At 48.1% G+C, this 121,896-nt stretch overlaps 1 protein-coding gene and 1 long non-coding RNA gene across 6 annotated transcripts; one reads left to right on the plus strand and one right to left on the minus strand.

Moving 5' to 3' along the window:
* The first annotated feature begins 21,608 nt into the window (after nucleotides 1–21,608).
* NOL4L (nucleolar protein 4 like) lies at nucleotides 21,609–119,170 on the plus strand. Of its 5 annotated transcripts, XM_037915659.2 has the most exons (11): nucleotides 21,609–22,150; nucleotides 43,655–43,810; nucleotides 47,558–47,669; nucleotides 56,001–56,110; nucleotides 88,809–88,950; nucleotides 105,175–105,443; nucleotides 107,670–107,855; nucleotides 107,946–108,137; nucleotides 108,615–108,737; nucleotides 109,517–109,718; nucleotides 114,076–119,170. In XM_037915659.2, the coding sequence occupies exons 1-11, from the start codon at nucleotides 21,845–21,847 to the stop codon at nucleotides 114,273–114,275; spliced, it is 1,998 nt and encodes a 665-aa protein (XP_037771587.1). In that variant the 5' UTR covers nucleotides 21,609–21,844; the 3' UTR covers nucleotides 114,276–119,170. The 5 variants fall into 5 exon arrangements, with proteins under 5 accessions (XP_037771587.1, XP_037771589.1, XP_043382738.1 ...); XM_037915661.2 differs by lacking the exons at nucleotides 21,609–22,150; nucleotides 43,655–43,810; nucleotides 47,558–47,669; nucleotides 56,001–56,110 and adding an exon at nucleotides 79,238–79,391; XM_043526803.1 differs by lacking the exons at nucleotides 21,609–22,150; nucleotides 43,655–43,810; nucleotides 47,558–47,669; nucleotides 56,001–56,110 and adding an exon at nucleotides 79,498–79,515.
* LOC119567918 lies at nucleotides 114,402–121,166 on the minus strand. Its single transcript, XR_005227854.2, has 2 exons — nucleotides 119,853–121,166; nucleotides 114,402–115,471 (listed from the first exon to the last, which is right to left on the minus strand). It is a non-coding gene; the product is annotated as an uncharacterized LOC119567918 (long non-coding RNA).
* Nucleotides 121,167–121,896: the final 730 nt, after the last annotated feature.

Here is a 121,896-nt window from a genome sequence, read left to right on the forward strand (position 1 = left end):
CCCCTCATGAACTCAGTAAGTGTCATTACTCCTATCGCAGGATTTTGGCCTGCAAATTCGCTTCCACAAGCCGCAGAGAAAGAATGCTCCTACTTTGCACACGTGAAGCAAAGCTATCGGCAGAAAAGTTCCTAAATGGTCTTAAAGTTAAGAACATGTCATTGTATGGGAAGAAGGGCAAATCTCTGCATTTTCAAAAATCTTTTACTTTACCTGTCTGGGTTCATAAGTAAACACCAAGCACCAGATGCAATTATGGGATAGAACTACATGGTTAGCCATGTGTGTATGTCTCATCTAAAGTCTGTCCCCACTGAAATCATGCTTAAGCACAGGAGTAGAGATGGCTCTGAACTGTGCCCCAGATCCAAGTCTTTCCCACTGTCCCAAACTTTAGGTGAGGGGAAGTGTTAAGATCTAAACCCATCTGTGGATTCAGATTTTGCAAATGGTCCCTGCCTTTATAACAGGCCAAGCCAAAATGCCAGCTCCACAGACCGCTGAATTCTGGAGTGTTGCAAATCTGCATTTGATAATGCAGCATGAGCCTGTTTCTACACAGCATGGGTTATAACACTGCCTGGCTTCCTCAGAGTGAGTGTCACAGAGCTGCGTTAATACCATGCTGAAGTGCAGTTCTGCTCTGCAAAGCAACTCTGTAAAACAGGTAGGGGGAGGAAGGGTGCCCATGTTTATTGTGCCTCACTGACAGCATATCAGGTATGCTCAGTTTCAGAGTGAAGAGATGCCTTTTCTAATGGCCAGCCCCAGAAGCTCAACCTGGGATCTGAGAGTCAAGCTGGGCTCTTCCTTCTTGCACATCATCACCAATAAAACAAGTTCTGAAGACCAAATTATCCCACCAGTGCCCCTGTACGACCCCACAGCTGCCAATGCAGCCACAGGAGAAGGAAGAGAGAACGTTTGTAATAGGGTGGGGGCATGGGGGGGAATAGATGCTTCAGGACTGAGGAGAAAGAGCCTTGAGGCAGGTGGGGGGGGGGGGGCTGTGCAGGTGTAGCCTGGGGCAGTGAGAGGGGTTGGCTTACCTCTCCCATCAGGTGCAGTTTTCGCCTCAGTCTCCCTCTGGTGCCTGGATGGCTCAGCCCTCCAGTTATGCCAAGAGTCCTCTCCTCTTGGGAGAAATCGGAGTTCAAACAAATCAAAGCAAGTCCCTTTGTGCCTTGACTGCTGGGATTTCCACACGGATCTCCGGGTGGCAGCGCTGAGGTGCAGAGCTGCCTAGTTCCTCTGGACCATACTCCAGGCCCACACTCCACACGCCCACCTCAGAACCATACTTCCCTCTCCCTTCCTGAGGCTACTTCCTACCCTCGCTTGTCTGGGTCACTGCCAGGCTGCCTGGGGGCCTCCTTCCTGCAGCACTGCCACCAGCTCTCTCTCCACCGGGAGCCCTGTTCAGACACTGCCTCTTCTCCCTCGAGGGCTCCTTAGCTGCTGCTCTCTCTAGCTCTTCCCAGCCTCAGACAGGGAAAGTGGCTTGGCTTTTATTTCCTCGCCCCGCCCTGCCCCAGCAGGCCTTGCAGCAGCCCTATGACTTGGAAGTACAGGTCAGAGCCCCGAGGTGAAGGTTTGACTCACCCTGTGACAGACAGACTCATACAGATCTCTGTGTTATCTAGAGACTTGCAGAACCTCTTCTGCTGGTGACTCCAGATGCCCACTACACAGGGCTGCACAGGTGTAGCTGACTGACTTTGTAAATGTAGCTTGGGAAATGATTCTCTTGTTGCTTCATTCAGGGGAAGGGACAGAACCCAGCTACTCCCTCACTCTGGGCTGGAGTGTGAGGAGTAGAAAGCAGTAAAAGCTTATCTTTGTCCCTGCAATCAGCAGCAGTGACTCTGAATGCAAGTGAGAAAGTGTCACCCTTCCACAAGCCCACTGCACATTAGGGAATGACACCCACATGCTGCGGCATGGGACAGAAAGTCGGCTGGGCTGGGCTGTGTGCGCTTTTTCCACCGTTAGCACCTGGGTCTTTGACATGCTTAGGACATGGCTCTGTCCCGTCTGCACGGCCCAGACTTCTGGAGCAGGACTGCGTGGAAGCAGTGGGGTTAAATGCAGTAGATGCTGCAGTGCAGATAAGGCCTCGGTCCTAGCTACACTGGGCTCCAAATGGAGTTAAGGATCCATGGTTTAAAGATGCGTTGGCCATGCCCTCACAGGTCTCCCAACTGCTAGAAACCAGCTTAGCTGGAATTGTGTTTACACTGAGTTTGAACATGGCTCCTGGAGTTGATTCCCAGCCCAGTGTGGCTGGGGACTCAGAAAGGAGCCTGTTATTACAAATGCACATATTTCTCTTGCCCAAAGATGGGTCTTACTTTGGCAGTATCATTAAAGCACCTTTCCCCTGTAGGAGCATTTCCATCACAGGCACTGGTATGGGATGACAGGTAGTTTACACCCCCCCCCGCCCCCAGATTCCACCCCAGCAGATGATTCAGCAAAACAGCAGAAATGGCCTTGTTTTAGACTCGGTGGCTCATTAGGGGCAGGCTAGGAAACTCTCGCTGGGTCAAAAACTTCTTCAGGTTGCTAGTGAATTAAAGTCTTTGTCAGCAGGTGGCTGATAAGGGCCCTGTACGAAATGGATTTGCTCATCTCAGAAAAGCTGCTGCTAGACAGGTGTCCTCAGCACGACCGGCAGACTCAGCAGAGAGGCTGGGCAGGATATCCCAGGGTGTGAGTCATGTGAAAAACAGCCCCAGTTCCTGGCACCAGCCGCTGAGGCAGCGTGGGACAGCTGCCCAGTTACTCCGGTACAAATACAGTGGCAGGGCAGAAGGTGTGGACAAGCCAACGCAGTCGCCACGTGGCTGTGCCAGGAAAAATGCTGCTGTGTGAACGGCGTCTGCAGTAACCATGTCAGACGAGTATGTGAGAGCCTGCGCGCTGCCATGGCGCACTCCGCAGCGTGTTGCAGATGTGGGTTACAGACGGTCCCGCCAGCAGAGAGCAGAGCCATCCTGGTGGAGCGGCGTGGCTAGGAGCGCCTGGTGACTGTAGTGCCAAAACTTTCCCTTAAAAACATGACCGTTCACAAACATACGCGTGCCTGCACTAAGAGGCTGCCTCGCACTGAGTCTGGTTGTTCCCTGCCAGAGGGCTGGTGCTAATCAGCTTTCACCCCTGAGAAAAACACCACTCCAGGTTCAGCCCTTGCATATGCACACTGACCCCCGGCTGAATGTCGGTAGCCAAATTAAAAACGTTTGCAGACAGGCTTTGGCCTGGTGGTGCTGAGAGGCCCCTCACGGTGGAGCAGCTAGCAGGGACTGTGAAAGTAAAGCTCTCGTGTTCAGGGTGAATGGAAGGGAACCCAAGGGGTTGGCAAACACCCTTCCTGTGCTAAAAGCTGAGGGGACCTCCCATGCCCCCCCGTCTCAAGCTGCTTTCGCCCCAGTTCATGCAGGGATAGAGCAAAGCACAAAAGGGCCCTGATCCACCCTCAGGAAAACGCTTCCTCCCAAACGGCTCCTCCCAGTGTTCCAGGCCATGCAGCCCCTGAAGAAGGGGGAAAGTAGCTGGGGGCTGAGGGCAGGTGGGGAAGGCAGGAAGGGGCCTTGGGACTGAGATGTGGAGGAGAGGCTGAGGGGAATGGGGCATCGCCAGGAACTTGGTGTTTGGCATCTTCCTTACAGCCCCAGCTCCTGGAGGCACGAGAATCTCAGCTCTCATTTCTCCAGCCCTCATGGCCGTGGAGAAAAGCTGGAAGACGGGGACCCAATGGGCTCAAACCCAGCAGGCAAAGAAAACAACCCAGGAAGAACGTTTTTTTAAAAAATCTCTTTATTTTTAAGCCAGTCTTGTGATTTGGGGGGGCCTGACTCATGCCTTTGGAACACTCCGGGCAGGTGATACCAACCGTCTGACCTCTTCTCTATCTCAGCCCCTTCCCCTCATGGCCTCAGCCCCTCAACCCCATCTCCTGAGCCTGAGCCCCTCCATCCTCACCAGCACCACGACCCCATTTCCTCCCCCAGGGACCCTGCCACGGACTTCCACCATTTTCTGGACCAACAAACACCCTCTCCCTTCTCCACTGAGCCCCTTTTTCCCCTCAACACCCCCCCCCATTCTGCTCAACCCCAAGGCCTCCGTTCACCTCTCTCAGTCCATCCTCTCTTCCTTCCTCCTTCAGGCCCCATTCCTCACAGCCTCTCCTCCCCACCTCAGTCCCAAGGCCCCCCAACAACATGTCCTCAGCCCCCAACTACCTCCCCCCTTCTGTGGCTGCATGGCCTGGCTGGGGTCCTCCTAGAAGGGGCCTGGGGTGAGGAGAGGCAGCAGGCCCAGCACCACAGTCCCTGCCCTCCGTGTGATTGAGACACTAGGCCTGGTCTCGTGCCAGCCGGGTAATGCCGGCTGGAAGCCCTGTCGGCCCCCAGGGCCACGATGGGGGAACTGAGGAGGGAGTGGATGCTGTAAACCCTGGCTGTCACTGCAGGCCGGTGGAGTGTGGGGCCAGGCTATGGGGGAGCTGGTTTGGACAGTGGCTCCTTCTTTCAGCCAGCACCCAGCTGCGTGCACTGCAGCAGCTGGCAGGGAGGGGGTGGGCAGGCTGGAGGATCAGCTGCCTGTCAGGGCCTGGGATCAGCTGTGCTCAGTGCTTTCGGCTGGTCCCTCCTGCTCCCTGGTCCCAGTGGACAGCGGCAGGACCAATGTCCCCGTGCGGTGAAAGCTCCACAGGGCAGGCGGGGCAGGCATGGTCTAATCTTTACTCACGACTGTGCATTCCCTGCGCACACACATTTATGAGTCACCTCTCCCTGCCCGCCTTAGAGAATCACCAGCCACCCCGGTCCCAGGAGCCAAAGATCCGCCCTCTGGGAGCTCATAGGCACCCTCCCAGTTCAGACCAGCCGTTAATCTGCCCCTGCTTTCAGGCTCCTATTTTCCTAGAAAAGAAGGCCAGCCGGAGAGCAACATGCACAGACCTGTCTAACCTAATGTGTATAAAATCCATGCCATCGCTTTACCATGGAGGAGACGGAGTGATTCCCGAGTGCCGTTTAGCTGCAAGATCTGGACAGAGGGGACTGGAGGAGAACCACAAGGCAGGAAAGAGAGAGATGCTTGCATGTACTATCCGGCCAAACCCTTCCAGCATATTGCAGCCATAGCAACAGAGATGGGCTGTCCCAGCCGGAGTCTGCAGTGCAATAAAAGGAGAGAGGGACGCAGGGAAAAAAAGAGCCTTGCATCGCACTGGGCAATCTCCTAAGGGGTTGGCACAAATAAACAGCAACTGGAAGCAACTGGAGCCAATCCCCCAGCTCCCTTTGTAATGCTTTCTGACACAGATTCCTCTCCATGGCTGACTTTGCAAGTTTCCCCTTCCTCTCCCCTCCTTCCACAGCTTCTCTTCATGTGACTGAATTATACAGGAGAGGAGGAACAGGCTGGAGAGTCTAATAAAAACCCCCATCTGTAGGTTTCTGCTACAGGCCAAATCCTTCTCAACCCCAGGGCTACTCACGTGAGTAAAAAGGAGCAGGCACTGGCCCCTAGTCAGTACCACAGAAAGCCTGTCTAGATCAAGGCAACAGAGAAAAATCATTCTGTTAAATACAGGAGCGCACAAGGGGATTCCAACCCTACAAGCCACAGCAAAGGCTCTGAGTGCAGTAGGACCCCCAATGGAAATGCCAGGGTGACAATCCCTTTAACTAGCAATTTATGCTGTCCCAGCAGCCGAAGCATCACCCTGAAAAGGAAGCAGAAGCATTAACTTCCCCTAGATTGTCTGGGTTGAGGGCGGGCAGAAAATCTGCATCTCTAGCAGGGATGGGCCCTTGCTTTGCATCTTTCATGCAAATGAAGCCAAAACCCTTGGCTGAGTTAAATGGCAGAGAGCTAAACACTGAACGGCAGAGGGAAGAGATAGTCAGCGCTCGAGACAGGCAGCGGCTCTTCCAGATGGCAGGCGTTGCAGACTAGGCTCTCGCGCCCAAAGGGGCAAGACTGGGTGGAGTGTATTGTAAAGTTGCATGTTTTCCTACTGGGCAATGTTAACACCCTTGTAGCAGAATTGTAGCCTGTGTCCTGATGAGTCCGTTCAAAAGCTATTGCTTTTCCCTTGTGCCAGACTCTGTCCCATCACTGGAGTCTGCTTCGGGGTCTGTGTAACCCTCACACTCTGCTTAAGTACACACAAACCCTTTGTTACTTTAGCTCCAAAATGACGTGTGTGAACCTCAAGGGATGCTAAAGGGATGGCTGCTCTGGAGCAGTGAGAAAGGATTGCCACAGACTCATTATGTGATCTTGGGTAAGTCACTGATCTTCTGAGCCTCAGTTCCCCAACTGTACAATGGGATAATAGGGCTGCCCTGCCCACAGGAGTATTATCTGGATAAATACACTGAAGATTGTGAGGCCTCAGATCATACAGTGATGGGGGCTGCACAAATGCCCTAGACAAGCAGGCCTGATCCAGAAGCAGATGAGCAGGGCCTGCCCTGCTTTTTGCTGATCAGCAGAAATCTGAGAGAGCGAGAAAAGAACACCGAACAGTTCCCATTCCTACGCCCGTCCCTGCTGGAAGCTCCCGGGTTTGGCCGCCAGCATGAAATGCCTCCTGGTAAATATCTGACTTTGCTGGAGCTGCTCCTTACTCTAATGGTGTCACATCATCTGGATCTGACTCCTCACACCCGCTGTGCAGGTGCAGCCCCTGCATTTCACCCATGGCTTTGCAGTGACTTCATTTGGCCTTTTCTCTATTTCTGGTTAACAGCTCAGAGACCAAAATTGTCCTTCGAGAGCTTTTTATCCGACAAGGGCTTTGATAGGAACACAGGACTCGCCAGGCAGGACCTGAACAGGGTCCGGACAATCCAGGAGCCTGTCTCCAACAGTGGTCAGTAGCAGCTGCTTCTGAAGAATGTGAGATGGACCCTGCACGGGCAGCTGTGGGGTAACCTGCCCGCCCCGGAAAGTTTCAGAGGCTGGCGTTTATTTTCCCCCTAACAGAACAAATAACAGTGTCTGATTGTTTAGGCTCTTTTTTATTTGATTTTTTATTTGGGCTCTTTGAAGATCTCGAAGTGTCTGATTAATTGTTCGGCCTTGGCCTCATCCTGTGGGTTGGGTCCTGCTGTAGCTGTTGTAGAGGCTGCAAAAAAAATAGAAAAGGAGGACTTGTGGCACCTTAGAGACTAACCCATTTATTTGAGCATAAGCTTGGATGCATCCGATGAAGTGAGCTGTAGCTCACGAAAGCTTATGCTCAAATAAATGGGTTAGTCTCTAAGGTGCCACAAGTACTTCTTTTCTTTTTGCGAATACAGACTAACACGGCTGTTACTCTGAAACCTGGCAAAAAAAATAGTCTCCCAAAGTACCTGCAATACGAGAATGTAAAGGTGAAGTAACCCCATAGCTTCAGATCCAAGACCTGCCACCATTGGGGCTGCTCTTTCTTTCCCCCTGCCAAGGAGGTCCTCTCAACAGACACACCAGGATCTGCTCCCACAGCCCTCCAGCTTGCAGCCCCAGCAGAAGAGATTAAGGATCCTGAGTTTCCAGTGACTGATTCAGATCAAACCATAGTGGTGCCAGAGTACAAAGGGCAGTCTATTGTAAACCATTTAAAGGAACCTGTGCCCTTTTCAGATGCAATCACTTGCTTGAATGCAGCATGGGCTGACTCTGGTGGCTAAAGCACCAGGCAGAAGGCCTGCAATCTGGATTCTGTTCCTGGTTCCACTGCAGACTCACTCTGAGACCCTCAGGCTAGTCACTTATTTCCAAACTAAAGTCAGGCATCTCACACCGTATTTGGGCATCTACATATAAATGGCCTGGCTTTGAGAGATGCTGAGCACCTGCTGTTCCTGCTGCAACCAGCTCAGGGGGAGTAGGCACTGCATCGTTAGGAGGCATGGCTGAGCTCCTACTGTATTTTCAGGACGCACTGAGTCTGACTGAAGGACAATACCTCCCAGAGGGGCCTCTCCCGGGGCCCTGCAGGAGTGAACCAACCCTAGTGGGAGGTTGTGGCTGAACAGACGCACCAGAGACCAAAACAGACATTCTGCCAGCTTTACAAATGGAGACCTGCACTTCACATACCGGCTTGTCTGAAAGTCTACCACCTCCCTGTGTTACTGCCGGGCATGCGGTTCCACCCATGTTTACCCCGTTCTCCTTGTGCAATAGCCACTGGGAGGGAAGAACTTGGTTCTGCCCCCACCAATCCAGAAAGGGTTCTCCAGCCATGGGGCCCAGTCTGACAACCCCTAATCACATGCGTAGCCCTCACGCACCTGAGTCATTCTGTTGCAATCAGTAAGGTGTGCAAGGACTGCAGGACTCACTCTTAGCATATATGAAATGCTGTGGATGGACGATAATGTTCAAGGAGAACCCAATTGGCAACCCAGGGTTTTCTCTATACTCTCCACTTATTCTTATTTAAGGAGGCAGCATTACCTGTGGAGTAAGCCAAACATGTCTGTTCTAATTCCACACCTGCGACCAGTTTTGGGCGAGTGACTCAGTCTCTCTGCTTCAAAAAAACCTATAAAATGGGGTGTAGGGAAGAGCTACTGGTTAACGTCCGCAGAGGGCTTTGCAGATGCAAACCGCTCTGTTAAATGCTCTGTGTTATTATTGATTCCTACTGTTACAGGTAGCTTGGAGAGTGTGGAGCAGTCTCGTCCCCGGTAGCCTACCTAGACTTCTTGGGAGATAATGCGTGCCTTTGGCTGAGGCCCTTCACTGTGAAACTCTGTTTATTGGCTAGTGGCTGCACAAGGTCTGTGTTCATTGTGATTCCAGCTCAATTCTCTGACTCACCAACCTACCACTTGTGGATAAACAGAAAAATTGTACAATGGATGTATTGAAGTTATGTAGTGAAACAAATGGTACAACAGTAGCAAGTAAAAAGGGGAACTTCTGCACCATTCTTTGCACTAGCGTGCTGGAGATGACAGCAGAAATTGGCCAATAGGGAGCCGAGCTGCAAATTTGGGGTCCAGATCTGGATTTCAAACATCCCAAAGTTCCCAGGGAGTTGGATCAAGAGTCTTAGTTTAAGCCCCACAGAAAAATAGGCCAGCTGCAAATTCTAGATCGGGGTGGTTTTGGTGTTGTGACTCAGCCCTCTCCATACAAGCAGCTGGGCAGAATAATCCCCCAAAGCACAGGCAGGAGTGCCCAAGAGGCAACATGTGGTCCTTGCCACAAACCCAAGGAGGTATAGTCTGCTGAGAGAGGAGCATGTTTGCCCCACACTGGCTAGCACATTTGCTGTTGATCTATGGTATTTTACAGCACCTGCTACCCTGGTGTCTAAGCAAGCACGAGCTGGCAGAGGATTGGCATGGATTCGCTCCTGCCCAGAGGACCAGCAAACTGTCTCTCACTGCATCACAACAACCTGCCTTGTGCTGGAAGGATTCCTCATGCAGGAAATGCACCTGCCAGTGTATCTGCTCATCACCCCTGACAGGCTGCTGTAAGGACAGGATTTCTGGGGGAAGGAAAGGAGCAGCACCTATGGCCCAATCTAGTAAAGCATGTAAGCACGTGCTTAATTTTGAGCAAGTGAGTAATCCCACTGAAGACAATGTGACTGTCCCTGTGCTTCAGGGTAAGCACAGGCCTAAATGCATCCCAGGATCTCCTCAGCTGGCAGGGTTGAGTCCGCTGCTTGGTAGGAGGTGTTTGCAGGATTGGGCCCGAAGGCATCAGTTCAGATAGTTTATCTCACACAGTTACTTTGAATGGAAATTGGAGGCTGTTTCCCCATTTAGCTCCAAACTGGGGTGCACCACTGTGTGTTAGCACAATGCAGAGCGCAAACCAGCCAACTAGGAAGCTGGAGTCCTCACTGCCATCTTATTGTTGCTAGTCCATGTTACATTTCCCAGGAACCCTGCAGCCTCAGCTTCATTAATTATGCAAATGAAAGGTGTTGCAGACACACCATCCCTCGATAGGATCCCCGTAACAGAAGTTCCACTCTGACCCTTTTGTCCATCAGCCTTTAATTTTGGCGAGAGAGGGTCCAGGAACAGCATCGCAGGATGGATGTTTGCAATAATTATCCAGTCATCCCCTTCAAGTATACTGCAACCATAGCAACAGACAGATGTTCTGTCCCAGCCAGAGCCCGGCAGTGAGCTGGGGAGCGAAGCACAAAAATTAACCTCTTCAGGCCCAAGACTTCAAGGAATCCATTTTACTCCTGGACTGGAGAGGACTTTGACATCTCCTGGTGTATCCTGGGAAAACAGACACAACAACAAAAAAGCAATAAAATAAATAAAGAAATAAAATAAAAAGTCCCCACATTCATCCAGTCATGATACTTCATCAAAAGTTGGCAAGGAGGAAGCTAATATCCTATGGCAACCTCTGGTTACCAGGTGACTAGGGGCCTGAACCTGTGAGCCACTTGAGCACCCCCAGCTCCTGCGAAAGTCGGTGAGAATGACAGATGCTCAGTATCTCCCAGGGGGGCGGTTGGCCCCTTGCAGGATCAGGTGTTGAGTGTGTAATTCTAGAGGTTATGTAGGAAACGGGAGGTGTCCATTCGGGGATGTGTATTAATAACGTGAAGGTTTCTATTCTCTACATAGTGGTCACAAACAATATTTTGCTGTGCACCCACACGGCGGGTTGTGGGGGGGGGCAGAAATCACTTGGAGGAGACAATTTTGGTCTCTGCGCTGCTAACCAGAAATAGGGAAAAGGCCAAATGAGTCACTGCAAAACTATGGTTGAAATGCAGGGGCTGTGCCTGAAGTGAGGAGTCAGACCCAGGCCATGGGACACCTGTAGAGTAAGGAGCAGCCCCAGTGAGATAAAGCATTTGCCAGGAAGCAGTTTGAGGTCTGGTCTGAAGGCTGATGGCAACAAGTACCTGAAGGTGGATGAACTCAGAGGTGTCCATTTGGGGACATCTGTTAATAACATGTGAAGGTTTCCATGCTCGGCAGTGATGTGGTCACTAACTAAATAGTGGTCTCACAAGATATTCTATTGTGCATCCAAACAGGGCAGAGAAATCACTTGAAGGAGCAACCCGTGTGACATTAAAAGCCGTGCCAAAGCGTTTGAGATACTAGGGGGTGGGTTCACCCGAATGAAAATGACATTGCATGGCTAAGCAGGGTTTTCAAGGCTGCCCCAGCTTGATGTGAAGCCCACCCACAAATATTGAAACAGGGGCCTTTATGCCCTCCACAGCAACGAAAATGACACCCACTTTAAACTGAGCATCCACTGAAGGCCCCCAGGGACTGGGCAGCTCTCTGTGGCCACAAGGTCCACGGGGGCCTAGGGCAGCCCTGTTAGCCCTTTACGCCCACCCTAAAAATTAAATTAAGCAGCAGAGTTTAAACTTTTGAAACTAAGGGCCAGATCCCTCAGCTGGTCTAAATCAGCAAAGCTCCACTGAAGTGAACAGACCTCCACCAACTGAGGAACTGGCCCTTAAAAGGTCTGACCTCTCATTCCCATGCCAGCAATAGCTGGGGACCCTACAGAGTGGAGACAGGGGCTCATCACCTCACTCTGCAGCCATCCCTCTGGCCAAAGGAGGAGCAGCACTGAGGGGCTCCAAAGAGAGTCCTGCCCAGATGTCTGCAGCTACAAAGGCTGCAGTGCAGGGCCATGGCAGGGATTTCAAAAGAGGAAGATGGAAACGAGGGGATCTTTAGAAAGGAGAAAACCAAACGTCTGTAAAGCTAGGAATGAGTTACGTTTGGAGAGAGGGAGGCAAACCTTGTGCCTAGGCGGGGTCAGGGAGACAACCTGCCATCCTGCAAGTTAGTGCAAACGCAAGAGGTCTCGCTATCAAGGTTTCACTTCCCAAACTGTATAACTATTTTGATCCATATGACTTCCTTTTTTGCTCTCTGCCATTCAGACTATGAAAAAATCTATCAAGTGGGCATTCTGTCTGTTCAAGGTTTCCTGATGGCAGCTCTTACCCCATCGACAGCCTAGCCTTGGAAGCTCCCAGACTTTGATCATAAGGCTTTTCTGCTTTGAAAAGAAAGGGGGTGAATTTGCTGATCATGAAAATGAGGGATGGGTGGCATAAGCCGCAGTCAGGCATGATGTGGGCAGGTGCTGTCAGGCTCCCCCATGCAGCTCTGCAAATGTAACTCAATCCTGACCTACAACGTCTTGGCTGTTCCAATCCCAGGCTCCCACATCACAACACAGGCGTTGTAACGGAGTTGCAGTCCAGAGGACAAAGCATCTCAGCTATTCTAGTCCTGAGCCCCCTCAGCTTTTCCAATGCACCTCAAACCAGCACTTGAGCTGTTCAGGTCCTGGACCAAAGAGGATGATAAGCTAAGCTAGATCCAGGAAACGTATGAGCAGCTACTAAGCTAGTTCTGCCATTCGGGCTCCATTTTTTCCCTGCAATACCTCTGCCTGTTGTAGTCCCAGGCCACACCTGAGGCAAGCCAGACCAAATTGGGTTTTGGTGTTGTGATGTGGATAGAAATCCAGTAGAGTCAAGAATAAGACTACCCTCTTGGCCCCCCACCCAAAACTATCCTGACTCATTATTTGACCGAGATTTGCATTAGATTTGGGGAAAAACCTGGGAGTAGTTTTCCTTTTGTAAAGCCTCATTGCTTGGATTCACAGTCTGCCAAAACCAGGGGTGACCTGAAACTGAATTCCTATTTTATCCAAACCCAGCAAAGTTCAGGAACTTCAGATGAATGGTTCCAGTTTGGGTCCAACTCTGAACAGCAATCCAGATAGTGAGCAATAAAAACAAAACCACCCACTGCAGCCTCGGGCCCTAGTTTTTATGGTATAAGTCAGTTGTTCTCAAGCTAAGATCCGTGAAACACTTGCTGGTGGGCAGTGGAGACTGGACTTTTAGATGATGCTGGCTATCCCTATTTCCAGTTGCTAAACTGTGTTTAAAAACAGCTACAAATACACTAGGTACCATCCTCATATCACCTTTCCGTGTAAGCAATAGTTGTAGTTGTCCCAGGGATGTTATGGGATCCTGTGTGGGATGAGACGTGTCCAGAGGATGATCTCTCCATTAAGATGCAGTCCATGCTAGGGAAGTGTTTTAGAGCCCTGGTACTGTTTATCAGCATAGCGTTTTAAAAAACACATTCTCACTCAAATGAGAAATTGTAGCTTTTCTGTCTTCCTATTGACTCTGAGCAGCAGCTTTCCATTGACAATCAGCCAGGGGCTTGTAGAAGGTGGCAACTTGAAACAGGCTGTTCAATGAACTGATCTGATTCCCTTTTCCTGTACACTCTATAGCAAAGGAAAGTTAAACTAATCTCACTGCTTGGAACACTCCCATTCCTAAGGGCCTGATCCACTGGGGAGCTGAGCGCCCGCTACTTCCTCTGAAGTCAGTGCCTAGAAGTTGAGTCTTCTCAGTACTCACGAGATGGGCTAAGCCCTTAGACCAGCACTGATTCACTGCATCAACACTGACAAGGATTAGCAGTTAGTCTAACACGGTTTAGTTGTTGTCAGAGTTAGAGGTGGATATAAATTCGTAGGAAACGTTGGACTCGCTGTATTGCCATGCTCAGTCAGCCCATCCAGGCCAGAATGTGGTGTCTGCCACGAGCAAATACTAGGGATTTCAAAGAAAGGTCCAAAAAAACCCAACCCTTAGACAGAGACAAACACCTACAAGATCTCTATCAAGCATTCTTACAACTGCAGTACTCACCTGCTGAAGTGAAGAAACAAATTGACAGAGCCAGAAGAGTACCCAGAAGTCACCTACTCCAGGACAGGCCCAACAAAGAAAATAACAGAATGCCACTAGCCGTCACCTTCAGCCCCCAACTAAAACCTCTCCAACGCATCATCAAGGATCTACAACCTATCCTGAAGGACGACCCATCACTCTCACAGATCTTGGGAGACAGGCCAGTCCTTGCCTACAGACAGCCCCCCAACCTGAAGCAAATAGTCACCGGCAACCACACACCACACAACAGAACCACTAACCCAGGAACCTATCCTTGCAACAAAGCCCGTTGCCAACTGTGTCCACATATCTATTCAGGGGACACCATCGTAGGGCCTAATCACATCAGCCACACTATCAGAGGCTCATTCACCTGCACATCTACCAACGTGATATATGCCATCGTGTGCCAGCAATGCCCCTTTGCCATGTACATTGGTCAAACTGGACAGTCTCTACGTAAAACAATAAATGGACACAAATCAGATGTCAAGAATTATAACATTCATAAACCAGTCGGAGAACACTTCAATCTCTCTGGTCACTCGATTACAGACCTAAAGGTCGCAATATTACAACAAAAAGACTTCAAAAACAGACTCCAACGAGAGACTGCTGAATTGGAATTCATTTGCAAACTGGATACGATTAACTTAGGCTTGAATAGAGACTGGGAGTGGATGTGTCATTACACAAAGTAAAACTATTTCCCCATGTTTATTTCCCCCCCACACCCCCCACTGCTCCTCGGACATTCCTGTTAACTGCTGGAAATGGCCCACCTTGATTATCACTACAAAAGGTTTTCTCCCCCGAGCTCTCCTGCTGGTAATAGCTCATCTTAAGTGATCACTCTCCTTACAGTGTGTATGGTAACACCCATTTTTTTCATGTTCTGTGTGTATATAAATCTCCCCACTGTATTTTCCACTGAATGCATCCGATGAAGTGAGCTGTAGCTCACGAAAGCTCATGCTCAAATAAATTGGTTAGTCTCTAAGGTGCCACTAGTCCTCCTTTTCTTTTTGTGAATACAGACTAACACGGCTGCTACTCTGAAACCCTTAGTGGGTGATTGTGGAATGAAATATCCATAAGGAAAGTTTCTTCCAAACCCTAGGCAACAAGTTTTAGGCTTAGAGAGCATGTAAGGCCAGAAGGGACCACCTGATCAAGTCTGATTTTGTGTATATCACAGGCTGCCCCCACCCAGCCACCGGCACCCCAAGCCCAACCACCAGAACTAGAAGAAAGTATTACAGCTCTCAGGATGCTAAACTATTTTGTGCCACGGGCAGAGAACGGAGGGATCCAGCTCACCAATGTGTGAGGCCTCTGCAATGGCAGGGAATTGGTTCAGTGAGAGATTCCCAGGTGATCCTAGCAAGTGACTTGTGCCCCACACTGCAGAGGAAGGGGAACAAATCCCAATCTCACCTAGAGGAAAATTCCTTCCCTACCCATGACGCATTCCTTGAAGTGTGACGGTTTATATCCCTCTGATTTTTTTAAAATCCCCTGGAATGCTAAAACTTTTTCTTATCCAAATTTTGAACCCTACGAAGCTCTTGGCTTCGATATTATCTTGTGGCACTGAATTCTGCAGGTTAACTCCATAAATTGTGCAAAATTTTTTTGCTTTTATCAGGTTTGTTCCCTTTCAGTTTCATCGGTGGCCCCTAGTTCTTGCATTATGAAAAAAGGTAAATAAGTTGCTTGATTTACCTTTTCTCTACCATTCATTATTTTGTAAACTTCCGTCTTGTCCTCTCATACTCATCTCCTCTCTAAACTAAACTATTCCAGTCTTTCCACTCAAGTATTTTCATCTCCTGTCTCTGCTTTTCCTCTGGTTCTGCACTATCCTTTTTGATAGAGCTGACCAGAACTAAACGCAGTATCCCAGATGAGAATGTACCATGAATTTGTAGAATGCCATTATAAAAAAGAACTGATGTCCCATCTACATTTGTTAAACATTACTAAGCATGATAATTATTTATCGAATGTAAACAATAATGCATCTAGTTTGATAGAATGAAATGCACACAGCAATTTATAAGAAGTAAAATGTGCTAAACAACGATCAGTATCTCTACTCTCCAGAGCTCACAGTTTAAGGCCCACCACTTGCAAACTCTTACACACATTCTTAACTTTAAGCATATGAGTGGTCCCAATGACATGCATTATTATGGACGAGCATGTCATCCTAATGAGATTACTCACATGCTTAAAGTTAAACCTATGTGTGAGTTTATTATGATTGAGGCCTCAGATATTGATCTGTATGCTGATCCTGTATGGAAATGGCCTTCAAAAATCTTCATCCAGAAAATGCTATTCCTTCCTTTTGTTTAATGTGCTGCCTCTGTTTTATCAGAACAACTCAGCCCCGGACTCTCAGGGGAAAGATCCTTTGTATTGTTTCCTGGGTAAAGCCCCAAACCCACTCATTAGAAACAATAGATAGATTCAGATCATCATATGGAAGAGCAGGCAAAAGCAGCTAGTTGGAACAATTAATCAAACCAGCTGGAAGAAGGGAGAAAAATCTGGTCAAATGAAAACGCAAACAGGACACGGTTCTCAAAATCTAGACAATTAAAAAAACATCCCAAACCCAGCCAGCTCTGCATATCAGATCCACGGATATTCACTTGTAAATACTGCAATTTCCCATTCAAGATCCATTATTTCTGGTTCCATCTTTGTCAGGGAGAAGACCATTAAGTATTTCCTTTCCATCAACCACTGTCATGGTGTGCCTGGTGCAGAGACTGGGCCATTTCGCTACATTTCAAGCCGACACCCTACCCAAACAAACTGCTTAGAATGGTCTCTAAAGGAATCTGTGACCGATTGGCTAGCAAATCGAACATGTCACTTCCCTCCTTGAAATCATTCATTCACTGGATTCCTATTTCTTCACCACGTCAGATTTAAGCTCCTCACCTTTTAAGGCTATAAATAATCTCAGCCCCCCTCTTCATCTCTGCTCTTGGTCCTTGCATCCTGCTAATATCACCTATACATTTAGGCCCTGATCCTGCCAACACTTATGCACAGGAATACCTTTGTTCAGGTGACTAGTCTTATGTGTTCAATGGGAATACTCATGTGTGTAATGTTACTCATGTGTGTCAGTGGTCGCTGGACAGAGCCCTTAGGGCTCAATCCTCCAAAGAGTTATGCAAACCACTTTACTCATACAAATAATGTCATTGAGCTCAACAGGAACTCTCATGTAAGTGAAGTTACTCGTGAGTGTAAATCCTACAAAGTCTTATGCTGGGGAGTAAATTTACACATGGGACTATTATTATTTCCATGGGTTTACTAATCAAGTAAAGTTTCTTGTATAACACTTTACAGGAGTGAGGCCTTCGACTATAAATTCCTTGGGAGTAAGGACATAAGAACATAAGACAGCCATGCTGGGTCAGACCAAAGGTCCATCTAGACCAGTATCCTGTCTTCTGACAGTCGCCAGTGCTGGGTGCCCCACGAGGGAATGAACAGAACAGGTAATCACCAAGTGATCCATCCCCTGTCGCCCATTCCCAGCTTCTGGCAAACAAAGGCTCGGGACACCATCCCTGTCCATCCTGGCTAATAGCCATTGATGGACCTATCCTCCATGAACTTATCTCGTTCTTTTTTGAACCTGGTTATAGTCTTGGCCTTCACAACATCCTCTGGCAAGGAGCTCCACAGGACATGCGATTTGATTTGTCTCTGCAGCGCCATGCACACCACTAGCACTGTATAAATGAACAAACAATAAAACGGTAGTAATAATTACTAATGCAAATAATATAAGATAATTACATTATTAGTACAATATAATGTGTGTCCAGTCCCCCTCAACCCTCCTCCTTACAGCATCCCTTGTCCCACTCTTTGCTTCACACCTCTATTCAAGCTGCCCACTACACTTGACATGGTGCCCCACTTCCTGTCCACCCACTGACCTTTCTTCTTTCAAATCCCCCTCCTGAAGCCCCCTTTCACGCCTTCTTAGCCCCTGACACCATCCTCCTTGCTATTCATCTCCCCCACCCTTCCTTTACCTGAGCTGATGCCCTGTGTTCTGTCCTGTCTATGCTAGATCTTAAGATCTTCAGAGCAGAACCTCAGCCTTATTCCATATTCTGCAAAGTGCCATCTATGTCTATGATGTAAGAAAGGTGTCTATTAATAATAAGTAATAATAAATAATAATAATAATGCATATTAGCCTACTTCCTGGTGATGGAGCCCATATGTTTGATGCTTGCCATGAACTGGCAGTCATAAATTACAAATCAGTTCAGTTCATTGGAAAATGACCAGATTCTATGGCCATGCTAACTCTTAAGCACACTTTGGAGTGGGTGGGAACAGGGGTGGGAGAAGACTTCTGGGCACTCCCTTCCTCCAAAGGTAATTCAGACAAGAGTTTATAATTTATGGGAATAAAAGGTGGGAGTGGGGGCTTCTTTTTTCCTTGGCAACAGTCCCGCTCCTAAGTGGTTAAACTGCAAGATAGGAAACTAAGCAATTTATCTCAATCAAGGGGTTTGATCATTGCTGAGAATGGAAAACCCCCTCCTGTTACCATGATAGTGCAAACACATACACTTAATTGTATTAATAAAAGTAAAATTTCTCCTTTCTCCCCTTCCAACTAAACACCTTCTGCTGAACAGCTGGACTACGGTGCTCCAGTATTTCCTCTACGTTCCTGTCCAGTAGCTACTACCATACCTGCTCCCCTGGCCAATTTATAAAAAGGGTTTCTTTTCTAGCTTATCTTTCTCTTTTGTGCCTGCCACTCCTTGACACGGAGTTCAGCTGGTCTGCTTCATTGCTCAGTGTCTCGCAGGCTGAATTTGACTTGGGATGCAAGACGTTCTTTGCAGGGAGGTTGGTTGTTGAGTCATAAGGATGCAGATACTTTTTTCCATGATGCCTTCCCACCGCCATCCCAGCTTTCCCTGGCAGCACTGTCACTTGGTCAAAGCAGTACTTCGATGGTCCGTTGATTCTTGAAAAGGTGTCCATTTTCTTTGTAGTGACCAATCAAAATATTGTGGTGTATTGAGGACTTCCCTTCCAGGTTTCCCATCTTGTGCATCTTTGGAACAACCATAAACGAGGCTGTGTTCCAAATATTCATTCCAGGTTTGATGCTGAGCCTGGTGGATGGTGGGACAGAACTTTGGGAGTTTAGTCAGGTCTGCATGGAGACCCACACAGTGCAGATCGACCATGTTTGTAATTATGTATTTCACAACTGACTCTAGGTGCTTTAAGAAGCTCCTAGTAAGCAGGGACACATATCACCTATAATTACTTTTTGCTTTTTATTCTGTCACACCACATTTGGAATGGACCGATTAGCATTTCCCAATTCCTAGCCATATTTAATGCTTATCTGAACCTTCACGAAACTCTTCTTTCCTCTCCCCTTTTCTACTCACCCGTTCCTCCCAATCCATCCAGCTCCTTCTGTTCCCTTCACCTCCAGCTCAATCTCTATGTGCCCCAAACGGTTCACTGATACTCCAAATTCATTTCCCAGATTCCAAACAAGCTCCCATCTCCCTTGCCCACCCCTACCTTTGATAATAACACAATGACTTGTTAGTGCGTATGTGTACCACTGGCCTCCACAGGCTAGAATTAGAACAATTCAGACATGTGTCATAGGTCCAACAAATAGCACTGGCTTTTAGCTCCAGTGATGGAGGCCGGCGCTTCTGGAGCCAGAACGGTCTGAATTCTATCCTCTTTGTGACTGAAAAGTTGCTAATGCCCATGGTGTGCCACATCATGGCAACTATGGTTGCAGACTGTTACACTGTCATAACAGAGGGACAAAAGGGTCTTTGAGGTCTGTGCAGTGCTTCAGGTAGCTATTTGTCTGGGTCAGAGATGCCCTGTAATGTGTTGCTCCCTCTCTCCCCAGAGAAACCCCAGAATTTATGAAGTTTTCAAACAGCAGGTGGCCTGGCAGAGATAGACAGACCTGCCAAGACTCAAATCTGGGTTTCAGCAAAAGCGCCATAAGAGGCCTGTTGAATACTGGGGAAGGGAGAAGACTAAAGACCCAAACTTATAATCATTTGATTCTGTGCTACATTTGGGCCAGGTCTACTTTATATCGATTCACCCATCTTGTTAATTACCCAGGCAGCATCTCAATGCAGGGTTGGATTTAGGGACAGGCAACCCAGGTGACTGCCTGGGTGCTGGGCTTGGGGGGCGCCGGGCTTGCAGATGTACAGATCCTAGCATGCAAATTTATCGTCATATGACAGAGTTAAATCATGCACTCAAATCGTGCATCCAAGTTGTGAGATGGGCTACAAATACAATAAAAAATAAAGTATTCAAAAGCTTAACAAATGGGGGTGGGCGCAGAAGACACTCCTCGCTTGGGGCACCATTTGGTCTAGGGCTGGTCCTGTCTCAATATATCAAAAAGTTGTGGGCAGTCTATTATACAGATAAATAGTAATAAAGTACACACATACAGCACTTTCCATCAAGTCGAAGCCTTTTACAAATCTTGAGATACCTGTACTCATCCTCATATAACCAATGGGGAAACTGAGGCATAGACAGATTAAGTGACTTTTCCATGGTCACTCACTGAGTCTGTGGCAGAGTTATGAACAGACAGCAAAGCTCCTGACTCTCTGTCCTGTGGTTTAACCACACCACCATCTTTCTTCCCTAGAGCAATATGGCATGAAGTCGCAGAGGGCTAGGTTTCCAACAGACCTTTGTTTCTTGACCATCCGGGTGACACAGGAACCAGAAATCAGGCAGAATATGGCGGTAATCTTAATTATATTGGCAATTTCATTGATCAATTGATCACAAAAACTAGGTGAGCTGAGCTCACCCTCGGAATGTACCAAGAAAGGCTAATTCCAGCTAAGGAGAGACTGACCATTTCAGTCCCAGTTTGCTTTAGGGGACTGTGATTGGTCCAAGGAGACTGGATTCAGTGAACTACATAGTTTGAGGAGGCCTCTTGAGTTGGGGGGGCGGGGGGGCATTAACGGGACTGTTTCAGGGGATGGCTGCAAAGCCAGGGTGTGCTGGTCAATCCCTGGTGTGTTTAAGGGTCCAAGTCCTGGCACAATTTAGGGCAGGACCAGGCAAATCTTAGCGATTGGATTTTGTCCATGAGTCTCCTGGTGCAGTTTGGAAGCCCTGGGCCAGTCTAAGGGGCTCCCAGTGGTTTCTGGAGGTAGGACCCGCAAAGGTTCAGGGAAGTCACCGGTCGTTTCGAGAGGATTATTTTAGAGAAATTAGGGACCCTGATAATCCCGGGGTCTGCGTCTGCCTGTGGGCTCAGGGTCCCAGCCAGAGCAGCTCGACAGGTGCCTGCTTCCCCAGTCGCCCCCTGTCCCGAGGAGACCGCGCTCTCCCCGGCCCCGCCTGGGGCAGGGACACGTGCGCCCCTGCGAATGAGGAAGCGGCTCTTTATTGAGTCCCCGGGCCCGTTCCCCTCTCCCCCGGCCGCCTTCCCCCGCCCCCGGGCGCCCCCTTCCCCCCTGTGCCGCCTTGCCCGGCCCCCGGGCGCCCCGTGGGTCTCCCCCCCCCCGCCCCCGGGCGCCCCCTTCCCCCCTGGGCCGCCTTGCCCAGCCCCCACGCGCCTCTGCCCGGCTCCGGCCCCAGGCGGGCAGCGCCGACCCCCGCGCCCCGGCCCGGGGGGGCGGTCAGGGCGGCCGCGCCGCGGCTCTAACAGGTGGGATCCCGCGGAGAGGAGGAGGCGGCCGGAGGGGGGCGGAGGAGGCAGGGACGGGCGGGGGGAGGGAGGGGGACGAGCCGGAGCCGCCTGTGATCCTGTGACAGGAGCGGCTGCTGCTGCTGCTGGCGCCGCCGGTGCCTCCCTCTGCCCGGCTCGCTGGGTCGCTGTCCGGCTGCCGCGCTCCCTCCACGCCCGCCCCGCAGCGGCCCCTCCCGGGGCCTCGCCCCCGCAGCCCGTCCCGACTCCAGCCCCGCCGGCCGGGCCGGGCAGGGCGCAGCGCAGCGGCCGGCCGGGCTCGCCGCCGTCTCCAGCCCGGGACAGGGGGTCGGGCGCTGCCTCCGGCCGGGATGCCGAAGCCCCCGCTGCTGCTGCGGGGGAGCCGCCCCGGGGACAGCGAGCTGGGGCGGCAGTTCCGGGACTGGTGCCTCCGCACCTACGGGGACTCGGCCAAAACCAAGACGGTGACCCGGAGCAAGTACCAGCGCATCGCCGAGGTGCTGCAGGGGGGCGCCGGCTCGGGCAGCGGCTCCGGCGGGGGGGAGAAAGGCAAGTTCCAGTTCTGGGTCCGGTCCAAGGGCTTCCGGCTGGGAAGCGGCACCCGGGAGGCGGCGAAGATGGGTCAAGTGGTGTATGTGCCGGTGAAAACGGGAACGGTTAGTGCGCTCCGGGCCCCGGGGGCTCGGTGTCTGTCTGTCTGTCTTGTGTCTGTGTGTCCTTCCCTCCCGCCGCCGACACCCCAGGGGCTGGGGCCCAGAGCAGGGGAGAGACCCGATGTGGGGCAGCCCCCACCCCCACCCCCGTATCACCCCCTCCCCCCCCCGCCAGCCATCCCGGCCCCTGTCCCATCAGCACTAACTGGCACATCCCAGACACACAGCAGGGTGCACATGAGCGCGCATGCCCCATGGGGGGCGAGACACCCACCCCCTGCGCCCCATGAGAAAACAGCCGCCCCACGCCCCTGTCTGGACAGGTCCAGCCAGCCCCCCCGCCCCAGTGCGCTGAGTTGCAGACAGACCCCCTGTTGGGGGGCGTGGGGCAGAGCCTCCTGCGGAGCAAGGGCTGCCCGCCCCCCCGCCGCCCGGGGGGGGGGCTGAGTGGGGCGGTGGTGGCGGGTACAGCTGGGGCGGACCCCTCCCCACCCCTGTCCGATCACGTCCAACCTGAGCTGCCCATCCGCCACCCACCCATGCGCGGCTAGGGAGGGGTGCGCGTTCGGCGCGGGCCAGCCAAGCCTCCAGCCCGGGCTGGGCAGGGCCAGCCTGGCTCCCAGCAGCTGGCCTCGCAGCGGGGGGAGGATGCAGATTAGGTTAGACACCCGGCCCAGGGGAGGAAAACCCCTCACACGCACCCTCCCCTCCCCCCTCCTGCCCCATCCGGTCCAGCCGGTCCCTCCCAGCGGCTGAGCGGAGAAGAAGAGGGGCGGTAGCTCCCTCTTTTAGGGTGGGGGGAGGAGATCCCTTCCCTCCACCCCAGGCCACTGCACCTGCCCCCCCCCCCCCCGCCCCGCGATGGGTGCAGACTCGCACAGAGCTCCGGGTTGGGTGTCAGTCCCTGGCGGGTGCAACCCAGGGGCCGGCTCCCAGACTCTGCGGCTCCCGTGCAGCCCACGCGGCGGGGAGGGAGCCCCCTTGCACCCCCCCACACACCCCCTCCACCGCAGGTCCTGCCCCATGACGCTCGCCCTGCATTTCCCACCCACCCCGTGACCGCAGGCCGCTTTGCAGCCAAGGGCAGAGTGGGGGCGGCGGGCACACCCCCCCCGCGCCTCCCTCGGCCAGGCCGCGTGCCCCCGCCCCCGCTGACCCGGGCGCAGGCTGGAGCCCAGCCCCGCTGGGCCATGGGAGCGCGCCCCTCCCCCTCCGCAGGCTGCCGTCCCGCGGCGCCGCTGGCTATCCTGCGGGGGGGGGCAGAGCCTGGAGCGGGGCCGTGCCCCCCCCCGCCTGCCCGCGGGCTGCTGTCCCGGGAAACTCCCCTGCGGGAGCCTCATTGTTCCCTGCCCGGCTGGGGCGACGGCGCAGGGCAGAGCCCGGCTGGAGGTTGCAGCGCCGCTCCCCCTCCCCCCGCCTCCCAGCAGGCTGCTGTCCCGGGGACGAGTCGGCCCCGCTGGAGCCATTGTTCCCTGTCCTGCCCGGCCGCGCCCCCGCGCCGGGGACCCGCTCCCTGCCAGCTGGGGGGGGCGGGCGCTGACCCCTGTGTGCAGGGGGGGGGCGCTCCCGCTCCGCCGCGGGGCGGGGGGGGGGCACAGCATGGGGCTCGCTGGCTGGGAACTCCCTCCCCGGCCTCTGCACCATCTGCCCCAGCGCCTGGCAGCCTAGGGGGGCTGCGGCTCCTCAAGTGCCCTGGGGCGGGGGTCCCCCGGCGCGCGGCACGGGGACGCTGCGGCCGGGCCTGCCCGGGGGGAGCCTGCGCCCCGGGAAAGTGGGCAGAGCTGGGCGCGGGGGTGGGCTGGGGTTGGTGGGTTTTTTTTTTTTTTTTTCCTTTTTTTCTTTTCTTCCCCTCGCTGCTGCTGCTGCTGCTGCTGTGAGGGTGCAGTGTTTTCCGAGCACACGCACACAGGCTCCAGCATTGAGAGGGCTGGAGCATGCTGCCATTGAGGGCAGCCCATCTGTGGCAAATGCTTCTAAACGCACTATTTACCTCCCATCTGGCCTGCCTTCCTCCTGGGGGAGGGGGGAGGGCCACTATTTCTTCTCTTTTCCCTCCGCAGGGCAGAGAGGCTTCTTGGGTCTTTCTGGCCCCTCCACCCCAAATGTCTCTCGAATTTGTGGGAGACAGCCTGCTCCGCACAACAGCCCCTCCCCCCCCCCCCCCCCCGAAAGCCACCCAACCCTGCTTTGGCTGAGGCAGTGAGAAACACCCCCTCCCACACAGGGCACATCATAATCTCCCCCAGAGTCTCTCAGTCTCACTAGCTACTCCGTGTACATGCCCTGATCTTTCCAATGCTGCAGCGTCATGGTACCCCAGAGAGGCCATGCCAGACTCCCGAGACCCTGCTGTTAATTAGTGAGACACCCCCCCCCCCTTGCGGTGCACAACCAGGTCCTTACACCTGATGGCTCAGCGAGACCAGCGCAGACACCAGGCTCCCTAAAAGCCTCATGTCCTGATGAAGTCTCAGCGGGGAGAGTATCTAGACCCCCAACTCCTCTATTTCAGTCCCTGCAGGCTACAAATACTAGACACACCTAGACTTCCATAAATCAACAAACCAAAAACAGGCAGACCCTCAGGAGACAGATGAATTTTCAACGGGACCATAGAGCACATTTGCCAGAGACTGTAATACTGTAAGAAGTGAAAACTGGGGGCACTGTAAAGAGACACTGACTGCAGGAAAGACCCATCACTGCTGCTCCCCCTTAAATCTTAAGGTGTCAAGTGTGTAGAAGTTGTTTGTCCCCCTTTCCCCCCCCCCCCGCCCTTTTTGACTCAGTTACTTAAGAGGAACCATTATGTTGTAAATCCAGTGAAAGATTTTGAGCTGATGCATTTGCTATTTTTTGTTTTGTTTGAAACATCTCTGAACATTTATAAATAACGTGACAGGGTTTCTCTTTAGTTGGTGATAATTCAGTGATTCTGTATCTTTCAGTGGTCTTCGTTAGTTTTGTATAGATGGGTGCACTTCATTATTCACATATGTGCAGTCAAATAATTTATGAAGCTGATACTAGCATTCAGCTCAACAATCAAGTGCATGTTCTGGTTTATCGTTATTCTGTTGCTCTTTCCAAACACTTCTGGGTTGGTGCTTCAATTGGCTTTCCCCTCCTCATGCTACTCATCTATCTGACACCTCTTGTTCTGTCCCATCTTCCTTCTCCGAGTGTATCTCTCAAAGACTTAATGTGCTCAGGACTGTCCTGAGGCTTGGGACCCCGGGAAAGAATAAGCATAGCCAAAATGCAGCTGGGGTGAGAGGGGGAGGGGATTTTGCATGTTGCTATTCAGTATCTGCAGATTGTCACAGGAAATATGAAGTACTGTACCGTGAGTGAAAAGTTGAGAAGAGCTAAAGAATGTGTGGAGGGCACTAGTGGGGTTAAGGTCTTTCCTTCTAATGACGGAGTCAGGGCCACTCTTGTTCTTGGGGGGATGGGGGATTATTAGTGTCCCTTTTGACCTTGTTTATTCCTAATTGACATAAGTGTTTTCTGTGCAATTGTGACTAAAACACAATTAACGTGTGGTTCTTTTCTCTCTTCAGTAACTTTCCCTTGCCCTCCTTCAGGCCTCTTATCAGAGCAGGCCTAATCAGATTTGGGTGGTTTGAAAAATAGGACTGTACAGTGAGAAGGGGGCATCTGCCTTAGGTGATGGTCGCAGCAGATGGTGGTCTTTCTATTGACGAATGGGTTGGGAATAGAGACAGCAGTGAGGTCTGGCACAGGGAGTTTGGATTTCCCTTTCCCAGATGAGTGTCCTGAAGATTCAGGTCATTTAACATACACAACAAAAAACAAAGAAATGAGGTCCTAGTCCGTGTAGGAAATTTGGTACCTTACTGGCAGCATAACAAGCCTGTTCAGATATTAATTAGATTGTAAGCTCTTTGGGCAGGGACTTTAAAAAATATCCATACAGAGTGCCTAGCACAATGGGACCTTTGTGTGCTACTGCAAAATACAAACAACAGGTATGCTGCAATTCCTAAGTGTATCCTCGCACTGCTCAACTATTATAAATTATAATAGGCTGATGTGTTGCTGGTATGTTAGTACCAGTGTAGCAGTGCTTGAACCCCAGCATCCATTAGCCAGCTGGCCTTGTATATCTCTGATCTTGCCTCAAAACCATGAGAGTATCTGTTCATGATGGGGAGTTAAAATGTGGCTTTTATTATCGTCTCATGTTTCTCTTGCCCCAAGTATTTAGCGTCCTTTGGACAGAGTTTTCCTATAGATGTATGTTGAGATGGAGATATTGCGTAAGGAAAAATACGACATTTTTAGTGACAGCTGGAGGTGTTGATTTGTTTTCATGTAGCACCAGGTGTTAGGGGAAAGGTTAGACCCAGCCTTTGGTTTGGGCATTAGCTGCAGGAGTGGATATGCACACTCTGTAAATCAGTGCTATACTTCACCCTGCATGGTGTGCGCTTGTCACAGCTATGGAACACTGGCCAACCTAGCAGGATATCTTCATTCCGGCAGCCTGTGATATGGGCTACAAGAGTGAGTCAAATGGGACTGCAAGATGAGACATGGGAAAGCCTCACGTTAGACTGACCCTTTGGGCGCTGCTCAGGGATCTGTGAGGCTCTGTGGCAGTACGTGCATTTGCTTTTGCCCTCCTTTGCCTCTTCTTACCCCTGCAGAGCTTGATATACGGTTCCAGGGTTCATTCCAGACACTAATAAAAGGCTGAGGCCATTTCTGATGGTGGGGTTTAATTGATTTACATGTAGAACCCTTCTAGATATTTCAAGGCAGACTCCCCAGAAAGTAGAGGTGTTTTAAAATCATCTTAGAATGACACATTTGGAGATCCCTCAAGAAAGATATTAGACTAAGAGTGAAGCATAATAAACAGAGGAGAGAGACCAAGAGGGGAATGGATGGCGGCCTTTCATCAACAGCAGAAAAATCACTGTGACACTGTATAAATCTGACCATTACAACATATGCTTACAAAGTCTTAGTTTCTGCATGATAACTAAAACACAGTAGATCTCAGGATGGTAGAGCATAGTAGGAACAAGCTAGATTTAGGAAGCCAGACAGGTAGAAAGAAGGCAGACCTAACGGTTAATAGAGGACACTTTTTCCCAGTACAAGTATTCCCTAATGTTGTCATTTGGTGCCCCCCCCCCCCCAACCCACAGTGGCAAAACCTTTGAGAACTTTAGTCTACAAAAGTTTTCACTGTCATAGCTAACAGCTCAGGTTTTCTGTGATCTTCATTTGGTCTGGATTAAAAAACAATAACAAAGATTATTGAAATGAAAGACGCAGGTGGTGCAAATGGATCCCAAGGTGAGAAATGGCCTATTATTTGACACAAACCTACTTGCAACACACAGAGTCTTCACCTTGCATGAAAAGCTTGGGGGTGAGGATGCACTGTGGGTCTGACCTTTCCCAAATAATTGATGAGTAGCTTCACATTTAGAAGTGCACTTGACAGTTTGGCACAATACTGACAAAATGCATGGGCCTGTAAACCAAGTCCAGTGTGACCCCAAAATAACAGCCTATAACACTTCCAGATTTAGCTCTCTTTGTGTCTGCACAGGATCGATTGCAATTTTTATCCTGAGCAGTTTCAGGAATAAGAGTCACATTAACGAAGGGCTCACTCTTGGTGAGATTTTCAGGGTTCTTGGTTAAAGTTCACTGGTGAGCAGCAATAGTCTCTGATATATTTGCAGGCTGAATTTACACAGCCTTGGCTTTCTGTGTGTGTATAAAGAGAATTGGCAATCTTGGAGAATGAAGTTCCCTATCCATGAGAGAGACCATGACTAGTGGCAGTGCCAACTGGACCTTGGTCCTGACCTGCTGAATCACTAGGAGATCAATCTCCATGGCTCATTCGGTCCTTGGCCTCTCTGCCAAGATTTCCAACAGGTTCCCTGTTAGTAGCAATTGTGTTGGGTAGTTTTGTGACATGCATATGGTCCAGTTCCCATCAGAGACCACAAAGCAGTCATCAGGTGGTAAAAATTTTTGGTCACTACCACCAACTTGGGCTAAAAGTGAACTTGCAACCTACAAGTGAAAGGGTCTGTGGCCCATCATTAGTTCACTTTGCCATCCAGTCCTCTACCTCTGGCTGACTGAACAATTCTTAAAGAAAAATACAGACTCTTATCTAAATTGTGCATCCTACACAATTCCATTGATTTCATTGGTGTTGCATAGGGTATAACAGGCAGGATCTGGATCTGAGATAACGAGCTCCCTCCCAGGCCCCCCAAAACTAGTCAAGTAATTTGGTTCTATCACTTGAAATTAACGCAACAAAATTGCTCTCAGATTTACAGCTCTTGATTGGCATTAATTTAAAGAAGAAGTAAAAAAAGCAACTGAGCACAAAACTTTTGTAAAGGCCTGTTACAATAAAGTTAAAATGAAGTGAAAGAAAATCGAGCTCCAATCAGAAACACCATTGTTTAAATTGTGCAAGCTACAGGCAGTGTTTGCGAAGGGAGAAAGGGGACTGAGCATGCTGGAAGCAATAGGAAGGAAGACACCCTGCATATATAAGCATAATTCAGGCCTACCTCTCCACTAAGTCTTTCCAGACTCCTGACCCAAAGGAGCTTTCCCATATTTTAAGCAGGAAGGTGATTCAGGTAACTGGTAAAGGATGGCAGCAAAGCCCAGCAGAGGCCACTAAAACTTGTTTCACTGGGAGCCCTTTCAGGGTCTGTTTGCCCAAACCATTGTCAACATGAGTCTCTCAGGTAAACCAAAAGAAATTGTATTGTTTTTGCTGTTAAATTAGAGCAGACATGAACAGTGTGTAAATTTACTTTGTGGACAAACAAATGTCTGAGAAGGCAAAAAGATGGATGGAGGGATATTAATGGAGGTTCCGTTTATCCACCTGTGTTGACTTTTTAGCTTCACAGAAACTTGTCTGCATTGCTTTGACAGCAAAATGTATATTTATTTCTCTTTGTCTTTGGATCCTTTCTCTAGCAAAAATTAGAAATTACCTTTCCCTGCTCTCATATTAGCTGTTCCCTTCCCTGGGGAACTGCACTGAGGATGGGCCAAAGCCACCACTGAGTTTCAGTGTCCTGTCAGTCTAATTAGCTGATTGTAGCCATGGGTGGTACAGAGGAGACCTATTGGCCAGAATCAGCTTCTTTATGGGAACACTGCTGACTTCCACTCTTAGCATGGTTGCCAACAAAACAGTAGCAATTTATTTAAAAAGAAAATAGCTGCAGAGTGTGTGTGTGTGTGTGTTTGTGCATGTGTGCGCTGGGGGTGGGGAGGAGTGTCACTAGCTTTAGGGATATGGAATAGCATTTTCCTTTATTATGTAGCATGGGAACATCCATCAGTCACTCAGAGTTGAAAGGAGGTTAGTTAAGTTTTACCACTGTGGTGCACGACTCTTCAGAGAGGGAGGATTCAGGAATAGATGCAATATAAATATTTTCTTTCAATGATTGTGCAGTGTTGGCTTGACAGTCCAGGAGGACAGGGTTTTCTGCTCACACACTAGAAGTAGCATGGACAGCCATCATGCTAGCTTCCCCCACATTGGCTGCCTACAGACCTTAATCCTGATCTGGAGGGACCACTGCTGAGCGGAAGAGGGTAGTTCAGTCTCCACGGCCCATTCAGTCTGTGGCTCTCTGGTGAGACTGCTAGATGTAGTGGTTGTTTCACAATGTGGACATCAAGCCCACATCTCCCGAGCCAGTATAAGGCAAACCAAACCCCCAAACTTGTTGGTGACTCTACTAGTCTGGGATGGATTTGAGTGAGTGACCTAGAAACAAAAGGCTCCGTATCTTAATACCAGTCTCCACCCCCACTACCTAGAGTCGTCCAGTCACCTGTCTTGTCTAGATATCTAAAGCCCTCTAGGTTTTGGTGCTGCGGGTATCATCCCCTTGATCCTGGATTTCAGCGGGCAGCAGAGCATTGCTGTTTTGAATCTTGCAGCACTAGGAATAAGCAGCCAGCTTTGCTGCAGGGTTGTGTGTGTTTCTGCACCCCGCTCCACTCCCACCCCTTTCCTTACAAATGCTTTAAGATTCTTTATTCCCATCATCAGTTTTGATGCCTGTGGAGTGGCTTCCCTAACTGGAACCATGTGATTTTTCATGAGATCTGACTAGCTGTGGAGAAAGGCTGCCTGCATTTTCTCACCTGCATAGTGTGTTTTGATCCAGCAAAAGCCCTTGAGCTGGTGACAAAGGTCTGAATGTGGGCTGGAAAGTACAGTCCTGTCTCTTAGCAACTGGTTCCTACCTCTGAGCTCGCTGAGCTTGTGTGGGACAGAGAGCATCAGTCATGCTTCTGCTGTACCGGGAAAGCGCTGAGCAGGGGATGGAGGAGGCCTGCCTCAGCCACAGCCAGCACAGTGACAGAGGCTTGGGCATTTCTAACGCAAGCCGTTGTCTGCAAGACCTAATCAAAGCTCCAATTTAATTGCTTTCCTCCTGCCCCGTGTCTTCAAGGTAAACAGATAGCCTACTGGCTGGCCGCGGGAGGCTGTATGCCAGCTACCTGGAGAGAGGTTATTCTGCATTATTGATGCCTTTTTGGTCTTACTGGGGGAGGGGGACAGCCCATTTATTTCTAGAAAAATAAGATGTCATGGGGTCCTTCCCTGAACTTCCCTGCTCCTTCCTCGGGAATCCCCTCTCCCTTCCTTGGTTCTCAGAGACATCTGCATTGGTCATTCTCTGTTCTGCTATTTTACCCTCCCATCTCCTCCCCCAAACCAGAGGTGATTCCTCTTTAGCAAGTATCTCTCAGAGTCTTTTGCATCTCAAACCCTGTTTCTTAAACATTTTCATTAATCCCTTGCTTCATCCTAATTAACCTGCCAATTGGCCCCTCTGGAGTCTTCACTTCTCCTGCAAAGCTTCTGTTTGTACAAAGTATAACCTGTCAGCTGCCAATTTATTTTCCATGGGGAGGGCAGATTATTGTAATTGTCTATCTTCTCTTCCCCATTTGGATTGCCTTCTCCCTTCATATTCTACCTCCTGCTCTCAATAACAGTCATGTTTCAAAGACAAACCTCACAAAAAGCTAAAGAACAGCCAGTTTTATGTCTGCCATATTGCCCATGTGACTACCCTGTTGAGGCTTAGTCATTGCATGAATATGTTCCACAGCACTGGACTGTGTCAGATCTTGGGGAAGGGGTCTTTATAGATGGATTACCAGATTATAGCAGTCACATTGTATAGCATGCTAGAGTTCTGTTTTCCCCAATCTTCTTTGCCTAGCATGTATAGATTCATAGATTCCAGGGCCAGAAGGGACCATGGTGATTATCTGATCTAACCTCCTATATAACACAGGCCATACAATTTCCCCAAAATAATTCCTAGGGCAGATCTTTTAGAAAAACATCCAGTCTTGATTTAAAATTTTCCAGTCATGAAGAATCACCACAACCCTTGGTAAACTGTTCCAATGGTTAATTACTTTCACTGTTAAAAATTTAAACCTTCTTTCCAGTATGAATTTGTCTAGCTTCCGCTTCCAGCCACTGGATCGTATTACAACTTTGTCTGCTAGCCTGAAGAGCCCATTATTAAATATTTGTTCTGCATGTAGGTAGTTATTGGCTTTAATAAGTCACACCTTAACTTTCTCTCTGTTAAGCTAAATAGACTCAAAAAGCTCAATTTATCACTATAAGGCATGTTTTCTAATCCTTTACTCATTCTTGGGGCTCTTCTCTGAACCCTCTCCAGTTTATCAACATCCTTCTTGAATTGTGGGCACCAGAACCGGACACAAAAATACAGCAGTGATATAACCTCTCTACTCCTACTTGAGATTCTTCCCTGTTTATGCATTCAAGGATTGCATTAGCTGTTTTGGCCACAGCATCACAGTGGTAGCTCATGCTCAGCTGGTTATCCATCCCAACCCCAAATGTTTTTCAGAGTAACTGCTTCCCAGGATAGAGTCCTCCCATCCTGTAAGTATGGCCTGCATTCTTTATTCCCAGATATGTATATTCAAATTTAACCATATTAAAATGCATATTATTTGGTTGTGACCAGTTTGTCAAGCAGTCAAGATTGCTCTGAATCAGTGACCTGTCCTCTTCATTATTTATCACTCCCCCAATTTTTGGGTCATCTGCAAACTTTACCAGTGAGGATTTTATGTTTTTCTTCTAGGTCATTGATAAAAATGTTAAAAAGCTTAGGACCAAGAAACAATCCCTACAGGACCCCACTGGCCACACACCTCTTCAGTGAACAATTGCATTTTGAGACCTATCCGTCCCTGAGTTTTTAATCCATTTAATGTGTGCCATGTTAATTTTATATCATTCTATTTTTTTAATCAAAATGTTGTGCAGTACCAAGTCAAATGCCTTCAAGAAGTCTAAGTATATTATGTCAACATAATTACCTTTGTCTACCAAACTTGTAATCTCATAAAAAAAATATCAAGTTAGTTTGATAGGATCTATTTTCCATAAGCCTATGTTGATTTGCATTAATTACATAACCCTCCTTTAACTTGAAACACAAACTTGACCACATTGGTTAGGAATCTATCCCTGGAGAGTGCCATCAACTTCTGCAGAATCTAAGCTTTCATTCACGCACAATATGACTTTTAAGTTCATCTCTTATGTTTGTGAAGCCTTCCAGACATGAACCTAGTGTAACAATACATGTTTTCAGAGTCAGCAGAGAGAGAAGTGCACTCCAGCCCCTGGAGCAAGGGCAGCCCAAATCTAACACCCCCCACACCCCGCAGACATCACCACCACCCCATCAGGGGACTTCGTGTGGGGCCAGCATAGATTAATTTGGTGGGAGACTGGTGATTTCAGGCCTAAGCAGCTGGGGGTTGCTTGATCAGCAAGTAGATAACAAGGCTGATGAGAAGCTTTAAACCTTGTGATAGTAGGTGTTGGCTAAAGTTTTCACAGTCTGGTTAATGCAAGTTGATGAAGTCTGCCTTTTCCTAGACGTCCATCTTGCCATTCCCATGGAGACTCCAATAATGGCCCATGTATGTTGCATTACCGGGGAACTGTGGGCTGAGTTAAGGATGTTTTATAGTCTTAGTTCACAGTTTCTTGACCTTGGTCAGTGTGCATTAGCTTTAGTATGGTTGGTAACTTATTTTACGTAGAGTTTTGCTTGTCCTTGTCCCTGAACTGTTGAACTGCTGTAGCAGTGTTACCCCTTCTCTGCAGTTTCACTTTGACATCAGGGCGCCATTGCTGACGTGCAGTTGCTGTGAACGCAGTGCTCCTTAGCACCAGCTTTCTCCCTGAATACAACCAAACTAGCCCTCTGGCAGCAGCTTAGGTCATTCCAAAGCCCAGACGGACTGGTGTTTGATTACCTCTGAAATAGTCTGCTCTATGATCTTACGCTCACCTCTCCTAACTCAGGACACCAGCTCTGGTGCAGGAGAGCCAGATGCCCAGTTGTTTCTAGCCCCAAATATATAAAAGCATGTTGATTTAGTGAGTGTGACACTTACCTCTCTGCTGTTAGGTGTGTCTTCAGCCTCAGTTTCCCTCCACCAATTCACAGTCTCCTCATGGAGAGGCGGCTTAGCCCTCCAGCCTTTCCAAAAATCCTCCCGCTCTGAAAGCAAACAGGAATCCAAACAAACAAGGCCTTTTGCTGCAGTGGTTTCTGCCCACCACCTCCAGGTAGCAGAACAGAAGTAAAGGGCAGCCTAGTCCCTCTACCTCTAGTTGCAGGCCCAGGGCCATGTGGAGCCACACAACTATCTACTCCAGCCTCAGTATTCTGCTTCACCCCTCCCCCAGGCTACTTCCTATCCTGTTCATCTGCTTTCTCAGCTGCCTTTCAGCCAAGAACCCTAGCACAGACCTCAGTCCTGAACCCTGTAAAGCTCTCCCTACACTACTGTCCCTAAATCTCTCTCTCCAGCTTGGAGAAAAGGACTTGCCTTTAATTTCCTGTTTCCCCCTTCTCAGCAATCCTTGCTTTCAGCCTACAGACTGCAGCTCAGACTCAGGATCTGGGAGGAAAATAGGCCAAACTCAGAGCTAAGGCCTGAATTTCCCTTAAAGGAGTTGCTTGCCCCATGACAGTTTAAAAACAGTGGATCTCTCCCAGTAGCTGGGATTTCACCCTTGTGCTCCCATAGAAGGAATATATCTCTGCAACTTCGTATTCCAAATATTGTAGCCATCTCTTCCTCACAAATAAGTGTTTACCTTAGAAAAAAGTAGTGTAAAACTCTACTTAGAGAAGCAATGTGGTCTAGTCAGCACTGAGAATGGGGCTGGGACCTAGGAACTCTTGACTGCTAATCCTGCAGCTCTGTCACTGAATCACTGTGTGGCTTTGGGAAAGTTGCCTGTTCTCTCTGCCTCAGTTTCCCCCTGGGTATAAAATACTTGCCTTTCTCATCTGGCTGTGAGGATTAGTTGGTTAATACACCCAGTCTGTTCCCATTGAAATCAGTGGGGGTCTAGCTATAAGTGCAGGATTGGGCTCAGCGTTTGTATAGTGGTTTGAAAATACAAAGTGATATACAAGTGCTTATTAGGTGCAGTAGGGGGGGAAATACGATGAAAATTTTAGCAACAAATTTTTTCTGTTTTCCAACCAGCTCTAGAGATGATCAGAAAATATTCTTAGAAAAAATATTTTCAGGGAAAAACGGGAAAAGAACAAAAATGTCGTGAACATTTTTTCATATTTTTGATGATCTCTGATTATTGCTGTATGGCTGATGCCAAATGATCTTCTTTCTCTCTCTCTCTCACCTTAATGTTGGCCCGTATGCCTCAGGCACACACTGTGTCCAATGCGCTGTAGACTAGAAGGAAGAGTGAAGTTCTAGGGAGCTAGAACTTCTCGCTCATAGCAGCATCAGTAGAGGGAGCCTGCTGTGATTTAGCATATCCCCTGCAAAAGCTGCTTTTATCCTACACCTAAATACCACAAGGAGTGAACTTCCTAAAGCCCCAGAAAAGTCTAAATATAGAAAGAAAAGGAGTACTTGTGGCACCTTAGAGACTAACAAATTTATTTGAGCATAAGCTTTTGTGAGCTACAGCTCACTTCATCGGATGCATTCCATTTTGAACATAAGCTTTTGTACTCCTTTTCTTTTTGCGAATACAGACTAACAGGGCTACTACTCTGAAACCTAAATATAGAAGTCAGTCAAGGACCAGCTTCCCATAAATGCACAAGTACCAGGAACAGTTTCTTTGTCAAAAGTTCCAAGAGTTCATAGTGAAACGGTATCCCTTTCATTACTCTGAAACCTGTCATTATGAGAGGAGGGTGTGAAGAAGTAATAATTGTCAAGCTGGACTTGTTCACCCTTGCACTCTACATTTCAGCTAGTCACATACCTCCCCAGTGTCAGGATGCAAATAACAGATTCGGGGATCTGAGTTTGAAGTCAGGTGGAGCAGTTTGCATTCAAGGTGTAGAACACTGAGGGCACACCAGGCAGGCTTTGCGGAGTTAATTCTGCTGTCCAGATTTGACAGGACTGGATTCTGCACCATAAATTGCAACTCCTTCTCTGGGTGGTAGCTTGGCTTGTAAATGTTTCTCAATAAATTCCCAATTCCAGGTGCTGACAGGCAGTTTTTCTCTAAAGGACAGTGATTGAAAAATAAAATAAAACTTGTAGGGAATAATAATAAAAAAAAAACCCAACTAAGAGAGAAGCAAAAATTCCTGAGATTAAGTGTATAACATCATGCTTAATAACTCCAAAACAGGTGTTTGACAGAATCCCTTTACATGGGCCAGACAGAACCACTGGGAGTTTGCAGTAAGGAGTGACAGACTGTTGACTGGTAGACACAGAGCACCTCCACGTGTGGGATGGGGGAGGGTAAGGAGTATGGAAACAGCATTTCTCACTATGGGGTCAGGACTCAACTCAGGGAACTCAATTTCAGGTCAATTCAATAGCACTTAATTAGAAAGTTATACAAATGTAACCAAAAGACAGAAGGTCAGTGACATGTGACACACCACATGGCAATACCCCACCCCACTATGAGACAGCAGGAACTCAAGCAGTTAGAATGACAGAGCTGGCCCCCTCCCAATATGGGGCAAAGGGAGTGCTTAGAGCGAGAGGGACAGAGACAAGCCCTTTTGCAGTATGTGAGGAAGATACAGAGACAGGAGAGATGGAAACTAATGAACGCTGGTAGAGGGTCCGCTGTATGGACAGAAAATAAGAGTTCTGCCATTATCAGGCAGCGTTTCATTGGCAGGAAGTGGCTTTTTATTGACAGGAAGTTAAATTCAGCTGGTATCAGCCCTTAGTCTGAAGGCCAGGAGAGCATTTATCTTTAGTCAAACAGAGCAAACAGGGAAGCACCAAGTCCCGTCCCCCCCGCCACACACCAGGATAAGCCTCTTGTACATTCGGGCTAATGTTGTCCCTCCCCAAAATTTGCTACTTTTCCATGGAGAGCTAGGGGAGAGTTCACTTCCAGGTCCTCAGAATGGAGCAGGCAGCTCTTCCTAACAGGCAGGGATTCTTCCTTCTGGCCTATGTGGGGTTCACAGCTTCAGGTCCCAGTACTGCTTTTGAGCCATGTCAGAGAGGTGCCAAGTATCCTCAACCCATTGACTTTAAAGGGAGTTGAGAGTACGTGGTACCTTGCAGGACTGGGTCCTTTGCTTGCAACTCAGATTAACTGGAGTCAGGGGTGGAGTTGGGCTGGATGCACTTGCTGATGGATCGTTAGTGGTCCACAACACAAAGCCCACCACTCATAATTTGGTCTCTTTCAGAGATGCTCTGAGACTGGATTCATTCAGCATGGAGAAGGGAGTGTCTGGTTACTTCTGGAGGGGGTGGTAACTTGCACTGGGTCAGGGTAGAGGTCACTGGCATGGCAGCATAGAGGGGATCAGATGGCAGCTGGCTGCATTAGACACATCACTTTGAGGAAAGACAACAAGCTTTACTTTTCAATGCTGCTCCTTCCTCTAAAGCAATGGTTCCCAAACGGGGGTTCGCAGAACGTTACAGGGGCTTCTCCGGAAAAATTTCACTCATGGCAGCCAGAGGACCCTGGGCACTGGAGGCAGCAGGTGGGACCCGGTTGCAGGGCAGACAGCCCGAGCCCCAGGGAGAGCGGGGCCGGGCAGTTGGGGTTGGCAGCCCAAGCCCTGCCCCCCGTCAGCGGGGGAGCTGGCCGCCCGAACCCCAGTGCTCTGCGTGGGGCTGGATGCCTGAGCCTCAGGGAGAGCGGGGCCAGGCAGTTGGGGCGGTCAGTGGGGTCCAGCAGCAGGAGCCCCACAGAGCGCAGAGGAAATTTATACTGAAATCCCTGGAAATATTCATTTTTAGGAGGGGGTTCACGAGATTTCATAATTTAGTGAAAGGGGTTCGCAGGCTGTTAAAGTTTGGGAACCACTGCTCTAAAGTTTATGCTACACATATCTCTGATTACAGTGGTCATCACACAGTGGACCACTGATGGACCATCAATGGTTGCAGAGCCCTCCAGTGATGACCCAAGTCATAATGGGGATTAGTGTGTTGGAAGGGGACATAGGCACATGTGAGGATGTGGCCTGCTGAATGAAAAGAGTGGGTTTAATGAGCTATATTGATAGAAACACTGTAATAGGTGGGAGAGAGTGCTGGACAAGAGGATGAAGATTCCAACCATAATGAGGAGTAGATCTGAGGTTTAATGGTCAGCGAGAGGCAGCAGACATCTGTACGACAGAGGAGGATTCAGATCTGAATTGAGAGGCATGTGAGAGATATGACAGGCAGCGAGCAGGGTGGCACCAGGCCTTTGTAGGATGGAGTGGGGTGTTTGGAGCTATAATAAAGGAGGGATGATAGACAGGTGGGCAACAAACAGGAGAAGTCACATCCCTTGTAAGGAGTGAGTGGGTGGCACCAGGCTTGTGCATGATGGCGTGTGTGTCTAGGGAGGGGATAAAGGACAGGTGGGATAAATGTATGGTTGCGGCAGGTGTGCATGGGATGGGAGGGATTTTGAATGTGTAATAGGAGCTGGACACGAGGCAGGGCAAACGCTGTGGCAGCCACTCATTCTCATCCCCCACCCAATGCGGATGCACATGGGCCAGGGGATCCCTCCCTGTCCCATGAAAAGGACCCCTGTGTCTTTAACACCCTCCTCCCTGCCCCCTCGCTGCCAGCCCCTAGTCGCTGAGCTTTCCCCCTGCACTGACAGCTGGTATCTAATTACTGTGTGAGAATGAAAAGTCAGGCTGTCCCAGCTCGAGGGAGCGCGGATTAACGTCTCCTGCAGAATACACTTCCTCTGCCGGGTTACCATGGTTACCCTCATTACCTGCCTGAGGAAGAGGCGCTGGTGGTTCCAACAGGGCTTTTAAACTCGGGCCTGGGGAGGCCAGGGGGTGAGAGGCCAGGGCTGGGGGGCGAAGGGAGGGTCCTTTCCTTTCTGTGCAACCTTAGTGCTGAGAGGAGTCCGGGTCATACCCTGCTGCACGCAGCCAACTGAGCAGATGTCACCGAGGCAGCCTCTGTATTCTGTCAACAGTCATTAACACTCGCGAGGGAAGGCGCCCAGCCTTGAGCTGGGCGGTTCAGGCACCAAGCCCTGGCAGCAGGCCACTCTGGCTGCCTGCAGAGGGAGGGCGGGGAGCGTGGTGTGGTTATTAGAGAGGAACAAGGGCCGGGGTGGGATGGAGGCTGACTCAGATGCTCTGCCGCTATTATGTAGATCCATAGGCCAGGTTGCCGGCCCCAGCCGGGGCGCAGGGTCCTAGGCAGCAGGGTTCTAGCACCGTGCCCCAAGCCTATGTGGGCAGTGAGTCACCCCTCCCCCAGCCTGGGAACTGCTGCGCCAGGCAGGCTGCAGAGTTGGCTGCAGTCCGCATGGTGCACAGGGAAAATCCCTGCCCAGAGGGGCGAGGACATGGGTCCCGTGAGGGGGAGAGGGAGAGGAGGCGTGGGGCTCATGAGTGGGGAGAGGAGAGGGACATGGCCCCCTGAGAGGTAGAGAGGGCACAGGCCTCATGAGCGGGGGGAGAAGGAGAGGAGCACAGGTCCTGTAAGACGGGAGAGGGAGCTCTAGCTCCATAAGGGTGAGAGAAGGAGAAAGGGCCCAGGGCTCAAGAAAGGGAAGAGAGGGCTTGGGTGCAAAGGCACAGGAGAAAAAGTACATGGTCCCCGTGGGGGGAGAGCGGGAACAGACATGGGCCCAGTGAGTGAAGAGAGAGGGAGCGGAGGCATGGCCCTGTGAAGGGGAAAGGAGCATAGGTCTAGAAGAGAAGAGGGGGCACCGAAAGGGCTGCCACCGGTCCAGGTTCTCCAAGGATCAGTCCTTTTATGAGGTAGCTGTCCTGGGAAATCTTTAAGGGTGCTCAGTGCATGCTGCCAGCTGGCCAGTTTTATGGGCTCAGGATCATCCCGGATGTCCCATTTTTTTGTACCTCAGCGGTGGCAACCCTAAGCCCTGGTCCCAGGAGTGGGAGAGAGCGGGAGAAAGGGCATGGGCCTCAGGAGGGGCAGGAGAGGGCTTGGGTGCAAATGTACAGGCCCTGTGAAGAGCGAGAAGGGGCCTGGGCCTGGTGAGAGGGTTGAGAAGGGGAAGTGCACAGCCCTGTGAAGGGAAGGGGGCACTGGCCCTATGAAGGGGAGAGGGAGGGAGAAAGGGTGGGCCTCAGAAGGGGAGAGGGAAGGCTTGGGGGCAAAGGCATGGGCCCTGCAAGAAGGACAGGGAGAAAGAGCACACAGGTCCCATGAGGGGGAAGATGGGCCCTGGGCCCTAAGTTGGGGGAGAGAAGATATGGGTGCAATGGCAGGGGCCTTGTGTGGAGAGTGTGTTAGAAGAGAGCACGGGCCCCATGAATGGGAGAGAGGATAAGGATGCAAGATCACAGACCCTGTGTGAGGGAAGATAAGGGTTGCCAACTTTCATGATTTTATTTCGAGTTTTGCAATATTTGGTGTTTTCTAAAGTTTCACACGATTGCATCATTCCTGACGTAAAACTTATGAATTTCCCCTTATTCAAAATGGCTGCCACTTCCTGTTACTTTCAAGGGGTAGGGTTGCCAAGGATTGGCCTGGAGTCTCCAGGAATTAAAGATTATGTCATGGAAAAAACGTCCAGGAATATGTCCAACCAAAACTGGCAACCCTATCAAGGGGGCTGAAGCCAAACTGCCCTCATGGTCCCCACCTTCCTCATGATTTTTAAGTCAGTGTCATGCTATTATGGGGGCCTGGCTCATGGTTTTGAACACTTGTGGCGAGCAATAATGGGGGGTGAAGGGAAGAGAGGAGGTGGCTGCAGGCCCTGTCAGGGGTGGTTTATTGAGGTGTTTGTAGGGCACACCTCCCCTTGAACCTGGTAAGAACCTTGTATGTCATGTCTGTTTGTGCTTTTCACATTGTGCAGTTTCTTTGTCCCGTTGCTGTAATTATCCCCATTTTGACCCTGCACTGAGGATTGCTGGTCTGCACACAGCCTCAGTTTTTAAGTATATTAGGAACAAAACGGTATTGGTGCATTACTAGATGGAAAGGGTAGAATTATCAATAATAATAATACAGAAAAGGCAGAAGTGTTAAATACATATTTCTGTTCTGATCTGGGGAGAAAACAAATGTCATAATATCATATAACAACATTCTTTCCAGCTACTGAAAGTTAAGACATATTAAAATCAGCAGGTCTACAACGTGCATCCAAGAGTTTTAAAAGAGCTGGCTGAGGAGCTCACTGGACCATTAGAATCATAGAATGTTGGTTTTCAGTAATTCTTGGAACACTGGGGAAGTTTCAGGAGACTATAAGAAAGATGATGTTGTGCCAATATTTACAAAGGATAAACAGGATGACCTGGGGAATTACAGGCTTGTTAGCCTGCCATCGATCCTGGGCAAGATAATGGAGTGGCTGATACAGAACTCAATTAATTATATGACCCTCCTTTTATTTTTTATTAATGCCAGTCAACCTTGGTTTATGGAAAATAGATCCTGTCAAACTAACTTGATATTTTTTTGATGAGATTACAAGTTTGGTTGATAAAGGTAATAGTGTTGATATAATATACATGTCAAACTTTTGTAAAGCATTTGACTTGGTACCACATGACATTCTGATGAAAAAGCTAGTGTGATACAAAATTACAATGGCACACATTAAATAGATTAAAAGGTGGCTAAGGGATAGGTCTCAAAATCAAAATTGGGGGGTGCCTGAATAATGCAGAGGACAGGTGCTGATACTGAAATCCAGATGGCTTGGTAAGCTGGACGCAAGCAAACCATATGCATTTTAATATGGCTAAATGTAAATGTACACATCTAGGAACAAAGAATGATGGGACTCTATCCTGGGAAGCAGTGACTCTGAAAAAGATTTGGGGGTCATGGTGGATAATCAGCTGAACACGAGCTCCCTGTGCATCCCTGTGGCCAAAACGGCCAATGTGAGCTTTGGAGGCATAAATAAGGGAATCTGTAGTAGAAATAGAGATATTTTACCTCTGTATTTGGCACTGGTATGACCACTGCTGGAATCCTGTGTGCAGTTTTGGTGTCCATAACACAAGAAGAATGTTGATCAGAAGAGAGCCACAAAAATGATCAAAGGATTAGAAAACCTGCCTTTATAGTGATAGAGTCAAGGAGCTCAATCTATTTAGTTTAACAAAGAGAAGGTTAAGGGATAACTGATTACAGCCTATGAGTATCTATCTGGGGAACAAATATTTAATAATGGGCTCTTCAGTCTAACAGAGAGAATTATAAAACGATCCAATGGCTGGAAGTTGAAGCTAGACAAATTCAGACTGAAAATAAGGACAGTATACATTTTTAACAGAGTAAATAACCATTGGGACAACTTACTAAGAGTTGAAAGGATTCTCCATCTCTGACAATTTTTAGATCAAGATTGGATGTTTTTCTAAAAGATCTGGCTCTAGGTATTATTTTGAGGAAGTGTTATGGCCTATGTTTTACAGGAGGTCAGACTAGATCAGGGATAATCTATTTTTTTGTCAAGGTCCAAATTTCTTGGTCAAGCAATAGTCCAGGTCCAGACTCCAGAGAAAATAATAATTAAAGAAATAATGATAATAAGTAAATAAAAAGATTTCAGCGTCCTTTCAAAAGTATCTGGCTGTCTGGATTTAGCCTGCGGTCCGCCTATTGACTGCCCCTGGACTAGATGATCACTATGGTCCATTCAGGTCCTGGAATCTACAAATCCATATTGAATATAACCTTTATTAGAAGGCCATCTCCATTGAACAAGTGATTTTTGACAGTCCCTTGAGTGGTTGCTTAAGAACAGGGCTCATTTTTTGAATATAGTAAATGTGTACACAAGACAATAAAAAAATAGATGTGCAACTCTATGCATAATTTGCATGTGTAATTACTGTGACTGCACATGCAGAATGGGTATCCAAAAGAGGAGCTGTGGGTCATTTACGTGCACAAGTGCCCAACTTGCATGTGCATTCACAATCTTTTCATATGCAAATTGGGCTTACATGCTTAACCTTTTGGAAATCAGGCCCATAATACCATCTAAGTGCATGTGTATATATACACACACATATATACAATAATTCTGTTTTCTTAAGCAGAAGGCTGAATGTTCTCTCAAGGAGCCTGACTCCTAGAATAAACTAGCCTTACTTTTACACTAGACTAGATATCCCTACCATCTCCCATCAATGCGCCTGGCTCTGGTTCTGTTTGATGGAGCGACATTAGCAGCTGCTGGGTACTGAAGGATGCTGCTTCTTTTCTTGGCAAACCTTGCCACTGTGAGTTGACACCATTTGTGCCAGCAAGATAAGCGGTACAGTGCTCACCACGTTTTCCACCCTCACCAGTCTCTCGCCATTGCCATGTGGCAGGATTACAGCCTCATGTTCTTCAGCACATCCTAACACACAAAGAGCGGTGATGGTCCTGCTAGTGCTCAGCTGCTGTGTGTGAGAGAGTGATCTTGGAAAGGTCAGCGCAGGGTAGGAAGGTGATTCAGTTTTGTTCTTCAGGGACCTCATCCTGGCATCACAGTAAAAGCTGGCCCTGCTAATTGGTCTGAGTCTGGGGGGGTTGCATCTGTTTAGTATCCCCCGGCCCCAGAAGGGTGGGTATCATGTGCAAATCCAAAGAGCTTCTTCTGCCTATTCCCAGCCTAGTGAGATTGCTCTAAATTATGAAAATGGAAATTTTCAGTTGTTTAAAATTCCACTCCGGACTCTTCCCTTGTTTTTGTTCTTGGTCCATTTTCACTGGAAGCTTTAGTAGCACAGCAGCAGCAGCCGCCGCCACTGCCCTGGCTCCGATAGGAACCTCCCTGGAGCGCTGTTTAATTTATCCCCCCATATCCTATGTGCTCAGGGCAGCTCAGGGTTGGAACATTGTGCCTGTCCCCCCCTCCAACCACATTAGCCCGCGGCCCATCTCATCACCCCTGTCACCCATCACTGATACTAACTCAACGTGCCTGTGCTGTTGTAGGGGGCAGATGGACTGTCGGAGCCTGAGGGCATCTCTCTGAAACGCGTTGCTGTGGTGGAAGATTTCTTTGACATCATCTACTCGATGCATGTGGAGAGCTCAGCAGAGCCAGGCAAAGCACCCAAACATGCTGGGCAGAAGAAAACCTATCGAGCGGTGAGACTTCCTCCGGCATTTCTCAGACAGCCGGGGGCACGGACGCAAAGGGGAAAGGCCTCCTGCGTGAGAATGAGGAATGGGTCTGAGGTGGGGGAGAGTGGGCACAAGGGAAAGGGCTGTGTATGCGCACTCGTGTGCAGTGTGAAAGAATGGTATAATGGCACAGCAGCTGTGTTGAGGACACAGGAAAGGTGTGGGGGTAGTGGCACAAGCGTACAGTGGCAGGGAAGGGCACAGCTAAACAACAAATAAACGCAACTCCACACATAATCAGAAAGGCTTTGACCCTTACTGACCTTGGAGCACTACTCAGGTGAGAGGGGATGTTTATCCACCCCTGTGTCTCCTGCTCTATGCCATCTGCCTCTCTTCCCCCCTCAGTTGCAGAGAAGCATCGCTGAAGAAAAGGGTACAGCTAGAGCTTGGGAGTTTGCTCTTTTTTTCCCAGCTCTGATTTGCTGAGTGGCCTTGGGTAAACCATGTTAACTCTGTCTCAGTTTCCTCATCTGCAAAACTGAGGCAGTGACAGTCACCTACGAGTGGGACATTTCGTAAAGTGCTGCCTAGAGAACAGAGCGCCACGTTTCTGTCTATGCAGCCTGAAGGCTTAGACCAGGAATGAATTTGTCCAGAAGTGTGTTTAGCAAAGGTTAATATTTCTCCTTCCTCTCCATATTCTTTCAACACAAGTATGTGTGTCCTGTTTCTTTTACATGGAGCATGGAATTCACTCTCCAAGTTCCTGCTGGTGTGTTGAATCCTGGAGGCCTGAGGACCTGGCCACTTGGAAAATTCCTTCTTTGTTAGGACTGGCCATGCAGCAGCAGCAGCTTGTTCTCTGCTGTATGCACCCTTCAGGCTCATGCTTGAGACTCCACTAGGCTGTACATGCTGCCCTGGTCCCTGCAATGAGCTTGCCTTCTGCTTGGGATCATGCAGGGCTCTGCATGCTACTTGAGTCCCCACAGGGATACAGGCTGCTGAGTATGCTCTTGTCCCCTGCTCCAGACTGCAGGCTCCACAGGGCTCTGCACACCCCTTGAGTGCCTATGGTGGAGCCCAGTCCCTCTACAGGACCTGTGTGCTGCTGGAGCCCCTACTGAGGAGCAGAGAGCTCTGTGTATATCTCACGTCCCCATTGCTTGTGTCCCTGCAGTAGAGCAGGGCCTGCAGCGTGATTGTATGCAGTGATGCTCTCTGGCTGGAGGCAGATGACCTCTCTGTCATTAAGGAGGGCAACTCCACCAGAATGATTGTAATTCAGAAACTTTCTGCTCATTTCCACAGCAGACCGCTCTGACCCTCCCCTAATTCCTTCAATTCAGCTCTCTGGAGTACTAATCTGTGCACTGCACAGCCTCAGGGGACCAGGCTGAATACGTCTGTTTTCCCAGGCCTGCTAACAGCAGTCAGATAGCTCCATGCTCCACCCCTCAGATTCCCTCCTGAGCTGAGATCATCATATTAACAGTGTGTATCCCCTTCTGACCTGGCAGGACTCGACTGTCTGTCCTCCCTTGTGCCCCATCACGCTGCCCTAGAATTCATTTGCTGCCAGGTTTGGAATGTGAAATACTTTATATTAAATATAGCTTCAGATCCTGGTGGCTTGATACACAAAGGGGTTCTGTCTGGATGGGCAACTCCAGAAGACTCAGTGTGTCCCCTGCTATTTCTCTCTCTCCACCATCTCTAATCAGAGAGTCACTGGAGAGTTTGCCCTTGTCCATGACCTCCAGAGAGAGGCAATCAGAAAGGGAATTTGGATGGGAGATAACTCATCAAGAAAGCTGTCTGCTCTGCAGAGCATCAAATCAGCTGAGAAATAACAATTGTATCACTAAAATTAGCTGAAATTTGCAGCAGACACCATGAGAGGTGGGAACTGGTCATAGTCCTACAGGCATGGCTAAGGGGCAGTTCACAGTACACTTCAGATACTCATGTTTTCCAGCAGCATTCTTCATGTGCCTGAATTTTAGTCCTTTTGTGGAGAGTTCCTGATGACTGAATTTCTAACAGACCCCTTGAAAACCAAAGACACTTATTCAGCCATAAAAGATATGGTGAGATTGGTCTTTGTCTAGAGAGATTGAAGGCAAATCCCATGCGATCCAGGCTCTGTGTCCCCAGTTTGAAGCTTTGGGACAAGATCCCTGTCTGAACTTTCCATCCATCTGCTATTAGCATGCGTCCAAAACTGGGGTTATGCTGCCACTTAGTGGAGATAAATGTGTCTCTTCCCCATGATAACTTTAGCTTGCAGAAATCCAAAATATCAACCAAAATACTGCCCCCTTTGCTCTAAGAGACTTTTTTCTCTTTTTCAAGATGTTCACACTTCACCCATCTCACCTTACCTAAGGGATATAAAATGTTTGGATTTTTAAGGTATTTGCAGTGTTGTTGGAGCTGTGTTGGTCCCAGAATATTATCTTTTATTGAACCAACTTCTGTTGGTGGAAGAGACACACTTTCGAGCTTACACAGAGCTCTTCAGGTCGGACCTTGTCTTTCACCAACAGAAGTTGGTCCAGTAAAAGATATCACCTCATCTACCTTGTCTCTATGGCTTTTTAAGTGTTTTCCATTTTCCTTAGCAAAACAAAATGGAAGGAGTGTTTCCATTGATTAGAGCATGAGACCAGGAGCCAGGACTTCCTGGGTTCTCTTCTGGACTCCTGTACTCCCTTGCTAGGATACATCACTTGGACCAAACAGTGAAGGTCATTAATCCTTTGAACAAAGTCCCCAGGGAGGTGGTGGATTCTCCATCTCTTGCTATCTTCACATCAAGATTGGATGCCTTTATGGAAAAGATGCTCTAGTCAAACAGAAGTTATTGGGCTCAATACAGGGGTAACTTGGTGAAACTCTTTGGCCTGTGTTATCCAGAAGGTCAGACTAGATAATCTAATGGTTTCTTCTGGCCTTAAAAATCTATCAAAAGGTTCAAATATAAATTTTCAGAGGAGCTGAGCCACCTGCTGCAGCTCAGAGTAGTGGGTGCCCAGCTTCACAATCAGGCTGCATATTTGGGTGCCTAAATATGCATATAGGTGCTTAACTTTAGGCATCAAAGTTTGACCTTAGCCTTTCTGTACCCTTGTTTCCTTATCTGTAAAACAGGGGTAACTCATACCTACCTCAGAGGTATTGAGAAATTGAATTCATTAATATTTGTAAGTGTCTTCTGTTTCCTCAATAAAATGTGTCATTGAAATACAAAACGTTAATAGAAGATTTTCAGTGTGGAAAAGACAGAACTTCCCCTAAAAAGAGTAATGGATTCTTCCAATTACCAGTATAATGGTAATTAACAATGCTAACAGAACAAGAACCTCAGAGACCTCACTCTCACTGAGTTTAAGAACTTACAGCTACACTGTTCTCAGCCTTTCCTATAGGTGTAATTATAGGAGATGGCATAGGAGTGTCAGCTGTATGAGAAGTCTAGAGGTCTGTTCTTGTCATCTGAGGTCGCTATTGGCCTTATCCTATGATATGCAGAGCACCTCCTGAGAGGTGCTGTGCTCCACCAGTAACCATTATGGCGATAAGGACACACTGTGCACTTCATAGGCTAGGGCCTTAAAGGAGTATCTCACTCTGAGTTAATACTGTTCTTTCCTATGCTGAGCAAGGTGAAGTGGGTCAAGGCCTGTGATCACTCATGTCCTTTGGTTCTGTGTGTTAAGCAGTCTCTCTTATCGAGGATACACAGACATCTCATTGTTTTCCCAGATTGCAGAGACCTATGCTTTCCTTCCAAGAGAAGCTGTGACCAGGTTCCTGATGAGTTGCACTGAGTGCCAGAAGAGGATGCATTTTAACTCCAATGGACTGGAGCCCAAAGGTAAACGCAAATGAGTTCTGCTAGCACAGGCAACTCTAGGCCAGGGGTTCTCAAGCTTCATTGCACCGTGAACCCCTTCTGACAACAAAAGTTACTACATGACGCCAGGGGGAGGACCGAAGCCTGAACCCTGACGCCCCATGGGGGGTGGGCAAAGCCAAAGCCCTCAGGCTTCATCTTGGGCCCCAGGTGGCGGGGCTTGGGCTTTGGCTTTGACCACAGGCCCCAGGAAGTCTAACTAACAGCCCTGACGACCGCATTAAAAAGGGACTCAACTTTGGGATTCCAATCCACAGTTTGAAAACTGCTACTCTAGGCATTTCACATTGAAATGCTGTCATTGACTGGATATCGGGACGTGGTGTGGTTAGCAATGGTATTTCTTTTCCAAAAGAATGTCATTACCTATATTATTGATAATACATTAATATATTAAAACTGAACAGTAAGTTGTTTTTGCACAATTCTTTCATTTTTTATGCTGTTTGGTTTTGTTTTTTGCCTTTTCTCAAATTGGACAAGGACAATAGACTAGTCAGTTTCATTTTTTTTTCTGGTCAGTTTCACTTTCTGGTTCTCCTGTACTAGCACCATGCCCTAATGTTTGGTCAAAAACACTGCAGATATTTCTGTTGGTTTTAGATTTTGCAAAGGCCTTCTCCTCCCCGCCTCAAAACTTATATTTCTGAGCAAGTTTGATCTTAAATTTCCCCTTTAAACTATTGGTTACATAATGAAAGATAATGAATAAGTTTGAATAACTGAAGTTTCTGATAATGAAGTAATTTGCAGTACTTAATAGACATGCAGGTTGTGACCCTATTTTGGATAACAGAGTGTTTGGATAATCAAGATTATGCTACGTCAGAGTATACACCAAATTATCACCACAACTCCGGTATTTAGTTTCATTATCCTTCCTTTAAACTCCAAGAACTGATAGGTTTACAAAGACAGAAACAACACATACCACTGGACAAAATTCTCTGCTGGTGTAAAAGGAAAAAATGCCACTGAAGTCAGTGTTTATAATATTTGTTATAGTGAGTTGTAAACTTTTATTTTGTGTTACCAAGTACAAAACAAAACTGTCTCAGGGAGGTTTTCTTGAACAAAAATAATTAAACACAACCCATAATACAGAGAATTAAAACATTTTAAAAATGTTAAGGCAAATGTGATGTATTTGGCAACTCTCATCAAGCAGAGAAACAAAATAAAATGAACAGAGTGCCCTACACCAGGAAATTTCTCCTATTAAATACCAACTCCCACCAGTTAACTCCTGCGAGCAGACTTATGGACAGCCTTAGAGGTTCCAATTAAATGGATTATGTGTGCCATTTATTCATAGCTAGTTATTGAAAGGCATTGCGGTGAGGTATTTTTTAGAAATTGTCCCAAATAAGCATGTGACATTTATTAGCCTATGCTTCATTACTACAGCATATTCCCATGTTGCTGATTAAAGAATCAGGCCTGGATGCGCAAAGGTTCTTAGGTGCCTAGAAAAAAAATCACAGGAACAAACTGCGATTCACAAAGCCTGAGTTAGGCACCTAGGCTCCCTATACAATGAATGGGGAGAGAGGTGCTTTCGACTGTCATTCATGAAAGCCAGTATGCTAGTCAGGAAGCTGCCTAAGCTAGACAAGGGGAGATACCAACTTAGCGGTGTACACTAAACACCACCCCTCTCTCAGAGATAGGCACCTAAGTCTTGACTTCAGGGATGCACTTATCTCTGCTAGCAATTGTCAACTGGAAACCCTCTTTGGAGTTAGGTGCTTTTGCTAGAGGTCAGGGTTTGGGGGAGGCAAGAGCTCCCTCATCACTTTTAGCCCAGTGGTAGGGTATTGACCTAGGATGCGGAAGACCCCCAGTTCAAATTCCCTCTCCACCCAAGGGGGAACAGGGATTTGAACAGGGATCTGCCAGCTCTCAGGAGAGTGCTCTGACCATTGGGCTATAGGATAGTCTGATAAGGGGTCCCCTAGACCCAATTCACAGCACTTGAATAACATCTAGCACCAACAGAGCTGTCTGTCCCACCACTGAGATAGGCCATGACCCTGTTCTTCCAAGCCCTTAATGGAATGGGACTTGGCTATTTCAGATACTGCGTTATTGTCCCTGATCTCCTGAAACAGCTGTGTTTCCCACAGGCAGTGCAGCTGTACAGGCTCAGATTCTGGCCAGACAGCACTGGGTGCTACACACCCTCAGTAACTGAACCCAGCTATGGAACTCGTGGTCAGAAGAGACTAGACTGAGCCAAAGCCTGACTGTCTTGATCAAAGTGTAACAGAGACCTTTTCAATAAAGCCTTCCCTCAAAATCAATGCTCTTCAAAAATAAACCAAGCAGACAAAAAAATCTTTCACACTGCTCCTCAATCAGGAGGGGCAGAAAGAGACAAATGCCTTTCTGTTCTGAGCTTTTCTCCTCTTTAATTTTGTGCAGTGCACAGAGCCTACCTAGAAACCTATAAAAGACAGATGGAATAGATTAACTCTTATCAAGAACTTTGGCTAATTCCACTGATATTTATTTATGTGGAAATTTATTTGGAATAGATCACATTGGCATTTGGTGAAAGATCACACACCCACATATAAAATGTAACTCAGTAGGGTGAAAAAATCTGAACCCTCCCTTCCAGTCCTCATCTCCATCATTTATCAAACAAATCTCACCTCACTGCATTCCAGATCAGAAAAATCCCTAAGTAAATTGGTCTTGTGCTGAACTCTGCAGGGCACCAATGTGATGCATGAAAACAAATGGTCTTGCTTATAGGAAGCTTAGAACAACACTGGGCCTCATCATAATCTCAGTGATGCTGGTGTAAAAAAGTAACTCTGCTGGAGCTACACAGATGTGGAATTAGGATCAGTCCAGTTCCAGTCTAAACAATTCTGCCTGTGTTATATATAGTTTCCGGACATGGTGGGGAGTTAGTGTATTTTTCTCTTTATAAAAATATTAAGACAGTATTTTACAATAATGGCATAAACCAGTGCAGCAGCCCCCTAGTAGGATTCAGGATGCAGGACTATAAAATGTGGAGTCCCTGCAGGGCTTTTTAAAAAAAGGTTTCCCTTATCTTTTATTACTAGATACTTTGGCTTGGGGAGAAAAAAAAAAAATCTTTGTTTTTATAGGGCCAGATTCTTATGAGTCACAGTGAAGTAAATGCACAGGAAATGTATTGAAGTTAATGGCATGATTCCAGATTCACACCAGTGTAACTGAAGGCAGAATCTGACTGTCAGAGTTCATCTGCTCCTGCTCCTTATTCGCTATTTGATGACATCATCCCCCATTTGTGGAACTGCATTAATTACTTCAGCACCCAATTGTGATGGGAAAGATGGAAGCCTGGCGGGAAGCAGGGAACAAGCTATGAGAAGTAGTGTTTGCCACCAGGCTCTGCAGGGGCAGAGAGCCTCATGAGAAGCCACTACCGGTCATCAAAGCAGGGATCCTTGAGGGTCAGCTGATGTCACCTTGCTCGCCTTAAGCCCCGAATAGCAAGAATCTTTGGAAGGAGGCTACTGTTAATCTCTTCTCCCACTCTGATCGTATAGGTTCTTGGATAAAAGCCACTGCAGACACACCCTCCACCCTCCCCGACTCACGCTACTGAGATATTCTGAGGATATCACTTTGTGCTCCTCAAACTGCTACCCCACCTGGTCAGACAGCAGAGGTCTTCAAGGTCCAGCTGCTTTCAGGCTGCTTCCTCTTACCAGCGGCAGAGGTCTTTGGAGGGCAGAGTGTTTGTCATTATCAGCTCACTTCCTCTGTATACATTAGTTAGGGGAGAGAGATCCCTAGAATACCAATAAACCTTCTGCACGTACAGTCCTTGGGGGAACCCCAGAAACCAGCCCTCTGAGAACGAAGAGCAGATTAATCCTAGACTGCTGCTGACATGTTATAAGGAGTGAGCATAGAGTGCTTATTAATGAAGGGCTATATTCATTTATCTGAATATCTAAAGTAACTGAGTTTCAGAGGGGTAGCTGTGTTAGTCTGTATCAGCAAAAACAAGGAGTTCTTGTGGCACCTTAGAGACTAACAAATTTGTTTGGGCATAAGCTTTCATGGGCTAAAACCCACTTTATCAGATGCATGGAGTGAAAAATACAGTAAGCAGGTATAAATATACAGCACATGAAAAGATGTGAGTTGCCTTGCCAAGTGGGGGGTGGTCAGTGCTAACAAGGCCAATTCAATCAGGGTGGATGTGGCCCATTCCCAACAGTTGAGGTTCAGCTTCTTTTGATTCCAGTGAAACAAAGGCAGAAAGAGTGTCATAATGACAGAAACACCCCAATATTTGTATGGTGACCTTTTACAGAAAGTTAAAGCTATTATTTTTTGTTTTAATATTTTAAACAGAGAGATGGTAGAAGACAACCAAAGCAACATACTGAAAAAAAAACCCCACCATATAGTAGTAGTGCTATGGAAGGTATAATCATAGACGCTAGACGATGAAAAGACCCTTAAGGCCACTTAGTCCATCCCCCTTACAATGCAGGAGTGCTTCGTCCAGACTAGTTTTAAAGGTCCCAGGGTGATGGCACTTGAACTGCATCTCCTGGAGACTAACAGACCTTTCTGTCTCCTCCTGATCGCCTCCATTTTCTGTTAGTAAGAATTTCATCCCATTGCTCTTACTCATACCATCATAGCTGGGATTCTGCCAAAGCATAGGGAGTCCCCACCTCTGGGCACTACACCTTACGCATCGCCACATAGGATGGGGTAGGAGGAGGAGTGGAAGACAAGCCCAGGTATGTTCAGATCCACTAACCATTGATCCCTGCAGAGCAGAAATGCAAGAGCGGCAAAGGCTACCTCTGCCTCTGGGCTTCAGCAGTGGATATGAAGCATCCTAGAGGGAGAGATTTTTCTCTTTTCATCTCACACAGACCCACCCTTGCTCATGCTTGGGGCAGTGGGAAAAGAGGATATGGCCCAAATATGACAACACTCTGTCACAGGGTGCTCTACTCACTGTTGGGTGGTGCCCCCTTCTGGCAGTTCTGGGATTAGCGCCACCCGGTTCAGTGCCCCCTTTCTGGTCTTCCACCCTTGCAGCTCTCCTCTCGCTCACAGAGTCGCAGTACAGCTGCTTCGTGACTCCGCCCTCTGGCTGGGTTACACCATGATTTCCCCTTCCCAGGGAGTCTTTCAAAGTCCTTCTGCACCAGCAGCATGAGGCTGCCCTGTGTCATGCCCACAGTGACTCCAGCAGTCTTCCTGTTCACTGCCCCTAGCAATGCCACTGTGCAGTGGATGGTGGGAGAACCCAGGCCTGCCATCAGCTCTGGGTTCCAGTCCAGGGCCCTATAGCAAGCAGCTGGTCAGGGACTTCACCAATCTTACTGCTCTTGCCCCTGGATGGCTGCCTACCATGCTCCTTGAAGCTTCTTTTTCATCAGCCCCCTCTCCCTTAGGCCTACTACGTAAACCCTTCCTCGCTTAGCTTTGTTTCCCTTCCTTCTCCCTTGCTTCAGGGAGAGAGACTGCCTCTCACACTGTTTCCAGCCTCATGGCTTTATAGACACCCCCTCACAGGTGAGCTTCCTTCTAATTAGCGGCCTCCATTCAGCCTACATCTTCTGTGTTTGCAGCTTAATTGGCTGATTGGGCCTACCTGACCTCATTCAACTGTGTGGGGACTGTACCCCATCACACCAGCTCTATAGCTACTGCAAACCCATAGTGCATGCATCTCTCACTCTGTGCATGAGCCCTCTTTTCTTAAAACTGGATTCATAACACGGGACTGCTCTTGGGAAGACAAAAACCACTAGCCATAGGGTACACCAAGATATTATGGCCACATACACAGATGAAAATGCAGTGTATCCTTCTTCCCTGAAGAAGTCACTGCTCTTTTCCACCTGTCCTCTTAGATTCTTTCTTTTCTTCTACAATCAGGTCTTGCCATGATATTGAGAGGCTACAAGCTCAGACTTGCTGGGTGCTCTTTCTAAATGTCCTTTGCCAGGTCCAGCTCATGCTCTGGAGCAAGTGTCAGCTTCCAAGTTCTGTCACCAAGTGCTAGGAAATAGTATTTTGCAGGAACATCAGTCAGGTGCCTGATCATATTACCGCATAGACCCCACTGTGATCATAGTTTTCATTGTTTCATTAATGCTGCTTGAGACTGCCTGATCTCAGCACAGCTTTTAACCTGCAGATTTATTTATTTGAATCTTACGATGCTCTGAATTAGTTTTAGTCCCATTTGGCAAAGACATGATATGTGTCCCTGGGAGCTTTCTCCCCTTTCCTGCAACCAGTTTGTAGGAGTGCCTTCTGCACTGGGTTGTTAGCAGTTTTTGTTTCACTAGTTAACATTATCCCACATAGGATAGTGGGTTATTTTGTGTGCTTTTGACGTGCAGGCAAGGAAGTATTAATTAATCTATTGACCAAAGCCAGGGAAAGAGAAGGGCAACATCCAGCCATCCAAAAGAAAGAAAATGAAGATACAGTATTTTATTAACAATGGACTTTGGGACAATGGCTATTCCACTATGGCCCACTGGCTGCTCTCGGGTCAGTTGGCTGCTGCCCTGAATGCATTCTTGAAGTTTTGTCTATTTCTCTTATCTGGGGCTAGTTCCACAGAGGGGAAGCAGCAGGGGTGGGAAGCAGTGGAGTGGGAGCGGGGGCGGGGCCTGGGACGGAGCAGGGGTCAAGCATCCCCTGGGAACTCAGGAAGTCGATGCCTATGGCCTAGCGGACAAGGGAGAGATGATATAAGGTCTAGAAAATAATTAAGAGTTTGCTTTACAGTGGACTCTACTTGACTGGCTGGAAATACTGTTTGCTTGAGTGGTCTGAATCTGTCTTCCTGATGATCACTAAGTCTCCATGTGGATGTATAGAAAGCTGTCAATAGGGACAGTTTAAGAAAATAAATAAATAAAAAGATTATTTTAATTATCTCATTGAAACACAATCTCCCTCACAAGAGGGAGATACTTCCAAAACTGCCTTAACATTCCCCCAAAATGAAGGAGTATCCATGACAATGGGTGCGACTTTCATAGAATCATAGAATATCAGGGTTGGAAGGGACCTCAGGAGGTCATCTAGTCCAACTCCCTGCTCAAAGCAGGACCAATCCCCAACTAAATCAACCCAGCCAGGGCTTTGTCAAGCCTGACCTTAAAAATATCTAAGGAAGGAGATTCCATCACCTCCCTAGGTAACGCATTCCAGTGTTTCACCACCCTCATAGTGAAAAAGTTTTTCCTAATATCCAACCTAAACCTCCCCCACTGCAACTTGAGACCATTACTCCTTGTTCTGTCATCAGCTACCACTGAGAACAGTCTAGATCCATCCTCTTTGGAACCCCCTTTCAGGTAGTTGAAAGCAGCTATCAAATCCCCCCTCATTCTTCTCTTCCGCAGACTAAACAATCCCAGTTCCCTCAGCCTCTCCTCATAAGTCAGGTGTTCCAGTCCCCTAATCATTTTTGTTGCCCTCCGCTGGACTCTTTCCAATTTCTCCACATCCTTCTTGTAGTGTGGGGCCCAAAACTGGACTCAGTACTCCAGATGAGGCCTCACCAATGTTGAATAGAGGGGAACGATCACATCCCTCGATCTGCTGGCAATGCCCCTACTTATACATCCCAAAATGCCACTGGCCTTCTTGGCAACAAGGACACACTGTTGACTCATATCCAGCTTCTCGTCCACTGTAACCCCTCGGTCCTTTTCTGCAGAATTGCTGCCGAGCCATTCGGTCCCTAGTCTGTAGCCGTGCATGGGATTCTTCCGTCCTAAGTGCAGGACTCTGCGCTTGTCCTTGTTGAATCTCATCAGATTTCTTTTGGCCCAATCCTTTAATTTGTCTAGGGCCCTCTGTATCCTATCCCTACCCTCCAGCATATCTACCTCTCCTCCCAGTTTAGTGACTTTGCAGCACTACAACTGGCTGGAAAAAGCTGGTTGTTTGTGAAACTCTCTCTGTGTTCCATTTGGACAGAGGTGGTTTTGAGCCTTCTGGCAGGGTTTGATGTTTCATTCTGCGTTTAATGTTTAGTCACCCAAACTAAAAATGTTACATTGTGTGTAACCATTTCCACACAGGATGGTTCATTGCAATGAAAGGGAATTCCTGTCAGGGTGGGGCGTTTATGCAGCGTGTAGTACTGTGGGCCTAAATATGGAATGGGGGCTTTGGGGGTGACTGCAATTCAGATATTAAATAATGCTGATGGTAGTACAGTGTCAGGTCCGTGCTGCAATGCTCCCACATCTAAAAGCAGCTTTCCTTTTGTTTTTACTTCAGAAAATGAGCCACCCTCCTCTTTGGTCTCTGGAATCATTGACTACAACATGCCTCTCACCTCCACCTATCTGAAGCAAATGAAGCTGCGGGTCATGAATTCACAGGAGCAGGTGAGTTGCTCTCTTCCTGACTAACAGAGTGTCTTACTCCAAGAGGTGCTGAGAGGCACCAGGTGCAGAGCAGATTTCTGTTCAGACTGAAGGGGTAGGGTGAATGGCTGATGCTTGGCAGCTCAAAGTAGTGATGGCCAGATTTTCACAGGAACAGTTTTGCACATGTCTAGCTTGTGTGCACATGCAGGTTGCAGACAGTGTTGCTGTGTGTAGGTTGCATGCACACAACGTTTTGTTTTTGAAAGTCTGTCTCTAAAAATCCATGCAAGGTTTTTGCCAAAAGGGCACGGAGGAGAGGAACAGAAATGTATTCAGTGCAGTTATTGTTCATTACTATCTGCATGTTCTTTAGACATATGGTGGTTTTAAGTGAATTTAATATAAAAATATCCATGATGAAGAGGAATGTATTTCTCTGCCACCTTCCAAACTGCTGAAGGGCTTTAGCAGATCGGGACTGATCCCTAGGCTTTGCTTCTGTTGCTCGGGTGTTCTCTTTTCATGAGTTGTTCGGCATCTTGCTGGAGAGCCAGCTCCAGTCACTTCTTTCTTGTCTCCAGCTGGGAAGAGGCTCAGCTGTTTGGTGACAATATTATGCCTCTGGATTTTGATTTGGGAATGGAGGGGTAGACTGCCACATGATTATACCTAGACCGTGGAATTTTCCAATGTTCTGCAGCTGCAGAATTTGCCAGGGGATCCTCAATGCACCATGGAAACAGACTATAAAAAGAATACACTTTACTGACTCCCCACAATGTTCCATTGCTGGCACTTCAGAAATCAAGTGTCAGATTTTCTTCCCAGCAAATAGAGGTTGGAGTCTGATCCCCTTTTGTTTTTCTCTCTACCTCCCTGTTACCACCAGGAGCTGAGGAGGTGTGTGTGTGTGTGTTGTAGCAAACAGGAGGCATTGGTAAATTGTTAACCTGAACGGTGAAGTTGAAGTCCATGGATGGTTGTTATCTGATGGCAGCCTAAAGAGAGAACTCAGTGCAGGGGTGTAAAGTGCCAGATCGCAGTTATTTGCAGGGACTTAGGAAATAGATGTTGAATCTTTTCACTGGGTCAGTGGAAAAAACACCTTCCCCTGGGGCTAAGTTACATGTTGGAGGATGCACTTCGGCATAGCTTTTCCTTGCATATGCTGGACACCCGAGTTTAACAGCCTCTGTGCAGTGGGTAATATTAGAGTTTTAGAACTGTGAAAAACTGGGGAGTTCTAATGATTTTGCCATCAGTTGTGGAGTCTGATGCTGTAGAATTATGGACAGCTCTACATCTTCACCAGCCTAAAACCTCTTTTCCTCAGAAACTGGCTCTGAACATCATGAGAAAATTGGATTCTAAACTGGATCAGTTCAAGGGGCTAGATGGCTCACGGGATCAGTAGCAAAACAAAGAATCTGATCACTGGTTTTATGTCCATCCTTGGATGGGGTGACCAAAAGTTGTTAACACTTGCTGACTGTTCAGTGGCTTATGTGAAATGAGTTTGGTGGGTCTCAGTCCACAAAAACTCCCACCATAATCGGCATTTTTTACTGCAAGGCTATGGACCAAATGGGTCATGGAGACTGAGCTCCTATCTCAACACAGGAAGAGGTCCTTTCACGTCAGGGGCGAGGCATATTAGCAGGGTTGTGTGGGAGGTTTGCCTAATCACTGCTTGTGCTTTACCTGTTCTGTGAAAGAGATGACTTCACCTGGTCTCTAAAACTCAATTCACTAAAAATATGAGATGAATCTTAACCAAAATCCCGGATCCAAGTCATAAATATGGATCTGAATTTCCAGATTGAATTTACCTCTACAATGAGCCAAACCCAAATACCCTGGAAGTCAGTAGAATTTGGGGTAGGACCTGAGTTTTGAACTCTGGAGTTCAGGAGTGTTTGTGTCTGGAATTTTTTCTCCATAAATTACAGCAATAGCAAGTGTGTGTCCTCAAAGTTCTGTTCTTGAACCTGTCAGTAAAAAGATGTATAGGAAATGTACTGCTACCAAGAAATGCATTTGCATCTGGCTAACTGAGCCTAGAAAACAGTCCAATGTGGGGAGTAGAAAGCTGCAAACAAGATGGCTGCTGCTGGGGCAGACCAATACCCAGAGCTATTTGATTTTACTAACTGAATCTATTTCTCTTTCTGAAACTAACCCTCTCCCTGGCTCCCCAGCTCAGGAGTAGAAGGTGATTGGAGATAAGAACAAAAAAATAAACTAATTAGCTGATAACAGCAGAAGGTTCTTAGGTGCCATATTCCATTATCCTGGTCCTGAGCTCGGACTTGCAAACAGAGGTACCTTGAAACGACAGCACCATAAGGAAACTATTAGAATAATTATGTTCATAGACATACAAAGTCAAATACATCAGAGACTTCACTGGAGGGGAGATTACGAGTTATCACCATGAGGACACGGGCAGGTGGAGAGGAGCCTGATAAGTTACTAGTTCATGAGAGAAAAGAGGCAAGATTCTCTCAGCACTGCCCAGGAAACAGGGAACAGCAACACAGGCATAACAAGAAGAACATTGTAATGTATGCTGTGCACTTCGGAAGCAATTGTTATCTGAGGCTCTCACAGCGCTATACAAGGATTACATTAATTAAACCTTACAACACCACCGTAACATAGGTAAGCATTATTATCTCTATTTTACAGATGGGTGAAATGATGCATAGAGATGTTAAGGGTCTGAATTTCAGAGTTACTGGGCACCTGCATCTCCAGTTGAAGTTCACAAGGTTCTTCGCTATTGCCAATTTAATCTTCTGTGGAAGACACTCCGATAGTACTTTGACGGGCTGCCATATGAACTCCTAAGACAGACAGGTAGACAGTTGATGTCAATGGAAGCTGGAGGTACTCAGCACCTCTGAAAATGGCTCTAAATGACTTGCCCAAGGTCACACATCAAGTCAGTGACAGAACTGGGAACAGATTCCAGGAATCCTGGCTCTCCCATCATGGTTAAAACCACTTCAAAAAATTCCTTTGTTAGTAGAAAGATACGTCCAAATGATTATACTGAATATCTGTCAGTAAAGAGTCCTCAAGCCTGGTTCCAGTCATGGATAATGTACTAGGTTCTTTTTAAAGCAGGACATACTAGCCAAATCCTGCCCTCACTTGCACCCATGCAGTCCCCCTGAAGTCAGGCCAGGCAGGGCCCACTGTAAATAGGATCTACAATATTTGGAAATATAACCTACACCTCTGAAAGCTTGAGGCGATTGTGGCCGTAGCTGGGGGGCAGGGTGGGGCAAAGGGGAGCCTGCTGTACCTGGGGGTGGGAGTCGAGGAGGTGTGGGGCAGAGGGTAGTGTGTCAAGGCAGGGGTCAGGAGAGGTTGGGTGGTAGGAAGGAGCGCACCACTCGGGGTAGGGAGGATGGGGCTTGAGGGAGCATGCCGTAGTGGAAAGAAGACATGAATGTTACTCTACTTTAGCTGTGATGCATCTGGACGTGATGGATCAAGAGCACATATTAAAGGAAACAAACAGGAAATCAGGTACCGATACAGTAATGTTCTCCTCTGCCTGACCTTATCCCAGTGGTTCAGAGCAGGAGAAAGGTGTTAACCAGTATTAGGTTAGACCTTATGGAACTGATGCTACACCTCAGTTTCCCAAAAAGCGTCATATTGTTTATAATAGAACTTTCATCTTTTCCGGATATGGAATCAGCCAGACAAAGATTAAAGAGGATCATTTTGCTCAGGATGGAAAGAGTGGAAAAAGTGACAGAGGGGCAATCTGTTAAAATGGCCTAATCTCCCTGGATCCCTCCTGCCTGGGGCTGAACCAAATGTTTGTGTATTATCCATTCTAATCTTACATTTGTAACTTATCCATGCCATTTCTGCTATGTGAAGGTAGTGGGTCCTGCGACAACCAATTTCTGCCCAAGGATGTGGTGGCTAATTTGAGAGGCTGCTGTGACTTAAATCTTCATGCTTAATGTTAAAAGGAAATCCTAATGTTTCACATCCGCTTAGCTGGCTCACTCCTTCCCCCAAATGGATGCTCTTTATTTCACTGGTGCTAAAGGCATTTATTTAAATTACTTGGAGATTTTGATCAGGCTATACAGCCTCAGGGCTAAATTCTGAGCAATGCTGAGCAACTGCAACTCCTGATGTAGCTTTTGGGTTTTAAGTTTATGCAAATAAAGTTTCATAGAGCACATAGTTATTCTGAGGCTCTGCTTCATGCTTCTTTGTATAAAGCTTTTCTGTAGTTCTGTATATTTACACAACACTTTGCAAACTCATGAGCTTGATCCTGCTGGGTGTAGGGTTGCCAGGTGTCCGATTTTCAGTCAGAACGCCCAATCAAAATGGGACCCTGGTGGCTCGGTCAGCACCGCCAACTGAGCCATTAAAAGTCGGGTCGGCGGTGCAGCGGGGCTGAGGCAGGCTTCCTGCCTGCCGTGTCTCTGTGCGGCTCCTGGAAGCGGCAGCATGTCCCCCCTCCTGCTCCTAGGCATAGGGGCAGCCAGGGGGCTCCACTCACTGCCTCTGTCTCCATAGCTCCCATTGGCTGGGAACCAGTTGGCTGCGTAAGAGCAGGAGCAGGGCATGATGCTGCTTCCGGGAGCTGCTTGAGATAAGCACCACCCTGAGCCTGCACCCCTGACCCCAACCCCCTGCCCCAGCGCTGATCCCCCTTCCACCCTTCGAACCCTTGGTCCCAGCCCAGAGCCCCCCCGTGCACCCCCAGCTGGAGCCCTCACACCCCTCCGTACCCAAACCCCCTGCACCAGCCCAGAGCCCTCTCCTACACTCTGAACCCCTCAGCCCGAGCCCCGAGCCCCCTCCTGCACCCCAAACCCCTCATCCCCAGCGCCTGCACCTGCAGCCAGAGCAGGAGGGATGGGGCAAGGAGCAGAGCAAGGGTGTTCATTTTTGTGAGCTTAGAAAGTTGGCAGCCCTAGCTGGGTGTCCTCAACGCCCACCACATTTAGTGGGAATTGAAGGTTATTCAGCGCCTTGCAAGTCTAGGCTCTGTATAAATAAAACCTGTTCCCTGCTCCAAAGAGCCTGCAGTCTAAGGCTTTGACCTGTTTCCACTGAAGTCAATGACAAAGCTCGCAGTGATGTTGTGGGTGCCAGATCAGACCATTTTGTTCTTTATAAGGCCTAGGAGTGTCATGTATTTCATGGGATTTGAGCCTTGTGACTATGATGTGAAGTGTTTCCCTCTTTAGATAAATTATGTAACTACGTAAAAATCAATACAAAATATTTATAAAGGGAGGAATCCGTTTTTGCCAAACTGACCCTTGGATGCTGTAACACTATTAATTCTTCCATAGTAAACATCTGTTTAAGCAGCGGGCATTTCTATGTCTACTTGGAGTTACGGTTGCAAGAAATGGCCCCACATCACATGACAAAAACTCGTAAGTATGGGCCCAGTACCACCACCCTCACTGATTTCTTCAATAGGAGTTTAGCATGAGTAAATTCTGCAGGGCTGGGCCTTCAGTTAGCCCAATAGGTCTGTAAATGTTACTCTGCACCATGGATTTGACTGTAATCTTCCACATCCAGTGGCAACTCTGCAACATGAAAAACCATGCTTTCTGCAAAATATGAAGATCCCAGAATCCTTGAAGAAGACCGACCTATGTGGCCTGAGGATTAGGATATTTAAAGGACCCAATCCTGAAATACTTATTCAGAAAAAAATTCCCATTAATGTCAACAGGAGTTATGCCCCACTTGGAACTATAGGATTCAGGCCCTAAATGATTTCTTAGCTCAAGGAAAAGTATCACATTGTTTACCTAATTCACTCTGGCCTCTCTTAGATCATCTAGTCTTAAAAAAAGAAATCTGAATTGGTCACATTCTTGTCCCTCAGTATGCAATTTCATGGATTTTCAGTTTGTTGTTTCTTTTTCCCTTTGCTTCACCAAATGCCCATTGAATTAGAAAGCAGATACACTGGCTACCGTCTCGAGCTGCTTCCACTCTGCATATAATCAGCTCTACCTTCACCAACCAGTACATGTCGCCTGGGTTGCAGCTGCTTTTCACAATGCCGATATTTTCTCACCCTCAGTTTATCAGGCATATCATCCTGTGAACTCTTCCTCTTGTCACCAGCGTTTCTTGGTTAGGTGAGTACACTGCTCCCTAATGCTTTCCAAGATATAAGAACTGAGGGAAGAAATTATTCAATGTTGATAGTTTAACCTTCAGTCTGCTGCTTAAACTCCAGTGAGATTCCTGGGAGCAGAAGAGCAGCCAGAGATGAGTGCTGCTGTTCAAATTTCCACAGGAAAAGGACTTTCCATCAGATTTAGCTGCATGACCTAATCCTGAGGGGATATTTGGGAAAGAGCCAGTGTGTCCTGGGTGCCCTCAACCTTGAGTCTTAAGGACATTTTCTGACTTTTTCTGGGTGACCGAGTGCCTAGAACAGTCACTAATGCATTGGACCCTGACAGGGTTACGGTATTGGTGAAGGAAAAGTGAAGTGGACACAGGAGTTGCACATACGATAATTCAAGGTTGTTTGAGTGTTTTACTACAAGGCATGGTTTCCAAACTTTTAATCATTCTTATGCCTCTTCTCCAAACCCTCTCCAGTTTATACAAGTCAAGAAGGATGCTGATGAAGTGGAGAGGGTTTACACAAGAATCACAAGAATACTTAAAGGATTGAAAAACATACCCTATAGTGAATGACTCAGGGAGCTCATTCTGCTTAGTTTAACAAAGAGAAGGTTAAGAAGTGATGAGCACAGTCTATAAGTACCTACATGAGGAACAGAAATGTGATAACAGAGGGCTCCGTAGTTTAGCAGAAAAAGATAACAAGATCCAATGGCTGGAAGTTGAAGCTAGACAAATTCAGACTAGAAGGAAGCTGCATAATTTCAACGGTGAGGGTAATTAACCATTGGAACAATTTACCAAGGATTGTGGTGGATTCTTCATCATTGGAAATGTTTACATCAAGACTGGGTGTTTTTCTAAAAGATCTGCTCTAGTTTAAAGTAGAAGTTAATTCAGGAAGGTCCTATGGCCTGGGTTACGCAGGAGGTGAGACTAAAATTATCAGAATGGTCTCTTCTGGCTTATAATCTATGAAGGAATCTTAATGCCAATTATTATGGGCAAACAGCTACAAAAGGAGTAAGAATTAAGGCCACGTCTACACTACCACTTCTGTCAATATAACTTATGTTGCTCCAGGATTTGAAAAAAAACAAACCCTAAGCCACATAAATTACACTAACAGAAGTCCTGGCGTGGACAATGTTATGTTGGTGAGAGAGCATCTCCCGCCGACATAGCTACCGCCACTCGTGGAGGTGGTTTTATAATGCTGATGGGAGAGCTCTCTCCCATCAGCATAGAGTGGCTACACAAGCAATCTTACAGCTGGGTAGCTGCATTGATACAGCTGTGCCTGTGTAAGCTCTCTAGTGTAGACATGGCCTAAGAGGGTTAATTCACAATGGACCAGATTTCCGAACATGCTCAGCATGCAGCATCTCCCATTGTTCTGAGCGCGAGCTGTTTGACACTTGTGAAAATCTGGCCAATTTCTTTAGCCATCTAAATGGGAGCTGAGCTCTTTTGAAAATCTGCCCAAAGGTCTCCAAGTCTGTGAGCAAAGGGACACATTACCTAAAGTAAAATTTTCCAGGGTAGTTTTAGGGCCTGTCCATAGAGACTGACTGACCGTGTGGGGAACTATATTACAGTGCAGCGGCCCCTCAGCTGTGCTGTGCTCAGGATTGCATGGATGGAGGAGCCTGGACCACATTATTGAATCATGTTGAAGCCCTCTCTAGCTGACATTCAGGTCATCTTTATTAGAGTCCTTTGGCTGGTCTCTGTTAATTTCTAATGTTTTCCTTTGGATTCTGTTGCTTTGTACTGGTTTGTCAAGGACTAGTGGCACCCGCAACCAACAGAGCCATTGCTTTGTTCCAAAACCTAGCTGGCCAACTGGAACCAGTTGAAAGTTTTCAACTGGAATTTCTACTTGAGTTGACATTTACAGGAGAATCCAAAGACAAAGGAAAAAGAGGCTGATTTGCATCCTGGAACACTGAATGCAGAATACAGATGGGCGGCTGATCTCCTCAAGGAAGCAGTCTCATGGCAACTTTAGCTTGGAAAGACTGGGGACTGAAGGACAGGAGAGCTGATGGGCAAATCCTTACAATTTTCACCAATGTCAGGTGCCTGGCTTGCCAGCTAGAGCTCAAGAAACCCATGTTTTCTCTTCCCCACTATCCCTAGAGCTGTGTAGAAAATAAGTGAAAAGGTGATCTTGCTGTGTGTGATGAATAATAATAAAAAGGCCTCGTTCCCCCCCTCCCATTTTCCCCCTGTTTGTATTCTACATTAGAAACATCAGGTAATGATGTTGCTCTTTTTTCTGGAGGACTTGGGCAGTCTTTTGGAAGACATGAAATGTGAAACACAGCTAGAGGTTGCTGCTCTCCCAGTCCCCAGTTGAGGCAGAGAGGATGTGGAGTTTTAGGATTAGAAAGCTGCAGCTCTGGTTTCGGTCTCCAGCTATGATGTTCCAGATGCCCCAAGGACTGCAAAAGTCCTCCAAGCATCAGGACCTGTTTCTAAGAAGAAGTGGAAGCAAACACATTTTGAGGTTCTTTTTGTACATCACAAACACCGTTTTAAATAATTATTTATTGCTTTCTAGTTCATCTTTAAAGCAATGTCACCTTATTGCCATGCAACTAGCATTTGGTGGCACTAATAGAAATAAAGTAAATAACTGACTTGTGTTCCTCTTGGTTTCTGCCATAAATGATTAATTGTGCCCAGCAGCACCATGGGGAACTCACTTTTCTTGGGGTAACTGATCTACTGAAACCATTAAATGAATGGATGTCAAGATGGCCTTTTAACTTCATTATCCAGGAAAAATTGTGTGCCGTGTCTATGATTTACGGGTGCTGCTAGACACACCAATATTAAAATAGCAGTGTCTTCAAAAGGAAGCACAGACTGGAAGAATATTAGAATGTTTTATCTGTGCTGAGGAACAAAGAAGATAGTAAAATCAGGAGTGTCTACTTGAGCCTTCATAAATGACAAGAAGAGGCTCCTGCAGAGAGTACAGACCTTGGAAAGCAACATTACAAAATAGCTCCCCATGAGTAATGAGGTCACTCTGAAAACCACAGACCAAATTCTATTCTCACTCCTAAGAAAATCTGGAATACCTCCATTGGAGTCAATAGATTTACTCTGGCATAACTCAGAGCAGAATTATGACTCAGACCACTTAGTTTGAGGTCACAAGAACATGCAGAGGCTCCTGGGGCCTGAGTCTCCTCTCACACTGGTTTTAAACAAATTCGCACAGGTGTGAGAGGAGACTCAGGCCCCTTACACTTTCTACACTGTGCAGAAGTAACTCACTGTAGGATGAAAGAAAAGGAGTACTTGTGGCACCTTAGAGACTAACCAATTTATTTGAGCATGAGCTTTTGTGAGCTACAGCTCACTTCATCGGATGCAACTATCACTGTAGGATGACTGCTGGTGCACTACAGTATCTGCTGAACTCCTGACTGTTACAAGCTAGTAATTAAAAAGAGCAAAAAGAAAATGTTTGCTGTTTAGCCCTAATGTTTAGCCTTGCCACCTAATTTTTAAATGATGAATTACTATCAATTTTTATATGCTTGGGTAGTCCAAGTTTGGGGCAGTTGTTCTCTGGGCAAGCTATTCCTTCTGGTTTTATTCCAGCTCAGTCCTGAATTTATTTTTTTTCAGTGTTCATACTAAGCCATTCAGCATGACTTCCATTAAGGCCTCCTATCTTACACAATGCCTGGCAGACTCTAAAGACTTTAAAAGGAACAAATCTTTAAATTGAAATGCCAAATTGACTCCCTCTGATCTGGACATGCTGCTGTTTTGGCAGTTTCAATACAGTCCAATCTGGGGTTTGGTAACCAGGTATAAATGATACAGAAACGGGCCAGGAGATTGTATAATGAGCAAATGGCAGGAGCTGCTGTTGGAGCTGAACTAGCATAAGCTTTCTGCTTGTGGCTGTAGGTTTGCCACACTAACTTGTGCTATATTAAGAGATTGGGAGGAATGGTAGGGCCTGGCCCAGTCCTGCATTCCTTACACATCCCAAGCTCCCACTGATTTCAGTGGGAGTTTGAGATGTGCTAGGAGGGCAGGATGAGGTGTATGCAGAACAGGTTTTCAGGAAACATTTTCTCCATATCAGAGGCATAATTGTGAAAGGTAGCGAGCACCTTCCAGTCCAACTCAAGTCAAGGGGAGTGGAGGTTGCTAAACACCCTTCAGGATCAAGCGCCAGCTGGGGGACTAAGGGGTGAAAGGATCCCTGTGTCCACAGTAGTTTGTATGCAATATTGAGTCCACCTGGCTCCCTCTCCTCTGCCTTCTCCATGCTGTACTCATTAATCAAGTTCTCAGACATCCTCGGAGGGTTTCTATCAAACCAGCCTGCTTGGGATTCACCCCCATTCTTAACTCTAGGCTTGCAATGAGACAAGCAGAGCTGGAGCTGGGGGAAGGCAGAGGCACAGAGAGAGCTAAGTTAGGTTGGCTGGGAAAGAAGTTTGTCAGCTGCTAACCTCTCCGTTTGCCTGCCCCACAGTTCAGAGCAGCCCCAGGTAGCAGGAAAAAGGTATAGCCTAGGCTCATTTGTCAGCAATGCAAATTCTTGGGACAGGGTTTCTAAAATCTGCGGCAGTCTTGGCAATATTGGGACTGGCTCTGTGTAGCACACAAGGTTTTCCTCTTCAGGATCTTTAGTTCAGAACTGACTTGTGTCACGTGAGAGTGAGTTTGGTAGTCTCATCCCTTTGTGCAGCTCACAAAACCAACATCAAATTTGCCATGATTGGCAGCTGCTGCTCTGGGCTAAGGTGTCACAGGTCAGGATTAAGGTGCCTGGACCGAGCTGTCTGCGGGGACCCATAGCTGGGACAACAGAGAGTGTTACAGTACTGGAGGAAGTTGTATTTGGCAAAACTGTGCAGGGAAACATATCGTGCTGCTTGGCTGTAGCCAGGACTTTTATCCCTTCCTCTCATGAGCACTGCATTCACTCAGTCACTTGAAAATAAATGTTATTTTGCAGAGATATTTGTTGCCCTCTTCTGCCCTGAAGAAGAATCTCCTTTGGTTCCTAAATTAAATACTGATAAATACAATGCCAAGAAGAAAAACAGAGGTTGCACTGAGAGACAAGTACAAATTATGTATTGGCAAATGGGTGTAAGTCAAAGGGAGCCGAAGGAGTCTTAAGTAGCTGGTACAAGTAGCAAGGGAATCAGAAAAAGATATAAATTCCACAACTTAGCTCTTCTCTAGCCTCACTTAAGACTGGGCTACACACAGACTTACACTGAAATAATAATAGCTGTGAATTAAAACCGATTTAGTTATTTCAGTGCAATTCTCTGTGTTGACAGGCTTATTTCAGAATAAGGCTGAAGTCAGTTTAGCTAAAGTCAGTAATTATCAACACATAGACTTTCAGCAAAATAACTAAATTGGTTTTAGGAAATCAATTACATTGAATTGGTGCAAGTTAGTATGTATATTAGCCTTTTGATTCAACTCTGAATATTGGCTTGAAACTCTTAACGATGGTAAAATTATCCAGTGAATAATATTTGGGGACAAAATGGCTCTAAATAAGAATTTCACTACTTTCATGTATTGTTTTTCCAATTCTCTTGTGAATTATTTTGTGTAAACCACTCAAGATAAGTTCATTGTTACAGGTTTCAGAGTAACAGCCGTGTTAGTCTGTATTCGTAAAAAGAAAAGGAGTACTTGTGGCACCTTAGAGACTAACCAGTTTATTTGAGCATGCTCAAATAAACTGGTTAGTCTCTAAGGTGCCACAAGTACTCCTTTTCTTTTTTCATTGTTACAATCTCTGTTGCCTTGGTGTTCTGGTGAAAGCTGTATTAGAGCAGTGTTCAGGATTGTATTTGTGTGATTTAAACTATATTGCCCTTTGAAATTTACAGCCATATCTGTATTCTGCGTTCAGCCTGTACTCTCATACCAGTTTATAGCCATCCTGTCACCTGTAACTTTCCTGGCATTTTATGGGGGACTTCAAGTTGGGAGACATATGCTGGAAGTCTCATGCTGCCAGTAGTTAATCATCATTAGAGTTTCTAAAAATTACAGATGATAAATTTTCTAACACAAAGGGTATTGCACCCAACATGAAGTAACTGTTTTGGATCTCATTCTTATGCATAAAGATAAATTAATCACTGAATTGGAAGTTGGTGGTTGCTTAGGAGCAATGATCTAACCTGATTATGTTCAACATGGGCAAACAGAGGACAGTCCCAACCAACCTTATATAGATTTGGTACCTCAAGTAGGCTAATTTCCCAAATCTGGAGAAAATTATGAGACAAATTGATTGGGAGGAAAAATTTAGACAGGAAAATGTGAATGAAAACTGGGAGTTCTTTAAGAAGAGCTTATTAGAAGGTCAAAAAGCCATGATTCCACCATCAAGAAAGAGGACAACTTTGGTTAACAGACCATCCATGTTAAGTGGCAAAGTGAAGGCAGCAATTAAAAATAAAAAAGCCACACATAACAAATGGAAAAAGGGGGAAGTGACTAACAACTGATATAATTTAGAAGTTGTGAAGTGTAGAAAATTGATAAGGAAAGCAAAGGTATCAGGGAAAAATCCATGGCTGGCAGAGCTAAGGACAATAAAGAGGTTTTTTTAAAGTATATTAGGAACAAAAGAAATCCTAACAATGGTATAGGCTCATTATTCAGTGGAGATGGTAAAATTGTTAATCGTGATTCAGAAAAGGCAGAAGTGTTCAGTAAAAATTTCTGTTCTGTATCTGGAATGAAGCAGGTTGATATACTCATATCACATGAAGATAATGAAGTACTTTCCAGTCCATTAGTAACTAATGAGGTTGTTAAACAACTTTTACTGAGGATAAAAGAATTAAATCATCAGGTCCAAATAACTTGAATCCAAGAGTCCTAAAAGAGTTGGTGGAGGAGAGTTCTGGCCCACTGATGTTAATTTTTAACAAATCTTGGAATGCTGGGGAAATTCCAAAAGACTAGAAGAGTTCTAATGTTGTGCCAATATTCAAAAAGGGCAAGAAAGATAGGCCAGTCCTGGGCAAAATAAAGAAAAAGATTATAAGGGATTCAGTTGATAAAGAATTAAAGGATAGGAATATAATTAATGCCAGTCAACATAATTTTTATGGCAAACAAACCTGATTTCATTCTTTAAGGAGATTACAGGTGTAGTTGATAAAGGTAGCTGCATGGGTGTAATAGACTTTTGTAAGGCGGTTCAGCTAAAAAATTAGCACTATTCAGTATCAATAATGCACACCTTAAATGGATTAAGAATCAGCAAACTGACAGATCTCCTTAAAGAATGAAATCAGGTTTGTGTGACAAGCCCTATTTTCCATTAAAATTATGTTGACTGGCATTAATTATATTCCTATCCTTTAATTCATCATTGTTCGTCAAATGGGGGTGTATCTACTGGGGTTCCACAGGGATCAGTACTAAGCCCGTTGCTATTCAACATTTTCATCAAATCATGTGGAAATATAGAATCCCTGTTGATAAAATTTGAAGATGTAAAAGGTTGGTGGAGTAGTAAATAATCATGAAGACAAGGCAGGTAGAACAATCTGCGTCCCTTGGTAAGCTGGGCCCATTCAAACAAATTGTGTTTTAACAGCCAAAGTAAAGTAATGCATCTAATTACAAGGAATGCAGGTCATACCTACAGAATGTATCCAGGAAAGCAGGGACTCTGAAAAAGGTTTAGGGGTCAGAGTGGACAAGCAGTCAACATGAGCTCCCAATGTGATGCTAGGACAAAAAGGCAAATGTGATCCCTAGATATGTAAACAGGGGAGTAGGAATAAGGAGATGATTTTACCTCTGTAAATGGCACTGGTGAGACAGATACTGGAATACTGTGTCCAGTTCTGGTGTCCACATTCTTAAAGGGCTGTTGAGAAACTGGAGAGGGTGCAGAAAAGAGCCACAAAAATTATTCGAGGGCTGGAAAAAGGGCCTGTGGCAGAGCCAGGGGTTGAGCAGTGAGCACCTCCTGGCACATTGGAAAGTTGGCGCCTGTAGCTGCAGCCCCGAAGTTGGTGCCTGTACAAGGAGTCACATATAAACTTCTGAAGAGCCACTTGTGGCTCCCGAGCCACAGGGTGGCCACCCCTGCTTTAGGCAAACACAAGTTATTGGGCTCAATGCAGGGGTAACGGTGAAATTTAATGGCCTGTGATATATCAGAAGTCAGGCTAGATGATGACTGTATGAATGGCTTGCTTTGAATGAATGTAATTTTTTAATTATTATAATTAACCATAACACTGAGGATAGTAAAAACTAGAATGAATCTTAAAAGCTTTTAGACTGTGTAGGTCATTACAAACATTTTTTCCCAGAGTAGATTTCCCAGGCTTTGTAAGATAGCATTGTGTGCTCAGTGCACTGTCCAAGTACAAACAAAACAATTTGATGCCAAAACTTGGGCTGGGTGAGACAAATGCTGCTTCATGCTGCTGAAGCTTCCATATTCCAGATGAGATGTGAAACGAGGCCCTTTGTTGTTATTGAGGATCACATGGCACTTTATGTAAGAATAAAGGTATTAACCCTGGTGCCTTGGCCAAATTACAGTCTACCTCCCTAAACTCCTGTGTTTTTAGTTGAACATAATATTCTTTATTTCCTGTCCCAAACTATTGTGTAGTGTTGCTGTGTGCTGCTAAACAGCTCTGTGTTCCCTGAGAGGCAGCTGCGGTGCCAAGAGAGGCCGGTCCCGAGCTATCTGGTACCCAGTGGTGAGCTGGAGCCGGTTCGCACCGCTTCGCTGGAACCGGTTGTTAAATTTAGAAGCCCTTTTAGAGGGACAACCGGTTCTAAAAGGTCTTCTAAATTTAACAACTGGCCAAAAGTGGCGCCTTAGGCACCACCTCCGTGGGTGCTCCGGGGCTGGAGCTCCTTGCCCGGTCCCAGCTCACCTCACCTCCGCCTCCTCCCCTGAACGCACCGCCCCGCTCTGCTTCTCCGCCCCCCCGCCCCGGCTTCCCATGAATCAGCTCTTTGCCGGGAAGCCTAGGGAGGCTGAGAAGCAAGTGGCAGCTTTGCGCTCAGGCCCAGGGAGGCGGAGGCGGAGCAGAGGGGAGCTGGGGCGGGAAGGGGGGGCGAGGAGGGCCGCCCACGCCTCAGCAGGTAACCCGGGGGTGGGGTGGAGTGGGGCGCCGTAGGGGAACTGCTCCCCGACCAAGCTCACCTCCACCTCCCTGGGCCTGAGCGCAAAGCCACTGCCTGCCTCTCAGCCCTCCCAGGCTTCCCACACAAACAGCTGATTCACGGGAAACTGGGGGCGGGGGGAGAGGCGGAGAAGCAGAGCGGGGCAGCATGTTCAGGGGAGGAGGCGGAGGAGGAGCGGAGATGAGCTGGGGCCAGGCGCGAGGCAGGGAGCTGCCGGTGGGTGCTCTGCCCCCACCAAATTCTCCCCGTGGGTGCTCCAGTCCCGGAGCATCCAGGGGGTCGGTGCCTAAGACGCCACTTTTGATGTGATCGGTGGGGGGAGTGGCTGCTCCCCCTGCTCCCCCCCAGCTATGCTACCCCACCTCTAGGAGCCAGAGGGACCTGCCGGATGCTTCCTGGGAGCTGCCCCAGGTAAGCACCACCGGGACTCCCCACCTCGCCCCCCGGCAGGTCCCTCTGGCTCTTAGGGGCAGGGTGCGGTGGGCACCCACTACGGTGGCCCACGAGACCCTCCTGCCCGATTCTGGGGGCAGACTGGGGAGGGGGGTGGATGGGGCAGAGGTACCGGGGGGACTGTCAAGGAACGCGGGAGTTGGATGGGGCAGGAGTCCTGGGGGGCGGGCCACGACCCCCTCATAGGGTGAGGAGGGAACCGGTTGTTAAGATTTGGGCAGCTCCCTTCCTCACTGTAATGTTGTGCAGCTTTCTTAGTTGTTTTTGGTAAAGTGCTTGGAGATATGCAGAAGTGCAAAGTATTGTCAGTGCAAGTGAACACACTCCTAGTGTCGGGTGCATATTAACTACTGGCACACCGCTAATATGGCCCACTCGCTTTAGCCTGGAACTGAGCACACTGAATAAGTGGTGTCAGTATTCCTCCAAAATTAATATACTTCTGTCTTTATTAATTTACATTTCTTCCTGACCATTGTGAACCACGTGTTAATCAAATGACTGAATGTGTTCAGTCTGCTGTCATCAGGATAGTGACTCTTCCCAGTAGAATGACAAGCTTCATGTAACTTCTCCCCCCAATAAAATCATAAACAAGTTCAGATATCAACCTGTTTAGTGAGTATATAAAAAAGCCTTCCACAAGAATCAACAAATCTGTAAAGATGTGGTGCTGCAAAATTACAACACAGCTTATTTTTTATTATATGGTATTTTTTCCATACAATGGACTTAATGTATCTAATGCAGTGTGTCCAGTACATGCAAAATGCTTCATAGCCAATAAATCTATGTAGGCTCTGTATCCAGCTCAACCACAGACTTGCAATGTGATCTTGGTAAAGTCAGATGAATTCTGTATATTTCAGTTTCACCATCTCTAAAATGCAGATAACAAAACCTCAGAGAGGGATTGTGAAGCCAAATTCACTAATGCTTGTAAAGCTCTTTGAGAGCCTTGCATGGAAGTGGTTTAAAAGTGCAAAGTATTAAAGAAGACGAGACTCTAATGTTCTACTTTTTAACCCTGATCTTTGAATTTCCACACTCACTTTTGCATGTGAATCTATTAAACTCACTGAAGTAGGCTTGCACCAGGTTCAGTTGCACACACCATGAAATTTAAGCACTGTGACAAAGTTCTTGCTCTACCTTGGTGGGTCTTGTGCTTATTGGCGGATTTGCTTGCCTTGGAGCTTCACAGCAGCCCTCAGTTTGGCCATTTTTCTGAACCCACAGTCCAGGTCGACTCCTCCTGTGTCTGACCAGGAGTTGTGAGGATTTGGGGGGAACCCGGGCCCGCCCTCTACTCCGGGTTCCAGCCCAGGGCCCTGTGGAATGCAGCTGTCTAGAGTGCCTCCTGGAACAGCTGTGCGACAGCTACAACTCCCTGGGCTACTTCCCCATGGCCTCCTCCCAACACCTTCTTTATCCTCACCATAGGATCTTCCTCCTGGTGTCTGATAATGCTTGTACACCTCAGTCCTCCAACAGTCCGAGTTCTCATTCTCAGCTTCTAGTGCCTCTTGCTCCCAGCTCCTCACACGCACACCACAAACTGAAGTGAGCTCCTTTTTAAAACCCAGGTGCCCTGATTAGCCTGCCTTAATTGATTGTAGCAGCTTCTTGATTGGCTGCAGGTGTTCTAATCAGCCTGTCTTAATTGTCTCCAGAAGGTTCCTGATTGTTCTGGAACCTTCCCTGTTACCTTACCCAGGGAAAAGGGACCTACTTAACCTGGGGCTCATATATCTGCCTTCTATTACTCTCCTGTAGCCATCTGGCCTGACCCTGTCACAGCACCAAATGATCTTATATACATGTACAAAACAACTGTGCAGCCACTTTTGTGTGATAAGTTGTGCATACAAATGGGAACATTCAAAACCAGAACGTGGCTTTGGACTGGCTAAAATTTTGGCCTTAAATGATTCAGTTCCGTACCTTCTAATAGCTACTGTGTTGAAACTACTTGATTCTATTTTCTGTGGCCAAGAAATATGCGGCAGCATTTAGGAGTCCTTCTATCCCTGTCAGTCCTTATCACAGTGTAAACATACCACCAGGTGGTGTGCATTAATACTCAGAGTGAAATTGATAGGAGACAGAGGGACTTGGAATTTCCATATTTACTCAGACCCTAGTGCTGAGACTTTGGAAGTGCCCAATACCTGTTACTTCCAAAGAAGGCAACCTCACCCAAAACAATCCTTTCTCTCCTCTTTCAGACGATGGTGATCAGTTTACGCCCTAGAGGATGAAGCTGCATTTCCTTTGTATCTCTTTATTTTAACTCCTAGAACTGAGGATTTTATTTATGCCTATGCCACTGATTAATAACTCTTATTTTTAAAGAAAGATGGAATTATAACTAAGGGTGAACAAGCTAAAGTACATGATGCAGCCCACAGAAAAGTTTCACGGATCTTCTTTCTCTCTATTTCCTGACTTCCCTAAGCTATGGACTGCCAAAAGGATGATGTGAAAATAGATTATCATGCTAGTATTCTTTGACTATGGCTGTCTCTCAGCAACTTGCTTTCCAGTGACACTCTCACCCCTTTTTCCTTACTGGCTTCATTCATAAAAGGTTTGCATTTTTTAAAGCTAATTCTCTAGGAGGGTTCGGTAGTGATGTAGAATCTAATGCAGTAAGGTCCATCTTTTCATTTAGCCTGCTTAGCCAGAGGCACAAGGGCATCAAGTGACTTGCCCAAGATTGCTCAGTGAGTCAGTGACTGCTCTGGGATGAGAATTAAGATCCTCCTAGCTCTCAGTCTTTTGCACTAGTCACTAGATGCAGGACTGATATTAATCAACAAACATATCTGTTCAATGAAGCTGCTGTGTAGTTTGTACCTTCATTTGAGAGCTGCCGTGGTAGTTCTTGTGGAACTTTGCCATGGGAAACTATGAAAGATGTAGTCAGTGTATTATTTAGTATGCACATATACACCCACAAGTGTGCTAGGTGCTTTACAGACAAAAAGCACAACGCAGCTCTTTTTGGGAAGAACTTTTGCTAGAGCTCCCATGCTACAGGCTGTTCCAGGCAAGAGAACCCCAGTGGGGAGCCCCAGGGTTTCTGCACGGGTGGCTTCTTGTGCCCATGTGAAATAGCTTTCAGCTGCTGGGCCTGAATGAACAAGTCACAAAGGAGTGGGAGAAGGAAGGAATGTGAAATAATATCTTTAATTATTACAATTTTACTTATTTCCTTTTTAAAAAATCCTTTAAAAACTAACTCCTGGTCCTTACTACTACAGGGATTATTGTTACTGAACCTGTATCAAACTGCCTGCCCCTTCCCCCTGGATCCAGAAATAGCTACGAAAGATACATTAGATAAAATTTGATAAATGCCTAATTCACTTAGGAGCCTAAATCTCATGGGGATTTGAACTCCTAAATCACATAGGTGTTTTGAAAGTTTTACCCATTTTCAGCTAGTTTAGGCCCCAGATTAAGGTTTGGTATGAAAGAGGAGTTCTCATATGACCAGAGACAATCTCAAATATTTGTTTGAGGACCATGTGAGATGCATGTGAACTAGGGCTGTCAAGTGATTAAAAAAATTAATCGTGATTAATCACACTGTTAAACAATAATAGAATGCCATTTATTTAAATATTTAATAAATGTAAATTGGTATTCTATTGTTTAACAGTGCGATTAAAAGTGCAATTAATTACCATTAATTTTTTTAATCACGATTAATTTTTTTTAGTTAATCGCGTGAGTTAACTGCGATTAATCAACAGCCCTAATTTGAAATCATTGTACCTGCAGAATGCAACAATGGGGAACTGTACGTGCATCTACCCTTTGTGTGCGTGGACACGCCATTGGTATGCACAAATGCAGGGTTTTGCACATGCAAAGGGTGGGTATTCATTTTACCAAATTCACCCATTTTACCCGCCCTTGGAAATGGGGGCCAAAAAGAGTCGTCAGTAGATTGTGGAGATCTTCATAATAAGCTCGTCTCTCTCCTTTCTGACATGCTTTGCTCAGCAGTGAAATGGTTAATGTTGAAATATAAATCATCATACCTGGGCATCCGTGTTAACACTCCACTGAGAATAATGTAGCCATTCACACCTCTCAGTATGCTATGGGCTGTCTGCAGACTCAGCCAGACATCACCACACTTGGGTCAAGTTTTTAAGGATTTCTTCTCAACCGTAACAGCTGAAGACTTCAAAAAATAAAAAAGGAAAGCTGAGATTCTGGAGCACAAGGCTCCAGTCTCAAAATAACTAATGGATCCCTGGCCTGGGCCAGTTAGAATCCTGCCTGAGGGGCAACAAACATAAGAACGGCCATACTGGGTTCAACCTATGGTCCATCTAGTCCAGTATCCTGTCTTCTGATAGTGGCCAAAGTTAGGTGCTTCAGAGGGAATGAACAGAACAAGCAATTATCGAGTGATCCATCCCATCGTCCAGTCCCAGCATCTGGCAGTTGGAGGGTTAGGGTCTCCCAGAACATGGGGTTGCATCCCTGAACATCTTGCCTAATAGCCATGGAACTTACCTAATTAATTTTTGAACCCAGTTATATTTTTGGGTTTCACAACATCCCCTGGCAACGAGTTCCAGAGATTGACTGTGCACTGTGTGAAGAAGTGCTTCCTTTTGTTTTAAATCTGCTGCCCGTTCATTTCATTGGGTGACGCCTGGTTCTCGTGTTATGTGAAGGGGTAAAGGGAGACTGTAGGTGGGGAGAAGGACACACTTCAGCATCCTAAGGCATGGTGGGGCAGTTGTGCTCTCCCTGAGACACAACCTCTCCCAGAGCTGTGGTGGGGCACTGTGGCTACATACACCCAGTGCAAAGCCCGTGAAGTACAACTGAGACCTGCAAGTGACAGGCTGTTTCTGCATCAAGGTCTCTTCCCTGAGGAACTGCTACAATTGAGATTGTACATTTAAAAAGTGATGTGAATCATTCTGTTCCTTGCAAACTAAGGGGTTGCTACATCCACATCCTCCCCTCCCCCCCTCCGCCCAACATTGCTGCGCGTGTGGGGGCAGCAGTATCCCAGAGGGGACTCAGTAGGGGACATACAAGTGGTAGTATCCCCATTGCCCTCCACAAAGGGAGGGCAGCTTTAAATTCCAGCAGGGACCTAATAGGTAGAGGCAGCATGGGAGATACACTGGACCATTGCATCCCCTGGATGGATTCCCTGGTCCTGCCCACTCACAGGGCTGTGACTGCCTGCTCCAGGTTCCTCCATTGCAATGATAGCTTGCCCTGGTGTACCATTGCTTATGGCTGATTTTGTCCCCAGGATCACTTAGCTTGACGAACATAGGCAGTGAATGGTGTCCCTAGCCTCTGTTTGCCAGAAGCTGGGAATGGGCGACAGGGGATGGATCACTTGACGATTCCCTGTTCCGTTCATTCCCTCTGGGGCACCTGGCACTGGCCACTGTCGGAAGACAGGATACTGGGCTAGATGGACCTTTGGTCTGACCCAGTATGGCCATTGTTAAGTTCTTTATCGAACCCTAGATTTCTCACTTCACCTACAAGTTTTCAAACTCCCCTGATGTGATATGTTAGTTTGGTCAGAGTTTATCCGACTGGATCCATGGACCCCAGTAACTCGGGGAGCCCTTTCTGGTGGTTTGCAGGACAACCAGAAGAGGTGGAGATTGCAGTGGGGAAGGCTGGGTACCAAAGAGACTGGGAGAGCGGAGCATGGTTGGTTCACAAGATTATACCACGTAATTTTCTATAGAATGACGTTGCCCTGAGCACACCCCCCTCTGTGTAGGATGGCTGTTGGAATGTCTCTCATTGCTGCTTTGTATTTTTCCATGGTTACAGTGTCTCTGTGTAGCACACTCTTCCCGACTGTACTACTGTATTTCCTCCTGAATAACAATACTTAACAGGTAGCAGGTACTTCAGTGTTACTGTTTCTCACTGGCCACCCCCTCCCGCTGGCCCTTTCCCAGTGTTATTGTCCAAGTCTGGGCAGCTGTGCCCTCCCCCCACTATTGCTGTATCTCTCTGGGCACAGAGCCTCTCCCCGGTGATTGTATCTCTCCCGGCACAGTCTCACGCTGTGTGTGTCTCAGGCTGCCTGTTCAGGAGCTGTGTTCCCCCCAAACTACAGCATTTCTCTCTGACACTGCCTGTCCTCTAGGATGACGGTCCTAGGCTCTCACAGCCGACCGTGCCCAGGCTGACTGTCTCTCCGTTAGAAAATGGATGGGCTCAGTCTGCTCCTCCCCACACCCACTCTCCACCCCGCGCCTGTCTCTCTGCGTCCCCCCACAGTGTGAGCGCGCCGCTGTCCCGCCCCGGCGATGTGTGTCTGTCCCACCCCCCGGGTCACTCCCTGCCCCCCCCCACGGCCCCACATGCACAGTGGGGCTCACCCCGTCCAGCCCGCCTGTGCTTCCTTCTCAGCAGTGTGTGTAACCCCCCCCCCCGTGTCCGTCCGTCTGTCCTTGCAGCGCTTCCCTTTCTTCACTCCAGAGCCCCCCCGCTGCGTGTCACCCCCCGTGTCCGTCCGTCTGTCCCTGCAGCGCTTCCCTTTCTTCACCCCAGAGCCCCCCCGCTGCGTGTCACCCCCCGTGTCCGTCCGTCTGTCCCTACAGCGCTTCCCTCTCTTCACCCCAGAGCCCCCCCCCCCCAGCCGTGGGTCACCCCCCCCCGTGTCCGTCTGTCCCTGCAGCGCTTCCCTCTCTTCACCCCGGTGCCCCCCCCCCACCGTGGGTCACCCCCCCCGTGTCCGTCTGTCCCTGCAGCGCTTCCCTCTCTTCACCCCAGAGCCCCCCCGCTGCGTGTCACCCCCCGTGTCCGTCCGTCTGTCCCTACAGCGCTTCCCTTTCTTCACCCCAGAGCCCCCCCGCTGCGTGTCACCCCCCGTGTCCGTCCGTCTGTCCCTACAGCGCTTCCCTCTCTTCACCCCAGAGCCCCCCCCCAGCCGTGGGTCACCCCCCCCCCCCCCGTGTCCGTCTGTCCCTGCAGCGCTTCCCTCTCTTCACCCCGGTGCCCCCCCCCACCCCGGGTCACCCCCCCCCCCGGTGTCCGACTGTCCCTGCAGCGCTTCCCTCTCTTCACCCCAGAGCCCCCCCCCGCCCTGGGTCACCCCCCCCCCGTGTCCGACTGTCCCTGCAGCGCTTCCCTCTCTTCACCCCAGAGCCCCCCCCCCCGTGTCCGTCTGTCCCTGCAGCGCTTCCCTCTCTTCACCCCAGAGCCCCCCCACACCCTGGGTCACCCCCCCCCGTGTCCGTCCGTCTGTCCCTGCAGCGCTTCCCTCTCTTCACCCCGGTGCCCCCCCGCCGCGTGTCACTCCCCCCGCGCCCCCCGCTCCCCCCGGGCCGGGAGTGACGCGCTCCGCAGCGCCAGCCCCTCTCGGCGGGCAGCAGCTGGTTGTCAGCCGCTCCGGAGCGCGGCCGGGCCAGCGTCCCCTCCCGTCCCCGCACCGAGCCGCCGGGCTGGCGCAGGCCGGCAGGCCCCAGGCGCGGCCCCGGCCCCGCAGCAGGTAGGCACCGGGCCCGGCTCGCCGCGGCGGGCGGGCGGCGGGGGCCGTTGAGCCGCGGGGCCGGGGAGAGGGGGCCGGGCTGTGCGGGGCTCCGGCGGCCGCCGCGTCCCCGTGCGGGGCCGGGGTGTTTATCTCGGTACCCTCGGGCTGGGCGGGGGACACAGCTGCCCCCTGCCCGGGCCCGCGAGGGGGCGCCCCGCCGGCTGGGGGGCAGGCGGTGTTCCGGGCCACCTGGCCCGCGGGGCAAAGCGGGCTTGGGGGGCACAGCGGGCGCGGGTGGGTGTTGGGGGGGTAGGGGGCGCTAGGGGTGGGTTGGAGCGAGTTTGTTGGGGGTGCAGGGGGGGTCACTGGGAGTTTGGGGTGCACACAGGGCACGGGGAGCTGGAGGGGTTTGTTGGGAGGTCACACAGATCACCGGGAGCTGGAGGGGTTTGGGGGAGTGCACAGGGGTCACTGGGAGTTTGGGGTGCACACAGAGCACGGGGAGCTGGAGGGGTTTGGGGGAGTGCACAGGGGTCACTGGGAGCTGGAGGGGTTAGTTCGGGGTGCACAGGGGTCACGGAGTTGAGGAGTTTGTTGGGGTTGCAGGGGTCACTGGAAATTGGAGGGGTTAGTTTGGGGTGCACAGGGGTCACTAGGCGTTGGAGGGGTTAGTTTGGGGTGCATAGGGGCACTGGGAGCTGGAGTTTGTTGGGGGGCAGGGATCACTGGGAGTTTGGGGGGCACACAGGTCACTGGGAGTTGGAGAGATTTGTTGGGAGGCGCACACAGCTCATGGGGGGGGGGTTGGATGGTGCTAGTTGAAGGTTGCCCACTTCTCTGTGGGGTTGGAGGTGCAGGCAGGTCAGTGGGGTGGATGGTGTTTGAGTGGAGGGGGACGCAGCTCATTGGCGTGAGTTGCAACGAGTTTGTTGGGGTGCGCGCATGGTGCTGGGGGGTTGTTGGCACAGGTCACTGGGGTTGGATGATGGAGGAAGTTTGTTGGGGTACCTTGGGGGCCTAAGCTCAGGTCACTGGGGTTGTTTGGGTGCATGTGCCCAGGTCGTTGGGGGTTGGACGGGGCTAGGGCTGGACCGGGCTGATGGTGAGGGGGTGAGCCCTGGTTAGGTGGTGGCCAGGGCTTAGCAGGAAGGGTTGGATGTTGGGGATCAAGGATTTCATGGCGGGTGCCATGTGTTGAGGGGGTTGCATGGGAAGGGGTGTTTTGTGGGGGTGCACCCTGCACCGTAATGCATTGCTGGGGGGAGGGGTTGCCTAGCGGGGTGCAAGGGGGAATTGCGGAGGACGGTTGTGGTTGCGGGGCGAGTGTCCTGTGCGGGGTTCCGCGGGGTTCCGTGCGCACCGCTCGGCATCGGGGCGTGCAGAGAGCGTGGTCCCGTTTGTGCCGGGGGGAGGGGGAAGAGATTTCGCCGTTTTTTAAACTCCCCCTCTGCGTTCTGATTCCATCTCCCCCGGTTTCAAACCGAACCCGGCTGGCGGTGGCTGCTCCTCCCTCCCTGCTCCGCTTTCCCGGGAAGTTCTCATTAGCGTCTCTAATTAGCATTATTCCTGGAGAAAGGTTAAGGTTAGAGCGTCCTTCCCTGATCGGGAGAGCGGCCTCCCCCTTCCCCGGAAGAGCACAAAAGCGCAGAAAGAAAGTGGGAGGAGGCAGATCAATGGGGGAAGCTACAGACCCATTAATTCACAGGGAACCTTTCTCCCTCCCTGAAACATCGATTTTCCCTTTCCCTGGTGCACAGGGCACGAGAATAATATCACGCTGCACCTAGAAGGGGCTCAGGGCTTTAACATTTCGCTGTCTCTGCGCCTTATTTTCCTCCCATTTCTGGTGAGGGATTGTGCTGGAAATAGCTTTCTTCCTAGAGGTAAAGCCCTACTTATGGGTCAATCCCTGCTTCATGCTGAAACCCCTGCCTACCAGGGCTGGAGCTATTTACACACATGATCAGACGGATTTGCCTTACTGATCTATTTATTTACATATATTTGGATGAGTATAAATGGAAAGAATGAAACTTCCTTCCTTTCAGAGTTCACATTTCACACTGCATAGATCTAAGCCCCACCTGTGTGTTAGTAGACACTACATTGGAAATAATCTTACAAACAAATAAACAGCCTTTTCACTCTTTAGGCAGTTTGGTTATTTTTCTGTATTTAGCTCATATTATACAAGGCAACAGGCTAGTCAATTTCATTTGTTCATAGTTTCTAGCCAGTTTCATTTCTACATTTTCAGGCATTAACCCAATAGTCCCTTGGGTTTGGTGGGAAACTGGAGGTGGGGTAGGGGAAGAATTGTTAGAGTCTGTTCTTGCACTGTTTGCTACTGCTATGAAAATATATTGACCAAAATGTTCCTATTGATTATATGTCGTGCAAAAATATGTTTTCACAAAACTTTCAATTTGGGTCTAGATTGGACCTGGCAACATCTCTTAATATCTATATACTCAGACCATCACATTTTTGATAATTTTTTACTGTGTCCATGGAAGACTAAAGTATCCTTTCATTCTGAGTGATTTATGGGCTAGGAGGTTTAATCGCGTCCTTTCATATAAAATCAAATGCTTGTTTGATTTTGACCAAGATCTGTTTGCATGAAGGTGGATTGAAGACTTGCACCTTAAACAGAGTATTCAGACATATATAACGTTAATAGTACCTGGCCCCTCAGTATCCTACAGTAGCGGTTTTTCCCAACCTGTTTTCATTTGCGGATCCCTAAACATTTTCAAATGGAGATGCAGACTTCTTTGGAAATCTTAGACATAGTCTGCAGATCCACAGGGGCCTGCGGACCTCAGGTTGACAACCACTGTCCTATACCCTTTCTTCAGCACCTCCCAAATGAACAGCAAGAGCACCTGAAGATTCCACCCAGCCCGGAGGGCAGACATTCAGAATGGGTTGGAAGAATGCCTGCTCCTCCTTGCCTTGGGTAATGACATCTGGAATGTGCATGTGCTGTTTAGTAACAGTCTCTTTTGGGGTCTTTTTCCCAGAAGAAAAGAAAGATCTTAGGAAGGAGGGAAAACATAAGACAGAGCTCATGCATATTCCCTTTTCATGTAAAATATTCAGCTAGGTCTCATCTCACCTGATTTGGGGAACTAGTAAGAATGAATTCTTATTTTTTCATGTCCTAGCAAGGGCTAAACAGCTTCTTTCCCCTTACTCTATCACACAAGATCATTCTCTTCTAGGGTGTAACAGGATTTACTATAAGTAAGAACTCTAGTCAACCTGTATGCATCCGATGAAGTGAGCTGTAGCTCACGAAAGCTCATGCTCAGATAAATTGGTTAGTCTCTAAGGTGCCACAAGTCCTCCTTTTCTTTTTGCTGATAGGAAAGGCATTCATAATATAGTGTTGGTTTGTAATGTATAGAAATAGGTACCAGATCTCATGGATTCCTAACTCTAAAACTGAATTGAATCAGCAATGCTTTAGCTTTGTTGGGCTCTGTGGTGCATTATTTGGCTGCTACAATATCCAGTGCCTTTGACCTGAGGAGTTTTATCCTCCATTATTAAGCCTTTCTGTGAACTGAAGTGGTTAAGTTAAGGTCAGATGTGGTTCAGTACCTTCTTGGCATGCTCAGAAGACTGTGTTTAACGCTTGCTGACATGGAGATGAGGCTACCCTTTTGGTAGGGTATTCCCCCAGACTGATACTACCTTCAAGAGGGCCAGCGGGAGGTGCCGTCCTTCAAGACAATATTGTGGTAGCATTCTCCCAAATTGCTGCTGCGTACAGGTAAAGCAGCTACAAGGGCAGGCAACTATGCCACATGGAGTTGGTTCTAAAAAAGGTGGCTGACTCCACTGTAAAACTAACACCGGCAAATGGTGACTGTGCTTGTCACCTGTCTGAGCGAGGTGGAGCAATTGGTATTTCCCGTTGAAATTTTCTTTTTGCGAATACAGACTAAGACGGCTGCTACTCTGAAATCACCACCCTAGACTTTGGTTTCTGGAGTCCACAGAAAAAACAGGCCAGGGTAGCGTGTCATGCAAAAAAGTAGGGATATACTTCTAAATAAAACCAGATAACCTCAAAAAGAAAATAAGCAACACAGCAACAACAGTTCTCAGATCCTGGAAAATAAGTTGTGATATAGAAGGTGTAACTGACTTTGGAGGCATTTGCAAACCAGTTCCAGAGAAACTGAGCCTACCTGTAAAATAAGCCGGTTACTGATATCGCCTGCATATATTTACAAGGTATGGTTATAACAAGAGCTTTCCTACTCTGCTCAGTTTCCGCCTGTGGTGTGAAAGGTTGTTCTTTAAGAAGTTCTGAGGAGAAAAGATTATTCATGAAAAAGGGAATCATTGTCTGGTGATTAAAGCACAAGATGGAGTTCTGCGATCTAGGTTCTGTTCCTGGATCTGCCACCAACTCACTCTGAGGTTTTCAGCTAATCACTGCAGCTGTTGGTGACTCAGTTTCTTCAGTTCTGAAATAGGAATACTATTGCTCTAATTCAAAGAGAAATGATGGGGCTTAAAATTCACGAATGTTTATAAAGTGCTTGAAGATTCTTGAAGGGAAGGTACTATAGATGTGCAAAGTATTATTAATATTGCACATGCATTTTCTTTTGCTAACTAGAATACCTGTTTAGATCAAATCCATCTGTAGAGCAGATGTGAATATTGGACTGGAGAGAAGGAGAGTGGTAGTGATGTTTTTCCAAGTCCCTTGCTGTACCTGGAGTCCTTGTTCAGATATTTGGGTGTGGCCCTGTGAATATACTCGACAGGCACTCGCTTTTCTGAAAGGCAAAGGAGCTGCACGAGTGTTTCATGACCCCTAATCATTCAATCCCATGAACACTAGAAATGAAGCAACAGAACTTTACTGCAGTGTGAGAAGATCTCTCCTGAGAGCTGGAAAGGGGAGGGATAAGGGAGTGGGAGGGAGGAAGGAAGGTTAGGTTAGGAAGGAGGGAGCAAGAGAAAGAAAAAGAGATTGTGCTAGCTGATTAGGGCAGCTGCTGTCGCTTTCATCTGTGTCATGACTGGCATGGTACGGGTGAAGAGAAGGCAAATCTGGAGCCAGGCTGTGGTAATGGACTGTGTTCTTTTTTTAATGAAAGTTTCATTTGAAGTTTGTTTACAGGAAAGAAGAAATTAGCGGAGAGAATTCTCCTGAGAATCCAGAGAGGAAAAGAATGAGCTGCCTGACTCACAGGCTGAAAGGGAGGGGAAGGGCAGATTATATTTACCGTATTGCTCTGAATTGTAGCTGGTGCTACTGTTCAAAAATTTCACTTAATCTGATGAGGCTTCAATAAGCGTCTCCACTGTCCAGTCACAGGATTGGTATTCAGAGCAAAATTAAGAGGGGATTTTTCCATCAGATGTTTTGAACTGGCTTGTTTCATTAGTTTTGACACCATGCTGTATTTGGGTGCACAAGCCTTTTTGTGCTGCAGCCAGAAAAATTATCCCTCTCATACAAGCTGAAATGTAAGTTATTACTGGAGTCCTAGCTGGGGAAAAAAGCTGTAGGGTATTGTTTGGATGGGTCTCGCATCACTGGAATCTTCGCTGGCATAAGGAGGGCACTGCCAGGAGTCATTGCTGGCATTGATAGGGCATTGCAAGGAAGTCACAGAGCTCAGGGCCTTATTTGCTTTGACAGGATACTCTGATGAGGAAGTTTGCACTGGTGGCAGTTGTAGTCCTAGCTAGTAGTGATAGGACACTGCTACGGGCATCTTAAATGGCTAAAGCCAGAACTTGTGTTAGCAAGGCAGCAAAGGAAGATGCCACCTCTCACATCCACGACTCTGGGCTGTGTTGCAGTTTAGAGAGACTGGAAGAGCACCAAGGGCTAAGCAGCTCCCAGGGCAGCATTACGTGGGTGCTGCTGTAAGGAACTTCAGGAGCCATTGTGTGTGGTTGCGATAGGACACTGTTACGAGTTAGCTTTGGGTGATATATTGATTGGACACTCCCAAGAGGCAGTTCCCATTGCTGGCTTTATGTGTGGTATTGATGGGGTACTGCCATGCTGCTGGTCACACTGCTAGATCTGCATGCTGCAGAAACGGGGCGCTGCTGCCAGGAACTTAATCCTGCTGGAGTCTTTAAATGTAAATGCTCTTGTTCTCCCAGTCGGAGTCCAGGCTGAAAAAGGTGCGGAGGACGCCTGCCTCTGTAAGGTTCCACCTCAATAGCATGGTCTTTTTGCTGATAGGTCATATTAGAGACTGCTAGTCATGCCCTGAGTCTTATTGGACTTCAGTCATTTACAGCTGGGTCAGTTTCTTTCTCGATATCTCTCAGGTAAATTAATGCTTTGGATAACAGGCCAATATATTGTACTGAGGGGGATTTTATATGTAACCCAGCGTTTCACAATACGCTGATAGGAAAGATGCTGTATGTACATGTGTGCATAAACATACATCTGTACATACGTACTAGAATCCAGTATCCCATGGGTGAGCATGTGGGTGCTGAGACAGGGCAGTCTCCTCTAGAATTTGCACCTTAAAGATATTTTCTTAAGCATGGACCTGGCCATTTTCATTCAGCCCTGCAAGATGCACTCTGGGCCCAGTCCTTCTCTTGATGTGGACTGGTCAGATGGAAAGCTGTGAGCAGCAGGAGACCTTGGCATTTAGTCTGTCCAATTAAGATCATTGTTCCAGGTTAAGCTTTGTAAGGATGCCCAGATACCATGGTGATGGTCGGTTGGTGTCTGTCTCTCTATATCTATATATAATGTTAGCAGTGGAAGATCCCCTTCCAGTTCAGTCTATGTGTAAGAGGAGGATATTTTTGGTATGTCTATACTGGGGGGGAAAAACAAAAACAAAAAACCACACAAACAAACACGGCAGCAGTTCTCAGAGCCTCAGCAGTTCTCAGAGTAGACATTCCTGCTGTGGCTGGAGCCAGGCTCTGAAGCCCAGGGAGGGGAGTGGGTCTCAGAGCCCAACCAGGAACATCTACACTGCTATTTTTAATGCTGGAGTGAGAGCCCTGCCTATCTAGGTCTGTAGACCCAGGCTCTGACACTCACTGCCCCAGGGTTGTTGGTGTTTTGTTTTGTTTTTTGCAGTGTCAACATACATTCCCTATTATGAAACTAAGGGTATCAGATTAAAACTTTTAGAGAATATTTAAGGTCATAGACACATACATTGAATAGGCATTATTGTCCCCAGCCATGTCAGTTCACGTTTGTCAAAAATGACGTTATAACCATGAATTGCAAATGAAGACACAGAGAAAAGTTGTATGGATCTTAGCCAAAATGCCAAGAAAAAGTGCTGTTTACCCTGAGTGTGTCCTGTTGGGCCAAGCTGCCATGGGTTTGGAAGCATGTGTGTGCTTCTGCCTGGGTTCTAGTCGTTTATGTCCATGCTTGGTTGGAAGCGGCGTGCTTTAGCACTGTCATGTGAGCATGAGTGTGCCCGTGTCCTTCTAGTGCAAGAGTGCACGTGTGGTTAGTAGAAGCCTCCCCGTGTAGCTGTGCCCAGTGTATGATTTTACACATGTTCAAGCTGAGGCTGTACAGAAGCTATAAATTCCAGGAAACTCCCTCTGAGGCACAACTCAGTGAGGAGGGGGTTGGGGGAGGGAGCAGGCTAAACCCAGCAATTCCTGCCCTGAGTGAGCAGATGGCTCTTCAGGGACAAGGAAGGAAGAAAGGTCAAACCTGTTCTTACAGAATTTTGTTCACAATTTAAAAAAAAGTCTGCCGGAGGCAGAGCAGCTTTACAAGGTGCAGGTGCTGGTTGGAGGGGCACTTACTTGGTGCAAGGAAGAGGAGTGGGGATTGGTATTTTGTCCAGTGCTCAAACGCTGGAGGGAAATGGAGAGGCTACAAGCCTGTGAAAGGTTGTTTTAAATATAAGGCAATAGTAGCTAAAGCAGAAAGTGGCTCTGGGCGCGTGTTCAGTGTCTCCAGCCCACAGCTTTTGATGGGGTCTCGGTCTTATTTTGGGAGGGAACGAGAAAAGGCAGATAGAGGAACCATTACAGCAAATGCGTTGCATATCCCCATGTTATCAGTGCTTCCTTCATTACAGTGTGTTGCTGTGGCCTCTGCTTGGAAGGCCCAGCTCTGTGGTTCCTTAGCTCCTCCCTTCATTCAGAATCTCACTGCTGCTTTTATGATGATGATGATTTTGAAATCCAGTGGCTGACCTTTTGGCTCTGGAAGCTATCCAAGGGCTGTGTCTTGAAGCACAGTAAAGGTTAGAAAGGAGGAAGAGAAAGAATGTCCTTGCAGCTGTGGGAGTGGGAGAGAGGAATTTAATCTATGCCATAGGAAAGTCAGTGGGATTGCCGAGTGAAGGTGTCCATGGCTTCTGAAATGGCATGTTCCCTCCTCAGTGCTGGCAGTTTTCAGAGCAGCAGGACTAGTGAGTAGAGCATTAATTAAAAAAAATGCAGGCCTCACTCCTGCTACAGATTGCAAGGGTGCATTTCACGCTATCATGGTGTTGCGTGTGGTTCATACATGCTTGTACCAGAGAGTGGAAGAGCCTCCGGGTCACATCTTGGCTTACCCAACTCCATGGGTTTCTCTCTGCGGTTAGACATCCCTTTCTTCAGAGGAACCCAGAAAATTGGGGTTCTACAGATGTTTCTGGATCTTGCCTGGGCTCGCTATTCCCCCTCAGGTCCCATTTGCATCACTTTCATGGTGTTACTGTGGCTTCTTTGGCATCTCTGGCCCTGGCCCTGCTGAAAAGTCCCAGGAATCTGCAGGCAGATCCAAGGGCCTGTGAAGCCTTCGAAGATCCTAGTCTCATGCTGAAAACCAGAGGTTAAGCGTTAGGCTGCAGGTTCTTAGGCCCTGTCCACACTACAGGCATATCCCCTGCTGCTGTGTATGGGCATATCTCCATGGAAATCAGAGCTGGTCTGCAGATTTTCACCAGTGGCTGATCCGGCCTGACCCTTCCTGCTCAGTTAGAGAAATGGTGGTGGTGGTGGTGTTTGGGTGTGCGTTTTTTGTTTTTAAACACAATGTTCAGTTTAATACTTTTCGAAACCATTTGAAGAAAGTCACACCCTGTCTGCGCCACTTGCAGAGCCATTTATCTGCCACGGACACACTGTAGTGTCGATGGAGATTAAAGGGTAAACTGCAGGGCTCAGCCATCCGCTCCTACAGGATGCAAGCTCTTTCTAATTGTCCTCAATTACAGACTGTGCCATTCCTCAGGCACGTCTTCAAACAGGAAGCAGAGCACTGGTGCTCTCCGCAAGGGAAATGCTACCTAGCCCAGAGCATGCTGGGAAGGGCTATTTTCAGAGTCCCTGAATGCCAGGAGGTGAACACGTTTCTTTGGGGATGCGGGAGCTGCTGCACCCCCAAAGGGATGTGGTCAGGAGCTTCAAAACCAAAGCAGATTTAACCCTTTTGCCGTTCGCTTTCAGGATGAGACATCGGTGAGCAGCGAGGATTTTGATATGAACGACTCCACATGGATCTCAGCTGACCAGCATCTTAACTCCAGTTTGAGCCCCAGTCAGGACGAGAGCATGCGCAGCCCTCAGAATCTCCACAGCCAGGAGGATGGTGAGTGCTCCTGATGTCCATGGGCAGGGGAAGGGAGGGCTGCACATCTTTGGCATAGGCGGTTTTTAGTCACTCATTAAACTTTAACTGCTCCATTTCAATCCAATGTCCCACCTGAGGGATGGATTTCATAGCAGTACGTTCCCAGGGACTGCATTGGAGTCAGACCCCTCCTGTTGGTACCACATGGAACTAGTGTACTTTCCATCTCTCTCAGTGCTGCTGGCACCTGTCTGGTGATACTCTGTTGCAGGTGCTGGTTGTGATAAGGGCTCTGTGGGTTGGGGCATCGCAATGTGGTTTTAAGTTTTTCATGAATCCAGATAGTGAATAAGAGACACTTCCTGCGACACGAGGCAATGGAGTCACCGTGACATGCACTGGACACACTTGTTCTAGAGCTGAACACATTGGCAGGGCTAGAATCAGGTCTGAGCACTGTGATGCAGGAGGTGCAGAGGGAGGGATGAAGGAGCATGGCAAGGCCCTGGCATATGGGCTTCGCAGCCGGAAGCATTCAGCTGAGTTACACGTTTCGGAGTGGTTTTGATCCCCAAGAAGAAGCTGGATGCTCAGCAGTGGGAATGGGATGCCTAGATGAGAAGTGGGGGGTATCTGCCTGGGTAGTGCAGGTAATTAAGAAGGGTCAAAGTTGAGCAGCGTGGAATGTGTGGGAGGAGGCAGGCTGGTAAGGAGGGGTGTTGTGCTAGCTCCGTGAAACATGTTGGCTTTAAAAAAGTAAATAAGGGGTGGAAGTCTGCGTTCAGGTCAAAGTTCATCTCCATGGTATTAGAATGAGAGTCAAACTACTGACTCTGCCCCATTCTCAAGTGGCTGAATCCCTCATTGTCTCCAGAGGGCTCTGTGCAGAGGCAGTCTGAGATCCGATAGGAAGTGGATGTATCTTGGGGCGACTGAGATCAAGCTAGCGGTGCTTTAAGAGAAGGGACTGGAAAACCACCCTGTATTGTGAGAAAGAAAGGGCTTTTGGGCCACCATATCTGCCTGGCGTGGGTTTTAGCCACTCATGGCCAGAGGCAGAGTGTTGGTGCCCTGGTGCGTTGTCTACTCAGATACAACGGGGCAAGTTTGGTTTACGTGGCAAAGCTGCTGTTTTGAGAAACTGCTGTTTTTAAAGCTAGCAGCGCCTGCCCAGTAGGCTCACGCAGGCAGCAGTAAGGATGTGAAACTTGCCTGCTCTGCAGGGTGTCCCGGTGTCAGTGGTAGAAGACAGTCTAGCCCTTCTCCCCCCCTCATGAATACATCGCTAAGCCCGGTACAGTCCAATTGCAGCACGGTAGGTGGAGGGACCTGTTGAGGTTAACACAGCTTGTTGTCACACCACTTCTCAAGTGCCGCAGAAGTGATGCTTAGAAGGGCTTGGCATCAGGCTGTGCCATCATCTATTGCACTCAGCACTCTGTTCTTCAGCACGTACTATCCTCCACACCTATGGTTCTAGGCTCGTATTTCTCTACTCCACTGTACTTTGCAGCTCTGGTGACAGAACATTTCCCAGCCCATGGTTTGTGATGCAGCATTGCATTCCAATGCCTGTCATTCATGAATGCTCTAGAATGAAATGCTTTGGATCCATTTCCCCAGCGCTGCAGTGTGCTAAAGGACAATGGTTTAGGCAGAAGCTTAAGATTTCTTCACTGAGACTAAAGTTTTGTCTCCCCACCCACTTCGGGAATTGCAGTGTGAGTATCATGGGAATAACACTTCTCTCTCCAAGGGCGAGTATCCTTTCTCAAGGATGCACAGCCCACAAAAGCTCTACACCCTGAAGGATGGTGAGTGCTCCTTATTTTTGTGGGGCTGTCATGGTGCAGGTGTCAATATAGGGCAAGGGGAGGAAGGGCTGCAGATCTTTGGCACAGAAGGTTTATAATCACTCATTAAACGTTAAGCATTCCATTTCAATCAGGCTCCACACCTATGGTTTCTGCTTAGGGAAACCCTCTCCTCTGTAGCTCCTTTCATTCAGTTCAGGGGCCGAGTAGAGTTTAAACTGTACATGTGATTTCTTCTCCCCTGTCGAGTCTGTGCACATGCCTTAGGGTCTCTCTCATATGGGTCAGGGGGAGGAGAGCGATGGAATATACTGATCAGAGGTGATAGAGACAAAGAATTAGCATGCTGGCTGTGGAGGACACTTTAATTGAAACCAGATTATTGGGGTCTCCATTAGACTGGCTGATACTATGGAATTTTACAGGACTGACTAAGAGCTAGGGATTATTTTGTATTTCCAGTGAATACCAATGGCCCATATCACATGCTGGAGTGAGTTCTAGGATGTGGACTGGTGCCACTGGGATGGAAGGCCTTGGCCAGTCCAGTTGCCAGCAACATCAAGAACGGAACCAGCCAGAGGGTGTGATGGGAAGGGCTGAGAGGCGAGGAATGAAGTGATGCTTCAGGAACAGGAGACAAAACAAAAGTGAGAAAGATGCGATGGTGGGAGGGATAGTCCAGGACAACAGCTGCTGAGAGTGGGGGAAATAGAGAGGCAAATGGGGCTTAAAGGGAGAGAGAATTTAATGAGCCACAGTTTTTAAACCATGCCCATTTCCTTGGAGTCCTGGGTCAAGGGCCTGTCCCCTTACGGCTATCGAGTGGATATGGCGATTTTTTTATTGCCCAAATTTGTGTATTTGTCCATAGGACAGGGACAGTCCAGAGTGTAGCAATGCAAACACCTTGCCCCTGACCTGAAGGGGCCATGCCCCCTCCCTCCCCAGCTGGGTGGATGGCCAGGACCATTCAGTCTTTTACCCTCTCTGCTGAGACGGCCAACAAAGGGACCTGTTAGTCCCCATTTTGTAAGGGGTTTTGGGATGGACATCTGTCCACTAGGAACTGGATTGAGGCCATCTGCTAACAGCCTTGTCACAACAGCCCTGGGTTGGATTTCAGCAGCCAGCAGGTGAAGGGGCAGCTCCCTGAACAAACACTGCACTACAGCAGGAGTTGCAACTGGACAGCGTAAACACACTTTGCATTTAAGTGCCAGGTCTTGTAGGAGTCTGAGTGAGTGCTTTGGTCTTCGCATTGACTAGTGAGGGCTGTTGTTTTCAAGACCTGATAATGGCTCCAAAACTGTGGCCATGGATTACTCCAGCAAGCACAAGAAACAAGTCATTGGCTGGGTCAGTAATAGGGCAGAATGCACAGCTGGAGCAGTTGGCAGGAAGGGATGTGTGTGTCAGATATTTCGTTTGACAAATAGAAAAAGAGGTACCCGCACTCTCAAGTATCTCACAACATGGAGCAGAGTCCAGTTTCCTTCCTTGTCTTTTAAGCCCTCCTTGGACTTGCCTCATGAGCTGTGTCTGTTTCAGTTCTCTCTGTTGCTCCCACAGTCCCAATGCCAGTGGTGCGTGAGCACCTTCTCCTCTGCAGTTCCCGTCCATGGGAACAGGCACATTTCATCTTTTCGCTACATCTCATTAGAAAACATTCCTATCCTTCCTCTTCTGTGTCTGAAAATCTCTGTCCTGCTATTGTTTCGCTGTAAAGGCATTTGCAATACACATTCCATGAAAGACCGTTTACAAAAGAAAGTTGTAATGCACAGTTGCCATCTAATCAGAGGGACCCAGTGCTAAGATCATGAATTGTAGATAGATTTCAAACTTTATTTTAAGGACAAAGCACCAAGTTCCATGATTTGAAGAGCCCTACGAGGAAATGCTATGCAGAACCTCCCAATTGGTTTGACAGCCTGTTCTGAGTGTGATAGTGTGTGTGGTGGGAGAGTGCACAAGAGGCAAGTTTGTCTTGCTTTGGGGTGTTGGTGTCTGCTAAATCTTTAGGGAGCAATAAGCAACTCAGACAAAAACCACCTTATTCTGTCTCAGTGCTCAGAAACCTTGGCCTGCTATTATCCTGCTGCAAACTGTGTGTCAACCTTTGAAACAGCAAAGGGACCCAATTAGAGCTAATGACTTTGGTACATACCAACAGGGATAGTAAAAGACACTGTCTGGGAGAATTTCAGAGGCCCTGTATCAGCAGGAGAGGTGGGGTTCACATACGATTGACACTGCTAACTGCATAAAAGTACACAGAGTGAGCCATGGGGACCCACGGTGCACAGACTCACTCTACAGCACAGTAATAGTGCAAGAACCAGCTCCTTCCGTTTTCTTGTGTGTTATTCTGCTGCTCCCGCAATGGGAAATGTGAGGTTCTCGCACATCCCCTGCCCAACTTGAATGTTACTCATATCTTAAGTTGCCCAAAAGGAAGTGACTGGATGCCCAAAGCCTGAGCAAAGATGAATGGGAACTTTTTACTACCAACTGCGAGAGCCATTTTCCAGGACAGCCTGGAGGGATTAATTTGCTGGGGTCAAAGAGATGATCACGGTATCACCACCTGCTACAGTGTCAGTGTACAGTGCAGAATTTGCCTTTTCCTCTCCAGGCATCCTGTGCAATCATCCAGTCCAACAGAACACAAGTTACAGAAACTTGCTAGGCAAATGGGCCTCATGGCTTTCTCGTGCCCAGGAGGTTACAGGGAGCTTTACCTCACTGCAAGGGGTGAACCATTTTCTTACTAGTTTTGGTTCTGCCCTTCTCCATCTGGCCGAACTTGTCAACCATAGAGAAGTATAGTGAAATCTATCCATTGCGCATGCAGCCTGGAGGTCTGTCCCCATCTCAGCCAGAGAGCAATACCCAATGCCGCAGTGAATCATGGCACAAGGACATTGTATTTCTACATATTGCATTATGGTGCATTTACTAGTAGATTACAGATTACAAATCATTCAGACTAAATACCAAGCATTTAGGGAGGCAGGTCCCTGGATCATGTGTATTTATGGTGGTTTTTTACTTGCTAACTGGTTCCTGATGGTCTCTCTGGGGCTAGTATGGAGCAGCGAAGTCCCACCAGGTTTTCTAGGAGTTCTCCCCAAAATGGATAATACATTGCAATCCGTGACATTGCCACAAAGAACTGTCACCACTCAGCTACCTTAGTCAGGGATCAGGCTGCAGGTGCTCTCAGCACAAAGCATGGGGGAGGGAGAAGGGATCTTAAACTGATGTGGGGATGGGTTAACAAAAAACAAAACAAAAAAAACAGTCTAAGGAAAACCAGCCCTTGAGCGTAGACTCATTTCCCTACTGCAGGGAGTGGGCAGCACAGCATTCTCCTGTGTCACTGCTGAGACAGATCCCCTTTCACCCAAGGCATGCCTTGGTACTGATCCAGTGTTTGATTGGCAGGGCCACTGCAGAATCTGTTCTGCGTCGGGGAGTGGTCACTAATCCCCACCCTAAGAGGAAGGACATGATTAACCTGCTTAGTGCTAAACAACCTATCAGGGATGTCCCCTGGAGATGCTCCTCAAGGCCGGGGGAAGGAAGCATTTCCCTTGAGAATGTTTTAAGGAGGCAGCTATGGGGCAGATACTGGGGGTATTCCTTGGACATGCTCCTCGAGTGGGGCCTGGGAGGGGTATCACAGAGATTCCTTGGACCAACCACTGTGGATTGGGTGAGGGGTGAAGGCAGTACCCAGGATGTCCCCAGACACCCACCTCCTTTCTGGTGCAGTTTGTGCGCTGTGGTGCATGGTTACCTTGGTGTGTCACAAGGCTTTAGACTTCCTAAGCAATTTATTACTGGACGTTCTGCTTGGAGAGGAGCCTCCCAGGAGAGCATGTGTCTAGGTCAGCACGTACCAGGAACCGGGGTTTACATTCATGCAGCAAGTTCACCATTAGCTATCAGCATTGCTGCACCCTTAGCTTACAGGCTTCTCAGGTCACACCTGGTACTAGCCTCCAGCATGATGCTACATGTTCCCCTCAGACATGACAAAAGCTTCACTCCCAGCCCCTCAGAGCTGCTGCACACTTTTCTGCTTATACATATAGGGCTGTAACAGGGTCACTTACCACATCCAGTAGCATATCCATTCCTCAGTTTCCCTTCCAGGCTGTAGTGTCCATCGGTGGTCATTGTGGTGCTTTCGGGCCCTCCAGTCAAAGCAAGAGCCCACCCCTTCCAGGGTAAGGAATGAAAATGCGTCCTTGGCCGCCCACAGTCTTCATCTCCATTGACACAGGGCCTTTGTGACACTCCTTCACCACCCCCAAGCAGCATACTTCTTTTCTGGGCTCTCTCTGGGCTCCATAATCCTGCACCCTTCTCAGGGTCTGCCCCAGTCTCCCCCATGTTAATACAGGGCAGAAGAGGGTAGGGTGCCTCTCATCCTCTCAACAAGGCCTGGCTTGGGCCCCTAAACAAGGATCTGTACCCACACCAGGCCTTGTCTCAGACCTTTTCCTCCTCTGGAGACACCCCTCCTAGTTTTTTTATCCTGTCTTCTCACAGGCCTTTTCCACAATCCCTCTTGGGCTGAGTGCTTCCCAAGCTCACTTAAATGAACACCCCCCGACCTGGCTTACCCAGCAAACTGCTACTCCCACCACTTAATGGAGAGGCTGCACTTTATAGTTCCCAGCACACCTGCCTCTCGGTCACATGACTGGGGAGAGAACCCTGGCACAGATGTGGAGACTGGGCCTGAGCTCCTCTTAAAGGTCCAGCTCACCTCCGGAGAAGGGGCAAGTTCTGTTCTCAGTCACATGTACGCAACCCCAGGGACTTAGTGGGGTTTCAGGCAGGTGTGTAACTGAGGGCTGAATTTGACCCATAGAACATTGACAGCCAAACTCGCATTTCTATGACACTCTGAGCACACATGTCTGATTTCCCATGCAGGTAACTACCAAATAGCTTCCTCTCAAATCACAGTCCAGTGAGTACTGCCTTGGGCCATTGGCTGGCTTCCTGCAGATTTCACCTGGTGGCCCATCATCTCTCTTCAGGCTCCCTGACTCTGTGCTCTTCCAGCCCTCCTGGATCTGTCATCAGTGTAGAAGAGCTACAGCCCTTGCAGCAAGGATCAGTAAATCCTGCCCACCCTGCTAGAGTTCTCTCAGGGCAGCTGTTCTCTTTCCTAGGCCCTTTCCAGACTAGTCACAGACACCTTAGGTCAGCTTCTTTGAGGAATACGAGGCTTTTGACGCCTTTTCTCTTGCTGCTGCTGCAGGTTTGGGAAATCCAAAGCTGCTCCCGAAACATCCTTGCTAGCCTGTGCACGCTCTCTGTCCAGGCTTTCCTTCCTGCCTGGCTTCTGCCTGCCTTTGCTTTTAACTAAAAAACATCTTCTGCCAGATGGTAACGCTTTCTGCATGTAAATCAAGCAGAGCTTTCCCTAAATTGCCCTCCCAGTGCCTAAGCAGGGATGCAGATTAAGCCAGTTAATTGATGGCAAATTTTACCCCTTTCCCTGTTACTGTTTAGTTTAGTTATTTTGGATTTTATTGACCAAATTCACCAATTACAGAAGTCCCCAACTTAACCACAACACAGGCTCCAGCCTGGTGAGTTTTTCCCATGCCACCCAGCCTTTATGACTCCCCCTCACCCAAGAAGTACCCACCTGTGGGGTTGAGAGGGCATCTCTGTCTCCATAGCCCATTGAGCCATTGACAGCCAAAGAGGGGAGCAGCTGGTGTCAGTTGTGATGATGCACATCTGCCCACTAGGAACTGTGCTTAGACCTACCAAATGCATTTGCTATGGCTGGCAGCACGGACTGGCTCTCAGGCAGTAACCACCTTCGATCCCTGTTGGCTGGGTTTGAATCGGCTTGCCAGCAATGGAGAGATGAAAGGCTCCGTCTCCCATTCCTAATCCCTGACCCATCCTAGAGCCCTGCCCTCATTTCCCAGAGACAAACGTAGACTCTTTTTTAGAACAAACCAAGCCTAAAACCTGTTAGAAAAGGAAAGAGAAAATCCTTCTTAATAAAAGACCTAAGGGCAAAACTTGGCTGCACAGTGGCGAGGGAAGCATAGTGCTGGGAGGGCCACAATATGGAGCATGAGGGGATGGCACAGGCCATCACATTAGGAAGAGGAAGACCAGGCCAAGGAGACTGCTTGTCGAGATGTTGCTGTTCTGCTGTGTTGGCTTCTGGGCTTTGGCTCCTGTAGGCAAACTGGAAAACTTCCATCCCTCACAGATCCTGAGCAGTGCTCTAGTCAGCCACTCCTTCTGCCTGTACAGCAAAGCTGGCCTCATGCCATTACGCTGGCAGGGGGGGTGAGGGAGAGGGGGGAAATGCACTGGGAGATAGCACGAGGAGACACCTTTTCTACACAATGCAGGAGAGAGCAAACAGCACTCCCTTGTCAGCTGAACTTGTCAGTAGAGACACATTGTGTCCAGCATTACCAGATGTCTGGCTCAGTGAAGACACTGGCAGAATACAGTCACGGGGGTGGAGGATGGACACTTTGTCTGGGCATCACGAGGTTTGCATTAATGCAAAAAGACAGGAAATAGGACGTCTTAACTGGATATTGGCCAGCCTCACCTGCTCTGCTCCCCTGAACAATTTTTTTAATCATCTCAAAGGAAATCAGCCAGGCAGGCACTAGAGAAGATGGGCTTCCTGGTAATGGGTCTTCATCCCTGCCTCTTAGTGGGAGCTGGGGCTGGATCGAAGCAGATTGGCACTGGCTGGCCCCTCCTCTGGTCATTGGGTGAGGAGGAGTTCTTCAAGGCTGCTCTTTTGCCTTTAATTAACATTGGTCTCCCTCCCAGCAATGGCCCCCGCACGAGGCCCCCCATTCTCACTCTGTCTCTCTAATTTGTATTGAGTCTCTCTCCTTTGCAGCCTCTCCTCTTTCTCCTCCTCCCCCTTCTCATCTCTTTTGTGAGTGAATAATTGATGGCACTTTTCATCTTCCTGGCTGTTGTTACAGTGAGACGTCGGTGAGGTGCTTTGAACAGTTTTGACAGTCGTTTTAAAGCTAGATGTAAAGTTCGGTGCTGGTGACATTTCAATGTGGAAACGGTGTGTTTCCTTTTGTAGTGAAGGGGAGAATCTGTGCCAGAGACAATGGCCTCGACACGGAGACTCCGGATGGGCGGTTGGCTTATTACATGACAGGATCACGTGTGATCCCGTGAGAACAGGAGCTGGTGGTACTGACCCAAACTGCTTCTAGTTCTGGTAGATAATCCCAAAGCCATCGAAAGTCCTGCATGTTGACTGGTGGAGGATGGCAGAGCCCTTGAAAGTCCTGCACAGCAATTGGTCAATTATTTCAGAGTCCTTCAAAGTCCTGGGTGGCGATTGGGTGGGCTGTGACAGAACTGTGACTGAGTGGTGCTGTTGTTTTGCTGGGAGGTTCCCGTGGGCTGCTGGCTCTTACATAAGCTCACTGTTTTCTGAGTCAAAAGAGGGTTTTGTCTCCAGGCTGGAGATGTGACAGGCGGAGGAACAATTTGCCCCATTCATCTCTAATTCCCTCTTTGGTCGGCAGCACATTGCCCTACGTTAAAATAGACGTTAAATCCAACCACTTCCCGGCCATAAAACCGCCTAGGGAGCAGGTGTTGGAAATCTCCCCTTCCCTTCCTGATCTCTGCAAATCCAGTGTCACAGAAATCAAGGATAATCCAGGCGCCTCCTTCAAATGAAAATGCTGAGCCCTGATTAATGTGTTTAGTAAATGACTGATCCCCCCACTCGAGCCTTCCTGAAGAGCCACGAGCCATTTGCCTGTCCCTCCCTCGACGCTTTCCTAGGATTGGTGAAGCTGAAGAGAGACTGGAGATGCTGCTGTCAGCTTCCTCGCTCCAGAAGCCACACAGTGCTCCCTTGGATGCTCATAACTATGGCGGAGGAGCTTTGAGTTTGCAGCCAAGCATGTGTTCAATCAGCCCCTGCACCAGAGAACAATACTCCTGCCTAGAGCACGTTAAAACAAGGCCTGTGCAACTGTGGCTGGTGGACAAGCTGGTTTTCTGCACAAGCCTGGATTCATAAGACAGTTTTGATTTTCAGTCTTGTTTCAGGCCTGCATTGCCAACCTGGACCTGTTAAATTCCAGTTCATGGGTTTCAGTGTCTCTCAGGATCAGAACTTCTGCCATCGGAATTCCAGCTGCCAAAGATTACATGTGAAATTTAAATATTTTGTTTTCTGAGTGAAAGATCAGAACAGTTAAAAGTTACATTGTCTTTACAGTTCCATCTGCCTCAATTAGGGCTTCGGGGTGCATGGGGACTTCCAGTTATCCTCATTGGAGGGGCTTCTCACTTAGCCAAACTCCAGCTGAGAGCAGAGAGCTCATGAGCACCATTCCCTCTAAGCTGTGCGCGTGTGTGCACGCACACAGATCCTAAAGCCCACACACACGGCGAAACACCGCGCACACAAAAATTTGCACAGAAGCACAATTTGCACAGAAGAAATTTTTTGCGCACACGGCCTGTCAGAAATTAGAGGGAACATTGCTCATGAGGCTTGTGCTGTTGGGATAATTAATATATTCATGGCTGCATAGCCCGGCTTTGCTCCCCTGCTGTTCACAGAGTTGTACTGTTTGGTGTATGTGTGTGTTCCGGCACTCGCCAACTGTTTGTGGAAACGTGTACAAATCCCCAAAGTTTCACACTTTTTAACACTAACAATTATTTGTCTGAGAATTCAAACTGGCAACGCACCCCTCAATACTAGCTGTTCTCCAAAGGTTGGTCATCCAGTCAGAAAGCAGCAACAGGCCCATGTGGACAAGGCGACCAATCGCAACACAAAATAGCTTGGTTGAAGCAAAGAACTCAAACACCCCACAGGGCTGGAATTTTCCCAGCCAAATGATCTGGCAAATGGTTACAAATAACAAAATTGGGATTGGTTTATGAACAGGAAAAAAGGCTAAATGGTCCCTCGACCCCCTTGCTGTGGGGCAGCTCAGGCTTTGTACAGCTACTTACATTTCACCGACGCTCAGTCCTGCTCTTAGCACAGCGCCGTGGTGAGAGCGTGATGGGCTGGCACTGGTGAAATCTCTGTGTTCAATGTGCTCTAACCCAGGGAGTCCTGTTGCTATATTCCAGTGCACTAGGTATCATTCATGCTCTGTTTAGAGAACCCTCCACTTGTACCTGGGAGGAGACCTCTGCCCTGCTAGCAGAGCCCCTTGCTTTTGTTCACAAAATCTCCATATTCAACCCTCAGGCCTTAGGGACTCTTTGCTCTGTGTTTTGTCCCTTTGCAGTGTAAGGCAAGTCAGTCTTGCTGACCCCTGTGTTGGTGACAATTACTGAGAGAACCTCACGTGTAGGTCCTGAACAGAAGGAAGCCAGGATTTCAGTGAAGTTCTGCATTCATAAGTTTGCTAAAGCTCTTCTTACCCTGATCCAAAGACGTCTATATCTGTATTTGAAACAGCTTCTCCATAACTTCCTTAGAGTGTCTTATTCCTGTTGGAATGAATTGGACACTGTTAATATAGAGAGGTGCTGCGAGCAGCATAGCCTATAAAAATGTATAAACTGTGGCTAATTTGTTTGCAGATTTCTTTGGTAAGTACTTTCATTCATTCTAGATTGAAATCAAATACGTTCTCCCTGCAGAAGCTACTGGGCATTTGTTTCAGACCGCCATTGCATTTTATTACATCTGTCAGGTTGCTAACAAGTTTTCTGGAATGTCCTTCATATTTTTTGTCTGTAACAAACCCAAGATTGTTACACTGAAATTGGATATAAATTTAATCTTCAGATAGTGTGTGTCTTCTGCATGCTTGAAATGGTGTGCAAAAGCAAGTGCAAGACCCTGGGGAAGATGGACTCAAAACTTTGTTCTCTAGGAGGGTACTTGGTGTGGACAGCTGTCCTAGAGATGGCCTCTTAGACCTTCTGCTTTGGTTGTAGACAGCAGTGGGAATTCTGTGCTGAGGTGGATAGGTGTTTGAGTAGCTGGGCAGTAGAGGTTCTGGTGGGTTTTGACATGGATTGGAATTGTGGGCTCTTGGGGGGATGGACACTGGGCATTCTGTCAACAGGGTGGCTGGGAGGAGAGTGGGCATTCATGGAAGGTTGACCATCAGCTGGGGTAATTCCAGCCTGGGGATTGAGGCTGGCGTGGATACCTGCACGCAAAGAGAGAGGCTGCAATGCATCTGCCTCAGTTAGAGTTTTGACACCTTTGTAACACGTCCTCAAATTATTACTCAGCCAGAATAATGCTAACTACCGCCTCAAGTGCTGGGGGGTGTGGTGTGGTTGGAGGCAGCAGAGATCCTGGAAACCAGGCCTTCTCCACCCCAGTGCAAGTCGCAATGGTTGGGTCTGTGCTTTTGGCCAGTTGTGCGGTCATGGTGCAGAGAGCGTGAGCTCTCAGCTAGGCCTGGTCTCTGCAGGAAGGAGGGCAGGTAGATTGAGCACAGCCAGCAAGCGTGCTGCACTCCAGCTCCAGCTGCAGCCTGGGGCGAGGAGCTGCCTCTAAGCTAGGGAGAAAATGATCAGCAAGGAGAGGTCCCAAGGCAGCTGAGATTTTCTCCCATTGGCCTAGAGGGAGGTCTGTGATTGGCCACCCTGCGAGGAGCAGCTCTGTTGCTGTGGCGATGCCCAGGCTTACAGCAGGGCCTGTCGTGCGGCTGGTGCCTCTGCGCAGAGGAATAATTCTTCTTAATCCTTCCGAGAGGCATCACTGGATAAGGCCACAGCCTCCCTCTGGGAGCCCTGTCTAGCCCCGAAGAAGCAGAGCAGGGGAGGGCCAGGTCTCAAACTGTCAGCCAGGCAGAGGGGGAGAGAGATCCCGAGCCCTTCCCAGCTCTCCAAGAGCAACCTGCCTGATTTCTGGGCTCCTGCCTCATGGCAGTGGCTGAATAAACAAGGGGCTTCTGCCCTCACAACATCCACACAGGCCCAGGGCTCGGCTCGCTCTTCGTGCAGGCAGGCAGGCAGCCGTAACACACAGGCCCAGGGCTCGCTCTTCGTGCAGGCAGGCAGGCAGGCAGCCGTAACACACAGGCCCAGGGCTCGCTCTTCGTGCAGGCAGGCAGGCAGCCGTAACACACAGGCCCAGGAAGCACAGCGACATGGAGTATGAACGTTCGCCAGCAAGGAGTCATTGGACTGCGCGCATGCAGGTGCACAGCATGAACAGACCACACAGCGAACTCTGCTGAAGCACAATGCACCTACAGAGATGCCCAGGCAAGGGGCACACAGACACGGGTCAAGGATGCTCCAAGGAAGCACGCTCTTCCACTCGTATCCGGGCGCCAGGGGCGCACCAGCTTCTCCTGCCTCGGACACATTCCTCAGCCAAATCCCATCCATTAGCTCCCAGCCCTGTCTGGACACAGCCCGGCATTCCACATATTCCAGCTCAATTGTGCCCCTGTTTCAGGAACAGCAACCCTAGGACTGCAGCCCATGCAGGAGGGAGCCACAAAGAGGAACTTAAATACCACACTGAGGATTAGGCCAGCTCTGGTCATCGCTCAGACAAATAAGTGGATCAGAACAACTGTGTGACAGGAAGGGCAGGGGCGAGAGTCTGGTGGCTGGTACAAACCAGGCAGTTTTGGGAGGAGGAGGAAAGAAGAAGGGAACAGTTTAGAAGCTGGTGCACAAGTAAGTAAAAGGGTTTCATAGAACAGCTGGTATCAGCAGAAGGGCAGTGTGTGGAGCACACCTCAGGGATGGTCTAGGTCAGTCGTTCTCAACCAAGGGTACATGCATCCCCGGGGGGGCACAGAGCTCTTCCAGAGAGTATACATCCCCTCATCTAGAGATTTGCCTAGTTTTACATCAGGCTGCAGAAGAAGCACTAGCTAAGTCAGAACAAACTAAAATTTCATAGGGACACTGACTTGTTTATACAGCTCTATTGTTTATACATACTACACACTGAAATGTACGTACAGTATTTATATTCCAGTTGATTTATTTTATAATTCTATGGTACCAGTGAGAAAGTCAGCACTTTTTCAGTACTAGTGCGCGGTGACCCTTTCGTATTTTTATGTCTGCTTTTGTAAGCAAGTCGTTTTTAAGTGAGGGCTGCGCAAGACAAATCAGCCTCCGGAAAGGGGTACAGGAGTCTGGGAAGGTTGAAAGCCAGCGGTGCAGGTTTACTTGGTCCTGCCTGAGCACAGGGGTCTGGATGAGATGGCTTCTCGAGGTCCCTTCCAGCCCTACGTTGCTGTGATTCCAAGTCCCGCTTGGCCCCTTGCACTTCATTCAGATGCCTAATTGTACTTGAATCTGTTTATTCTAAAGGATACAAAGTCCTTGCTGCTGCAGCCTCCACAGGGGTCACAGGAAAGTTCACTCATTAAAGTTTCCCTGTAGAGCAAAGAGCGGGGGAGGAGAGGGACAGACTGATAGCAGCAGCTAGAACACCTTCCTTCCCCCTCCTTTCACACACACCTTTGGACTCACTGCACATGCGCTAGAATCCCATCTGTTCTCTTGCAGTCTGACCCCTATTGTCCTGCTGCATGAGCAAGGATACAGGGAACAGGAAGCCAGGGACCGCCATCTGCTTGTCAGTCGGTGCAGCTTCTTTGTTTGAAGCACAGCTCAAAGTACACAGGAAGCAGCTCCCATTCCCTCTCCAAGCGGCACCTAATGAAATAAAGGTTTTTCTGCAGCGGGGAAGGGAAGGGGAAATAGACAGAGCGGAGTTTAAACATGTGACATCTGACCCAGGAGACTGGCTCCTGGGCGTTCTAGAGCCAGGCTCTCCCTGCTGCTTTGCCTAGGAGGTGTGTGCAGGAGGGGAAAGCTATTTCTGCGCAAGATCAAACTGTTTTCAAGAGCAGCACTAATGCCACATACCGATGGTGTGAGGAGCTGTGGAGATGTGTGTGTAAATGAGGAGGAGGAGTGAAGGCGTGTGTGTGTGTAAGTGTAAGACACAGTCCATGTCCATGAAAGGAAGGGGGTATGTGATAAGGGGGTAGCTTGTGTCCAAGATATTTAGAGGCTTGTGCATAGGGAGGAGACTGGGAAGCATGTGCAGGGCACCCTGGCTGGGAGCAGACATATGCATAAGAAAGTGTGCAGGGAAGCTGGGGGAGAACTGTATAGGCACAGGGTCGAAGGGAGGGTGTCTGTGCCTGTGAAATGGGGAGCTGGATGGTCTGTATAACAAAGGTGCAGGGAAAGATAGTATATGTCAGTGAGCCAAAGAAAGGAGAGAAGGTAAAGGGAGTGAGCTGTGACTGTGAATTGGAGGGAGCTCTGGGAGAAGTTGCGGGGAGCTGCAGTGGGAAGCAAGTTGGATTGTGCATGGAGGACGAATGGATGGCGTTTCTTTGCAACGCACAGACCTGGGGTCTGCATTCAGGCGCTCTGATAGAAAGACAGACAGGCTGACTGACCCCCTACCACTCTCCTGGGTACCATCCCTCTTCTGTGTCCATATGTCTGTATGGTTCGTGCAGAGGAGCAGGTAGTTCTATCTGCAGAAGCCATTGCTACAACAGGACCTATGCAAGAAGTCCCTGGGATGGGATGGGTGCCTGTGTTTTTAATGACAGGGCTCCCCTAGGTCTCATGAAGCTTCTTCCATTCTGCACTAATATGCATTTCTGCCAAAAGGCCCAGTGAGGTCTCTCCTCTTGGGTCACTACTGACTCTGAAATCTCTCTGCAGCGGGCAGTACCTGGGAAGCTTGAGGGCCTGAAGTTCATTTTTTTCTGAGGGGGGAAGAACATCACTTCCGAAATAGCCTAAAACCAGAGAGAGCGCACAGGGAGGGGAAGGGCCCCTTTCCTACAGCGTTGGTAAAATGGCAATCCACAGCAAGCAAAACTCCCATTGACTTCAGGGGAGTGAGTAAGAAAAGGACTACTCTTCCCATGGTGGGGAGGGAGGGAAGGAAGGTGTCTGCCATTCTTTCACTTCGGGGATTGTTCAGCAGGAAAGCCCCCAGCGGCGAGGGGCTCTGTAAACTGCTGGACTTGACACAGTCAAGCTGCCTCCCAGGAACAGGAATGTTCTGATCCCATAAGCTGCCATCCATCGTGCAGCAGGGGAGTCATGCCCGTGGGTAATGGCCTGGAGCCTAGGCCTATGTGTTATGAGTATCTGTTCCTGGCAGTGCCCATGCTGACTGGTGTGCAAGCCAGGCACACGGAGCACATGGGATTATGGGAACCCAGGTTCAGCAGAGTGAAGGGTCATAAACAACTCATTTCTCTCTCAGCCAGTGTGCCCGCTGGCTGTCTGGAGCAGGATGCCACCTCCTCCCTTTGGGAGGGCACAGAAGCTGCTCTCCTGGCTTGTTTGCAGGTGCCCAAGGGGTCTAGGGCTGATGGGTGCTTTAAGGGAAGGGGTCTCAGGGATTTGAGATAATGTGTCCCTCTCATTGCAGATGATTCCTCATCAGAGAGCTGCAGTGGGAATGGTTCCTCCACCCTGAACCCCTCCACCTCCAGCAGCACTCAGGGAGACAGCACCTTCCCGGAAATGAACGGGAATGGAACTGCTGCCCCCATGGACTTCACTGCTTCGGCCGAGGACCAGCCCATCAACCTGTGTGACAAGCTCCCACCTGCCCATGTCACTCCTTCCTACCAGTCAGACAGCTGTGCTGACGGGCTGCGGAGCCGGGTGAAGTATACAGCAAAGACTACAGCAGAGGTTGGTCTGGCCAAGACTGCGGGGCTTCGGGGGGTGCACAGACTGCATAAGCAGGGACAAAATGAGCAGCCTCATTTACAGCCTTCCACAGCCTGATAGTAAAATGGAGGAAACTGCACACGAGATGTCCGAGGGCAGCAGAGGACTTTGCTCCTATCCATGGAGAGGAGAGAGCACTGCTCAGCCTAGGGGCCGGTTGGGAGAGGGGTGGAGTCTGCTCAGGGAGCTGAATGCATTCCCTTCTAGGGAGGGAAGGGGAAAGCATCTAGCTGTGCTCTGCTGGTTCTGAGGAACTGCTAGAGAGCAGCTGTGCCTGGCCTTGCTCCAGGCTTGGGGCTCTTGCTGTTCAGTAAAAACAAGGCCCAACTAGAGACAGTGTGGTTAGCAGAGGTAAGGAGAGAGGAAGTATTGTACCAGGAACCCCAGGGCCCATGGCATGCAGCCATAGCCCTGCCCCCAGACAGCTCCACAAAGACCCTGCTGCTGAGCATGTTTATTTTCGCATGGCCTATAAAGACATTACTATGGAATGGGCTTTTAACACTCCTCAGTGGAGACAGAAGCATCTCCCGCCCTTTCATCTCAGCCCCAACTCTTTCAGTTCTGTTTCACAGAAGAAAATCCCCTTAGGCATTCCCTGTGAAAGTCATTCCCCCAGCCTCCTCTCCCAACACACCCTAGCCATAACAGATGCAAAGCCAACAGTCAGCGCGAGGATAGCGTCTTCCCAGGAGGTCTCAGCAGACGCTGTCGCTGCTGTGGTGGATCTCCCAGTCTCACTGCAGAACCATAAATCCCCCAGGATCCGCCACCTGTAATGCCTCAGCTATCTCCTCTCACAGAAACCAGCTTTTTAAAGCTAAGTTTGGGTGGCAGAGTGCACGTTGTGCCCGCTGCCTGGTGGAGTAAGTGAATCTCTGCTGTTGTAGGAACAGGTTCACCAGTGGGGCTGTTAGCGTTCCCGGGAGTACCCAACTGAGTGTTCTTGGGAACACAGAGAAGCTCTGTGTGTGCGTGCGTGTACACGTCAAAACAGTGACAAAACTTTCAGAAGACAGCACCTGGTGTACACATGCATAAGCCTCGCCCCCTACAGCTCCTGTGCCCACGATCAAAGTGACAAGTCCAGAGCATCCACGGATCTTGACAGAGCTGTGGGCTAGGACAGATGGCTTGAATCTTTCCTGTTTTGTGCTACGGACTTTGGCCTGCTTTATCTGCACTACAGGGATGAAGGGCCCATAAGGAGCGCCTCTCAATCATTCCCATTTTACAGATCGGAAACTAGGCTAGACACACAAAGGACCAGATTTCCAGAGTATTTAGGTGCTTAAAGATGCAGACAGTGGCTCTGTGGGATTTTCAAAAGGCCCAAAAGCCAGCTAGGTGCCGCTACTTCAGTCCTTTGAAAATGTAAATGGGGGCGAGGTGCCTAATCTCCTTTGGCCATTTTGAAAATTGCACCACATCCCATCTTCATCTTTAAGCACCTCAGTACCTTGGAAAATCTGGCTCTAGGTGACCTGGCCAAAATCACACAGGCAACATCTGTTGCGGGGTGAGAACTGAATCCAGGGCTGCAGAGACTGAATCCATGACTTCAGCCACAGGGCTACCGTATGCCATTCCTCTCCCTGACAGGAACAAGATGAGAGGTCTCACAACCCAACTGCAGGGTTTTCTAGAGAACAGATCCCTGTACAATTTATGGCCTGTTGGCCACAGTGTAATTCATCACAGATGGTAATAGAAGGACCCCACACCCGCCCTTTAAACAAACTCCGCGTAAGAGGGAGTGGCTCCATGGGACTTTGCCTCTTTGCTGCTTCCATCTTCTGATGCTCTTATTTATCACAGTTTGCCCGAGTCTCTCTTTTGCTAATTTTCTCTCCTAGCCCATCTGCTCCTGTGTGATCCTGCAGTGCAGTGACCCTAACGCTGAATTTGTGACAGCTCCATCATTTCCAGGGCAGCAGATTGTGATGTCATAAAGGATATGACTTCATAGCAGGATCAGGCAGCAGGAAAGGCTATGTGGTGAGGGAGAAAGCTTTCTTTTAGACAGACCTGTAAAAGGAGCACAGTAGCCAGAGTAAACTGGCAAAGACAAAGGGATTCTGCTTCCCCCGTTCCTTGGCCTGTTTGAAATCAGGCCCCTGGCCTTTGGCAAAGACTGGAGGGTGAGTTGAGGTCTGGGTGCTCATGACTCCCCCTGTTCTCTCTCAGTCCCCTCCATACAGTTCTGGCAGTTATGACTCCATCAAGACCGAGGTCAGTGGCTGTCCGGAGGACCTGACCGTTGGCAGAGCGCCCACAGCAGATGAAGATGATGACGATCATGACGACCATGAGGATAACGATAAGATAAATGACTCAGAGGGGATGGATCCAGAGCGATTAAAGGCCTTCAATGTAAGAGTAACAGGCTAGGGACGAGTGGGTCTAGCTGTCCTAGGTCTCTGCTGCGTCCATCTCCCCAACCCTTCTCCATTCTCTTTGCAGATGTTTGTGCGCCTTTTTGTGGATGAGAATCTGGACCGAATGGTTCCCATCTCCAAGCAGCCCAAAGAGAAAATCCAGGCGATCATCGAGTCCTGCAGCCGACAGTTCCCTGAGTTCCAGGAGAGAGCTCGCAAACGCATTCGCACTTACCTCAAATCCTGCCGCCGTATGAAGAAGAACGGCATGGAGATGGTGAGCTGCTTCCCCTGCCTTCCGTGCCCTTGTTGCCCTACTGCTCTCCTTCCTCACATTCCTCCTGCTCGAAAGGCCTCCCTAGTGCCTGCAGACTTGGCCTCCTTCCAATGTGTGGAAGAGAGGGACCAGATCATGATCCATTTCTGAGATTGTCTGTGCCCTTGCTTCCAATGCTAGTTTTTTTTGAAATGTCACTACATGTTCTCTGCCACCCGAAGGGTGTGCATGGCAGAGACACACTGACGCTGGCGGATGGAGAAACAGATGCAAGCACTGGCGGGTTAAAAAGTTGAGGCCTTAAATATCTTAATTTTAAATATTAACGTTTAAGAGCTTGCGAGTATTCTGTGCTCTTGCCATGCTCCTGGCAAATGTACAATGCACAATCTGAATGGTCAAGACACATAAAATGATTGTTTCCATCAGTATCCATGTTTCCCAAAAGATGACCTACCTGGTTCTATGTCTCCACAGACCAGACCCACCCCACCACATCTGACCTCAGCCATGGCAGAAAATATCCTTGCAGCTGCATGCGAGAGTGAAACACGGAAAGCAGCCAAGAGAATGCGACTGGAGATATATCAGACATCCCAGGTACGATCCCTGTAATCCTTTGCATGCTAGGCACAATTTCATCTGCTCTGTCCCCAGTCAGAGGCAGAAAATGAACCAGAATTGACAGACGAGGTCAGCAGAGATCTTGCTCACTGGTGATGTGCACAATACCTGCTTCAAGCCGTGCAAGTTTGGTCTGCTTACAGTTTGCCTAGAAAGGGAAAGATCAGGCTGTGCATGTATGTTGTAGAGGGAGAACGTAGGCAGAGCACATGTGACGGGGGAAGACAGTCTGGAGAACAGGAAGAAACCATTTATATGGTAGGGAGTATGCGCAGGGGAGGCTGAGAGAACCCAGACTGAAGAGAGATGAGGACAGGGACAAGCAGACTAGCAGTGGAGGGACTCTTGTGCAGGAGGTGGGTGAGGGACGCTTCCTTTAATTGACAAGGACGAGTGAGGAGTAGTTCATTCCTAACACAAGGAGAGAGCAGCAGCTACGCATGCCTGCTCTGCCCAGGGGGAAAGGTCAGGGATGCTTTGGCTGTGTGTATTTAAACACCTTCCTCACAATTTTCTGGGAAAGCTGTGGAACACGGGAGCTTCACGTATCTGTGACTAGGTGTGAAGCCATCCTTGCTCTTTCTATGCTCTGATTGGCTGGGATACCAGGATGCTGGTGTGGGCTGGCCCAAGAGGTCATTCCAGGGAATCAGAGAGTAGAAAAGCCAACTGTGCTTGGTGCAGCCCTTCCACTGGAAGTGAAGGGCAGGAAAGTCTCCTCACTGGAATAAATCGGTTTGCTTTCCTTGCTGTAGGATGAGCCGATCGCCTTGGATAAGCAGCACTCCAGAGATTCCACAGCCATCACGCACTCCTCCTATTCACTGCCAGCTTCATCTTACTCCCAGGATCCGGTCTACATCAACGGAAGCTTGAACTACAGTTACCGTGGCTATGGGACCCTTGGAGGCAGCCTGCAGCCACCCACTTCACTGCAAACAGGGAACCACAGTAATGGTAAGAAAGGCAGAGGAGTGGCACTTGGGAGTGACACAGAATTGGGTCTCCTCTGTCTCCACTCGCTCCATTCAAATGGGGTTTGAAGACTGCTTGAGATGAGTGTGCTATAGAATACAAGCAGGGAGTTTGAGGTTCCTTACTGCTCTCCCTGCTCTGCAACTAGAAAGATGATGCTTTGCTAGGCCATGCCTCCAACTCTGGCTGAATGAGGAGAGGCTGAGGCTGCTCCTGCTCTCCAAGCACCGCCAGTGCAAGTGGCTCACACCAGCCCCCTTCCTCTGGTCTGCAGAGCCACCCCTCAGTTGCTCCTGAGGACCCCCTACTCCCACAATAAACTAGCTGACTAAGGCTGGAAGACAGCATGGGAGAAAGACAAGGGCTGAACTGTGGGGGAAGGGAATTTAGTTTAACTTAAAAAAAAAAAACCCACAGGTACCACCTATTAATAATTAACCAAGGCAGGCATCTGTCACCACCCTGATTGCCTTGCTGGTATGAGACAACCCTTCCCCCACCCTTCATGTGTCTTTTTATAGGACGCTGGTTGGGCCAGGGGTCCTGTCTGCCTGTGAGTTAGGAAAGCACTGAGCATGCTGTGGGTGCTGCCACAATCTAAAAGATAATAAATAATAACCCTCTTGCTAGCAGAAGTGTCAGGGGGGAGGAGGCCAGGCAAAGGGAGCGCTGGATGGGAGGTCTGGGGGTCTGTGTTGCAAGGCATAGGGAAAGAAAGAACCTGAGGAGAGGGAGAGAACAAGCCTGATCAGTTAGATTTAATAACGTGACAGTGAATGATCCAGGAAACAGAATGATTAGTCTGGGCTGGGGAAGCACAGGACCACACTGAGGGCTAGCCCTGCCTCGCATAGACATGCCCTGACCAGAAGCCTCTCTCTGTAAAGCAGGGAATTGGGTGATCTTGCATCAGAGGATCTCACACATCTCAGCAGTAGCCTCTTGGGTTTGTTCTTGTGCCACTCCTGAGCAGTAGTGGCTGGAGCCCCTCTAGCCAGACCTGTCAGGCAATCACCTGACCTGCTTCCACAGCCTTGCACCCGGGTGCATGCCTGGAAACCCTGATTGGAGAGCCTGGCCAGGAGTAGTGCGCAGAGAGGAACAGGGCTTTTGCTTTCGGATCTATCTGGGATCTTCTAAGAACCCCGAGTCACCCTGCCCATCTCCATTAGCACGCAGCCAATAGCACAAGACTTCTTTCCTCCCTGAGACATTCCCCTCAGCAGTCTTTGCCACTGAACCCCTCGCTCCTGTTTGCTCCAGGCTCCAGTGCCTTTCCTGGGGCCTCGCCCCCCACCGCTCCCTAGCTGCGTGGAGTAAGGATTTGAAAGGATGTGATTTCCAGAGTCCTGAAAGATGCCTGTCTGGGATTAACTGTTATCATCCCTTCCTAATGCCTCTTAACCCTGAGTAAAGAGCCCACCCTAGTCTCCAGCTGCTGAGACCTAATCCTTACAGCTAGAGTAGAGCATGTTACACTTCCTTTCTAGACTAGCACAGGCACTCCGGGGCTCCCAGTGCAGGAGGGGAAGCAGGATTAGGGTTAGGTGGCAGTTTCCACTGTGCAGTTTTCTTGAGATGCTGCCCAGCCACACAGCTGTTCTCATGACACCTTACCCCAAATAGACCAACCAGGGCCTATTCCAGGCATGCACAGGAAGCACAAAGCTGAAATCCTGCTTCTCTCCATTTTGGCCTCTGCCCCAAACCCTCCTCTGCCCAGGCTCTTGCCAACTCCTTTAAAGCCAAGAGAGCTCCTGCCAGATCCTCTCATAATTCCTTCCCTCATCCCCATCTGTGTCCCTTTTTCACCCCTGTTTGAATGAAGTCTGCACTATTCTGTGTCCCCCCGCCCCCCACCCGAGTTCCTGGAGTTTGTGCTGCAGCGCCATCTCTCTCTTATCTATCACTCTGCATAGAAACAGGCCGTTTTCCCTGGCCTACCCACTTCCCTGTTACCCCATTTCCTTCCTCCTCTTGAGCAAGCTTTATGCTCCCAGTGCAGCTCCCTTCTCGGCTGTCTGTTGCCTTTCCCTCTCCACTAAAACTCCCCTCAAGTCACTAACCCCACTCCCTTCCCCTCCATGACCTCTGCTGTCTTCGACTGCCTACTTCTCCTCAAGCCCGTCCCTTGACTGTCCACTGTTTGTTCTACTCCTACTGTTGGGTTCGTACTCTCCCTTCTCCCTGCCACTTACCTTCTGGGTGACCTCACCTCCTCCTGGGGTGTCCCTTATTTCCATTGTGCTGATGGCTCTCAATCTACCCTTGCCTAGACTCTCAGCTTCCCCATCTCTGCTCTCTCTTCCTGCATGTCCCAACACTTCCTCAGCCTGAACACAGTGAAAAGCCCAACTTCTCCATCACCCAACAGCTCCATCCCTCCCCATCACTCAGACTCACAATCACAGTTAGCTTCGATTCTTCCATTTCCTTCTCTCATTGCATCCAGCCTCCTCCCTCCCTCCCAATGTCACCACCCTTCCCCACTGCCAGAATTGTGCTTCACACTGTGGCTGTCTGCCTCAGCTGGCCTCCCTTTCCTTTCAGTCTATTTAACACACAACAACTAAAGTCTTTTCCTCCCTAACCACCTCTCCTCAAGGACCTCACCAGCTCTCCTGTCAAACTCACTGTCCCTGCTTTTAAAGCACTGCCACGGTCTGCACCTCATCCCCCTCTTGCACCCTGCCCACAGTTCTTGCTTTACTGCTCCCTATCCCCTCCTCCTCCTCCCACCAGCACCTTTGTGCCTTCTTTCGTTGTCCTCCCCGACCCAGATCCACTGACTAGGCCTCATTTCGCCACAACCAACCTCCTCTCAAGTGCTGTCTGCTCTTCATCTGTAACCCAAATTACAGCAGGATCTTCAGACAGCAGGGGGATTAAGCCTGCTCAGAAAGTAGGCTCCTAATTGCTTAAGCAGCCCCAAATTCATTCAATAGTAAAGAGCACCCCGCAGCTGCCACCGAACTCTCTGGGTCTCCTTGCGTGGATGGAGGGCCCAGTGTGCAGGGCACTAGCCTGGAACTGAGGAGACATGGGTTCAGCACAGACTTCCTGGGTAGGCTTGCACAAATCAGCCGGCCTCTCAGTGGCTCTTTTCTCCAGTTTTAAGCTGAAGAGAACAGCCCTGCCCTGCCCTACAGGGGTGCTGAGAGAACAAGCAAGATTGTGAGGTGCTCAGATACCAGGGACCAGGACTAGAAAAGTACCTGAGAGAGAAAAAAAGTTACTCACTTGCATCAGGTTACGGTTGTGTTTGCAGGGTTGGAATTAACTCATATGCTCCGGGGATTGTCTCTCATTGGTGGAGCACATCATGCAAACACACAGTCCTAGAACAATATTTTAGTCCCCGTCAATTGATTTTTTTTTTTTAAATGAAGGCATTTTGTGTGTTGAAGAGGTTTTTTGGATGAGCCAAAGAGCAACATCCCCAAACATGCTCAAGGCTACCGCTCCTCCTGTCACACCTATGTGTTGCTGGCACTGGGAAACACCCTCTTGCAGAGTATGCTTGGGCGCCCCTGCTGGAACCAGGGGTGCTGGAACAATTTGTATAGTGGGGGTGCTGAGAGCCATTCAACCAAACTAAACCCTGTATTTGATGGCAACCACTGGGGGTGGGGGGCTCCTCCTAGTTCCAGAACCTATGCCAGGAGCATGAAAATTACACAACTGACCATAAACAATGAAACCACTCCATGCAACATGCTGTCAAATGCAGAGAAGAACCAGAAATGGAGAACACTGTTTCCCCTAACCCTGAGGTTTCAGTACTCTGAGGAGTCGGTTGGAACAACTGTAGGTACAATATTTTCTCTCAGTTGACTGAGCCTTTAAATTTTATGCTAATTCAGCCAAGCTCTCAAGTGTTCCATTGCGATCCCAGCCCGTCACAAACTGCAGTGAATATATCTTCGTACTGTAGGTGAAAACCCCCTCCCTACTTGCCGGGTTTATTACAGTGTTAAAACGGATGTGTCTGACTTGTGCCTGATCCGACTCCTAGCAGAGCAGAGGGTTAGTCTGCCTGTTCGTACAGTATGTTTACAAAACACACACACACACCCGCTCTCTTTGATACGGGGACCCGAGAGCCATGGCAGTGCCTCTGTGACACAGCAGCAGTTGGAAGGTGCCTACAACTTGACAGTCTGTTCTGTAGGCCTCAGGACTGCATCTTACATTCTGTATGGAGAGTGCTGTACACGGGACTCTGAATCAAAACAGCAGGTGCTGGTGGAGTTTTTGCCTCTAAATGGGATGCGCCACTTTGGGGCAGCAACTGTGCCAGTGTCTTTTCCTGAACCTCCCTCTTACTTTTCCATTGCAGGTCCTACTGATCTCAGCATGAAAGGTGGGGCCTCAAGTACAGCCCCTTCTAACAGCACCAGCAGGGGGATGCCAGCTGCCCAGCTAAGCCCCACAGAGATCAGTGCAGTGCGGCAATTGATTGCCGGCTACCGAGAGTCAGCGGCTTTTCTTCTTCGGTCTGCAGATGAACTGGAAAACCTCATTTTACAGCAGAACTGACTCCTGGTGTCTGTGTAGCTCCTGTGGCAGAAGACAATTTACACCCTTTGGAAACAGGCTCCCACTGGTATCCCGCTCAGGACTAACCATCGTCCTCCCACCCAGTAGCTGGTACATTTAGTTTTTAAAGGTGGAACCCTAGAACTGTTTTCTTTCACACTCCAAGCACCTGGGACTTGGGGCACAAGGACATATTTTTGACACTCTCAACACAGGTGCGCCTAGATGAGCAGAAGCAGCCAAACCTACAGCTTGGATGGGTGTGGGATTTTTTTAGGGTGGAAGGGAGCTTGGGGAGGCTTGGGGCTGCAGATGTATTTAGAATAACCTTTGTGGACCCCAACATTAGAATCCCATCCCCAGATAATTACCTTTCAAGGTCTTAGGTGAGCAGAATTGCATATTTATTGAGAAATGGTCCCTCCTCTCCCCTTAGTAATTTATTTTTCTGAAAATGGATTCTTTTGAGTTTGTACAGATTGCCAGTTTTGTGTCCGTCTGATCAGAAGGAATTTATTCCTGTGAAATAACACATTCCATATCACTACACTACTAATGGCTGAGCAACTCCACCGGCTTCTCCTGGGAGAGACCCCTTTCCACAGGATGCAAGTTTGCCATCTAGCCCTAGAACTTCTAGGCTGCTCAGCCTCCAGCAAGCTTAGGCAGAACCTGAACAATGAGGAAAGAGTGTCTTGTTAGACCTTTACTCTAAGCGGTCCTGTAGCAGTAGCAATGGGGTCCAATATCTCCTGCAGAGACTCAGCAAGCTCGGTAGACCTCCAACTGGAAGGACCTCTTACACTCATTTAGCTCAGTGCAGAGCAAAACAGGAAATATCTGAGAACCACTGTCATGCATTCACCTCCATATTCTACCTCACACTCCATTGTGGGCTTTTTCCAGGACTCATCGGGGTTCTGAAAGTTCACTCCATAATGTATATCACTATGATGTGCATCCAAGACTGGGGAGCAGACAAGTAGATAACACTGAGGAGTCAAAACTAAGCCAACAGATGGACAGCTGACCCCAGCTGGCTCCCTTTTTGTTCAGAAGAGAAGGAAGGACATGCACTGCTGATGGACAGCAGCTCCCTGTCACAATGGATGACGTCTGACCTCTCCTCAGTGAGGAATCCCAGGCTGTCTCCACAAGTGTACGGGAAACCAGCGCTGGGGGCAGCAGCAAGAGACCTGTTTAGAGAAACTCACGTGAATAATAAAGACCAGTGCAGACTTTTAGGGAGAAAAGTAAACTACTTCAGTTAAACAATCAGTTCATTCCTACTCAAAAGGAAAGAATTAGGAGACTCTCAGCAGCAGAAAGGGTGTAAATTCTCCCCAGGGCCCAGGTTCCCCCCCTCATCCCCCAGTAACAGTCCTGGGAAAAGCTCACAATTCCTAAAGTGTGGGGAAAAATCTGGCCTGATCACCATTGCTGTTTCTCCCCAACTCCCACCCTCCCAAGAAACAAAACCAATGCACTTCCCTTTGCTCAGTGCAATACCTACTACCAGTGCTGCTAAAACCAGGGACTTTGCTCGAGCATCAAGATGCTGAGCAGGGCCAAGCAATGCAACATAGTCTGTAGCCATAAAAAGCAGCAGTAAATTGCTGCCTAAGAATCTGTGAGAATTCTTCTCACCCTCTCCCTTGTCAGTGCTGACAGAATTCGTCTCCTGTCCTCCTTTCCAGGGCCAGGACCACAAGCAGCAGCACCAGATAGACTTGAAGAATATTAAAATAATTTTGATCATTTTAAATGCAGGTGGTTTCCTTCTCTGAAGTTAGCTCCTTTTAGACCAATTTATTGAGAACTCACTTCAGTGATGAAGGTTTCTGCTCCGCAGTGGTGGTCCACATTGTCCCCTGCCTCTTCCCCCCCTCCGTCCCCATCCCCCATACTGCAGAAATAACCATACTAGCACATGGGTTTTACACTTTCACGTAGCACAGGTTGGGCACCAGCAGGGACTGAGCCTGAAATGGTTTTTCAAGAACCTTTTTAACCAAATTAGTTTCCATTCATACTAGTGGGAAAACTGCTGGCTAAAAAACAAGGCCCTATCCCTTTTCTTAGCTGTAAAGTAGACCAGGCTTCTGGCTCTCTAGAACAGGACTGCCCAGCCTGGCCCTAAAAGGGATTAACTAGTGCATTGACCACGTTCCCCAAACCCGGAACTCTCCCCAGCTGCTGGAGAAAAGGGATTTAATTCCTGACCATTTTCTACACTCAGACAGCCCTTGCAGGGAGAAGGTGGTGGTTTTGTTGTAAATCAGAGTTGATTCCCCTCATTTCAACATGAGCCAGCAGGGTGGTTCTTTGGGAACATTCTAACATTTTGGTTCTTAGCATATGTGGACAATAGACAAAATCTGACCAACCTCCAGGGAGTGTGGGTCAGTATCAGAGCCAAGGTATCTGAGAACAGAATGACCACACACAAGCCCAAATTTCAGGTCCGCACTTCACAAGCCTGCTTGATTTGTCCACTGCATCCTCCCATACTTTGAATTTATGTAAATATTTATTTTTATGTGTACAATACCATGAAGTAGCAAACCTTTTACAAAATGTTAACTACAGTCATTTGTGAAAGTCTTAATGTTAAAGAGAGGCAGAGACAATCGCTGTCCCAGAATTCTCTATAGACATTACTTAATGGTTGCCTCCGCTCCTTTTAAGAGGCCATCAAGAACACGCAGCCATAAATTTGCCAGCCAATTAGCCAACAAAAACATTGCCCAGGGGCTTATTACAACAGATCAACATCAGCTACAGTTTGTTTAAAATTGTATTTATGCAACATCCAGCTGTTTTTACCAGATCACCCTGGAACTTGATGTTTAGTAGCTCTTAATATTTAAACCACTGGTAGAACACCGATTGCACAGGACGAAGAACTGACAGCCCACCGTGCAACATCAGCTCATGTTCATAACCTGCAGCTGGCTGGCACAAACTCAGATTTCTGAAGCCCTGGTGACAGTAGTGCCTGTGACAAGTTGTGAAACAAATGGGATCCACTGCGTATTGGTGTCAGGGAAAGTTTTATGTAAACTGCATCTTTAGTCTCTTTGGCGCTATCTCCAGAGAACATCTCAGTGCTCTAACTGACCCTTACTCAGCAGTGGGGTCCGACTCTACTCAGAGGCTGTGTCACAGCCATCTCTGTAAGTTTTCACTAGATATTAAAGGGTTAGGAATCTCAATTTACGATTCTCAATGATAAGGAATGAGCAGGAGCAAAATACCCTGGCTTTCCAGAGGCTTTGTGAGGGGCAAAAGGGGAGCACTGGGCTAGCAGATGGTCTGGAAAACCAGTGAAGAAGATGATAAACCTCTCGTCTTAATCACCACCACTTGTACACAGGGAATGTTCAGTTCCCAATGACAGTGTTTCAGCAAGGGGAAGTGTTCACAGGATTCCCAGCAGACGTGACCTGAACCTCCCCACTCCAAAGGGCCACCTTCTTCCCACAGGTGGCCATAGGATTTAGTACCAGTCATTTACAAAATGCTGCTTTGAACTCAGAGGGTTAATATACTTTTGATTTGTAATTTTTTGTAACACTTTTTACAAGGTAGCATAGTATTTCACCAGAATACCAACTACAATCCGTCCATGGTCTGATTTTTATATAATTTAGTGGTGCTTTAGAAACTTTTGTTTGGTTGTTTCAGAGCTGTACAGCTCAGTTCTTCGCCTGTATCTACCTAAGACCAATGTGAACCTTTGTATTTTTGCTCCTAATTTTGGACTCAGTGAAAGTGTACTGTTTACATGTACAGAACTCCCAGCCCCTGTGTGTTCTGCAAACCTGCTGTTGAAGAGGAAGATGCACCTCACCCAGTTCATCTGCTTAGCAAAGCCACAGACACACTTGACACATAATCAACCACCTTAAAAGACACAAAACTGGGATGTGCTGCAAGAGATTTCAGTGTTTGCACAGCCGAACACACTTTTAAGCGATCAATTTAAAAAATAGCTGTAGCTTAAAATTTGAGAGCTGATCTGAGGGGGTGAGGTGACCATAAACAGCCAGGACCCCAAACAGAAGTAGAACCATATGATGGTGTATTTCCCTGCCTCTCCTTCCTGACATCCCAGGCATGAAGGTGAACGCTACCTAGCTGATTTTAGGGTTCCAGTTGAGTCTAGAACAATTCTCAAGCCTAGTGGAGGCCAGGGAGAAGGGGGAAACCCCTCTTTCCTTCAGCACAATTGAACAGTTACTGATTCACAATTAAATGATCTTAGATGTTAATTTCAAATAAAAATGATAGGAGAGTATTCTCTCTGGAGACACCGGAGCTCCCAAATGGAGTAGGAGGCAGTTCGTTTAGAAAGTTAGTACATTGGGGGGGGGGGGGGGGGGCGGGGGGGGCACTACACGACACGCTCAGAAACTGAGCATATGGCACTTAAATCACCATGGAAAGAGAATCCAGCTTCGAAGGTGACACTTTATTGCTTAATCAATTGATTAATTTCTAAATGATATTTTTGCAGATAGGCACCTATGCAACTTAATGTGGCTCTTTTAAGCAGATGAGCACTTCCTCCTCAATAAGCTGTATAAAAATTTGTGTTATATACTGTGGATTTTTCCAGTAAGTGTGGCTTAATATTTTAATTCTTAGAATGTGTGTCTATTATATGTGATGCAACTTAATTCTGTTCTGTTTGTGGAATGATTAGCACAGGCCAACTCCCTGTCCCCCTCACTTAACAAAGACCAATGAGCTGTTAATCAAGCTGTTATTTCCATGGTATTACTTGCTAAATGCACTGATTTCATAAGTATGTGGAATCCTTTTTTTCTTTTGAATCTGTATATCATATATAAGACTGAATCTACTTAATAAACACTGTATAACAAACAGGACTCAGATCTCCAGTGTCAAACACAGATAGGGTCACTTTTACTTCTTGCTTATAAAGCTTTTTCCACCAGCTGAGACATATGCCATCAGCTGTCTCCCAAGTTCCCATTAGAGATCTCGGATTTGCAAACCTGTGTCAGTCTGTGACCTAACACATGGAAAGTCAGTGTTTGTTTGTTACTGGTACCAAGAACAGCTTTCAAATTTAGGTGTTTTAAAATAAACAAACACCTTCATCACTCAAGTACCTTAAAACAAGCTGTGCTGTCTCTTCCTTAACAATCAGCTGCTGCTATTCTTATATTTTAGATAGCTACCTCAACAGTCACTTCTGGGACTGGCAAAGCTGTTTTTTGACAAAATGAAAATTTTTGCTAAAAGTGTCTGCTTTCATGGACATTTTATTTGCTTTTCCCAGTGAAAAACTCTTTTTTTAAATGAAATTCAGTATTGTCCATAAAAAATAGTTTCCTGACCAACTCTGTTAATTACATATAATAAAATAAATAACTACTTGGCACTTACTTGGTGCCTCTGTACTAAAGGATCTCAAACCACAACACAGTTAAACCTCACTAATTCACGTCAGTGATCTGGTGACAGAGGCAGAAGGCCTAGGAAAGACAGGTATGACAGGTTTTAAAGAGCCAGACTGTATGCTAAAACAAGTTTCCATTACCCTACCTTTGACTCCAGAATGGGCAGGGCTTCCCCAGCGACAGACAAGAAGTTGGCTGACGGACACTTGCAAGGGAGTGACCAGGAGACCCACTGTGAAGGGCTGAATATTATACATTAGTAAGCAGTCAATAAGAAATAGCAAGGAGAGGGCATCCTAAATTGTACTTTATCTAACAATTCTATATTAGTTGTAATTATTCATGATATTTCATAATATATACACTTGTAAATGTGTTCTATTGTGTGTTTTGAAAGCCTAATGAAGTCTTAGTAATACTAGACCTCTACTCTTAAATCTACATTGAGTAGTGAAGAACCATTCTAATTACGGGGTGTGGGGATTACTGTGCATGTCTACAGTGAGTTTTGAGAACAGTTAGAAATACCTGTCATTGTTTCAGTAACTCCACACCTGCAAATGGTTCTTTTGACTCAAGGAAGTGATGGATTTTGCTGTTACTTCCCAGCTAGTCAGTCATTCCATTACGACAGGATCACACACCGGAGCATTGCTCAGCTAAATGCAAAAGGCAAGTAGGAGGTGCTCAGGTTTTTTTAAAAAGTAAATTCTATTACTTATAGAAAAACAGTATGGAGAAAATTTTTAAGTATTCTTCATATTGGACCAATGTGAGACTCAAGCAAAAAAAAATATTAGGGCTTACCTTAAAACCAACTGTGAGATCTCCCAGATCCCTGCTACTCCAGAGACAGCTAACTCTGCTACCGTCAGACACTGCACCATCAGAAAGACAAGCTACTGACGTCTCAGTTTTTCAGCCATTTTAAAATTATATTTAACATTTCTAAATGGTTCATGTATTTTTCACAATTAGATCAAGTTTTCTTTTAATGGATGGCTCATCTAACCGCACCCATGCTTCTAGGCCTACTCAGCTACAGTCAAAGAGCTTCAACTGATGGCAAAAACAAAACAACAAAACTTGCCATAAGCAACCACTTGACTTTTAAGAACAATACATTACCAAAGCATCAGCGTTTAGAGGATATTTAAGGCCAATGAGTTCCTATCTGACTTCCACTCATATTACTGGAGGGATTGCTTTGTCGTTAGAACTGATGCTTACATATAGATAAAATTCAACACAATGTGCTGTGAGACTAATCTAGAATTTAAAACATGAACCTTCTTCCACACTTAGAACATGTGTCCTTGTATTAGCCAATAGCAGCAAAGCTCAGCTATGTTTCTCTTTCCTCCTCTTTTCCTCCATACCCTCCAAGTATGGGCTGGATGAATGGACTATAAGGTGGATAGAAAGTTGGCTAGATTGTCAGGCTCAACGGGTAGTAATCAATGGCTCCATGTCTAGTTGGCAGCCGGTGTCAAGTGGAGTGCCCCGGGGTCGGTCCTCGGGCCGGTTTTGTTCGATATCTTCATAAATGATCTGGAGGATGGTATGGATTGCACCCTCAGCAAGTTTGCAGATGACACTAAACTGTGAGAAGAGGTAGATACGCTGGAGGGTAGGGATAGGATACAGAGGGACCGAGACAAATCGGAGGATTGGGCCAAAAGAAATCAACAAGGACAAGTGCAGAGTCCTGCACTTAGGACGGAAGAATCCCATGCACCGCTACAGACTAGGGACCGAATGGCTCGGCAGCAGTTCTGCAGAAAAAGAACGAGGGTTACAGTGGACGAGAAGCTGGATATGAGTCAACAGTGTGCCCTTGCTGCCAAGAAGGCCAATGGCATTTTGGGATGTATAAGTAGGGGCATTGCCAGCAGATCGAGGGACGTGATCGTTCCCCTCTATTCGACACTGGTGAGGCCTCATCTGGAGTACTGTGTCCAGTTTTGGGCCCCACACTACAAGAAGGATGTGGAAAAATTGGAAAATGTCCAGCAGATGGCAACAAAAATGATTAGGGGGCTGGAACACATGACTTATGAGGAGAGGCTGAGAGAACTGGGATTGTTTAGTCTGCGGAAGAGAAGAATCAGGGGGAATTTGATAGCTGCTTTCAACTACCTGAAAGGGGGTTCCAAAGAGGATGGATCTAGACTGTTCTCAGCGGTAGC

Source organism: Chelonia mydas, chromosome 13 (genome assembly GCF_015237465.2).
Source record: "Chelonia mydas isolate rCheMyd1 chromosome 13, rCheMyd1.pri.v2, whole genome shotgun sequence".
NCBI classification, from domain to species: Eukaryota; Metazoa; Chordata; order Testudines; family Cheloniidae; genus Chelonia; species Chelonia mydas.

Excerpts from the sequence above, each read along its gene's own strand:
- NOL4L (XM_037915659.2), top strand. The coding sequence starts at position 21,845 with ATGCCGAAGCCCCCGCTGCTGCTGCGGGGGAGCCGCCCCGGGGACAGC. Across the intron at positions 47,670-56,000 it reads CAATGGACTGGAGCCCAAAG|AAAATGAGCCACCCTCCTCT; the intron begins GTAAACGCAAAT and ends TTTTTACTTCAG. Across the intron at positions 88,951-105,174 it reads TCTCCACAGCCAGGAGGATG|ATGATTCCTCATCAGAGAGC; the intron begins GTGAGTGCTCCT and ends CTCTCATTGCAG.